This window comes from Rissa tridactyla, chromosome 4, assembly GCF_028500815.1.
Source record: "Rissa tridactyla isolate bRisTri1 chromosome 4, bRisTri1.patW.cur.20221130, whole genome shotgun sequence".
NCBI classification, from domain to species: Eukaryota; Metazoa; Chordata; class Aves; order Charadriiformes; family Laridae; genus Rissa; species Rissa tridactyla.
Genome location: NC_071469.1, coordinates 59,985,460 through 60,120,640, shown reverse-complemented (window position 1 = coordinate 60,120,640; position 135,181 = coordinate 59,985,460). Strand labels below are relative to the sequence as shown.

At 46.1% G+C, this 135,181-nt stretch overlaps 1 protein-coding gene across 1 annotated transcript; it reads right to left on the bottom strand.

Moving 5' to 3' along the window:
• Positions 1 to 36,718: 36,718 nt before the first annotated feature.
• Positions 36,719 to 124,860, bottom strand: RCOR1 (REST corepressor 1). The gene is made up of 12 exons (XM_054198906.1): positions 124,633 to 124,860; positions 124,454 to 124,513; positions 81,324 to 81,407; positions 61,279 to 61,331; positions 57,077 to 57,238; positions 54,307 to 54,425; positions 50,695 to 50,773; positions 46,281 to 46,475; positions 45,226 to 45,303; positions 44,460 to 44,517; positions 43,674 to 43,903; positions 36,719 to 41,158 (listed from the first exon to the last, which is right to left on the bottom strand). The coding sequence occupies exons 1-12, from the start codon at positions 124,820 to 124,822 to the stop codon at positions 41,117 to 41,119; spliced, it is 1,350 nt and encodes a 449-aa protein (XP_054054881.1). The 5' UTR covers positions 124,823 to 124,860; the 3' UTR covers positions 36,719 to 41,116.
• Positions 124,861 to 135,181: the final 10,321 nt, after the last annotated feature.

Below are 135,181 nucleotides of genomic sequence, written 5' to 3'. Positions count from 1 at the left end.
CATAGAGCTGAGATGGCCCTTGATGGAGCAGTGCCTGGCCAGGAGGTGAGGGAGCCCAACCCGAACCAGAAAGGGAACCCGAACCACCGCAGGTGAAAGAGCCGATCTCCAGGAGGCCTGGGCGTCAAAGCCATGGCAGAGAGAAAAGGGAGGAAAATGGGGACAGAAGTGACAGGGGATGCACGCTTCAGGTGCCAAAGGAAACAAAACAGCAGGACAATAGGAGAAATGTGTGAAAGAGGAAAGGATGGAGGAGGCAAAAATTGAGGAAAGGAAGGTGAAACGAAGGAAAGTACTTACTCCATTTGAGGAGGAGGCACTGGCGCCTGGAAGACTCCCAGTTGGACAAAGCCCTCCTTTTGTTTCCAAATTCCCCATACAGAAATCTGGACAAGAAAAATTTTCCTCATGCTCCTGACGAAACAAATTGGGACGTGCCCTGTAACAAAAGCTACTGAGGCAAAGTCAGCACTGGCACAAGAACAAATGGGTCTGGGCCACGAATGCATTCAAGGTGGCAGCGAGAAGCGTGGCTCTGGGGTGACAAAGGGCAGGATCTTATTCCAGTATGAAACGGAGCTTGATGCATTTATTAAAGGGATTATAGAGCACGATGACCTGCAGAGACAGGCAACTTAGAGGCCTCACCTCGAGTACTGTGTTCAGTTCTGGGCCCCTCTGTACAAGAGGGACATTGAAGTGCTGGAGCATGTCCAGAGGAGAGCTACCAGGCTGGGAAGGGGTCTGGAGACCAGGTCATATGAGGAGAGGCTGAGGGAGCTGGGCATGTTTAGCTTGGAGAAGAGGAGGCTGAGGGGAGACCTCATTGCCCTCAACAACTACCTGAAAGGAGGTTGTAGAGAGGTGGGTGTTGGCCTCTTCTCCCAGTGAATAATGACAGGACCAGAGGAAATGGTCTGAAGTTGCGGCAGGGGAGGTTTAGATTAAGCATTCGGAAGAATGACTTTACTGCAAGAGTGGTCAGGCACTGGAACAGCCTGCCCAGGGAGGTGGTTGAGTCACCATCCCTAGAGGTATTTAAGAAACGTCTAGATTTGGCACTTCAGGGCATGCTCTAGTGGCAGAGATTGTAGGGGGTTTTTATGTGTGTGTATGGTTGGACTCGATGATCTCAAAGGTCCTTTCCAACCATGAAGATTCTATGATTCTATAACTTGTTTCAACAGTCCCAAAGACCCCCACCTCTATTCCCAAATCCCACCGCACTTTCTGCACCTCACTTTCGCCAAGCTCTCGTGCTTTCCTGGACCCAGCAGCACCACGCTGCAAGAATAAAGGACAAATGTGCAGAACAAATTTAGAAGCTGTTAATGTAACAATGTACATATTTATACTCTTACACGGATAAGACCAACTTTTTCACTTAGGAATATAGGACCAATTAAGGACTGCAAGAGCACATACAGATCCATCCCAAAATAATGCTTTCTGTATATTTCAGGAATGTGCCTTAACTAAACTTAGGATAAGGAATTTGTCTTCATGTGATGAGCCTGACCTCATCATCTACAAAAGGGAGAGGTTGTGAGCAAGCAGACACTCCTCTCATCTGCAAGGTCCAAATCACCAGTATATTTCATATATTTAAAGTACTGATCTGGAACCCGTTGCCGTAGCGTCTGAGTGCCTCGTAGTCTGCCTAAAAATAAACAAATATCAGTTACCCAAGTGGGTGACTCATAATCATGCATGAGCCCCTTCCAGTGTGAGCAGGTTGGCTGGTTAATTAACTTGAAGTCTGACTAACAGATGATCCTAATACTATCCTCAAACTACCATCAAACCACTTTAATTAGTCTGTGTAAAAGGGCCAAAGCGCACAAAGCTAGTAAACTAATCTCCCCTTCCCTCCTACATCATACGCTAGAAAAAAATCCCTGCTCTCAGACCAGAATTCATCCGTATTGACAAGAAGCACCATTAAAGCTTTTTCTGTCCCACACTCAAAATAGGGGCAGAGAGACAGGTTTCCATCATAGCATCAGCAAAAGTATACTGGTGCAACCCTTCACCAAATCAGGAACCCAGCACAAAACTCGATCCACTCTTCAGATACTTGCCATGATGCTCGTGTAGCCTATCGTCGATATTTCTGATAGCTTAACCTCTCCCTCCATCCCCTCCACACCCCGAAAAAATACAGTCTGTTGAGAGTATACTTCTGAATCTTGACCTCATGCGATATATTTTTTTAACTAACATAAATATTTCAAAATAAAAATATTTTAGAATGAGCAGAGCCCTTTGGGATCTGATAAGTCGTTTATTTCCTTGAGCTTAGTTTTCTGTTTTTAAAAATGCCTGTCGACATATAGGTACATAAACAAACACAAGGAAAAAAAAATATATATACACACACACACAGATATATGGGACCATATGGAACTCTTTTTGCCAAGCCAGACTCAGCCCAGGGGAGCTCTGCTGGCAAGCACAGGAGCCTTTGCCTTCCTTTGACTCAGTAGCAGCCCTCTCACTGCCAGCAATATTAGTTCAGTTACCACTCAAAAATGCATAAAAAAAAATAATCTGGGTTTAATTTCCCTAAAGAGACACCATACTCAATTGTTCCAAGAAAAATAAAGTTCACTCTTTTTTAAAACAAAACAAAACACCCCCAGATCTTGTGGCATCTCTCTATGAAGTGTGTTACAACTGGCCACCTTTAAAAGATACTTGAAGTTTAAGCCCATGTCATACTCCCCGTGCTGGTTGCCTTCCAGTCCAAGCAACTCCTCTGGGCTGGAAAGGGAAGGAAGGGGGATGCCGGCAGACACTCCTCATCTATAATCAGCAGCTGTAATTGCACTTTCCTTTAGCTGGCTCTAGCGTTTTCCAGGCTCAACCCCACCATTCTCACGCAGGGAAAACTCTTTGGAAGTCAATACAGAACTGCCGCTCCGAAGTCAATGAGAATTGACTTTTTCAGCCTGTCTGCAGGTGCCGGCCACAGTCGCTTTTTGACATCCCTTCATTACACCGGCTTTGTGTGTACAAATGAGTGAAGTTGCTCCCCGGCAACTGACTTGAAGAGACTTATTACTACCGACAGCTGCAGGAACTTGCTTTTTGCTCAAGAGAGAAAAATGTGTGTTTTGGAGCCAAAGGACCAGAGACAGTCAGAGTAAAACATCCTGAAGTTGATGAGAAAACTCCCACCGGCTTCCACGGGACCAGGAATTCACCCCCTTCTGGTGGCTAATGGGTACGTGCAGTCCTGCCCCTTGGCTTTGTGGTTTCTTCACTGCTCGCACCCCGAGGGTCTGCTCTGCGGCACTCACAACCACGTTGAGTGTCAGATCAGAGCTCACATCACAAAGCGGTCTCATATCTACATCAATCCCAACATTTCCCTGCACGGAAATTTATGCCGGCCGCTGCCATCTTAATGAACAAGAAACACACCTGGTCTCATAACCGCTTCTATGAGCTCCGTGGAGCTGGACTGAGATGACTCTTTAGGGCTAAACACAGACATACAATACTTGTCTCAGCGTTGCTACTTGAGTTTTCTATCAGCATTCCAAAATGTGTGAAAACAAAGATAATTCAGGTTTTCACCTTACTGTATTGACTGTTTCAAAGTGACGTTAACCAGTGCCTACCTAATTATCCAAGTGAGATAATACAACAAACACCTTTCGAGCCACAGGACTGCATCAGTGTGGATGAGCTGTGCATATTACTCGTTCCGTGCAAAATACTGTTAAAGTAAGTAGGGATTTGTTCAAAGTTATCCTTCAAAAGTGTTTGTTTGGGGTTTTTTTTGTAGGAGTTATGAAAGTACATTAAAACAAATGGAAAAATGTGTGTACAGGCAAACACAATGCTCACCACAAAAGCCAACCCAAAGGAAAAAAAAAAAAATAAAAAATCCCAAACATTGTTCTGTGCGGGTTTTGTTCCAGGGAAAATAGTTAACATGAATAGCACAAATAGGCATTTCTCTGACCTGACCGGATTCTGAACAAAGGCAAGAAAATCTTCATGTGGTGGGTTTTTTTTTTCCTTTTAAGATGTTTGTGAATTTCATCGGATATTTTCAGCCTGGTGTTGGAAAAGTGGTAGAAAATACAGGCAATTTCACGTGCTACACCTGATCCTTTTCTCTCCATTGAATGCTTTTCTGGATATATATTTGCAGTTTCCTTTAGAGCGTCCTTCTTACTCTAGAAAAGAGCCACCCAGAACTACAAGGGAAACAAAATAGCTGATTTTAGTGAAAGTAGCAGCAAAACTGATTATACAGAGCCTATCCTCAAATTTCCACGGAAGTATCCCAGGGAACACACTAGAAAAATAGAGATGTTTTAATTATCTGGGGCAAAAGTAGCGCGATGCTGAAGCTGGTAGCATCATTTCAGCATTAGCGAAGCCTGACAGTGTGCGCTGGGGGGTCAGAGCGTTCTTTATCTCTACGTAACGGGGTTTTCTCATTTAATGAAAGCACATACGCCTCCCTCTGCCATTGAGCTGGGGTTTTTCTTCTTCTGTTAAAGGAAGCAGGAGACGACATAAAAAAAAATTAGAAAACCCCTGGCACAAAAACAAAGGATGAATTTAAAAGACATTCAAACTACAAGTTTTATTTCTGTCTAAAATATGTCATTTGTGCCAACATACTGCGTGCTGTGACATTACACTGCAGTAAAGCGAATTCTGCCATGAATGTTACTAAAGGAGAACAGTTTCTGTTGTAACTCCCACCTCGGGGCTTCTGTCTGGATTTGGTTTTGGAATGGCGGTTTTTTTCTTACTTTAAAGTTCCTGTGTAAAAAAGATATTTCGGTTTGGGTGGGGTTTTTTCCCTTAATTTCAGCATCTAAAAAGGAATGAATCCCTTTTGCCTGGGTGAAGCCCCATGGCAGGGTAAGAGCCCGTGCCTTGGTGCCTGCCCATATCAGTTGTGAGAGACGGACTGCAAATTCCCTGACCAGGGGCAGGAGGCCCTCCAAGCCTCCAATGGAATGCCTCAAACACTCACAAGGAAATAAATAATGCAGGCCTGGCCTTCCAAGAGCTGATAAGGCTAACACTTCTGGCACCTGAAAGTGTGGGAGAACTGCCTTGTGAAGACAGGACAGTCCTGCCATTCGTGTGGTGAGCTTGCTGGTTCTCAATTCTGGAGGCCATTGTGTCCGAGGAGAGACCTTTGCTTCATTATCCGCGAAATGCACCTGAAAGCGCACACCCCTGCATATGCTAATGAAGATTATAGAGATCATGCTAAACATGTATGACTATGGCACTCATTTCTCCACCCAAATCATGCTACACATCACCTGGGAGAAGGGAGAAACCTGAAACAAGGCTGTGCTCCAGAAGGGGGGCAGACCATGCTAATGCAGCAAACATAAAAGGGGAAAATAAGTGCCCCTGGAGAGAGAACAAAGAAGAAACAAAAGAAGATTGAGTCTGGGAAGATTCTTCCCAAGAAAGAATACTGTACCTGGGAAGATTTTTCCAAGAAAAAAGATCATGCCTGGGAAGATTCCCTGAAAAAGACGCTGGAACCAGGACCAGTGATCTCTTTCTCGCTTTTTCTTTCTCTATCCCCCAGTTCCTCTTTTCTCTTAGAATTGTTAAATAACAGTTAGAGTTGTTAAGTAACGACCTTAAGTATGACCTTAAGTACCGCTTGCTATAAGTTGTCATCTACCTGTTGTATAGTAACAGAAGGCATACTTCACCATTTGTCATCATTTGTCACATACCTAACCAATTCTCATGGACTTGTTAATACCTATACTAATCATTTTGGGCAGCGAATAACTGTTTCTATATGGACCTTGAGATTTATCTCCCCTTAGTCCGCACCATTGGGAATTTACCCATGTCAAGTCATTTACCCCCCACCTCTTCCCTGGGAGTGGGACGTGACATCAGCTCACCAGGGTGAGCCCTTCCCTTTGGTTCCCTGACACCATGAGGTAAGAGCTCCCCACTTCTCCCTCACTTCTCCATTGCCAGGTGGTGCTCCATCCATTGCTCTTCTGTTAAGCAATTCCTCCAGGACCCAGAGGACATCTCTGGATCCTCTCTCCTTTGTCTGTATCCTGAAGCATGGAGAGAAATGAATTATATCTTCAGAGGGGCTTGGAACGTCCTGTGCTCATCTGGCCATGAAGGATCCATCCTATGGTACTGCTGCCAGCGATAGTGCTGTTGGTACCACTGATGGCAGGCAGTTGGATTTCAAAAATCCATTTCCATCCCATGTCTCTGTGATTCAGTCACCAGCTGATCCTGCAAGCCCCGTGCCAGCCCCGTGAGCCTCAGAGGCACGTCCGCCCCGTGCCAGAAGCACATGTGTCTGCGTGAGGCTTGGTCCACACCGCCTGCCTCACTCCTGTATCACCGTCCTCAAATACCTGCTGAGCACCACCAGCACCGGCAAAACTGTGTCAGTGATGGCACTGGTCTCCACCAGCAGCACATAAACTCAGGCTTTGAGCACAATCCCAAGGAATCTTGGTACCTCGGCATGAACTGTGTCTCAGGCTCCCACACCCACCCTCCTCCTGAAATGCAAGAGGGAACTTACAGGCTGTCATCACCCCCATTTCTACCAACCTGTCATCATCCAAATTTGACTTCGGTAGGGTCCTTCCCCAGGCATATCCACGTTGTTGTTACCTTTCTGCTCAACAGATTTACCCACCAAGAGAACTGGCAGGCCCAGGCCCAGGTCCAGGCAGGGTTCTCACTGAAACTCATTGCACTGAGTTTTGGCCCAGGCAGCCAAAACAACCCTGATTAGTGCTAGGGACATCTTTGTCTTTATCACCTGATCATTCACGCTGCAGGCCATCAGCGCTGGTCAGCGTCTTCAGGCTGTGCCAGAGGCTCTCTTGAAAGACTTGTCCATAAGGGACATCTGAAGAGCAGCCGCTCCACTGCTCAGCCCTCACCTCTCAACGTGCCGTGCCATGAGGAGGCCCAACACAGACATCGGAGAGGTTGTCCTGCCCTTAGGCTTTTAACAAACCCTGAGGCTCAGCATCAGGGAGCTACTTGGGATCCCTACTTGGGATCTTCATACAGCAGAACAGACAAGTGCAATCAGTCATACTGTGCACAGCAAAATAAATAAAATTTTGTTTTCTACAAACAACATCTTAAAGGTGAGGCTGGATTCTTCACAGATACCCAGGGAAAGATGAGCTGCTGCCCCCTTCCCTGTCCTAGGAGCAGCAACAGGTCTACGTATTCATGGAACTGAAGGAGCTTGATACTTCTGAGGTCCCTGAAATTTTGTGTAATTTGGTCAAATGAGTTCAAAATCAGAGGAGGACAGAGTGACAATATGAACATGTAACCTCACTTGCATAGTAACCATTTAGCCCCAGTTGCATCCCCCTTTCCTGCAGCTCCCCATCCCTCTGCGGGAACAGAGGGCAGAACAGCAGAAGGACATGTGCCGCCCGGACCACATTACCCTGGGAACTTTTCCTGAGCGTGGAATAAGAACACAGCACAGCAAAACATGTTGTGTCACGCACTTCAAATGGGACACCTCTATGCGGGCACATAACCATCACTATTTTTTCCCTGCTGGCCCACTAATGCCAGGGGTACGGTTCACAACTGAGATAGGGACCGCTGCGCAAGCACTAATACCCAGCAAAGACTGACGTGGTCAGATGATAGAAACAATTAGGCTTCAAACCGTCACCACGGGAACTCCTGGAGCCCCTCTGACAAAGCCCTTGGTCTCTGTGGCTTAGCTGTTCCCGTGAAGATAAAACTACGCCTTTTCTCCTGCTTGCGCTTGTCTGGCTCTCTCAGTAGCTGCGGAGGTTCAAAAAGCATGCAGGGGAGCACCCCAAAAACCTGGGGGTTATTTCTTCTGGGTTTTTTTTTTTTTTTTGCTAGCAGAAATGCATATAAATTTGGTTGATTCATGTTTTTTTAAAAGGGTATCTTTTCCTTCCTGAGCATCCCCACCTTCCCCAGCTACAGGTACCATCTCCCAGCAAACACCCTTACAGAAATGCAGCTTATTGCAACGTCCTTCGGCTGGAATATCTCAGACTGGCTCTTGAGAGAGAGCAAACAATGCCAGCAAAGTTCTTTTCAAGTGATACGACTGCATCAGCACTGGGACATTTGCCAGCACAGCTATTTTTTTGGCAAGAGAAGAGTAAAAAGCCACTGCTCCAACCAACATAACGAAGCTGGCAAAACAGAAGCAGGGGCCATTGCATCTCTAATAGCATCTGTCTCCTCCGTGCCCCTTCTCCAGCCCCACTTTCTCCCACCACCACTTACACACACAGTTTTGGGTCTGCCCGGGAAGGGATGTACTGCTATCTCCTCATGCGGATAAAGCCAAAACGTCTAGTGTAAACAAGTCCAAAGGACCTGTGGGAGATGCAGACCGTATGCTGCAAGTCAATTCATTCCCTCAGTCACTCCTCACCTTGTTAAGCCACTAACCCCACAGCATCTCCTCACTCACTACAAAGCTTTTGTTGCAAAGGAAAATGCTTTGAACGATCTTTGTGCCAAAAAAAAATAAAATAAAAGATACAGTGTGTCTGCGATGAGAGCTGCAGTGCTGCCATCTGGTCTGCGGGGCACTGCTGAAAGAAGCAAAGAGCCGAAAGCGTAGCTGTGGCCCCGCTCGCTTTAATGAGCGGTGAACTTCATGGGTGAGTTGGGACTGGTTCATCAATAGCATTATTAAGCAAAGCTCGTTTGCCCTCCCACCTTCCGCCTGTGAAAGACGGAGAGAAGTTCAATACCAAACTCTGCACTAAAGGCAACTGCAAAATCACAGTTTTAAAAAAGAGATGAAAAAAGGGAAGCTGGGGGGCTGTTTCAGTAGCAGCCATAGTCCAGCCTCGCTGCAGTGACCCAGGTGGGCTTCCCTGGGCGAGGGCACACTGACAGCGTTACAGCTTCACCCGGGATGCTTCGGCACAGCGGAGAGCACGGGGAGACATGGCACAGCCCGAATGCAACTTCCAGAGCCTCTGCAGGCTCCCACCTTGGCTTTCCTTTAGCAAACAGCGCGTGGTGCAGGCTGACAGTGCCTGCAAGGAGGCTGTGCCGTAGCTACGCATCCACACGCGAGCAAACTGAGCAACAGATAGGAAAAGCAAAGTATATGCAGCCGCATCTCCGCCGACATGCAGGTAAATCCCGATGACAGGCTCTAATCCTTCTTGTTAACGTACCTAAATTTCTTCCTACAGTTTAGCAAGTTGATGCTATTTGGGCAAAATACCACAATCAACATATAAGTTGGCAGGCACGGCAAATTGAAAAGGCTTTGAATAATGTTGATCCAATTCCTAGCTTGAAAGCTTATAGCTTACAAACAACGTAACATGTAACGACACTGTATATTGATTTAATTAAATAATAGCATTGGGTGGGGGTGGGGGGGAAATTGCTCTGAATAGCGGCTTTTAGGAAAATCACTTTATAGCCCATAGTATCTGATAAAAACGGTAGTGCTGGCAATCGAGACCAAGGGGAGAAAGAGCTGAATCAGAGGCCCCCGGGATGCAGTGCCAGTCTCTGCTGCAAGGGTGCGGGAATCCTGCAGCAGATTTTACTAATTCTCCTCCAGCCCTGCAGTCGCAGCATGTGACCGCAATCCCCCGGCCCCCGGGCTGGCCACAGCCATGCTCTGCGCGGGAGCTGCCGCGCAAATCCTTCACAGAGAGAGACGGCATCAATCCCTCCCCGAGCAGCGCTCGTGCTCGGACCGTTCAGACTCTGCCGCAGAATATAAACGTTGCTGGGGCAGCATTTTGGGTAGGGGCTGGAGCTGCGCTGGAAGGGTTTTAACTGGGATAACTAGAGCGGGATGTCCCTAGGCAAAGTGGTCTGGGGTGCAGGCGCCAGTCATCCGCAAAACGGAATTTCTGCTAGATAAATGTTCCTACCTCTCCTCTGCTCCCCTTACCCCAAATAAAAAGTAATAATAATAATAAAAAAAAGCTGCTGGGGGTGTATCCGAGGGGCTTTTCCCACTATGATTCTCTCAAGCACCCCATGCATCTCCTCGCACCTCCAGCTGGTACGGCTCTGCGGGGCTGGACCGGAGCCCGGCCACCAGCAAGGTGCAAGGGAAAAACCTCAGATTTGTCAAATCAGCTGCCGCTCGGAGCAGGGTGGACTCCATTAGGATCCGGTGGGGCAGCCATTTAACCTCACCATTAAGTTTCCATCAGGCAACGCCGCTGCCCCTGCCAGGGTGGAGCCCAGTTAATTGGGCTTGTGACCTCCCCGCTCCCCCCCGGCTCCTCTCATTCAGCGAGGGCTCGTAAAAGCGCAGACGCTGCCAGCCTGAAGCACGCTATTAGCAGCAATAGTAGTGGCACTGTTATTATTAGCTAGTCTTTTATTTATTTTTTAGGAAGTTGTGCTGCTGGATGGCAGACCTGCTGTAATGCTTTTCTAAGGGGGAGGGGAGCTGGGGAGGGCAGACTCCCCGGCACCAAACCCATCATTAATCTATTTTGAAAACAAGATCTCGTGTTTTCCAAATATCACTGCATGACTCGCTCCTATTCTGGCAACACATTTTTATGGTGGTTTGGGATTTTTAGGGGGTTTCTTGGTGGTGGGGGAGGAGGTTAATGACTGATAAGCATACTAGCCTGCTTCGCAGCCAGCCAGGAGAAGAGTCTGTGCCCCCACCCCAGGCTGAGCCAGTAAAGCCCTTCTGCACCGGGTGGGGATCAGGTCCCCGGGAAGCCCTCTCCATAGGCACTGGCTATAACCCATTCCAGCTGGAGGATGTGCCCACTTATACAGCAGTATCTGGAGGCAACGGCATCATCGGCCACGCATGCAGGAGGTTTTACTCAGGCGCACACCCCGGGAGCGTGGTTAACCCCCCAGAAAAGCTAGCATGACTGCCCAGGGAAATGCAAGGCTGGATTCTCCACCGATGCTCTGCAAAGCTGAGCTTTAACAGCGCCATTCCCACTGGACCAGCTGCCTCTGCTGCAGTGCAGCACCCCTGGCTGCCCCGCACGGCAGACCCCGCAGCCAGGGTAGGTTCCTCTGGTCCCCAGCCGCGTTCGCCGAGTGCAAAGGTCCCATCTCTGTCACCGCTGTGACTAAAGATGGGGCTCAGCTGAAGACTTCACGTCAGAGTTGATCTGAGCGGCTTACAGCACTCGAGAGCGGACCGGCGCTCCAAATCCCAATGGATTTGTCCTGCACCACAGTAAAGGCTAGCTCAGGATCGAATGCTGGTTCTGCCTCTAACTGCTGTTGTTTAAGGGAGATGTGCGCGGTCCCGAGAGGAAGAAACAAGCTGGCTGCTGGCAGCCTTTGCGGGCAAGGAGCAGTGGGGACAGGCAAGGACCAGCAGCCTTGCTGAGGAGACAGTAAGGAAAGCGGAACACCAGCGCTTTAGCTCGTAGCTTTGGACCCCCTTTGGGGAATTCCCAGCATGCAAGATGCTGTTTGATTTCTCCTGGGGGTCCCTCAGGAGCTTTTGGGCAATTACAAATGCATGCGTCGGAGCACAAAACCTGGTTTCTCCCGAGGCCGCCTGGTCCTGCACCAAGGGCTTTCAGCAGCCCAGAGGAGCCGTCTCGGTGTGAGCCTCTGCACCTCCCCTGCCTCCAGCCCAGCCCTGACATGGGTACCTGAGCAAGAAGCAGCAGAGGTGAGAGCACAGACCTATAGCTCAGGAAACACTGTCTCTACTTCCAGCACCACCTTTGCCTCCCCATGATCCCATACGAGATGCTTGGCTCTGTGCCTCAGTTTCCCCTCTCTGTAAAATGGGCTAGCAGCCACCCTTCTGGTAAGCTCTGACAGGTAGGGATGGGAAGCGCTGAAAGTGCTATCACATGGTCGCTGCCCTGCGGAGAGGACAGGGGGAAGGAAGATGTGCCAGCTGTGTAGCAGGAACAGCAGAAGGGGCCTTAGCACCTGGTTTTTCTCAGTTTAAAAAGCAGGAATCCTGGGCAAAGGAAAAGAAGTTAATAAAGCCAGGTGAGAAGCAAGGTAGCTGGCGAAGTCGCACAGCTGGGGAAACTGAGGCAGAGACAAGCTTCAGTTGGGAATCAATTCACTGACACTGAAAAGCATCTTCAGCAGAGGGTCTTGTCCGCTCCTGAGACCGGGACGGTCCTGGCAGTGAGAAGCCCATGTGCTACTTCTAAATATTGCAGAAAGTCCCAGCTGCTGCAGGGAAAGGAGTCCTCCCCCTAGGACAGAGCCAGGCTGGCTCAGGAGAACGTGAGCGTGCTGCAAAACAAGTCTCAGGGAGAGGCTACTGGGTGCTTTGCTCATTTAAAACGGCGTTGTGCTTATTCATCTTTGTGCAATGTCCCCTGTGATTGCACACGGCTGCATACAATACTGGAGAAGTTAGGAGAAATTCAATTATATTGATTTACAGAAGAAAGAGACAATAACAAATGTAATGGGTAGTTGCTATTCCATATTTTATCGTGAGCCATTAAGACTTCGGTTTCTAATATCCTCTACCTTTAGCGTGAGAATGAAATTAAAACAATCATTTTCAGGATGAGGCGCTTCTCCACGCAAAGCCCGGAGCTGCCAGCTAACCCAGTGTCGGCACACATAAATCAAGACCTCCTCAAATCTGGGTGCATTCGGATACTTGCTGGAAATCAACTGAAGAAGGTTCCTCTCAGAAAAGATGCTTCTTGGTACAAAATATGCCAAGCGGGCGTCCCACTCATTGTGCTAATCTAGTTGTAGACAGGGTAAATGCACAGTTGGAAACTGAATCCGAGGTGGCTTCTATTTAATGTCCATGCTTTCAAAAATCACCTTCTAATTAGTAGGTAGGTGACCACAATCTACAGTAGGGAAATAGAAAACTGGAAGTATTAAGCTAAAGCAAGCAGAGAATCGTACTGGTCTGTAACATGTTCCAGGTACCAATGACCAAAACCTGATTGATTTTAGGGGGGGGACTTGAAATAAGACAGATTTTTTGAGAGGGGCAACAAAATCAGTCATCCAGACTTGAGCTTACCAGCTAAGAAATCCCTGGCATCTCCCGCTGCTGGATACACATATCACCAGTGACAGCTTAATGCCCTGCTGCTCTGCTGCGGGGTGTACAGCTCCACTTCCACCAGGAATACAGCACTGAGCCTCTCCTAACTGGACTTTCCTCCTCTGGCTCACCTTTCCTTAGAGGTCACAGTACCGCCATGACCCAGATGGAACACAAAACGTAACCAATATCTCCACACCTCTTCCTTTCAGCAAGTAAAATCTGAAACCACCTCATTTATAGGTCTGCTGCTAGCGGGGAAATTTCCCTCCCCAATATTCAGATTCTGCTGGGGACACACAACCAGGCAGCTGCTCTTTCTAATATAGCCTGAAAATGTCTGCTCTTTATCATGAGCAAGGGCTAAAAAGCTGCCGAGGCACATTCCAGCGTTGTAATATTGCTTTAAGTAGAAAAAAAGATAGAATGCAACTCTGGCTTCTGGAGGTAGAGCATTTTTATGTTAATTGTGGTTTAGGAGCCCTGCTCAGTAGTTGAATGAATGACCATTTGTTTGCAGCATCTTAGGCTACGACTGCATGCAGTTTATGGCAATTTAACAGAGTATTTATAGCCGAGGTTAATAATTTCCCTGCAGTTTTTCTTAGCTCCTTGCTATCATTTGACACCTTGAATGGCTCCTCCCCACCCACGGCCTGGACCGAGCAGCAATGTGCTGCCAAAACAGCAATGATGCCTCCTTCGGCATGCTCCAGCCTCAGCCAAGTGATGGGAGCAACTCTTACCTAGCAGAAACATTGCTCCCTGTTCCCAAAAATCATTCTCGGAGTCGTAGATCTCTCTCCCTGACTCCATCAATGCTGAAGGCTTCCCAAAAACCCTCAGAGACACCAGGGCAGTCTGCACCGCCCCCTGCACAGAGGCTGGTGGGACCATGGCACGGCTCCCACGGGACACGAGGAAGACTGTCAACCTGCCCAGCCTTCCTCCAGTGAGCAGACCAGGGTGCTGCTTCAGCTCGCAGCTGTCTGGCACTTCTCCAGGTGACGCTTGCTTGCTTTTTAAAAGCAAGCCACCCACAGCCGAGTCCTCGCCAAAGGTGGTTTCCCCAGCCCTTGCTTTCTGCATGAAGCCTGGAGGTGCCTCGTCGTCCAAAAGCACCGTTGAGCAGAAAGTGGCTACCTGAGCCCTGCACATGGACCCTTCCCAGAGCATCGCCCCTGCAGGAGGCCTCCAAAGGGCTTGTGGTTTCTACCAGCAAACTCCTTTCCCTGGGGTGGTGAGAACCCAGAGGGCAGCTCCCTCTACCAGGCTCTTCGCTCTGCCCAGAGCATGGGTTTTGCACCCATTTGGATGGATGGATGGACGGATGGATGGATGGATGGATGGATGGATACTTCAGTACCTCCACCTCCTCAAGGATGCGCAGCTCCTGCCGGGCAGGTCCCTGAGGGCCAGCTCTGCCCCAGCCCAAGCCTGGGGCTTGTCCCACAGGTCCCTTAAATGGTTTTGGACCATCTTTGGGGGGAGAGGGCCTGAGGTTTGGGTGGAGGCCGGGTGGGTGGGAGGGGGCTCTGGGGCATCCCCGGGGTGTAGGGCTGGGGTGTGAGGGGAAGCGGCAGCTGCACGCCTTCCCTGGGGAGCAGAGAGCTGAGAGACGAGTTTCAGTGCCAGTTTCAAAGGCACACTCTTCTCACAATTAACCCTCTGACCTCCCAGCACACCCCGGGCCAGCCTCTTGCCGCTCTCCTTGGCGTTTGAGGCGCTCAGGGCATCCTCCTCCAGCTTTACTATGAGCAGTGTCTCCAAGCAGGAGGAGGGAGCAAGAGGAGAGAGCAAGAGGAGAAATGGGACTGGAAGATTTGCAGTATCAGGATGGGTGAGGTGGCAGGGACCCCTCTGGAGATCATCTGCCCACCCCCTGCCCAGGGCAGGGTCAGCCAGAGCAGGCTGCTCAGTGGGTGTTTGTGTATCTCCATGCGTGGAGACGCTACATCCTCTCTGGGCGCCCTATTCCTGTGTTTGACCACTGCTAACGTGCAGACAGGCTGGGATTTAATCTCAGTCAACATCTGAAAATGTCATCGAAGCAGGTCTCCTTTCCTGTGTAAAACCAGTACCCTCTGCAGGGCCCCCGGTCCAGCTCTGCTCCTTGGGAGCCTTCACCGCCTCAGAAGCATGATCGCATCAGCACAGGAGACTCAGTCTCCCAGCTAGACCTACTCCCCGCTCCGAGTTCACCGTTCGTGTATTTGATAATTCACAGATTCAAATATTCTACCTTTTGCCATTTAATCTTTGTCAGCAAAGTTAATTTGCAGAGGCAGATTGTGAGCTCGGTGGGACAAAAACCACATTTTTCTACCGTGTTGTACATAGTAACAGTTTCTATGTAATATTCCATAGAAATAAGAGTCTTTATAGGACGGGCTAAATATAACAGCTCTAATGAAGTTACCTCTGGTCTTAAACATAACATGCCGCCTTCCAGCCTGCAGGGCTTCATCACACGCATTGTTCCCCTTCATCAAAAAATAGGGGAGTAGGATGGCTGTTTTTCTGTCCTCAGGCAGCTTTACCTGCCTCCTCTTTGGCCTGGGAGCCCCTTCAATACATCCTTCGCTTTCTAAATATCACACGGAGACCCCTAGGAAATGTCACAGCCCACCTTTGCCATCTCCTCCTGCCCAGGCCACTTCCCAGCTCTGTCCCACCACTCTGTGGCCTCTTTGACCTCACGCCATTGCAAGAGCCCTCTACCCCTGCCTTTCTTGGCACCTCCGTCCCTTACCGATTCCCAGCACTACCCAAGTCCCAACGGAAAACAGTTCTGCCACCTTTTGCTATGCTCATCTCTTTATTTCCAGTTACTATCTCTAAAACTGAAGAGATAAAGCTTAAGTGAAAGAAAACAAAATTATCCCCCAGCCTCAAGATGAACAAAACCAAGCGCTGCCGGGTTAGATAGGGCAGCATTGAAACTTCCTTCTAAAAGCTCACAGCACAGGAGCTTCAAAACCAAGAAAAACTTCAGCAACCTCACCCTATCAATTAGGCTGCTCATCTCGATTCCTACTTAGGAGTTACATGGCATCACACGCAGCGCAGCAGCGCAGCCGTCCAGGTTCAAAACAAGCATAATCACGCCCAGGGTTTCAGACAATAATAGCAGACAAGGGATTCCCGCCCGGCCCGGAGAGCGAGTGCCTTGGATCACTGCACCCTAACGCGTAAAGTTATTAAATGCATTTGTTGGGACCATCTGCTCCGAGAGGCGCAGCGCGAGGGCAGGGGAAGCTGCCTGCAGTAGCCTGTTGTCTCTAGCTGCTTATCTGGGACCCGAGTCACAGTTGGCTGCTGGTCCAGAACTGAGAAGCGAAAGACACCCAAATGAAACGTAGTTGGCGTGAGCGCTGCTTTAGCACTTCACTGACCGCCTCACTTAAAATCGCTTAAAACTTCTGTTACACATGCAGAGGGAAAGAGCACTCCAGAAGGTAGAGATACTCTACCAATGCACAAAAATAAACAGCGGGTTTGCTAAAATTGTGTCTAGATACAGGCTGGGGAAAACCCAGCACCCCTATTATGCATTTCAGGCTCACAGATAATAAGAATCCGATTTTCCCTTCCTACCTACTATCTGCGTCTCTTCCACTGCAGGCAATATTTAGAGAACCCAAGTAAGCAAAGAGTACCTGATGATGTGCCACTACAGGTACAGCGGTGGCACTTGCTATTTGCACAGAATTGTCTTTAGTGTGTAAAACTGATATCGTGCTCTTATAAAACAAGCCAGAGACCCCACCTCACACTCCCTCACCAGAGTAGAACTCTGCCTATTCTATAGGTAGAAAGGGTAGCCTCATTCTCTGTACCCAAAGGACATGGTGGGTGAACAAGGGGAGAAATTGCTTTAACATACCCAATTTGCATTCCCTGTGAAGGCCAGCTCCAGCCAATCGCGCTCTGCACCGCATGCATTGCAATAAGCTGTAGATCACCGTTTGGCAGGAGACTTACCCGCAGGCTGCCAAGCTGTCCAGGAGCTAGTAGCAAGAGACCTCGCTGCCTTCGGCTACCCTCGACGCGCTCGGCACCTGTGGACCACTGTGCAGCACTCTCCCCCACGAAGCACGCACCGCTCGATCCAGGTCATGAAGTCACTCTCGTTGGCAACAGCGACCGACGCATCTGGCTGCCTCTCAAATCGCATCTGAAAGCCTCATGGCTGGGCTGGTTTTATCCAGTCCCCCGTGGGCTCCCTTCGCAAAGGGCGACCAGCAGAGTGGAGGCTAATGCCACCGGTCAGCTGGCTGGCTCCTGGCTAGTGTTTCGGATAGCAGTGGAGGGTTGTCTGCTTTGGGGGATCTCAACGTGGGATCTTCAAATTCTAAGTAATAGGTCAATTCGCTGAGCTAGACCTGGAGCTCTGTGCTTGCCGGGGCCTGAGATGCTCTTTCGAGCACTGCAGTGTCACCGGGAGCTGGCCACCTGCCAGCCCAAAGGTCTCCAGGTTGGGGCTGCAACTTGACTCCAAAAAAAAACCCCAAACCCCATGCGACGTTCTCATTTTCTGTTTTACCACCCTGAAAGGCCGTGTTTGCTCAAGCAGGCAACTGTGCTCAGCCCTCACCACCGAGCGAAGGCAGCTCGGCAGCCACATCCACCCTGGCACCCAAGGCATGAGCCCAGATGGAGAGTGTGGCCACACAGCCGGGGGAAGAGCTGCACCAGAGGGACTGCAGGAGAGAGGATCTTCCTTCTGCTTTGCTCTCTGTTCTGTCTCTTCTCAATTCACCACTTTCGTTCCTGCTTTACCTTCTTCTGCTGTTTTCTTCCTCCCCTCTCCTCAGTCATGAACCCTTCCTTGGTTCCACCAAAGCCAGGTGGGTCCAGCCTCTGCCATTTGCAGCTGCCAGCACTGAACTAAGCTGTGCTTTTTCTCCGGGAAGGAGCATCAGCTCCCCCACCAAGACTGGGCCCTAATCTCCATTTCCCTCCACAGCTTTTTCCCCCCTGGTCCCAGAGAGCACAAACTAACTGGGTGAGGTTTGGAAACTGCAGGCAGACACCCCTGGTGGCTGAGAACAGCCTTTTGCTGGGTCGCTGGAGCAGAGCACTGTGGATGCCTGAGCTTAGATACCAAATCCACGTCACCTGTGAGTGCACGTGGGCACGGTGTGTCCCTCTGTCCAGCTGTGTCTGAACCTGCAGCTCTCCCCTCCCAAACCTGCATCTCTACCCACGTTGTCACCATGTGCTCTGCCTCCATGTCTTGCTCAAAATCAGAGGGTACTTGCAGAGATTCAGTGGGAGGTACCTATGTCCTTCATCCCAGTGTTTCGCCATACAACAGTGACCAGATACTCTTCAGGTTCAGTTTATCGCAAGCATTTCTTTCATTAAATCCTCACCAGAAACCCCTCACGTCATCCACACCACTAATGCAGCGCAAGATCTGTCATTAATCCAACACGCGGCCACCAACAAATTCAGATTTGTTGCTAACAAACGTGAGGAAATGCTTGGCCGCCAAGGCATCCATGACCTTGTCTCCGGCGTCACAAGGAATTATTCTTTTCCCCTTACCTGTCGCCTTCCCTTCCATTTCCCAGGATGTGAAGCTATTAATCACGGAAGTGGGGGAAAGTGCTCCTGCTCGTTCCCAAAGAGGGGAAGAAAGGAGCTGCAGGACATTTCTAGCCCAAGTAAAAAGCGTCGGGATAACAGTCTGGCACCCAGTCACTCTACAGAAAAATTAGCAACGATCTCCACTGCAACACGGCCTGGAGCTGGCTGGATATTTGTCAGGGTTTTGGCATGTGTGGGCTGGGGTTGGTTGGGTTTTTTTTTTTGCTTTTTTTATAAATTAATTTAGAAATGGAATGCAGAGGTGCCTCTTTTATAGTACCTCAGCTCGGAAAAATGTTGATTTGCAGTTTTTGTGAGGGTTTAGGTGATAAAGCTCCTCTGGCTTTCACTGTAGCAGCCCGTTTCTAGACCATGGACGCACCGGTTTGCTTCCTTTTTGCTAGTTTATGAGGAATATATACCATATATGTATATGGTTTGTTTGTTTTCCGTGTTTGTATTTCAGACTTCCTTTTTTTCATCCCCAGGCATCCTTATTGACAGACTAATAAATATTACAGCAGCTCTTTCCTGTGGGTTGGGAGGGCTGCAACTGTCCATTCAAATGCTCAGAATGATCAATTATTTTTTTTCACTGCAGATAACAGGGGAGGGGAAGAAAAAGCATCATAACCCACGATGGGCGATGAGGCAGGGGAACAGCACGTACACAAAATGCTCGGCCATGGCTCTGGAATTACACCGAACCTGTTTCTGAAAGCTTAATTTGTCATTTCGGGATTTTGTACACCAGAGGATCCAGCTGCAGGCTTGAATCATTGTATTCCCATCAGAGCAGCTCACAGAAATCACCTAGGAGGTAAACCATAGATCGGCATTGCAAGGTATATTGTTTTCAGCGGGCCAGGTAAGAATAGGTTTGCCAAAAAGGGGGTGTTTCAAAACAATGGTGTGCCTGTAGTTCTGGAAACGCAGAATCAGGTCTGAGGTTCTTGAGTCAAGAGCATTCTTTTGGTCGTTTCAAGAACGTAAAAGTCCCAGGATGCCACAGGCTCATCTCCTTTCCATGAGGAAGCATTGCCTTAGTTAGTCCCGTGATGCAGTTTGGGACCCGACCCAGGAAAGCCACACTAGGTTTTCAGGCAGGATTCGCATCACTGATGTATTACAGCTGCAAAGCTCAATGCTCTACGCAAGGCCAAGGCAATGGGACTTACTAAAATCACTGCTTTTCCTTAAAAAAAAAAAAAAAAAAAAAAAAAAGGCATCCCTTGCTTTTCCTGCTTTTATCACAGGGAAGTTACCCACTGACACATGGAGCTTTGAGAGCACAGGGCGTCAAATGGATAAAACTGACAGGGGTAAAGGAGAAACGAGATAGGAAATTAAATAATGGGTTATAACACTTGTCTCTTGCCTGCAAGAATTTGGAACGTAAGAGACGGGAAGGTGCCTAGCACCAAAAATACCATCAAATAAGGCTTATGCAAGATTTTATTTTTATGAAGACATGCTCAAAAAGAAGACAAGTGAAGCATGGCTCTAAAACAAATATAATTTTTCACAGTCAAAAAGATTAGTCTTGCTCAATATTCTACAGCTAAGTGGGAAGAGCTGGTTATTAGGCAACACTAGAAAAGAAATGGAACAACACCGCAGTCTTACAAAAAAAAAAATTGGAGGGATATTGCTTTCATGTAAAGACAGAAGCTTCTGAGGTCTGAGATGGGAGATTTACATCAAACCCAGAACCTAGTGAAATTTCTAGTTTAAGGCTAGATTGTAAGGGCTGTCAGAGACACAAAACTGGAAAAGAACTCGCTGTTTTCCATCCTGTGTAGAAGTACACACGGGCTTCTGCAGCTCTGCTGCCTTTACAAGAACTCAGTGAGGACCCACAGAAACATACCTTGAAAGAAACCCCAAAGGTCCATCCCTGCAGGGAGCAGATGGCCTCGGTACAAAGATGAGGGGGGAACTGCTCATGGGGATTTCTCAAGGAGCCAAGGCACCCAGCGAGCGAAACATCAGCGTGAGCATGAAGGTCTCTTATAAATTGAACACTTCTGTGAGTGGGTAGAGAGAGTTTCAATAAAAGGGTTGAAAAGAAAATGCAATCATGCTCATCGCTGAACTGGGCTGTCACAGTAGGAAAATAATTTCTATCATAGAGAGAAGCAAGCTGGATGTCAGAGGAAAACAAAATATTGAAGAGTTGGTTTCAAGTAACGAGTTTGCGTCCCAGTGCTGAGAACATTTTAAGCTTCAGCATTTGGGTTCATCTCCCCCAGCTTTTAGGTTGTTCTCCAGTATGGAAACCTGCAGCTGGCACTGCCTGTCTGAGGTCCCGCGTGGGTTAGGGGAGGAGAACGGGCACATCTGGGATGCAGTTCCTCTCAGCTAGTTTAGAGATCTACCCTAGATCTAGCTTAGGAGGAGACAAATCACATCCTAGAAGTGTGTATTTTTCTCCATCTGATAAAAAGGGAGGCTTTACAACTCAGGTATCTACACACGAGCTGGTTGGTCACCATCACCTGATCAAGTTAAAGATCTGACCTAGTTAAAGATGTCCCTGCTTACTGCAGGCGGGTTGGACTAGATGACCTTTAAAGGTCCCTTCCAACCCAACACATTCTATGATCATCTGAAACCAGGCTGGGATTCTTACCTTACTGAATGAAAATTTGTATTATAGGACTGGAGCTTGTAGAGGGGGGAAAAACATATAGAGAAGCAGAACTAAAGAAGGAAAAAAAACCAAATAAAAGCCCCATCCCCAGTGGCAGGTGAAGGCAATGCAGAAAGTGATATATCTAAAGTAAAATGAAAGAGACAGAATAAAAAAACAACCCTAAGTTAATGTTTCTGAACATACTGAAGGAAGCCAGATTCACAGGCCAAGGCTGGCACAGGCCTGCTTATGCTGGGAAAATATATATTGATTTTGGATCATTGCTCTTAGAATCCCAAAATAGCATTATTAAAGATTACAAACCAGTAACCATGTGGTCTCCTGTCTAAAAGTCTATCTGCCAGTCATAGCACAACAGCTATGGAAACAACAGATAACATAATTGAGCATTACAAGTTCAAGTGTTTCGGGGGGGTGGGGGGTGGGGAATTATTGTGAGGAAACTCCTCTGAGCGCAAGGCGATTTGGCTTGGTCTGAGATCTCCAGCTTATCTACCTCATGGGAAGTGATGCCTACAGCCCCAGCCCAGCGTACAAACACATAACGAGGTGTTATCCTGGGTGCCGGGGGGCAATTCCCCCCTCCTCGTGCCTCTGAGGGGATTACTAGAGGGGGCCAGGCCTATAAGAGAAACAGGAAGCCATTCATCAGGTTCATCCAGAAGAAGGGGAGATGGCAGCTCAGGTTCTCCAAGTTGCAGAGTGAGGCCAGCTGGGCTCGTTGCACCAGGGAGGGCACTGAGGATGTCGGCTCAGGGACACCTGGGGGGCACAGGAGCGAGGAGACCAGTGCCGAGCACAACCAAGTCCCGTGGAATTCCTTTTTCAGCACTCTGCCTCCTTCCAAGGCAGCGTGGTTGAACTGCAGTGTCCCAGAGCAACCCAGACAGAGCAGTTTTGGGAACAGTAAGAGCTTACAGCCAGAGACAAGCAGACGATGCCTTTCTTCAGCTGGCAGGAATATTTTTTAATTTAGCTCTTCCACTAAAATGCATCCAAGTTGTTATCCCAGCCAGGCAATTCCCCCACCTCACCTCAACCACACGTACTGCCTGTATGAAGAAGCTGTTACCAACACATGGACATCTCTGCCCAACGCTGCAGTTGTACCTCCGTGACTGAGCCACCCAGGGGGACCGTGCTGGTCCCACAAGGGGCCGAGCAGTCGCTGCCGGAGCTGCAGCCCCCTCCAGGTCTCCGGCGGGTCGTCTGTGTCCAGACCACTGCAGCCTCCGGGGTTTGCTGTGAGCTTGACGTTCACCTTTGGAAACAGGGACTTTTTAGCCCTTGGCAGAGGCACAAGAGAGGAAGGAGGAGGGAGAGGCGGGGATGGAGAAGAATTTGATGCTGTTCTGAGCGCCGTCAAAACTAGAGAAAGAAAAAAAAATAATCCCGCAGAGGTAGAAAAGCTGATCTACAGCCGAGCTCATTTTTAGAGTGGCAGCCACCAACATCTGCTAATGGCAGTAAAAGTCCTCCCACTTTGGCTACGTATCAGCTCCTGTATAAACTCATCGGAAGGCTGACAGGCATCCTGGCTTGGCCATTTCAGTACGTTTTATTGCTTCGGCGCTTGCAAAGGGAACGCGTTTGTGTCCCAGGCGGCTAAGAGCCACGCGTAACCTGCAGCCTCACCTCTCACCAGGGTTTAAGACCCTCTGCATCCCCCGCTGGTGCTGCCCCTGGCCCCCAGCCCAGCACCCACCTTCCCAGAAGCTCCACCGAGCCCCCTCGTCCCCGCAGAAGACAACACCGTGGCAGCCAACCTACCTTTTACCTGAGCAGGGTCTCCATCAGGAGGAAGCTCCAGGTGACCCAGCACCGGGCGGGCATCAGCCAGAGCTCACAGCACGGGGTGCTTCCAGCTATTCCAGGGGAAGAGCTACAACTTCTGCTCAAAACTCCTCTGCAAAGCACTCAAGATGCTAATGCGTTTTAATTTTCCATGAATTTGCAAAAGCAGTATCCTGCAAAGCTGCAGACGATTGTTCATGCTTCCTCACCTAGTCTAACATTTATTGTATTTTTCAAACAGACATTAGTATTAATTTAATCTTGATTTTTTTTTTTTTTTCCTGAAGCAGTCTATTATTAAATATCCTTTTCCCGTGACATTTGCTGGGATGTAGTGAGGCCAGGGCATTTTTAAAGACTCATTCAATACAACTCGCATTTCAATTAGCGTAAGTGCATGAAGTAAACATTAAAAAAAACCCAGCCCAGTCACATGAGCTCATTCACATGGGACAGTTTGATTTTTAATTGACTGCAATTTTTTATTTTTTTTTAAAGTCTGACTGAGTGGTGGAAGTCCTAGCGAAGCATGCATGTTAAAGCATGCTGGATTTCTTTTCATTTTTTCCTCAGAGCTGCAATATATTTTCCTTTCCACAGCTGAAGCTTCATGTTGACACTTCGTCTCTGTGCTGCTGCCCTTACTTGGGGAGATTTTCATATAGGAAATTTCCTACCGAGCAACATTGTCTCGCTGAACAAAGCTGCTTCTCTTTCAGTCCATCACTTCAACATGCCCGAGCAGGGATTGTCAAAGGCACGTGTAATATTTTCAATGGCTTACCCTTCCTCTTTAAAGGCAATCAGAGAAAAATAAGATATTCTTCTCATTATTATTTTTCAGGGAACATCTCTTTAAAAAAAAAAAAAAAAAAAGCCTCCTTTGGGGGTTCACAGATCCCAGCTACCTCCTGAGAAGGAGGTCATTAAAGCAAGAGTCACATCTTGCTGTATCTTAGCGCAGCATCTCACACAAGAGACCCCTGACCTTGCTTGGGGGTGCCGGGCAGGAGGCGGCAGTGCTGTGCAGCACCAGCAGCCATTGAGCCTTTAATAAGTTGTCTCAAATTACCATAGAAGACATTAAGGGAAGGGATGTTTAATTACAGTTCTTTGTTAGAGGGGGAAAAAAAAAGAAAAAGCAGCAAGCAACGATCGTTTTAATCCATCTCCCACAAGTGTGGAAAAGGAAGAGCATCTTCCCCGTGCCATTTCAGTCTCCTTTCTGTACCGCTGGTGACCAAAGCCAAGGGGCGGTGGGAGAGGACACCAGCCCACGGGCCGACAGTGGCTCCTGGAGAGGCAAAGTGGAAGGCTCGACTTTTCCAACCCAATATAAAGGCACTTATAGAATGGTTTGGGTTGGAAGGGACCTTAAAGACCATCTAGTTCCAACCCCCCTGCCCTGGGCAGGGAATAATACATCGCTCAGAGAGGTTGCCCTGCTTCGAGAAAGCTCCCCGCGTTCCCGCAAGCGCCTGCTGGTTGCGCAGCCCCGATGTGTCTGTACGAGGGCTCCGACACTTCTGGGCTTGTTTGAGGAGCCACGGGGAGAGGAGAAAGGATGTGCTGAAGGTGAAGGGGGAGGCTTGGGAAAAAAGGTGAATCCAAGCTTTCCCTGCAGAAAGTGGGGCTCGCGTGGTAAGAGGGGCACGTGCCTAAAGGGGACGGCTCAAAAGCACATTACAGGAGGCTCCTAATATCGCTGCAGCAGCGGTGAGGGACGCCGCATGCAGGTACCTCACCCTCAAGTACCCCAACCAGGCTGCAGTAAATTGGGCCGGTCTTTGGCACTAATTAGCCCCAAGACCTGGAGAAACATGGGGACAGCGCTTGAGAAGAAACCCAGCATCTGCACCGCTATTTCTCTTCCCAGTAATACTGTTGAGACACCCAAATGAAGTGTGATTACAAAAGCCAAGAGTAATTCTAAAAATAAAGGAGATACCAGCAACTGCCTCCATATGAAACGTAGCATTTTATCTGACGCTACCAATTGAACTAACCGCTGCGCCGCTTGCTCTGCCGTTCCCAGAATAAGCACGGCGCATCTCCAATTGATTTACCCTTATTACTCGTTTGGTACCGGGCTTTGCAAATTCCTCTCCTAGCGCAGAACACAATTTTGCTCCGTGGCTGACGGACAGCAGCAGGCTGACTCTGATAAATCCCGCTTGGTCAGAACCAAGTATCTCTGTAATCATTCCTCCTAACCGACCGGCTGAAACCCTGCCGGCACTGCATTAGCAGGAGGCGATTTCAGTCGCTGCGTTTATCCTTCCTTTAGCCTCTTCCACAGATCCCAGAGCTTTCCCATTATGTCAGACGCTGGAGGTGCTTTCCTCAACTTCGGTGCGAAGCAACCCTCTCCAGGAGGAGAGGAGATTTGAACACCATCACCTCTGGGTGGAAAGTCACCTTCAGGAAGGCTCAACCCAGAACCACTGGCTGTTCCCGAGGGGAAGCAAACATCCCGCTGCCCTTTTCCCACTTCAACCGACGGCACTTGGCCTGAGCTGGAACCCAACAGACCCCAAGGTCGGGGTAAGATTTGTGAGCAATTTAGCAACATGTTTATTTTTGTGCAGTCGGTTACTACACACTGACAAGTGTCCTTAACGTGACACCAGGCTCTCTTCTGGGGCTGGCCTTTCCTGCCCAACAAGTCTACCCGGGGGATCTCATTAATTAATCCCCAGCCATGCTCAATAGTTGCTGATGGGAGCCCACCAACCTGGCAGAGAACTTCATCTCCCCGGGTTTTTTTTTTGATCAAACTTGCAACAGGTGGATATCAGGGATAAAGGGGGGAGGAAGAGGAGGAAGACGACAAGTTAAACGCTGAAGCCGACCTGCCCGAGATACTAATGATGCTTCTTGGTGTGCTGCCATGCTCGCCGGCGGCAAACCATTTCCCCATCTCTCCCTACGGCAGCGGAGAGGCGGCGCGGAAGAGCGCTGCTGGGAACACAAACCCGTTAGCGGCGCCTCTTCGTTAAAGACAACATCTCGAAAGCTCCTCAGGGCAGGAGGGAAGTGGCGCACCCGGCCCGCTGTGCCCCTCAGGAAGGGATACGGGGAATGGAGCCTCCCCCATGCCCTACCCAGAGGAGCCGAAACCCAACTCCCTGCCCCATGGATCAGTTTTGCCTCCAGACCTTGGTGCCCGCCCCCGGGCCTCCATTGGAAAACATGTATTTTTTTCCCAGGGACTTCTTCTAAGCCCCGGGGCCTCTTGCCTGGACTTTGCCAATTAGAGACAGAGTTGCAGCGACTGCAGAATTGCTCTCATTTTGTCTTTCGTTTTTTTTTTCAGTTAGATTAGCTCAGGGATCAGAAAATGAATGAGCTTAGCTCAAGTCCCACAAGCCTGCTTTTCCTCCAGGCAGCTAAACACGCTGCTCTGCTTGCTAGGCAAACATTTCATCACTTTCTGCGCTCGGCATCCTCCGCCATGCTGGGAGATGGGCTCTTGCCAGGTTCCTCAAAGAGGCAAAGCCACTGCACGCGTACATTAATTTCCCCTGCAGGTTGCGGCTTACGCACAAGGACAGACACAAAGAGAGGACATCGCCTTTTGTAAAAGAGAAGCCTTGGTAAATAGGATCAGGTTAAACAGGCTCTCTGAATTCCAGAGCATCTTCTGTGCAACCGTAAACCAGGAACCTATCTGATAATGTACCTGTCAGACAATTTACGCCAGGAAACACAGGGGAAAGGAGATTCACTTCCACATGTTACCGGTGCCAAACACCACCATTTTGAGAGAAGGACAACAGGAATTATTTCAGTTCTGTAAAGTTTGCCTTTTCATGAGGACAGCAGAAAAGTCATACTGCTCAGTTTATCCAAAATGATACTACAAGGTAGGTGACTCCTCATCTACAAGTACCAGGTTGGGGAGAAGTGTCTGATAATAGTCTTTAACCTAGCAGACGGAGATGCAATGAGATATACCAAGTAGGAAAATAAAAAAAATAAAAAAAAAAAAAGAAAGGTTCTGGCCAAATTAAAGCAGCAAAGGCAACTTACTATTGAAGCAACTTGCTTAGGGACCTTGTGAATTCATCGTTGCTTGAAGTCAAACCTGGGCATCTTTCCAAGAGCTACGTTACAGCTCAAGAATAAATAACAGGTGTGACAGAGCTGATGTTCTGGAAGCACAGAGATATGATAAAGGCCGTGGAAACAGTCATATCAAGCAGAAGTCATTATGAATAAATTGGTATTCCTTACTCGACAGGAACTGCTGAAGTGTGTGGGAAAGGAAAGGGAAGAAAGGGGTAATCAGGGCGAGCTCCCACAATTGCCTGCATAGGTGGCTGTCCTCAAGACATCACCTCCCAAAGAAAACTTGGCTCAGGAGGCTGGATGGCTCCTCAGGAGGCTGGCCCTTGAGCTAAATACCAACACTGCCGGACTTGGAGGAACCGTCTCGCTCTGGTACAAAATGCCAAACATGTGCCCTACACGTGCCATCTGCTCAGGTGGTGGTTAGTGGGACGGCGGTGGGAGCAGACGTGGACTTGCTTTGTGGGAGCCTCTGCAATGCTACTGCCCCCAGCAGAGCTGGGGAGGTCAAGCTGGCATCCAACGCATGGAAATCACCACGCTACATCAGAAGGCAGCTGCCGGTTTAAAACCCATCCATGGAGACACATGAGTGTGGGACAGAGACACCAGAAGACCCAGAGGATTCCTCGAGGAGCTACAGAAGAGCCCTGGGGGGCTGAACAGGGTCTTGGCACAGGGGTCATCAGGCAGATTCTGGGATGGTTTGGGGCTTTTAAAGTCCAAGTGGTGGGATAAGCCACACAAAACATGGCTGTGGGCCTTTCTAGCCTTTAAAACCTACAAGAATTCATCCCACTTGATCATTTATCACTAGACGCGTGAATCTTTCATGCATTCCTGCACAGCCTGTGCCTCCCCCTCAAATTATACTCATCTAGACTTCTCTTCAGAGAAAACCCCCAAATAAATCATTTGTGATTCATAATTTATTCAAGCAGTTCCCAATCTTTTGGACTAAGTACTGCTTGGGTTGTCATCTGACAAGATTAATCACTTTTCGGAGCCACTGGGAACACCTTCCCCTTCCTCTCCTCCTCAGAGCTTTACTGGCTCTGGCAAAGTACGGGCTGGAGGTGCCACCTGGCACCCCTGCCTTGAACGCAGGCTGTCGAGAAATAGTTTGTGCAGAAAGACAAACTCAAAGTTTCACAGCAATAAAGAACGCGGCACATCTGTCACTCAGCTCTGCTAATGATTAATTCCCTTTGCCGCCTCGTTTCCAGGGCTTCATCAAGCGCCAATTTCTAGCCCTACCACACAGCCTGGCCTGAAGCATCCACCTGTCCACCATCCCCTGCAGAAACAAATCGTGTCAGCTCAAGGCTCCAAGCTGCTCCCCGTGCCCGCAGCGTAGCCTGCACCCAGTACCTCCTCTCCATCCACCGAGGACTTGCACTGCTTCCCTCCGGCCCCTCGCCATCCCTGCCATCGCTCTTCTGCAGCCTCAGCTTCACCACTGGACAGGACGTGAATGTTTTTAAATAGATTTCAGTATCTTTGAGTGGCTGGAGCAATCCAGACTTACACCAAGCTTCCCACACAAAAACCCCTTTTTTCTTACAAAGGGGGTAGGAGGCAGCAAAGAAGAAACGTGAGGACACATCCATACCCCTTCCTCCTGTAGGGTCTACAGGTTCTTCCCAAGCTTCTGCTGTAGGCAATATTTAAGACAGCAGCACGTGCTGCCCAGCTCCCAACCACAAACACACGGCTTCCAAAGGCTTCTGTAAGCATTAATCAAACACTTCAGGACACCCAGTTTTCACGTACTAATTCACTTAAATGACACGTTACTTTGTCTTCACAACCAAGACACCTAAACAGCTGAACAGAAATCACAAACTGAATCTCATAGGAATAATTAGTATATGAAAAATAAACCAAGCCAAGCTAGAGCCACCCAGGCAAGTGGCCCTTGGGGTCTGCCTACAAAACAACTCATTTAGACTCAAAATAGTCACACGCTCAATAAATTCAGATGGCATTCTCCAAAGCTCCAGCTATTCTAGGAAAAAAAAAAAACCTGCTATAAAAGGCTGTTGTGAAAAATGAATCTTGCGATGGGCAGTCAGACTCAGTGTGGAAAACAGACCAAACTGTTCATGTGCTACTCAGGAATGATCTTAGAGGTGGGACCATGGCAGAGGTCCCAAGCCCCACCTCCCCCACAGACCGTGAACGGCGCTTCCACTACTCCCAGTGTAGGTCCAAGGTACCTTTTGTTGATTTCTAGATGCCCACACTAGTCTGTAGCTGGAGCACAGCCCAGCAACCTCGCTGATGTGTATAACATCAGGACGTTCTTCTTGCGCTCTCCAACTTTCCTCGGTGCTCTGGTTAGGAGTTTCCAGAAAAATCTGCTATAATTACCATCACTGCCAAGAAGCAAGTCAACAGCAAGGGCAAAACACTCGTAGCATCAGAGAACTTTGGCCTTCAGAAAGTAAGCCCACCCTGACAGGTCTCTCTGGAAGCTTCTTGCATCCAACCAAGGACCCATCCCTCCAACCTGCTACTCAAACACACGACCTCAGCCTCCGCAATGGTCCTCCAAGAGGGCCACGCTTACAACCACATGCAGCTCCTCAGGTCATCCTCCTTCCCACCAGCATCAACTTTTCATAGGGCTTATTTAATACAAGTCAAAACCAAACCTTTGCTACTAGACAACATCTACCACAAACCTCTTGTACAACACCTCATTTGCATGCACTGTCTAAAACGACGTTCTGTATTGCAAGTATTAGGAAATCCCTTCTTCCTTGGGTACATAATTGCTCCTCTACAAGTGTCCAAAATCAACTAAGGGGTTTACCTCCCAAACACCCACAGCTTGGCAATCCAAGCCCTAACTGGGCGTTATCCCAGTTACTTATCCATCGGAAGGACACATCCTAACACTTCTCATCTGCAAACATCAACGCTTTCATGCTGACATTACTGCTCTCTGCCCTGAGCTCACAGGTGAGTTAACATTGACTTAGTTTTGGCAGAAAGTAGCAGAAATTATAGTTTCGCTCCTCCTCCACGAGCACGTTAACAACTCTCAGCAGCGCCGTGAGCCCTCCCAAGTGACCAGCAGTTGTTTGAAGCCTTTAGTAGGTTCTGAATTTTTAAACAGAGATGTATTCTCCTGGGTGTTTACAGGGCATTAAGTAAACATTAAACTTTTTAGTAAAATGTAAAAACATTGAAAACTGTCTCGATTACTCAGCTTTCATTTATACAGTGCTGTGACCTCTCCATCCCAGGGGGCTGTAGAAACAAGACTGAGTTGCTAATTAAAAAATGCACCTTTACAAGAAAACCAGAGATGACTCCACTGCCTTTTGGCAACCTTCAAATGCAAGAATAGCAACAGCAGTGATATAAACCCTCTTCACTTCATTTTATAGATTACTTTTTCTTCTCATACCAGAGCAAAAGCAAAACATTGCAGAAGGACAGAAAACTGGACCACCTCCAGGTCTGAAGGCACTGCCCTCTTCTTAACACATATTACTAGGGAAATCCTTGAGATTAACCCGTTTGACCCAGGAAATGACCATCTCCAGCGGACAAAGTAAAAAGCAAAGAGTTTCCTGAATGCAACGTAATTCCCTGCTTTGAGTCCTCAAATCAGATTCCCCGACCAAGAAGGAAGCAATTCAGAGGTGCTTGATGCTCCCTTGAGTTGCTAAAGCGCTGCTGAGATCTTGCTGCTTCTCACAGCGTGCTGACGCTTTCCTTCATTAGCAAGGCACATCTTTCCTTGTCAAGTTTCTGCTTGGTCCCAGACGCTAACGAGAGGCTGACAGGTAATCATTTAAAACTGCATTTGCTCAAACGTTATAAAGTTATTTACTATCCGCCTGGTCCAACTCTTACCGCAGAGTACGTAAAAGCACTTAACGAGGCTTGGATCAGGCTCCCCGCGATTTATTTAACGCCTATAGTGGGGGCATCCTCCTGTGGGGGACTTGCAGTTTAAAGCATTAATACAAAAATATCTTGGGAAATCCAGCAGATGTTAGGGAGCCAGGAGTAATTTTTACTTATATATATGGATATAAAAATTAAGTTTCCTCCTCTTACTGTGAGAGGTTTTCTCTGCACCTTGAGAGACAGGCTGGCAGAAGAGGGCTGAGTGCATTTCACATTATGGAGGCCCCTAAGCAGCGCACACTTGAGGGCAGCGAAGACGCGAGTCAGCTCATAGTTATTTATTATGGATCTTTCTTTTCTTGACACTGGATTCTGAACCGCAAATCCGGAGCCCTGGGCAGATCCCAGTACTCGCCGCTAACAATGCACAAAAATAAAACCAAGAGGAAGAGAAGTTCTCCATGCACGCCGAGGGCTAAAGGCATTGTTCCTGACAAATTGCTTGACTAGTTTGTCTTCCTTGTGTGCATAACACAATTCGCTTAAATTATTTTTCTGTTGCTAAACCCCACTGTGGTTCTGGGTCACTCATTGAAAGTCAAACCGAGAGGCTGCCTGTGATGGAGCACAGACGCGGGGTATTGTTTGCTTCCCACGTAGGGCATGGTGCTGGACCCGGGGCCTCCCATGATTAATTGCAGAAACCGGAATCTTTACACAAATACTTTTAAAGGAGAACTTGATTAAGCTTAAGAGTTATCTTCTCCGAATATTTGTACCGGTGAGACTTGATTGTGCAAGGAAGAGAGAACCAGCCATGCAGCAAAAGGGAATTAGCTTGAATAGAACATCCAATTAACTGCTTTTGGTTTTTTAATAGTTGTTTTGAATTTATTTGTTTAAGGGAGAACATTAACAGCACAACACACCAATCAGAGGTATAAAGCTACTTTCGGCATCAGAAAAGCCGTCCCTAAAGTTGTATTGGAAAGACCGAAATTGATAGGAAATACATACGAATAACATTTCTAGCCTTAGTGAACGATGACAGTTCTATCCTGAGCTGTCTCTTCAAGAGAGGTGGGACACAGAGCCCAAAAGAGTGGAAACTGTGTCCGGTGAGGTGTCCCCTGCCCCAGTACAGGTACATTTCTAGAGTACTGAAAAGGTACCAAGCCACAGGGGAGCTAGTTCTGTTATCTGAGGCATATTTCAATAAGCAACTAAATCTGGGACCTTCAGGAGGACATACTTGTTTGGGAGCTACAGAAATCTTTCCCAGATTTTCCACTGTTTCTCATGGCAGGAAGCAGATTTAATCCTCCTTCATGAGGAAAGAGCACAGGACGGGAGCAGGGACCCTTCCTATGGGAAAGCAGGACACGCAATTCAGTCGTCAGTGATGGAGAGAAGCCTAGAGGGCATGCCATGCTACAGTTTGGGGAAACTCAACATCCGGTAGCTACTGAAATTAAAATAAACAGGATTCTTCAAGCCCATCTTGTAGATAGGGGACCCAATTCATCTTACGTGAGGAAAAAGAATACATAAAGCAACACAAAATCCCTAAGCCAACACAGCAGGAATCTCTGGGAATCTGCTGGTGCCCCCGTGAATGCCCTTCCCAAGCCTCCCCGCGCCAGCAGCGAGGTCCTGGGTCTGGCACTGGGAGAATGAGCAGCCACTGCATCCCAGCGGCAAGCGGCCCAGCTGCTGTAGGCAGTGGCCCAAGGCAGGCAAGGCGACTGGAGCGAGTCAAGGCTTCTTCAAATTGGCTTCTATGCCCAAAATAGCACATGTAAAATCCAGACCAGAGTGCCACAACACAATGTTTACTTGACCAAGGGCATCTCTCTTAGTCTCCCCTATCCCAAAGCCTTTTATCCTACCCTGCAGAGCATAGCCATGGACCCGCCAACTCCAGGGAGCCCTCCATTCCCAGCTCTCACCCACACAGCTGTCAGCCAGCAGCTCCATTCTGGTGCAAGCTCAGACTCGAAGTCCATGGCCAGCACACTCTTACACGCTCCCAGCGCCTCTCTCCACCTTTCATACCAGAGAGGTGCTTGGCCTCTGCCATGGGCTGGGCAGCTGCAGGCGGCCAGGCGCCCACACCAGGGGAAGGCTACAGGTACAACCAGAGGTAGGTATGTCTCCTGGAGCACCCTTCCACCAGAATCTGCGGCCCTGCCAACAGTACAGATCCCCGTGATTCACCACCACCACTCTCCTGGAGGAAGGAAACCAGCAGTCAAGTAAGGGTGGACCCAACTGGCAAACCAGAGCTTGCCCAATACTCTTCTGTACCTGGGAGCTGGAATCTTCTGCCGTATGGAGTTCAGCTCAGTAACCTTCGCCTTCGAATACTTTCAAAGTTTAGGATTAATGGAGAGATTTGTCCCCAGACCTGGAAGAGTCACCTCACTAAGGCTATGGGACAGACTAAAATCCAGCCTAGTATTTCTCCCATCAACACTGCCTTTATCTCACCCTGTGACCCCCGGGGTGCCGTTTACAGAGAACAGGGACAACCCCCAACCCTTCTTCCACCTGCCCGAGCACACCAAGCTCCCTGGGTGCTTTCCTTTTGTTTCCATCTGCTCGGGCAGACCTGTCTTCCAGCAGATGAACCAGGATTGTACACAATACCCCAGAGGAGGTTTTCAAAGCCTTGGTACAATGGCATCAGCGTTTCCTCGTCTAGCTGGAAGTACGGTGCCCGGTGCTGCAGTGAGAGGTACAAGTCCTTGCCTTCTCCTGGGGCTAAGCGCAGGCAGCCACGGCACTAGTGCGGTTCATGCCCAGCTTCCACATCCCAGACACAGCCCTAGGCTCTACCCATAACCTATAATAAGGAGAGAAATAAGCACTTTCGGGATGTAATACGTTAGATCGGTTTTCAACATCTAATTTAGGATTAAATTAATTACACCCTAGAAAAGCATCTTTCTCTCTAAGGGATTCTGGACAGCGAGCTTAGGCAGTGATATCCGCATCCACTGATGAATCCTGCCCCTTGAGATTGACTAGTCAGGCACAAGTCTTTCTCTGGCAAACCCATTGCACCCATTCTTCTAGTCTGTTAATTCACCTAATTCTCCTTTCCATCAGGACTTATTCTAAACCTTGAATACACAAGGCAGTATCAAGAAGCCGGCAGCTGCCTAGGCCTCCTATTCATCTTTTTCTTTTAGAAATCAGTTCAGTTTTGTCAGTCACATAGTATCATCTTCCATTTTGAAAGCTTGTTGGGGTCTTGCTAAGCCATACACTTCCACATGCTAGGTGTCAGGTGAATTATATCTGCTCCCCCAAAGTCTGCAGATGGGGAAAAGTTCCTCCCGGTTCACATGCGCACATCGTCCCACACAGCTCCTGCTGTTCCAAGCTACCTTGGTGAAAACTAAGCGTCCATCCAGAACCAGAGCAAACACCTCAACCCCTCCCTCACCATCGTCTCTGGCTGGAAACAAACACAAGTCAGTATGACACGTGTCGGTTCCTCTCTTACTCCCATTCCCTGATGTCCCAGGTGAAAACCCCTTGGCTGACCAATGGTTTTTCCCCATCTTACAAGACCCTGCCCTTTGCTGCCCTTGGGCCTTCTTCCATGCAAACCTCGACCCTTTCAGCAGGGGAAAGTTCCAGGTGATTTCTCCATCTTTGATAAAAGTTCAGGCCTCCTGTACGCTACTGTCCTCAAGATTTCCCTTCTTGATGACTTCAGACACTAATTCCCCTTAATATTTTACAGTAATTCTCTGCTACAACCCTTCTGCAACAGAAGCAAGCAATTCCTCCACCGCTGGCAGCAGGCCCTTTGCTGTTTTGGGGGGTGGTTTTTGTTTTGTTTTGGTTGGGGCTTTTTTTGTTTGTTTGTCTTTACATACACACATGCACATTTTGTTTATGGTTTACTAAAAGCAAGACTAGAAATTTCATTTGCTCTTATTAGTTCAAAGCCAGAACGCGGTTTAGAGGGGAATGAGATTGTTGGTTTGATACCCAGCTCTCTCTCAAACATCACGCTGTATCTTTCAGACTGGAAGTCAGTTTATGAGATAAAATCCACGCTTACACTGTTATTTCATAAAGCTGATACTTGTGGATTAGATTAAGATCTCAGCACACAAACAGCAGCAACACTGAACTCTTCCATTTCAGCCTGAACTCCAGCTTCTACTGCATCCCGCGAGGCAGCTCCTATCCTAAGGGAGACGCGCTCGGTGCTGCTGTGCTGTTCATACTCCACAGCTTGCAGAGATGGGAAAGGCCTAGAAGATAAATGCAGGTGTTCTGGAAACTAAGGTTGGCTCAAATACACATATTCCCATTCTTCGTTAGGGCCCAAAGTTTAATTCAGGTCAGATCTTAAAGTCTAAACCGCAATAGTCGCTGGAGTGCTGATGCCTTAAGACTTCAACACTGGAAGTTAGCAGACGCCAATCTGTTTATGTAGGAAACAGGCTATCAGGAATACTAAATACACCATTTAAACTCCATTCAGCATTAATTCAATACTGCTTTCCCATTTACAAACACATACCGTTACCAGGCAGAAATGTGGGACCTCTGTTTTTAAGAACAGTAGCATTACCAGTACTTCACCTTTGCTTCTGGACTCCTCGGGCGACTCCTCAGGTATGCGTTTGGGCAGAGGGAGTCCCGATTTCCTCACCTGGCTCATGCTCCCCCATCGAAGGGAGGGGAAGTTCCTTCTTTATTCGTTTGGTTGTTTAGGGTTTGGGTTTTTTTTGTTGTTTTGGGTTTTTTTTTTGTTTTACTTTGGGGTTCGAGGGGCAGAGGGGCAGGAAGGGCTGGTTTGTATTGAAGGTTAAGGGCTGAAAGAGTCAAACAACTCTGCTAAAAAAGCAGATTACTACGTCACAATACTGGTACCGTATTCTCCACCACCAGGAAAATTACAAAGATGCTTTCCAGTAAGGAAACACCCTCAACTCTTAAAAATGCTGTCCATGCTTCCAAAACCCCAAGCCCATCTCTCCTTCCCCACCCCACTTTGCTTTACAATAAAGGCAGGCATGACTAATTCCTGCCCTCCATACGCTACAGCATTGGAAACCACCGCGGAATCTTGCTGTATTAGTTCTGCTGCGTCTAACACGTGTGAGCAAAGCAGAAAACTCCTTGTCATCTGTCCTGTGCTAAGTCCCGGGCTCAGAAAGGCCTGCTGGTACCCTGCCTGTTGAAAGCAGCAAGACAACCCAAAGCAGTTTTCCCCCAACTGCCCTGTAACGTCTTACCTGTGCTTCTGCATTTAGTGCTCAGTTACACCCAGCAGGTGAAGAGAGAAAATATTCCCTTCCTGAAAATCCCAAGGTTGAAGCCCAGTGCAAAGTTTCCTGCCGTTTTGAGCATGTGTGGCAGCAACATCTACACACTGCTAAGCTTGCCGGGTTAAGAGTCACCTTTTCCCGTGTATTTCAACTGCATTCCTTTCATTGCAGGACAAAGATGCCGATCTTTGTGCTAGCGAAGTGCTAGCCCTTGGCATGCAGCAGGCACCAGTTTATTCTTCAGGTCCTCAGCATATTTATCAGTTTAACCCGCGCTCCAAGCGCAGCGACACGTGGAGGATGCGATACAGGAAGGGGGCAAGCCCCGGTCGGTTCTCCTGACCAAAAAGGTAAGGGACCAATTACATATCAGATTCACATTTTACATCAATAACGTTTTACTACGTGTTTTATTACATCAATGGCTTGAAAAAATTTTATTTGATGTCAGCAAACATTGGAAATCATAGAAAAATGAATTATGTAGAATTTCACAAAGGAATTTACCCCACTATAATTCCTCATACAGTAAAATAATTCAAAACCAAATGTTACTTTTCAGTGGCTAAGCAATTTTATAATGCTATGAACATTCATCACAGTAAGTGTGCCGAATAATAGAAAACAGGCAAAAAAGACATTTAAAATATTACTTACAACATACTTTCTTTAAAATCCCAACGAGTATTTTATCACTTCAAAAGCTATACAGCATTTCCATTATATTTGCAAACTTAACCTTATACATCTTTTAAAATCTTGAAAAAACTTCTTTTAAGCAATCTATAAGCAGTTAACAAAATTGATAAAATCTACATAATGGAATACTATACACTCCAGTATAAATTTTATTTTAGGAGAATATGAATGTAAACACTCATTATTATACAACATGCATAGACTATACTGACCTTCCATCTTCTGAACTGTAACTTTCACTGCAATTGTGCTTTACTATCAACAGGAAAAGCTGCATTAATCCAGGGAGTGGCAGAAAGTATTTGCTTTAGGGGCATTGCACAAGATCGCTAGATTTTTGACTTGCTGAAGACAAGCTGGAGCTAATAAAAAAAAATCATTTTTCTTTTTTTTTTTTTTTTTTAAAAAGAGTAAATATCAGGCCACTCATCGCTGAATGGGCAATGCATAATTTTATACAGATTTGAAAAAATGCATTATCAGAAAAATCTCCTACGATATTTTTGCGCTTCATTGACTTGGAGATTTATGTTCACAAATCCAGTGACCAAGTTAGTGTAATGCACTGTTTGGCTCATATTTGGTGTGCAAGAATACCAACAGCATATTAGCGATTTAGAGAATAAAAACTGAAATTTAAAGTGACAATGAGCATATTTTAATATAATGTTTCAGATGCATTTGTACAGGAAAAAAATATGTTTGTCAGGACATTGCTTTAAGAGAATAAGAGTTTCACTCTTATAGTAACGACTAAAAAAGTGTTCTCGTGGGTATTAATGGGGTCTTCCTGGTTGCAAACTTGTAAAAATATATTAAGAATTCATTATCCCCATTGGTATTAAATCTATCAAGACACAACCACTGTGGTTGCACTACCAGTTATGGCTACTATGGTCTTAAGCATCTGATTGTACATTGTTGCTGTATTGTTAAGCACAACTGAGGCATGGTTTGTTTGGTTTTTTTCCCTTGGTTATAAGGTTATATTACAAAAATTGATCACTGTTTCAAACCAGTTAAACACGAATATTCAAGTAACAAGGTTGTTTTAATGGATAAGCGAAAAAAGAAGTTACCTAGCACTTTACACAACTACATAAAAATTAAATAGAACAAATGAAATTTGTTTATGCATATGCAATACACTTTTATATCTTTAAGATTTCTAAAACTAAAACTTAAACTATCATTTTCTTTAACGATACCATATTTTGCACAATAACTTATACTTAGGAGAAATAATTTCCCATTTTCCACAAAATATATATAATTATGACATTCACATTGATAGTTTAAGAAACAAAATTTAAGTGAATATTCTAACTTATGCAGTTATCTTTGTGGACCCTTCTAATTAGAATGCAACCAGTTGATGTACCTAATGCTTGACCCATTTAAAAAAAAAAAAAAAAAAAAGAGGGTCTTCACCTAAACAAGACCAAACCATTTAAACTTTCAAAAGCTAAAATTATTTCATTGCAGTTAAAAAGATAGTTAAAGAGAATGTAAAAAACTAAACGTTTAAAATACAGTGCTATTATATTGTATGTATCAACTACAATAAGATAGCAGTCAACTGAAAAGTAATTAAACAACTTTTTTCTTCCTAATATCATGAATTATACATGGTTCCCCCTACCCCTTGGGGATGAAGCCAAAACACAACTTTTCTGATCACAAGATGGACAGATTTGAGGGCAAAAACCGATGAAAAGTCCTCACAGGTAACTTAGCTCGTCAGCAGAAGCCTCTCCCGGTGAGTTTCGCCAGCTGGGATAGAAGCTCACACAGCCCTCTCACACTGGCGAGGTCCTGTCTCCGTGCATTGGTACCAGCAGGAGGTTTAATACTAGAGTATTTCTAATGAGCGGCATTGCTTTATACCAGAACTGTCAGCTGAATTCACAGTGCTATTTGCCTGTCTTTAATCCTAATTCACACTGGCTAACAACTAGTGTCCTTTCCCACAAGAGACTCCCAACTCCAACTGCCACAGGACTGAAGGAACATCTGCAGGGCCACAATGGAGCTGCCAGTTCACGTGAACAGCTGTAGAGACGCTGCCACAAACTTGGGATTACAGGTTTCCCACACAGAGGATAGGGAATAGCTCCCTTCCATCACCTACCTCAAAGCATCTCTCTGGAGCTACCAAAATGAAACAGCTGCAAAGTGGCGGAAACAGGCCCTTTTTGGGCTCCGCACTCTAGCCCGCCCTGAGAAATGCCTATCTGCTCCTTCGCCTGGGCACTGTTGCTCAATTTCTGATGTTGAATTACGCTCCTCACACAAGGCCCAAGGAGGAGACCACCTTGGTGGTACAGGAGGCTACCTCCTCCGCCTTTCCTTGGGTTGTGTCTCCGCTGCAGGAGGTGCAGGCAGAGCTGGCTCCGTCAGCCAGCTGGCATTAGCCTACCTCCTTTAGGTACAGAGAGCAGAGCCCTCACAGCACACAGTCCGGCACAGCCCAGCAGCTCAAACATCAGCACCAAGTTCAGGGCTAGACTCAGAGCTTGCAGCACCTCAGCTGCAGGCCAGGACGTGGACTAGCTCATTTCAGGTTGTGTTAGGAGGCTGGTGCCGCACATTGCTGTGTGCCGTCTTGGCTTCAACCCTCTGTAGAGAAAGAGAGGCAAAGAAGGTCCTTTTTTCCACCTGCAAAGACACACGGCGGTTTCTTCCAAGATCATGAAATTAACCATTTTTAAATGCTTTGTGACTAGTGTTATTTTGCAGCTTTCCACTGGAAAAGAAGTAATACTGCTGCTTCTAGCTTCTCTGAACGCTCTCTGCTCGGCAGCCAGCAACTACCTTGTTCAAGGTGCAAAGTCCTCATACGGGACTTTGAGGAACAGCTCCAGTTCAAGCCAGCTAGAGAGGCCACAGCACAGGTCATCTGAGCAGAGGGCTGGGGGATTTGAAAGCTGCATGCACCAAGTATTTGGAAAAGCACCTCTTAGATTTTAAATTGCATATTTTGGTTCAGAACATGAAAGCGGTGTGTGCTTCAGAAGGGTTAAAATGGCCAATGAAATTAACCCGGTTCTTCTCCATTAAACTTCCAAGAGACCAAAAACTACCGGAAGGTTGAATTTTGTACTCCAACCCTCGTCCAGACTTCCAATGGGAGAAGTAGTTTGATGTCTTTGGCAAACAGCGCTCTGAAGAGGAATGAGACACTGGGACAGAAAGTGACCTATGATAGCCAAATGTAAAAAGGCACATATTCCAAAGGAGAGGCACCAGAGAAAGTTGTTTTGACTTAATCCCGCAGAGGATCAGGAAAAAGAAAGTTGTGTAGCACTCATTTAACAAGTTACAATGCAAATGCTGAATGCCAGGGGTTAAATAGCGTATCAAACAGTTTCAGGTTACGTATTCCCTTTTGCACTAAATAAAAGCCATTAAAATATACAGGAATAAAATGCTCAATTAGGGAGCTTTCTATGAAGCAAGAACACACAAATACAGTGGAAAGAATTGCACAAACCAGAAGTGTAATGAGTTACGTTTACAACCTTGGACTGACCAAACCTTAGAAATAACATCTCCTATCACTTCGCATTATTCAAGATTGCTTGTTAACATGCCCTGTCATTTCAGAACAAACCTGACACCACTGGCATGTGCACAGCCCTCTCCTTTATAGAAAGCTCGCTAATAATAGTGTCATCGTAAGAATACACAGGAAGCGGAGACCACAAGGCCATGCAGCAATACGTACTTATACCCTACGGACCAAGTATTATAAGAACTCCTAATGTGTAGAGTTACTGTGGGGCTGCTAAGGAGCTCCTTGTTTTGCAGGTTGGTCAAAATTTACAGACAGGTGTTATTGGTTCTAGGAATCCCCATGCTTAAGCAGGACGTTGATGAAATGGAGAGCTGAGCTACCTGGGTGCTTTTGAAAGAAAGTGGAGGCAGTATGGAGGAATGAGGGGAGATTAAGGCAGATGTAGCACAGGACTGGAAGCGTTTGCCTTTTTTTTGGTAATAGCTGCTTGTCCACAGATATGATGCAGATGGCTGTCTGAGGTTTGCTAATACCTGATATCCTGGATAACACAGTAGTCAACACAAATTGTTCTAGGCTACAGCACCTTCTCACGAAGCAGATGCATATCTGACATCAAGAACAGAAGTAGCCTGGAGGGAAGGGGGAGGGGGGAGAAAAAGGAGACGTTTAGTTTAAAAATGAATACACATAGGCTTTCTTGCATCTCCAAACTTCACCCCAGATCCACCGTACTGAAAGTGACAACCCTGGCACATGGGAGGAATCACAGCAGCTTCCCCTATTATGAGCCGCACTGGAATTTGCTGGGAGTACAAACATACAAGAATTAAGACTGGGGTTGAGGCTGCTTTATAATCAGCAGTCTCGCCTCCCCCCTTCACAAAAAAAAAAAAAAAACACAACCCAAAAAACAGAACTGTGGCCGCTTGCTATGAAAACATACTGAAGGGGAAAGCCCAGAGTAGTCAGAGAGCTGACAAAGTTTTTACTAGGTTGGCAGGCAGGCAGACAAGGCATGCCAGGGAGAAAGCACCTGAGGGACTGCAGGGTTAGGCCAGCAAAGTCTTCTCCTGGCTACCGTCGACTGACTCCACCTGACTTTGACCAGCCATCAGTGCAAGTGCTTAGGTGATAATCCCAATGACATTTCACTTTGTACCCAGAACTGCTCAGACAGGCACCCAGTCAGCACTGTGCTTATGTTACCTCTGAAGGCAGGAGCACCACATTTATAGTCAGCCCGAGAGGCAATGTCTGATGCACTCAGAGCATGGTGGCCATTAGATGTCCGCTGTGCAACACCCTTATGTCCCTTCCCTTGTGCATTTTTATAAAAAGCTGCAGGCTTGGTTAGTTAAAATCCTCTCCATGCTGCCAGCACCTTCCTCCTCCTAGCCATGACACATCAGTTCCTACTGTCCAGAACAGGCTTCAACGAGAACCACAAGCCACACGGTGCTCATGTAAGGTATACATGGTATGTCACAGCTGGTGGCTCACGGCCACGCTGCCTGGTTCCTGCCTGCATCAGCCTGGTGCAGGCAGGCTCTACCCTCATGCCTTACCATACTGCAGGGCGCAGTGAACTGCTTGACTCTCGCAATAGCTGCCTTTTCTCTAGGCTTTGCAACTATTCCCAGCAGCCTATTGTTTTGGTCCCCTTTCCACCACTCAGTGCTTGGCACTTTCCATGACTGGTTTGGGGATCACGACTCTTGCTCTACCAGTCATTCACCAAACCTTGCTGTCATGTCTCCACTCTCCCTCCTCCTCCTCTGCTAACTTGCCTGGGATACATATCGCTCCAGTATCCACACACTTGGCCACATCAGCACACTCCAGTTCCTGCTGTAACCATTTCCTTCCTATCTCAAGTGAGGCTCCTCTTTCTTGGCTCTAACTTTCAGGAGCAACGGTGTATTTAAAGCCAGGAAGAACCTCAGAGGGCTCAGAAAAAAAAAAAAAAGCTCTGCGCTGCCAACAGATACAACTCTACTGGTTACAGGAAGAGGCAGTGACACGAGCCACCTGTCTTTCAAATGACTGGCTATCTACTAGTACCATCGCTTCTTTGCTCCACCTCTCAATTCTGTAAGAATGGGACAATTTCACTCATACCCTTCTGAGGAGGCAATTTTTTTTGAGTTTGGTTTTGTTCTTCTGTCATACCTTTGGACCTAGTCCCAAGATGTAAGCATCTTTGAATAACACATCATTAGGATTTGTGAAGCAATGAAGTTCTGCTCTCCAAGTGTCTGAACGGCAACATACAAGTGAGCCAACCACAATCGGGGCAACAAAAATATGCAGTACACTGAGAAGTCTTTAGTCCGTGTGAGACCAAAATCAGCCTTACGCTGTTGACTGTGCTTGCATTTAGAAGATACAGCTTTTGCGCCAAGCTGTCTTATAAAATTAGGCCAAAGGGAGTCCTAGATCAGACATTTTTAACATGCAAACCTCTAGCGGGCTTTTCTTTTGTAAGACTGTGTTAATATTACACTGTTGTAACTAACTTTCATATTTAAACACTCTACAGTCTCTTAGTTAACTTCAAACACACGTTGTCTTTGGAGAAGTGTTAACTCCATGAAGCTCCATCAAGGAGAGGCTGTTTCTAGAATTTCTGTCTTCACAGAAACTGCTGTAAAATCAAGGAAACTTTGCCTCTAGGTAATTCCAGAGTGAACAGTTTCACACACTCGCCTTGTTTATAGCTTTCTTCCCTTCCCCCAAGTGAAACCACTCCATTGTCAAAAATGAAAGAGCGATATTTGCCTCAGAAGACTGTAGGGACCCACAAAGCCAAACCTAGAACAGCTTGGACAACTACATGCAGGGAAAACATCCAAATGAGATAAAGATGTATGGGATTTTGGCAGCGACAGGCATTAAAATGTCCATGTGCTGATGAGATACAGATACTGTCAGAGGGCTGCAAATTAACTGTTCTCTTTCCACTTTCATATATGTCTGGAACTCCCAGTTCCCAAAATCAGGACTGGAATCTGCATATCCAGAGGAAGTGAAATACGCTCAGATTGAAGATTGTCAAAAATTGCTTTTGCAAAGAGTGTATCTATACACATCTATCTGAACTCATCTCGGATGGGGAATTTTATGCGATTTTTAAATTGGATTTACCTCATCTTCCTCTTCGGACATTTTAGTGGAATTATCAGGGGATTTTACAGGCTTCTGGCTATTGGTTCCATTTGTCTCCTCTTTGCCATGCTCTGCTTCCCACTCCTGTAGAACTTCATCTATGTTGAAACGACGTCGATAATTTACAAAAAAGTTTTTCACTTGCACCACAGATTTGTTTCCAATCACGTCAGAGATTGCCTGAAAGTCTCGGCCATATTTCCTGATTGCTAAAAGCAACAAAAACAAAAGCAATGTGTTATTTCCACAAAGACCACAAACCAGGCTCAAGTCACAGCATAAGGATCCAAAGCTGAACTTCTGTCAAGGTTTCGTGCCTTTCTCAGATTAATCCAGCAAAAAAAAAAAAAAAAAAAAAAAGTCTAAATTGGGCAAGAGACACAGTTAAGAATAGCCCTAGAGAAGAGAACAGAGGTATAGTAAAGATGGGCAGAGCCAAATCTAAAAGACCTGTGTAAACCTGTGTACTACTTGAGAAGTTATGCAGGCAAAGGGCATAGCAGGGACTCCAGTAGAGTTTCACTTTCTGAAAGCTTGTACAAGGGGAGATTATTCGCAAACATTCGTATGGTGCAATTTACACTGCCGGGGCGGGGCGGGGGGGGGGCAGTGACACTATTTCCTTGTTCAATTCCATTCTTTGGGCATTAAGTACACAGCAACATCAAAATCTTTCATTAGTCGCTGAAGGGAAACACAGCTCTGAAATGCAGCAGAGTTTTGATTATCACCAACTGAAGTACAAATAGATTTGTAGTGCCATACCTTGCACAGCAAGAAGCTGCTCATCTGTGGTCCAACGTGCGTTAAATTTCTGAACAACCTAGACATCAAAAAATAATCAGGTAACTTCATTTACATAAGCAACAACTTTCACTTGCATCTAAGCTCACAAAAACACAAGGAATTAACTGTTAGTCAAACTATATCATTCCTTTTAGCAGCAACAATGTTTTCAACAAAGAACTGCGTATGGCGTCCTTTCAGTTAACTGTGACATACACCAAGCCTGTAAGCCACAGTAATACAAACAGATAGGGAATGGTCTGAGCAGATAACTAAGAGCCACACTCTTCCAAAGCACCTACTTGTTTTTATCACAGACACCCCCTGTAATCTTGGCCAAATTATTTCCAGCACGAGGTACCAGAGTTGGAAAGAAAACAGCAAAAGCACTAAGTGCCAAGAGAAAGATGGGCCTTTAACATCCTCTCCTACATTTCTCAGTATGTAGAGAAAAGCAATGACTGCTCTCACAAGGGCACACAGATACAACACTGACAAAACATGGTATATCTGAGATACCTGTCCTTTTGTTAGAAACCACTTTTGCACGTTAAACACTGCTCTTACTTTCTCCCCATCTCCCATTTCCATTACACAACAACAGCGAATACGGTCATGGTCTTGATTCACACTGACAACTAACAGGACATTGTTCCCAGTTTACTGGACACAGGAATAGCCCTGGTATGTAAACACGGATTAGCATTTATCCCCACAATAAACAAGGGTCAGAAAATGATCCTACCTCTGGAAGTCTGTATTGTTCTATACCACCTTCAAGTTTTTCTTTGAGCGCGCTGTTTGTCTGTTTGATATTCTGAATCTGAAAAGAAAGTTTCATCCCTTTAACAAGGATCAGAAAAAAATAATCTTTGGACGAGTCTTCTTCCAGCAGCCCCAGCAGGAACCCTACAAGCTCAGCATTCCAGTTTTTCTCACAACCTCCATTTTCCAAAAAGGTTTGTTATATTGGAATAATGGAATGCAGGGGCAGCAGACACATCAGGAGATCCCATTTAAATTATTTTATCTTATCTGCAAGTTATTTGGAGCAAGAATTGCCCCAACTTCGAGGTCTGTATGAAGCCCAGCATAAAAAGAAAGGCCCTGTTCACAGCAAGTAATGAATCAAAGACTGCTTGAGAGCTCCGCTTCTCCCAGAGTGCCAAGAAAAAGGCTTCAGGCCAAAATACCAATTCTATTAAGTTTAATAAAGAGCTTGAGCCAGATCTCTGCTTTAGAAACAGTGAAAATGTTCAGATCTAGAAAACAGACTCACGTAGTAAACCTGTCTTTACTAACAGATATTGAAAAACATTTGTTTAAAAGGCAGATCCATCAGGGAAGCAAAAGGTACGTAGGAAAGTTTGTATGATGCCTGTCTAAGAAAGAATAAAACAAATGTATCTGCCTGTTCCAAAAGCACCATATGAAAAGGCAAAGGAAACCGACTGTTGCATATGGAAATCAGATACTGCTGGAACCAAATGTCATCTGAGGGAAGTTCCTAGCTAAAATATAAGGAACTCTGAACTGCAAGAAATACTAAGCACCAACAATTGTTCCTTCAAGTCAGTACTATGGACTTTTTTTGCTTCACTTCATGTATAAAGTCAGCTTGCCCATAGAACCAAAATAAGAGAGATGTAAAACACAGGGCTGCATTAGTTTATAGCACGGGGCTGTATCAATTAAGCCACATAATGATGTGCATCCCCACCGTCAAGCTACAAATTCCTGTGAACTTTGCAGACTGCAATAGCCAAAATAGCAGTTATTCTTGAACTATCCCATTCATACCTGTCGCTTGATTGAGACTAATTCCATGTCCAGTTGTCTAAGTACAGTGGTAGCAGCTGTTGCATTGGCAGAAACGGCCTCCACATCTTCTTGGGAAAGGAACATTCCTTTGGGAGGTTTCCTCTTTGCTCTGTTCTTGGCCTGCGTACTGTGCTTCTCCTTCTTCACCTGAGGAACAGTTTCAGCAGGCGGCACCTGGCAAACAACAGTTGTTTTACAAAACTAGATGAGCTTTAATGGTCCCTTCCAACTCAAACCATCCTGTGATTCTATGACTTTTAGCCATCGTCAAAGGTTGGAGAATGAAAAAGGTAGGTTGCAAAGATGATGACATTTTTTGCTTTAAGCAATGTCATACAAACACTGTCTTATAGAAATCTCTCCATTCTTCTAGGCAACTTTCAGTATTTACAGAGATACTGGTTGTGTTCTTTGCCCAATTTTCCAGCAGTCAAATATTCTGGTTATTTTGAAATGCTCCAAAACCTTTCTTCTTGCTTTCATCACCAGGCCTGAACACACCGGTTTAACTGAACACCAGAAGGAAGCAATGTGGAGTTTGGAGACAGGGGAAGAACACAACTAGAAGAGTTTACAGAGGCTTATTTTTCTACGTGTCAGGGAAAGGAATAAACCAAATTTATTTAAAGGCTAAGGATAAAGGAGCAAGGCAACTACAAAGTAATTCTTAGATCATTACGCAGTTTCTTGGAAGCCAAGTTTTCTTGCATAGCACTGATAGATCAACTGTTCCATTAAACGGATGTAGTTTTGCCCACAAACTCTCTTTTGGAAAAGGGAATATTTCACACACCACTGATTGTTTTTATGCCTTCTGCCTAAAGCAAAGAATTAGGCGCACACCTCTAACAGGTTGATTAGCTAGGACCCTATACTACACATACTTCAAGAGCACATCCGATTGTTTAATACCAAAACCATTTCTTCCAGAAGTTATTTTCAACAAGCAACTCAGACCCAAGATTTATTGCCCAGTGGCTGGAGCTTGGCCAAGAACACAGAACAGAAGAAGGGTGATGGGGAGAGAAAAAGCAGAGAGGGGAGGCCGCACATCTGAAATCCTCTACTTGATCACTGCCAGCTTTAAACACTTTGGCTTCACTTAGCGGTATTGTTTCCCTCCTAATTTGCAGCTACATGTAGTTTCTACACAGTTTGCGGCATTTGCTCATTAGTGAACATTAAAATTCTCTCATTCAAACCCACACAAGGTTGAGCACAAAGCCCCATGTAATCATGATGCTCTGCCTCCCGGAGGCTGGAGGATGCCAGCACAGCTGCCAGCAGATAAAAGCTTGCACCCTCCCTTTTCATGGGCTCAACAGCAAGAGCCACACAGGAGCAGTAACGCAGACAATTGCCTGTTCTCAACCTTTTTCTTCCCTCCTTTAGTGCAAAGGACTCCGTGAGAGACAATGCCTAAGGCAAGTCCAGGAGCAAGAAGTAACTATTGCTGTTGCAGGATGGATACCCTATGTCCTTTTGCAGAAGGGAGTGGGGAGCAGGAGAAACCAGACTGGTTTAGCTATGAACGAGTGAGGTAAGCTCTGCACTCCTCCTCAGAAGCAAGCACTTTGATAGCTGAGCCAGGTAAATTATTCAACATAGAGAGACATTTCAGATTTATTCATATTTCATCTACATACAGAATTTCATAGGGTCATGCAGTCAGTAATGCCTCACATCAGGTTCAGGCTGTAGGTTGACCAACATGCAATGCCTGCAGTGCAAATATCCAAGAAGCCCAAACATTAAGGAAAAATGAAAGCAGTTTCAAATGATTGTTTTACACAGTTCAAAGAATGTGAAGCTCTTTTGTGTTGTGGACAAGAAGTTTTTGACAGCTCCAAACGCCTCTAGGGCTCAGTGATATTGTGCAGGCTCTGAAAATTTGAATGTCTACCCTATCTTGGAAACTCTTGCTTTCCTGGCCACACACATCTCTCTAGAATTAAATCAATTCATGAAAACCAGGGAAAATTAAAATGCAGGGATTTAGCAGTGCTCCTCTGTTTATTTAGATGTTGACACTGCTATCGGCGCACTTCAGTCTTACAAACCCCTTCGTACAAACAAGGTTCCATTCCTCAGATTTCACTGTGTAAAAAGAAAAAAGACCAAGCTATCTCAAGCCATGTAAAAGTAGAGGATAAAATGGGAGGCATTTCCAGGAACAGGGAAGATGTGGAGAAACCAGCTCCAGCTCATGACCTCAGTATTATGGAGTTACAGTCTGAGGAAACCTGAACTGTTGCACTAACACTGAAAGTACTAAAAAGGGAAGATTCCTCCTCCAATGATCCCCAAAAGAGGAAACAGATGAGAGATTTCAGATACTCTGAGAAATCCCAGTATTACTCGGCAAGTCATACAGTAAGCGACATGTCTCAGAGCTGGAAAAACCATCTCTGCAGGGTTGGGACAAGGAGGTTCTTTACGGTAAGAGTCCTGGGCTAGTGGTACATCACCACGCCTGCACATCTGACCACGTCATTAAAAGAAACACAACTATCAAGAAAGAACATATTCCCCTCCTGGATATCTGCTCTCTTTCTCAAGGCATTTTCAATCAGCCCCAGGCACAGGTACTGCAAAAATCCAATCAGATCAACTCTGAACAGGCTATGCAGGGTAGCAGCTTCCTTTTACCCACCAGTACATTCCATGTCCAGAAGAGTCCCCCCTCCAAGGCTGCCTGCCATTGCATACACAGCCAGACTGCACATGTGCCATGAGTTCTGGTGATCTCCTTCAGATCAGTTAGAGCACCATGGCCTGTATTAGTGTGACAGGGAGGGCACACAGCCCATACAAGACTTTCTACAAAAACGTCTTGATGGTAGCCATCAGACATCTGCTCTGGTTTGGTCTTACAACAGAGGTGGCCCAAGTTGGCGAAGAAATGCCTTTCCCTCCTCCGCAGCAAGTTCAGAGCATGCCAGCATTGGTAGGGAAGGAAGCAAGAATAAAAGGGATTGAAGGGAGCTCTCTTACAGATGCAAGCTTTCAAAGCGTTTACGGAGCAATTTAAACTTGGACATTTATTAAAATAATGGGAAATGAGATGATAATATTAATTATTTACAAGACACACTGGAGAGCTGCAGTACGCAGCTGCAACTTAGCCAAGAGAGAACCCTCCCAGTTTGGGTGCTGCTGAGGCTTTTGAGAACTCAGCTTATTGTAAGGGTGAATACATGTGGCTCCACAGCCCTTCTGCTCCTAGGAAGTCATCAGGGATGCTGGTTCCTTCAGTGGAAGCAAAGCTAGGCTTTTCTGGAAAGTCTCAGGAGTACTCTGGCATAGGTAAGGAACAGACTAGAATACTGTGATTTTTCAGAATTAATTTCACTGACAGTAACTGACAAAGCAGCTGCTCTAAGACTTTGGTTTTGCCTGTGTGCAATCATGTTTTTAAATATTTCTAGGTTGGTTTTTTTCCCTACACATATCCTTTTAAAAAAATAATTTTTAAAAAATGGAAAGAGAATGACTGCGGGAGAGAAATCAGTCTACTTGAAATGAGGAAAGATTCAAGGAGAGAAGGCCGTAGGGTAAACATCTTCCTGTAGTACTCACTCACACACACAACCCACACTGCTGCTGAATGGCAAGGCTTTTATTTAGTAACAGATAACCATCAGGTTATACACATAAAAATAAGTATACGCTTCCCTGTTAAGCATCACACTAGGTTTTCAAAACTGTCTGTTATATTTGTGTGGCTATTTTCATCCAGAACTCTATGCCCACTTACAATGAAGTATTTGAAGTAAGGTGCAAGTACTACATTTTAAGTAGACAAAATATTCTGCGTGTAACAACAGGTTAAGGCCCCTCTGCCAGACAAAATGAACTGGCCACACAAAAGCTTTTTCCTTTCCTGTTCATCACTGGAGTTGCAATCCTGGTACCACCGAAATCCTCAGAACTGTTGCTGAGGATTTCAGTACATTGGGAATTTACCTTCGAGTCTAAGGTGTAGATAAACACGCCCTTGCTAGTCTACCTACAACAGATTAAAGGACATATTTCCCCTCCACCAAGCCATCTCAGTGGGGACATTAAGTGCCCCTACTCCATCTCCACCCAGTTAGGTTGATTTAAACCATCACTGAAGGTGGTTCAAGCTAACACAGCCAAAGACAGAATCAAAGAGACCAGAAACATTCACATAGTACATTATCATGGGATGGTAAATTTTCCCAGCTCCATCCATAACAGCTTATTTGGCTATACTTGTCTTGATCTAAGACTAATTCTGAAGACAATTCTTCTTTTCTTGTATGACAACTATACAAAGCACAACGAAAATTAGATACTGTCAGCTTCTACACAAAGTAGCTAGTAAGTAAATACTTTCATTTGTACAGTAGTAAGAAAAGAATTATACCTCCTTTTTGCTCTCCTTGTTTTGTTCGACTTCAATATCAATAGGGTTATTTCCATTTGCTTCCTCCATTTCATCCTCACTGGAAGACAAAAGCAAACAGTACTGTATTAGTTTGTGAGGCCCTCTTCTTCTATAAATAGCATGCTAAAAAGAAATGCATGGATGCAATAGCAAGTCCAACAGCTTCTCTTAGTTTTATTCACAGGGTGGTTTTTTAGGGGGCTGGGGTGGTTTTTTTTGTTTCGGGTTTTTTTTGTTTATTTGTTTTCATTTTCAGGCAAGAAATTCTTAATTGTAAAGGTACTAGGGACCATCTCTTGTAAAGAAAGTTTCTCAGCAGTATACTGAGGCAAAATAAGTCGGCTCAGACGAAGGCAAGATACATGAAATTGATTACACAAGTCATCTTTTAAAGAACACGGGACACTGAGCATTTTAACTTCAGGCAAACAGAGACAGAAACAAAGACTTAGAATTACAGCAAGTAGCTAAAACATGGATTTCATACAACTCCTTAACATTTAGCAAAATAGACAAGCACAAGATGAAGTCAGTCAAGAACAAGCATTAAAAAAAAATGTTTGGGGTATTTTGGTTATTGGGTTGGGGGGTTTTTTGGGTTTGTTTTTTTTTTTTAGTGACGGCCTCACATTTCATTCTCCCCTGGAAAAGAAAGAGAGGTTATCAGTTACAGAATAATAATATATTTTCACCATTTAGAATTTTTGTACTATACACAACTAAAGTTAATTGCACCATTTGGGATGATGCCCAGAAACAGAAGAAATAAGCTGACCTAATCATAGCTTTTTATTATTATTATTTTAAAAATAAATAAAAATAAGCCTATTTTATCATGTCAAACTTTATAGCCTAGGCCAAGGAACTTTGGTATGTCACAGGTACGTTCAGGTATGTCACAGCGACAGAGCAAGGCAGGGCTGTGCAGAGAAACCCCGGCAGAAGCTGTGCTATGCTGCTGGGGAGCTGGATTGGGGCAGGAAGCGTTCCTGCTGGAAACAGGAGTGTTTCCACAGCGAGCATGGCTGCGCTACTGGCGCTTGCTCACCGTTCTCTCCCTGCTGCAGCACCGTCCTGTGCAGACATAGCCTAAGGAGGAATGTACTGCCGGGTGGCTTGAGCCGGCATCCATCTCCGCAAGAGCAGTCACTTGTACAAGCCATTCCTGCTCTCCCAAGTCACCTGGCTCACCAGCTGATTCACAAGATATTTAGTTTGGGTAATCAGGACTCCAGGAAATAAACTCACAAGCATCCCCTCCCAGGGCTGCATACACAAAGCTCCTCGCATACAATTAAGAACAGCTACTGAAAACCTGGTCCCAAATGCACTAGGAGCTATTTTAGTGACAATCTGTGAGGCTGGGGAAATTCCCTGTCTAGCCACAGAGGAGATATAGCAGTATTTGAGTGAGATACCTCAGACTGCTTCTTCTCTTAAGCCCATCTCCAAAAGAGCTTCCTTGTGTTCTCACCTAGGTTCAGATTTCAGCCTTTCTGCAAAGGCCAAACCCCCACAGGCTTTGCTGTGCTCCGAGTTTGCTCTTCTATTCCAGCAAGTTCCCTAGACGTGAGCTAGATCAAAACCCACCCACTCATTTCTGCAGTTTTAGACATTGATCACCATTAACTGAAGAACATTTTTGAAGTTTTGCCAACACCCAATGGCACAGTACAACCTCAAAATACGGGCACCCCAAACTCACTCAGCTTTGCTTCCACGCCCCACATGGCTGCACTGACAAATCCTTTGGGGGCGTAGGGGTTTTTTACGTAACGGAGGGGAAGAAGGGAAATTAAACATCAAGCTGATGGCCTGGTGATTTGCTTGCTGCAGATGTAAACCAAATTATGCATTTCCAATCCAGCTGCCTTCCTCAAAGGTTACAACATTATAGCACATGGCAGCTCATACAGTTCTTTCCCAGTCACCAGATGGTCTGAGGTGCTGCTTTTCCCAGCAAACAGGCATAGGTACTACAGAGGTGTATTTCCAAATTGCAGTAATTTCATTTATGAGCATAAAACAAAAATAGAGAGGTAGTACTAAAAGATCCTAAACTACATAGTACGAGACAAACACATACTCCTTATAAAATATCCTGCCCTATAAATTAGTAGGATTTTTTTTTTTAAAAAAAAAAAAGGCAGGATGTGGGGAAGAAAAAAAAAAATCAAGACAGTCTTTGCAGAGAAGGGAAAAGAACAGAATGGAAAAAGAAACTCAGGTCAGAGAAAGCCAACTAAGTACTGGACAAGTTGGCTGGTAGTGTTCTCCCTGGCCCTGCCTGTTAAGCAAGTATTGTTGACCTAATGGAGAGATGGGAGAGGTTGAGTGAGTCATTGGTGTAGTCCCAGCTCAACCCTGGAAACACATTTCTTCCTCCTTCCCAAACAGGGCTCACTCATACACACCAGAGCCAGCAAACAGCTCCCCAGGAAGTGCTAGAGCAGCAACTCCTTTAAGGGAAAAGCTTTTGCAAAATTTGGCCCAATTACATTAGCAGTTTTCCAAAGCCAGGCACATCAAGTTTGGTCTGCAAAGCTGCTAACTGCATTTTAGAGCAGGTTGAGAAGGCACCTGCATCAAGCAGATGGAGTTGCTGCTGTTCATAGGGGTTTTTTGTCCCCACACACATCTGAGGCCACTGCATTTCTGAGGCTCTGTCAGATCTAGAACTAGGCAAAGTCACCAAGTGGCAGTTCTAACTGTACAGATACTTCTAGCAATACACACAAGGCCACTGGCTGACCTACCTTCAAGGGCTTGCACGGGTATCCAAGAGGGTGCACTTGCAGACAAAGCTGCACAAGCAGGAGTCAAGCTCATCTGCTGAAATTCAGCAGCTAGTAACCCCTGAACACCACAACCCTCACCCAAATCCTAGTGCACCCAGCACTCCTTGCAACAGCTCTGCCAGAGATCTCCTCCTAAGCTCCCCTGCGCTACCTTCTTCTCAGTGACTGTAAAACACAGCCTTAACTTCATCTTTCTCAGGGAATGGAGCTTGGCCTGACAGCCTTATACTGGTAACAGTTTTCTAAGGAAAATGCAGGGGAAGGGTCTGTGTGTGCATCTGCACAGGCTGAGGGCTGCTGCACTGGAGCCGGCTCCCCATCAGGTGCACATTCTCACTCTGATGAGCATCACATGGAGGAAATAAAGGCAGATTTCTAGCTCTTTCGTGACTTCCTCTTACTGTCCTGCTTATCAGCTTTTCTGGCTCTGCTGACAACAGTGCCAATCAGCTTGTAAACAGTTTTAATTTCATTTGCTCCACCCTCAAGCAGTATCAGAGAAAAAGCTTCTGGAGCGATGGGATGGTGACCACTGCACTAGAGGGCAATCAGTGCAGGGCAATTGCACAGCGTTGAAAAAGGGAGCACACCTAATTGCCGACAGATTCCTTTTGGCTTTAAGCAAAGCAAAACATGCACAGCAGGGAAGAGGGGTGGGGAAAGAAGGTGTGGTACCAGGAAACATTTTGGGGAAAATCCTACGTCTAGTTTCTTACAAGCTGACAGGAATCTCTGAGATAGTCTGAAGAAATCAGTGTGCGTCAATACACAGCCTTTCTGCTTGCAAACCTACCTTTCCTCACGTTCCCTTTTTTGTTTACGAGCATGACGGTCCATCACGCTAGTTTTAGTCCTTGTCTTCTTCCAGGAGTAGTAAAATTTCACCAGGCTGGCTATTGATTTGTCAGGAAGCTGTAAATTAAACATGTATCCTTTTATATGTTTATATGTAAAGTATCCCCAGGAGTTCACATACAATCGGTCTGGTTTTGTCAAGGAACATCTGATCTCTCTACATTGGATTCTCTCGAAGGCTCAAGCAAGGCAGTTCTGCAGCCTTTCCAAAAAGGATCTACAGGGGAGTGTTTCAGGTTAGTGCCTACTATTTAGGACATCAAAATCTCTAAAGAGCATCTCAGCAAGCCTCCACTCACTAGCCAGGTAGCTGGTTCTCTTCAGAATAGAGGAACGTAGCAAGAGCAAATCTGAAATGAGGCCTTGAAACTGAGATAACAGTTTTAAAAGCCAACACAGGCATGTGTAAGCAACCACAGGAACTGCTGAATTGCAGGCTACATCCCAAGCATATCTTTGATGTTTGGTTGGAAACGCTTATTCACACCATTCACAGGATGAAGTCTATTCAAAGGTCTCAACAAAAGATGTTTTCAAAAGGTGAAACATTGTTGTATGGTGAACTCAAGACATAGAAAAACATAAGTCTCAGAATATTTTTTTTTTTTGGTCTTCTTACACTAATGTCATTGCCCTGTAGCTATGAATGAAAAGTCTGACTCCAAAAAGCATAAAACTACACATTAAGACTAATTCTCCACTTCTGAGGTACTCTGCATGGATGTTCTCACACAGGACTTCTACAAGGTAAAAGTCCAGCCTTTCTTGCTGAATGAAACATGGTTTAGATAAGTGTCTGATTCAGCTTGGAGGGCAGGTCGGGTGGGGAGGAAAACAAAACTGCGAGCAAGAGCCAGATCTCTCTTATTCAGCTACTTCAGTTTAAGTCTTCACTTGAGATAAGCCTAGTTCTCAGACTGCAGGTTGACTTTAGGTCCTAATAATGGATCACACCAGAACTACCACCCTGGTCCACAGCTGCACACAGGCACAAATCCATCTGCGCTGGCAAAGCACAGGTGCTGTGTCGATGTCGTGTTGCCAATAGCCATGCAGCAGGCTGGTACACTGGAATTAAAAGAGTTCCACAGAACAAACTCAGGGAACAAGGCTGTTCATGACAAACATCCACTTGGCTACAAACACATGCTAAGAGTGCCAAAATATCAGAACCAGCTCCGGTAAATAATGTAACTCACTTTTCATTCTCTGGCTTCAATAATTTTTCCCCTCAGTTCCAAGCTGCACTGGTGCTAATGGGGCAGCATATATAAACTAACAACTAACATGCTCCCAAGCCATTGATTCCTGTCCCCTGCTAAACACAAAGCTTCATGCCATTTAATTCCTTTCATGCAGAATGGCTTTCCTGGGAGCAACAGTAAAAAAATATCATTAGCTAGGGAGCAGTGCATGAGTTTGGCATTCCTGTGTTGGAATGCACCTCACTCAGGGACAAGTCATGCTTCTGCAGATAAACTGAATTGAGAATTTCTTGCTTTGGCATTTAATCAAGCAACAGCACGGGCTTTATGTTCTCCTTTTCCCCAGGACATTTCCTTCCCCTTTTCTTTCTCCTGTGTAAGAACAGAGGAATAAAGAAGAAAACAGCTTCACCCTTCAGGAGTCCACAACTCTCCAGACTGTCTATACCAGCTGCCCACAGTACGTGCAAGCCCCATCAGCTGACCCAAGGGAGTGGGAGACGCTAGGACCCCAAGAACATTCAGAAACAAACGCCAGTGAAGGAACATTCAAGGAGGATATGAGGAGAACAAGCCTCTTCCTCCCATCCTTTTGAAAAGGGACCTGGCAATTTTCCTTCATACTTGGGACACAAGTCGCCTTTTGCTTTTCAGTGGCATCAGCAACACAAACCTTCACACGTGCTTTAAAGAGCCTGAACAGACTGCAACAGCCTAGGCTCACTTCAAAGGGTCACAACCAACGTAACCAGGTCCTGCTGGAACACTGGAGAGGCACTTTACTGAAGGAGAGCAAAGAACAAAGTCTGGTTCTCACTCAGGTGATGAATCACTTGAAGAAATTCTCAAGATGTAATTAATAAAAAAATTTTTACATCCTATCCTCTCCCTCTTTTGAAAGAAAATTGCACACACCCCAGCAGTTCCCTTTCAGGGAGAAACCTACCCTCCAAGTTTTCAATCACAGGCGTAAAAAAAAAAAAAATAAATCACTACCACCCAAAAGCAAAGAACTGAATGCTTGCAATGATGTATAAACCTCCACTACAGCATCCACTGACAGTCCCAAATCACATTAAGCACTGACTTCGTAGTCAAATAAAATGAATTCCTAAAAAGCAGGATGTAAGAAAGGAAATCAGCTTTGCACAGAGATGATCTTTACTCTGTGTGTGGGTGGGCACGTGTGTACAGACCATGCCTGAACTCCAGCTGAGACATAAACACTACCATAGCACGCAGGGGACTGAAAACTGTAATTTCCAACCAAAAAAATTGCACAGTCAAAGTTTATCCTGAACCAGTAAAGCACTTCAGGAAAACACTTCTACAGAGACTCTGGAAACAACATTGTTTCTTTCTATTCATGGTAATATTTTTCCTCTAATACCCTCCTTGGCCTGTTCTCTCCCAAAAGCATTAGACAGGAGTTCATCACAATCAGCACCGAAGATGATCGCCCAAGCGCCTGTTCTGCTTTTCCATTCCTGTGACACCACTTACCATCTGCTGGATCCTGTGAAAGGTTTTCCCATGGAAACTGAAGGCCTGTTCAAACAAGACCTTGTCTTCCACTGTCCACTCATCTGGGAACGGAGTAAAGTTTGGCAGATCTGCCAAAGACTTCTCAATGTTGTGCTTGTGCCAAAAGAGCATCCCAAGGGCCTAGAAATAACAAAGACACCAAGGGGACAACTGTAATCACAAGAAACACATGCATGCACAGGGAGAGCTACAGCTTTTTTTCCTCAGGCAACACGTTAGACATAATTTTAATTCTCAGCTACATCAGACGCTTTTCTGTATGCAGGAAACCTGGAATCTGACCCCCACTTTGCTAGGTTGTGAAGACCAACCTGAAGTATATCCAAACCATACAGGCAGTAATGTTATAAGAGAGTAGCAACAGAAAGAAGGCAGAAGAATATTGAAAAAATTACTCCAGCTTTACTGATCATAGTATGCACAGGAAAGCTAATCAAAGCCTTGGAAAGACTATGTAAAAAACATGCTGGGCTAAAAGAAACTTCTTGCCAATGCTAAACTCCCTTCATTTCCTGGGCAATTTGGAGGACGGCTTAGTTGACTGGGGTTTTTATGGTTGTTTAGGGGGCTCTTTCTGAAGGGAAGGGGGGGAAAAAGGTGAGGGGATGAGGGAAGAACTGGAAGAAGGCAAGGCAGAGAGCATGCACAACCGTGACTTGCTGCCAAGGCGTCCCTGGCCCAAAGGAGGAACAAATCTCACTCATTTTGGGGGCTGCTCATTTGTTCCCTTGAGAGACGCCTCGTTTCACTGTTGCAGTCTCTGGTTCTCAGTTCCAAAGTCAAAGTGCACATGCTGCACTTCACCACCTGCAAACCATCCTCCTCCCACCATCTCTGACACGCTTGCTCGCAGCCACCCCTCTCCCAGGGGTGCGCAGCCCCTGTGCTTTATGACACATCACTACATCTGGCATGCCAGCGACCACCGCAAGTCATTTTGGGAAGGGTTGACTCTGCAGAGCTAGAAACCAGCCTTTCGCAACGGCTGTAAAGTGAAAACAATCCCTAACATGCTGAGTAAAACATCAGCATAACCTGCTCGTCATATGCAAACTCAGCTCAGTTTCACAGCCACAGTTACCCTCATGTAGTAGTTTCGCCCTGGCCGCTCAGAGGTACAAAATCCCTCCAAAGTCAGGGTTTCCACATTATGCTTTGCTATGCAAAAAGTAGTTCCTTTATGGGATCTTGCTCCCCGGAGATTCTGCAGAGAGTACGCGTTTAAATATTAGTGTTATCCAAGATCTTTTCCTGACCCTACTGGCCTCTCAGTGCTGCCCAGGAACTCTCTCCTCCCTTTTGCCTCCATGCAGAACAAGACAAGTAGTCTTGGTTGGAGCGCAGTCACTTGAGATATCACAGGAGCCACACAGCCACTTATCTCCATCCACTTGGGCAAGCATGGGGCCAAAGAAACTATTTTGCAGTCACAAAGGACTGAGTTTTCTCTCCCTTGCCATCCCTTTCAGCTTCAGGTATGAACTGTACCAAATATCCCTGTGAGAAAGCAGGGGAAAAACAAGGGGGAGACATTCTGGGAAGGCAGAGTAGTGTCAAATACCACTAAGGTGCTAGTGAGGACTGAGGGGACAGCTGCTTACACAAAACAATAGATAAACAGAAAGGTTTTCCTTTAGGCTTAGCAGGAGAGCAGTACTTCTCTCCCAGCCCATGCTGTCCTAGGAGACCTCTGCACTTACACATAGGTGAGTACACAGCTTTTCCAGCCTCCATTTGTCCCAGGGTGTCTGACACAGGCTGGCAGGAGAGCACAGTTCTTGGCCAGACTTGCTGTAATACTCCCAAAAGCCAGTGACTGCTACAGCTCAGCACAACCACCTACAGCCCTTGAAGTGGGCTTGTCCTGCCGGAGCTCACTCACCTGCAGGAGCCTATCCTTCACCTGCTCTCAAGCTGGTGAGGCTGCAGGGACTCCCACCAGCACAGCCCCAAGCCTCCACCCATCATCCCACAGCAGCAGAGCCAACAACGTGGCATTCAGCCACAGGCAAGGGGAGAGAAAAGAGAGATACATGAGCCACGCATGGCATAGATGGGGCCAGCTGGACGGGCAAGCCGCTGGGCAGAGGAGTGCTGGTGCCTGCCCCAGCCACCCTGCCAGACAGCTCACCACTGCCTTGGACAAACTGGCACATCTTAGGCAGCAAAGGTAGGTTTTGGGCAGGGGGCACAGATGGAAGAATGGGAATCTCTGCACAATGACTGTCAGCCAAGCCACCTGCACAAGGGTCCAAAGAGACAGGCTGTCAGGGGGATGCATGCATGGGAAAGGGTTGCCTTGGCCAGCAAAGCTGAGAGACAGTGGCCAAATGCTAAAGGGAGCTCTGACTGGCTTCCAGGGAGTCCATATCAGCTTGTCCACAGTTACCCAATCAACAGCAACTCTGATGATACCAGCTGAAGAGAGAGTGTCCCTTGGTGATACAACAAATCATCCTGATTTGAAAGCCTTGACACTTGTCCCTATAACACAAAATGCGTACATGCCTTCCAGAGTGATACAAGATAGATCCTTCTCCAGTTATTTCCTGGAAGCGCCTAGCTTAGCTGTCTAGGAAATCCCAAAGGACCTGGGAAACATGTTTAACTCCAGAGTATTATGCGAGAGCGCTAGGGACGGAATGAGAAAATTGCTCAGACACTTTACATCCTAGTGTGGCGAATTCTATGACTTCTTATGTACACAGAGACAGGGAGAAAAAAAGGGGAGAAAGACTTTGAGGGATGAGTGGGAGGTCTGTATTTCCAACATTAAAATGAATACAAATCTGTTAGTCAAGTATAAGTTTTTCAAAACACAAGAAATCCATATTGTTTAAAAAACCCCAAGCTTCATTTTGATCAGTCTTCCAGATCAGTCTATAGTCTCCAAACCACGCTTATCCACTAAAATAATGAAACCCACTTTTATTACCTTGAGACCATCTCTTTTGGCAAATATTACTCACAATATCCAATACCAGGATATACCCATCTAAACTGAAATGAGCTACCATCCTTATTTTCATTGAAGTTTGCAGCCATTTGATGCCTTCACCTTCCTTTTATTGCTGTTTTCTGCTCTTTGAAACTATAAATATCAAGTCTGATTATTCCTGACTTTGCTGGAAATTTTGCTGGCTATCTCAACTTCAATGCTCTTACTCCACAAGAAGTCTTTTTGAGTATGACTATCGACCACTGAAAGTCTGACTCAAAGACGACAGGAGTCTCATTTAAATAGAAACCTTTGCCCATCCAAATCATTGGTTTCTATGCTCACAGCCTTTGCCCAAACAATTTCATAAACTTTCAAGTTTTCATAGAATCCCTTTGTAGAACAGTACATAATTTGCCAATACCGTAAGTCATGAGATTTGCAGCCTTCCCTTTCCAGGCAAGTATTTGTGCAATAAGGAAACTCCACAGAATTCAGAAAAGCTTCCCAGGCACAGGTCTACTTATCTCCCCAGATGAGTGTTGAAATTGATGTTAGTTAACACAGGGAAGATTAGAACACAATCCTAGGCCACATGCAGTAAAGGAGAGGTCTGTTCCTCAGACCGGGATTTCCATCCCTAGGCTAAGGGCACTGGCTAACCTCAGGAAGAGCTGGTGAAGTCATCCAGTGCTACTGCATGGACATCCAATGTGCTCATCTGTGAAATGCAAAATTATTTGCAGCCCAGTTTTAAGGTAAATAACCGTGGATATTGGTTTGCCTCAGAAAAGCATATGATGGTTCAATAGCTCATTAATAACTGCCAAGACATCCATGAAGCAGAGATGGAGCAGTCAACTGGAAACTGCAATGCAATCAGGCAGCTGTCCAAAGATAAGCCAATCTTTTTAACGTTGTTTATGGGTTATGAAAGTGTTCAAGAGATAGTCACCAGAGTAAACATAATACTCGTGGCCAAACTCCGCTAGAAATTACAATGGTTTTGTTTTTCTTTTGACTCTTGATGTAAAACTAGGGATGAACTCCTTATCCCCAGGGTACAGGATATTATTAGGAACAGTCAGTTTTTGGAGAAGTAGGAAAGGAGAAAACACAGGCGGTACAGAAAGGAAGAACTTGTTCCTAGGCAGTCACTTTAAGTCACGTTTTAATACCTGCTGAAAAAGTTTTTAAAATAAAGTATTCAAAGTATTGTTACCTGCTCCATATTGTATCCATGCTTCTCTTTAGCAATGGCGATATATTCATCCACTGAAAAACAAAGAGAAGGCGTAAGAGCATTTCGTATAACAATCTTATCTCCTCTTCCCTTCCCCTTTCCAATGTCAAACCCAGTTCTGCAGCTCTGACTTCAGTCGTGGTCATTGCATCCTCCACAGACAACTCTCATGAATAGCTGCTGTTCCAACAATTCAGGAAAGGAAGGAAGCAAAAAAAAAACAACAGTCACCAAACTACTACATATTTTCCTTAACAAGCCTTAATGATGCATGATATCCAATCCAGCTGCAGTACTTCTGAAACACAGCATATAGTATTTCAGAACTTGTTCACCAAAACTATAGATGTGACTGTCTCAGCTACTTCTCATTTGTTTGTTGGTTGGTTTTTGTTTGGGTTTTTTTGTTTGGTTTTTTAAATCCCCCAAAGCAGTTGTTTTCTTAAGAACAAAAATCCCCAGACACAAATCCATATGTTCCAATACTGCCAGACGCCTAATGTCGCACAGCCACTGCAGATACCTTGGCAAATTTTTCATTCCTTATGCCTCAGCAATTTTCATCTTGGACTAAACCCCACCTCTATGCATTATGAGGCCCCCACAAGCTTTTAACCTTTACAATGTAAAGACACCCCGACGAGTTAAATTTTGTATAGATGGGACTAAAACCCAAATGTCTCTTTCAGTATGAATGACTAAATGACTAAGTTTACATTATATCCAACCGCACGCATTTGAGAGGACTGGATCAAAGTCAATACCAGCCACGGTGTTCTGAAGTCTGTGCCCTTGTGCTTGGTCATTATTAAATGCACTGTAATGATAACACCACCCTTGGAAAAAAAAAAAATACAAGCTAAAAGGTGAGACTCCTACTTCACCTAATGGAGTAGAAGATGCTGGAAGCATTGGTCATCTGTAGGATCCACAATGTGCACGTGCCCTGAAAGACTTAGAACTGGTAAACATAGCCAGAATTCTCATTCTCTACACGCGTGGACTTCAAGACAAGTCACTTAGCAATGAACTCAAAAAAATCATTCCCCCTTCCTTCTCTGCAGATACCCAGAGAGAGATGTGAATGCCTGTGCTGAACACCCAACTCAGGGAGAGCACGCGCAGCACATCCGTAAGGAAAAGGTTCTGCGTACACTGCAGCTAAGGAAGTCACATTTCCCAAGGTTTGGGCCTCATGATTAACTTCAGCTCTCAAATGTGCTTCTCCAATGTTTTTTGCCTTTATGAGAACTCTCACATGGAGTCTCTGATGTCTAATAACATGGCAACCCTTAAAGCCTTTCCTTTAACTTGGACACTCCTCAATTCTTCTTTCATCTGAGCAAACTAAGCAATGAACTCAAAAGTACTGGGAAAACAGAGAAGATAGATCAGAAAATGCACAGCAGGAGAGCACCAGCCTCTTATTTTCAGCTTGTCATCAATACAAAGAAATTAAATCTAGGTACTTAAAGTAGACATCCCATCTTACTAGACAATATGACACTTTATGCCGGCCATTCATTTGAAAACAAGACGCATTAATTTTCACACAAAGTTGTTGCAAAAAAAGGGCTTTGTTAAGTGCCATAGAAGGCTCTATGAGAACATTTATATGGCCACACGTTGTGGCAGGACAAGAGCATGCAGTAAACACAGGCACAGCTCCACATCAACAAGGACACTCCACGAGGTTATTGGTCTTCCGAGCTTTCACCTGCACACAATGCGCACTCCCAAGGGGCTGACGAACCCGTTTGTTGGACCGTGTTCTGGAGACATCCAGTAAAAGTTACATTAGCCCTTCGGAGAAAGGTCAGACACTCATTGGCACCTCTGCAGCACAAACACATCTGCCTCTCCAGTCAATAAATTCAGCCCTTTGTTTCTGAGGACCATGCAAAACTGGGAGGAAAACTATCCCCTTTTGCAAATAATGTCTTCTTGCACAAGGCAAACATACTGAAATAGTTTCACAGACAGTGGAGGTGATGGGGACAGTGACAGCAACTTCTTAAGCTGAAATCGCTGCATTGCCTAATTGAACATCCTGAGGGTTACCAAAGGGTAGGAACCTCGGAAATCAGCTTTGCCATTAAAAAAAAAAACCAACAACAAAAAAAAACACAAACAAAAAAATCTCCCACAACTTGCAAAACCACACCCCAAAGAGAGAACATGATCCAGGAGGACCACATAGGGGAAATGGGGACAGAGAAGGGAACTGACTCCTCCCTACACACCACCCCTTCCCTCCGTGCACCCAACAGGGCAGGGAACATCAGTAGAATGTGGGCAGAAAAGCAATTTCAGGTGCTTCCAGACTTTATAACCACACCAAAAACAAAGGCTGCCAGGAAACCTTAAGTGCAGCATTTTCCTGTACTTCACCTAAATGTTCTCCGTTTCCTTAGGACAGGTATTGCACATGCAGTGTTATATATTTTGTCTAAGGGGGAGGTGAAGGAAGGGGGAGGGCAAGGAGCTGAATTCTCTGAAGTCCAAGGCTGAATTAAGCTCTTGAATGCTAAGTACTGCTGCATTAACTAGCTCGCTTTCACTGTGGAAAGTTCTACAGTTCCTGATTTGACTTCAGCATCTTATCCTTTAATACATACAGAGAAGAGATGAGGTCGTTCTCCTTTCTAGCATACTACCTTCCTTATGCCAGATGCTATAAGCCATGAAAACATACTTCGCCTCCCTTGCTCCCCACCCACCAAAAAATCATTACAGCATTTTCTCTCTTAACTAAGAACATTAGCTACGTCCCCCCATATCAATATTAATAGGATTCCTCTTGAATCAAGTCAATATACCACAGAGCCAAATAACAGACTATGAGTGATCAGACACCAGGAAAGGAAGCAGGATGCTTTTCTTGTCATGGTGGGGTCTGTAACTCCTCAGTGTTACACCTCATTGTTATACCTCATTGTTACATTGGAGGAAGAGAAGAATAATAAGAAAGAGGCATTAAGGCGGTAAACCGAACATAAGCACACAGCAATGCTCCTTCTATACACTAAAAGAGTGTTTGTGGATGAAGGAAGGACAAGGAGTACACCATCATACTCTGCTCTTGGCTTGTTCCCTGCTTGCTTACTGACAACCTAGCCCATTCTGCTTGTCATTTCTTGGCTAATTAATTGCAGGCTCACTCGCTTTAATGCTTGCACCATCTGAGAGGTATGACAGTCCCTTGAGCAATCCTTCCGATTGCTTTCTTTACCATCCCCCTCCATATGAAGTGAGCAAGAAAGAGCATGGCACCAGCTGAGTCACAGGATCCCTTTAGTCTCCCATACCAGTAGAGCCTGGAATTGCCACAAGCTTAATGCTTCACATGCCACATCAGATAAATAAGTGCCCTCTTCCATCTCTGCCTTCCCCACGCACCTCTAGCAAGGCCAGGGCAGCGGGCACATGAAATTCTGCTCCACTGCATTTCAGTGGCATTCAGTCACGCTCAGCGTGTAACCCAGCAATCTGTTTAGACATCAGAGTTCGGAGCCAGAGGAGCCTGGGGCAGAGCCCTGCTTACACCAGAAGAAACAGTTTGCCAGCACAGCTCTTAGCTGCTTTCCAGAAGAGAAAGAGCAAGAGCAGCAAAGCAATCCCATCCTGTTTCCCCCAGAACCATGCACTCTTTCCACCAGTTTAACTTTTCCCCAAACAGAGCAGACAAGAGCATCTTCTCCTCCCACCCAACTCATTTCTCTATGCTGGAAAGATATTCAGCCACAGACCAAGCCAAAAGACAACGATGCTTGAATAGAGACAGTCGTGTGACAGGAGATGCATTGCTTCTGTGAAGGCTCTTGTTGCTACTAGAAACCAGATGGGGGACAGAGAAGAGAATCATAAACTGGTATTTTTTTACCTATTTGGCTACATTTCTTCTCTTGCATGCATTTTAGCTGTGTGGGGGTGAACAGGACCCTCCTGTCCACTCCATACCCAAAACGGAGTGAGCACTGGCCCAAAAAGCCCCTTCCTACAGCTAGTCATGCTCAGGAAGGCAGAAGTAGCACAAAAGGTGGGGATGCAAAGGGAACAGAGCTCCACATACAAATTGTCACCAGCAAAGAGGAGCACCAGGCGTTCAACCATCTCTCCCTAATACAAGAAATGAGGTCTGGAAAAAGATGACCAAAGAACCCCAGCTGTAGTACTAACACAGGCAAAGAGACAAAGGGAAATGGAAGGGAGTGGGAAAGGAAGCAGAGAAAGATGCTTCCCCCCCGCCATCTAGAGAGTAGAGTTTCTGACCAAAATGGTGCTGTCAGCCCCCTGAATTCTGTGGTCTTGTTTCCAGTCGTCTTTCTCATACACCCTTTTCTTTTGCTAACCATCTTCCTGCAAGAATTCCTCACTAGAGGCAAAAGAAAGGGGACCCTCTCGGCTGACAGAGGAAAGGAGAGACAAGAGCAAACAACTGCATTGCTGATTTTCAGTCCCGCATCCTAGAACAGTGAATTGAGAGACGTTAAACAGGAGCATTAATTTCAGGGGAGTGGGAGAACTCTGAAAAGAGAAATGCCTGAAAGCAATGACTCTCCTCATCACCATTTGTTCAGATTAAATGACCTCTCCAAGTTGGTCTTTTGGGAGAATTTCTCCCCCTCCCCAAATTGTTTCTTAATGACCCCACAAAGCATCACATCATGTTTAGTGGACTCAGTGACCCCAAGAAGGGTTTGCAGCAGAAGCGAGTATGCTAAAGCCTATAGAAAGCAACAGGAATGCAGAGGCAGAGCTGTTGCTGCAACCTCAGTTCACCCCTATTACTGGGGTACTGCAGGAGCTCTGAACACTTTGCATATTACGTGATGCAATACCCTGACAGAACGGGGTGAAATGAGGACAAAAGCAGCAGCCTTCACAGCCTCAGTAATGTGCTTCACAGGGTTTGATCAATGCTGGAACCTGTGAGGAATTCTGGATGTTGCTGTACATCTCCCCCCTCCCCTCCATCTCCCTTGAGAACAGGGTGGGGGAAAAAAAAAAAAAAAGTCAAGACCAAGAACAAATCAATGTTATATAAAGAAAATAAGGAGCACGGATTAGACACATACATGTGAAATTCTTCCAAATTTCAAAACACAATTATGACAGTACACAAACAAGTAAGGCACAGCTTTTGCCTTGGCTATAAAAACGAGCAGCTGCATTGCCGTCCTGCCGCCCTCGCGGCATCAGTGGAACAATCCTGCCACCTCGTGGTCCCAGCGCAGGAGAAGCAGCCGCAAAAAGCACAATAGTTTGGACAAGTGTGTCTCACTAAAGCCAGCTGCAACAGGAGGCAGGGGGGAGCAGGCAGAGGTCAAAGCGAGGTAGCTTGACCACTTTTTCTGGGCAGAATCACTTAAAAGAAAATAAAATCCACCTACTTAAAGAGGTCTTCTGCATTGGAAAAGGTATTTCCTCTTCTCGGCAAGATATGATGTGTGTTACAGGCAGGAGAGGAGCAGAGAGCCAGAGCACAGCCATGTTTTGTGCCCTGTGCTGCACCCACCTGGGCAGGAATACAGCCTCCTTTAACACTGTTTCTAGGAACAGAGAGCAGTAGTCACAGAGACACAAAGGCTATTTAAAAATCACTTCATGCAACTGAAGGCATGAGAGGATTTAGGCTTCAACTCCATTGCATCTGCAGCAAGTTAGGGAAAAGTCTGGATGCAACTGCAAGGGAAAGGAAAACCAACATTGCCTGCAGAAGATTACCTGAATAGGAGCAAGAGAAAATACCCTGCAGCTGGGCAGGGTACCTTGAGACACAGGACTACACAGTATCTCTCAACCTCCCACCCACTTACCTCCCTGTAGCTCAGATTTTACTTGTATGTCATCCCTTGTCCGCATACCAAGGACCATAGGGTGCCACTGCATTAGAAGTTTTTGGCAGCAGGGCCAGGTTAAGCACCCCCAGCCACCTCTTCCCACGTGAGCCCCCAGGAAAATGGACTGGGAAGCTGTTCCACCTGAAAATCCACCAACCCTCTCCTGCTGCGTTAGCTCCCTCACCCAAGCGTCAGCGTAGTCATACAAGCACTGAGTGGTGCTGGCTGGAAGTATGGAGATGCTCTCACCTACGAGGAGGGGCAGTCCCTGGCTCTCGTATCACCAGCCCTAGCTACACAGGCTGCCCTCTTCTCTTGCACTAGCTCTGGAGCCACTCAAGGCACTGAACAGCTGGCCACCACCAAAGCAGCATGCTATTCATAAAACACAAGCTTTACACTTTTTATTTGGTTGTATACCATATAAAAATCACTTTTCTGAGAGCTTATGTAAGCCTGAGGAGAAACAAGCCCTCCTACTTCCAGCAAGGAATGAGAGTGGCTCAGCCAAAAGTGCAACTCATTCCTTGTCCCGGCACAGCGCAGTGGTGGGATGAGCAAGCGGGCAGGAACAGGCATGGCTGTGTAACCTTGTGCTGGTGAGGAAAGAGTTGCTCATGGAACCACACCTGGAGCCTGGAAACAGCAGCCTCAGAGAGCAGAAAACAAGGAACAGAACAAAGTGCCCCATCACTGGGAGAATGATCCCTTTAAAAGCTCTGATACCTAAACCAAAGGCTTCTTTTCTCACACAAAGGCAACCAGTCCCCACCCAAGCAGTTCACGCTAACGAGCTAGCAAAGAAACACACCTATTTCCCTTTTTAAATTTTCCATGCTGCTCTTTTGCATGGCCTGCATCTCAGGGCAAGTCCAAAGTTGAAGCTCCAGTGATGGTTAAAGACCTGACTCATCTGCCTTTAGATTTTGCTATACCAGCAAGAAGGCTACGTAGTGCCGACACAGGTGTACTGACAAATCTAGCATAGCTTTTGTAGCTTGCCAAAACTATTTTAAACTATTTAGCAGGAAAGGCCTTTCGCTAGCATTCATGTGTTTCTTTTAAAGCCTTTACCAGTATAGGCTTTTTCTAAAGTTGCACCCTCAGCTGACACTATCACATCAAGAAAAGGCTCAACACAGTGCACATGTAGGGAGGTGGTGTATTCATGAGGACTACCATAAGGAAAGCCAGCCAGCCGATGCTTTCTTGCTTCTCTTGCTTTCTGATGCTGCAGCACTTCCTCAGAAAGGCCACATGGATGCCCACTCATTGCAAAGACATCCATGGAGGACCTTCTGGGAAGAAAGACTACTCCTTACACATCCATCACATTTAACCTTCAGGCAGAAATTTGCTCCACCATAGCACTGAATGCCCCTTTACTGGAGGAATGGCACAGGTTTCAGTAGCTACAGAGCCCAGATGTCTCCATATGTACCACAGAAGAGAAGGGGACAATGGACATCTGACAGGGCAGTAGCAAAGAGGAAACAGTACCTCTGGGACCTAGCACAGAATAGGCAGAACCACATCAGATCACCTGGGAAGCTAATCTCTGACCATACAGGATCTGAGCATGGCTGGATCATTCAGCAGTGCAAACCTGATCCCGTCAGGCACAGGCACTAGACTGTATTAAATGTAATTAGTCAGAGCACTTGATATTGGGTTTGGAGCCCACATAAGGACAAAAACTAGCACACAGTAGCTTCTGGCAGGGAGGGAATACTCGTTCCCATGTACGACCTTCCAAGACACAGACAGGAAGTCACAGACAGGATAAATGCACAGAGCATGCGCCCGAACAACAAAGTGAGTTTATAGCAGAACAGCTCTTTGCATTATTCAGCACAGTGCTCTCAATTCAGTCTGAGGAGCCCTACAGCCAGATTTATTCTGCTGTCAAACCATGGCTTGAGTTAACTCTACGGAGGGGTATAGCCTCATATTATATACTTCAACTACAGGCAGCAGCATGTCCAAACGATGCAAGTAGCAACATTATCAATACAGTTGTGATGAGGGGTAGAATATTAAAAAAAAAAAAACGATCCAGTGGTTCACTGCAGAAAATGGTAACTTGAATTAGGAGAAACCCTCATGCAGATTTTCTTATGGAAATTATTATCACAGAATCACAGGTCAGAAAGGACCTGGTCCAACCTTTCTTGGCAAAAGCACAGTCTAGACAAAATGGCCCAGCATACTGTGCAGCTGAATCTTAAAGTGTCCAATGTTGGGGAATCCATCACTTCCCTGGGGAGATGATTCCAATGGCTGATTGCTCTCATTGTGAAAAATTTTCCTCTTGTGTCCAATCATAATCTCCCCAGGAGTAACTTGCACCCATTACCCCATATCTTTTCCATGTGACTCCTTGTAAAAAGGGAGTCTCCATCTTTTTTGCAGCCACCCTGGAACATGGTGACAAGGTCTCCTGTAAGCCGCCTTCTCTCAAGGCTGAACAAACCCACTTCTCTCAGCCTTTCCTCATATGGCAGGCTTCCCCAGCCTTGGATCATCTTTGTGGCCCTTCTCTGGACCTTCTCCTGCCTGTCCACATCTTTTTTATATAGTGGGAACAAAAACTGAACACAGTATTCCAGGTGTGGCCTGACAAGTGCTGAGTAGAGTAGGGTAATGACTTCTTTATCTCTGCTGGTGATGCCCTTGTTGATGCAACCCAGCATCCATTTGGCTTTCTTTGCCACAGCAGCACACTCTTCACTCACTTGTCGCCTGCCAGGACTTCCAGGTCCCTTTCCACAGAGCTGCTCCCCATCCAGACAGATGCCAGCCTGTGCTGCACTTCTGGATTATGCTTTCCCAGGTGCAACTTGTCCTTGTTGAACTTCTTGCTAGCCCACTCTTCCAGCCTATCCAGGTCTTCCTGCAGGGAGGGTGGCTCTCCTCTCCAAAATGTCCACTTCCCCACTCAGTTTGGTATCATCAAACTTCATCAGGGTACAGGTGATCCTATGATCCAGATCACTTACAAAGTTGTCAAACAGCATTGGGCCCAATATTGATCCCTGGGGGACTTCTGTGACCGGTTGCCAGTTTGAGAAGGAGCTATTTACCACCGCTCTCTGGGTGCGGCCTGCCAGGCAGTTCCCCACCCACCGCACAGGCCACTTGTCTAGACCGCAATGCATCAGTTTCTCTAGGAGGAACCTTATGGAAAGCCTTAGAGAAACTGGGGTAGACAGTGTCCACCCTCGCCCCACATCAACCAAGCAGGTTACTTTGTTGTATTTTTTTTGGCACTCCTTGAGAATGCCTGATCCAGCGCATCCTTTCCAAAAGCCAGATTCCCTAATTTGAAAAAAATACAGTTTGACACACATACAGATGACAGAGTCAGTATGGGAAACCACAGATTTAGACTACTAGCAGTCTTTGGTACTCTACCTAGGAACATTCTCAGCTCTTCATCCACTTCATCCTCTATATGCTGCAATTCTTGGTCTGTAAAATAATCAGCGCAGACTACCATAAAGCTTCATTGAACAACCTGCCGTCAACCAGCTTCACAAGCCACCAAGGAACATCTAGACTCAAAGTCCTCTGAAGAGGGTGAAACCTTCCACAAGGTCCATTTTCCACTCTCCACAAGATTTTGAAAGCTCCTGTCTAAAATCAGAACTGTATCAGAGCCAGGCTTCCTAAACAGCATGGCTAACTCCACGACGCAGGGTCTTTGTGCAAGATGAGGGCACACACACAAGGGGTATGTGGGAGCAGAATAGCCATCATGTTAAATTACAGCTCATTATTATTGTTACTGATAATAAAGCCTGTGACAAGAGAGTAGAAGCCATGCTGACCCCCTTTATAATGGATACAAAAGCAAAAGAAGTGATCAATTTGTCCCCTAGCTACCTCCTGGAAGGGTGTCACTTGGTCGGAAAGGAAGTATTGGGCAGGCCAGCAGGCAGCAAAAGGGAGGAGACAAGTCGGAGTCACACAGAGGAGATGCCCTTGGCAGATGAGCCGAGAGCCAGGAGCTGCTCGTGGAGGGGAGAGAGCCTCCAGCTGTAATTGCCCACATCCAGCTCCTCAGCAGCTCCAACAGGAGAACCCCGTGATCCTGAATGGTGAGTGGTCAGGTCACAAAAGCACCACTTACTATTTCAGTTATTTTTTGCAGCCAGCCCCCTCACTTCTAAGCCCAGCTTTATGAGTAACATAATAGTCTCAACAACCCACACAGCCTCTGCACTCATGAACAAGTTGCACGAAACTTGCTTCCAGCCAAATCAGATGAAGAATGATAGGGACTAAGTGAAGGCAGCTTGATGTTGGAGGGGAACTAATCCTGCAGTTGTATTTTCTGAAGTAATACTGAGATGCTTTTGTTCCTTCTAACATCTATGGTTAAAAACCTATTTTCACATGTTTGGGGCTGGCCCCTTCTGAGAAGGCCAGGGGCTTCCCACAACTCCACTCACTGCACTACTGCACCTGGGTGCTAAGAATGAAAAAATTAGGTCTCAAACTTGCTTTGAAAGACTCCATTTTCCTCATGTTCACAAAAGCTGGATGTGAACAAGTCAGCAGGAAGCAGAACAATGGAGACAAGACAAACACTTCCAAGGCACAGAGTGCTGCAGAACCTAAAGGGAACAGCTTAGCTGGGGACAGAGCCACGACTGCTCTCGAGATATCTGTCCCATCCCTCTCCCGAAAGTTCCTATTTCTGCTTCCTGCAAGAACAGTTCGGCTGCTTGATTAAGCAGCTGTTTAATCACTTAATAAGGCAGGCCATGAACTAAGACAACATAAACAAGCGCCTACTGCAGGTTAAGATGCAGGGGTTCATGAAATTCCTAGTACCATACCCCACAAAACATGAGAACCTGGTAAATAAACAGAGGTTTAGGTGAAGAGCCCTTTCTCTGCCGGAGCTCAGAAGCTACCTATAGACAAACTCATACGGATTGCCCTACTGTGGGCAGGCCAGCCATTGGGAGACACTAACACTTAATACATACATTCTTGCCCATGTTTACTTCCTATAGGTCTGAAGCTAAAGAGATGCAAAGAAATGTTTTTGACCCCTCTAAGAAGTCCATGCAGAAAGACAGCAAGCTTACACAGCCACATCTTGGACAATATAATCTTTACAGTAACCTCTAACCAAAGTATTAGCGTTATGTTGACAGATTTTAAGGTATTCAGAAATACATAAAATTAAGTCAATTTAGAAAAAGGCAAGTTACATATCCACAGAGCACATGCTGAAACATGGATTACATACATACCAGCCCTCAGCCTCCAAGGCTGATCCTAAGAGACTGAGCAGAAAAGCCTACAATAAACCAATGTCACTAACTAGATCCTGGAGTATCAGTGGTAGGTGTTCACAGCTTTTAGCCAAGATTTAGAAGCCCAGTCCTTGCTGAGAAGTTATTAGGTGTTACTACTGAGGTTTGCAGTGCTAGAAAATTCACTACTCCACTATCATAAGATCAATTTGCATGAGAAGCATACGATCAGGACAGTAACTTAACATAGAGTGCACAAATATGAGTACAGGAAAAATAAGTAGCGGGAGTGGTTCCTAATTAGAGCAAATAATGCCACAGCAAACACATTATGGTGAGGGAAGCTTTGGCCTATGTCCTTGAGAAAGCCTAGCTGTTCTGCCTCCTGCACTAGCACCTCTGTAAAGGTCACGCTCAGCAGCATATGAACTCATCACAGCAAGCTGTTGTGATCATGACCTCCTCAAGCATTCCTCAGTGGAGGACATAGACCACAAAAGTTCCTCCCTGCCTGTGCACAGCTCCCATCACATCCCTATAAACATGCACATGTTGGTTCATTTGCCAACTAACCTTGCTCTAAGAAGAAAAGAAAAAATTTTTAAAAAATTAAGTTACGCTCCAGTTTCCCAAGCCTTCTTATTTTTCCCCTCACAGCTACAGTAAGAGACAAAAGGTCAGGAAAAAAGTCCTCTGAAATGCTCCGAATCCACCACTCTCACCAAGACCAGCAAGACTGGAGCTCACTCAGCCCGTCCCAGGGCTGGGTCCAAGCAGCACGATGTAGCTGCAGCCTGCTAGTTCTTGTCATACTGGTCCTACAACTCACACAGCGCCTATCAGGCTGGCTAAGGCTGCTCCCAAACATCTTTCAGATCAAGGCTCACTGCCAGGGTAACTCTTAACACGGCTATCATCACTCCATTACATCCACGTCATCTTGTCTCTAAACTTCTCTCAGGAAAAGAGCTTCTTCCTAGCGCCAGCACTAGGTTCAATCCCCCGCCGCAGCAACAGTAGTGGCAGCCAGCATTTTCAAACTGGGTCATCTTGACACATTCAGAGAAGGCCTGTTTCACACTGCAGTAAAAAGGAGGAACAAACAGGTGGCAGGAGAGAACAAGGCACACGAAGAAACTGCTGACTGTCATAGTCCCTGTTGTATTGTCCCCCCACCCCCCCACCCCAAAAATTCCTCCAGGATAACACAGCTACCTTAGATAAGACATCCTTTTCCCGAATACTCTCCAAAACATTCTCTCCTTTAGTTTGGGTTTGTGTGTTAGTTGTTTTTGTTTTGTTGTTTTTTTTTTTTTTTTTTTTTTTTTTAAATAAAACACAACCAAAAAAACCCCCAAACAACCCACAAAAAAAACCCCACAAAACACACAATCCACTGTACCTTGGGCGAAATCCATCCTAAGTACACACCCTAGTCCTTTCAAACTAAATTGCTTTCCTGGCTCCAATACAAACCACTGCTGTGAAAGGGTTAAATCTTCATCTTAATTTAAATATGCATTCAGGATCCAGAAATATCAACCTGCAGCAATAATGATGAAAGAGCTGCTCTGAGATTTCCACACAGCATTGCAACAGCAACTAGCACAGCAGATGACAAAGGGGAAACTAGCTAAGTTTGAGGCAACTCAGCCATTTCTGGGATACACCCACAGCCTTTGAAGCCTGGTATCTTCTTTTTGCTGTTCACAATATTGCTACTATAAGCATGGAAAGTTGCCTCAGCTAAAATGAAAAACTGCATCCCTTCACCTTTATCTTTTGAGCATTTTCTGAAGTGCAGCAACTGCAGCTGCTGGGAGAAGTGGCCATGACTGTATTATTTCTACAGCTAAATTCAAGTAGAATCTTAAATTAAACACCAGTTCTCTCATTTCTGAATTCATGGAGTTGTACTCTTCAGCTACTGTATTTGCATCCAAGCTTCACAGCTGCCAGGTTCACTGCATAATATGAAATTTGGATTAGGGATAAACATAAACCCAATTCGGCTTTTCCATTAATCCTTTTTGCTGTCACTGGGACAGCCAGCAAGCTGATGTTTCAGCATACAAACAGCAAGATCATAAGTTTGGGGTTTTTGCTATCTTCACTTTGAGTGACAAAATGTAAGCACCTAGCTTCAGGCGAGAATTATAACCCCTGAAGTCCACCCCTCAGAGACCTGGAAGTCTTGGCTCTACCTGGCAGCTGTTTTTTAAGGCTAACACTTTTCCCACTACTAAAAAAAAAAAAAAAAAACCTCAACAAAAAAACCTCACACACAAACAAGCAGAAAAATCCCAAACAAAAAAAGCACAATACACACATACGCTCCATCTTTCAAAACCTCCCACAGCACTTTGCCAGCCACAAAAAAATCCAAAAAAAACCCAAAACAAACTATAAGCTCAGCTAAGAGTTCAACAATACTTTTCTCTCTGGTGGCAAAGCCTAAGCAGCTCCCGCTCTCCCATCCCTGGCCAAGGTGGCTGCACTCTCACTGCGCACCAACACAACCTTTTGTGGGGTTGTGTTATAAACCAGGTCACAGAAACAACAGGGGTTGAAGGGAACAGGAAACCAAAAATAAACCCCCGATTCCAACTGTTTCAAGGATCCTGTTTACAGCATGATGGAGAGGAGGGACTTAAAAAGCAGCTTTGCTGACGCTTAAATACTCACCAGACTACATCCTCTCCCTCACCGCTGCTGCCCAGGGCAGGGGTGCCTGTGCACCAGGGAGGGGGTGGCTCTTGGGTACCTCTGAAGCATGAGTCCCTTCCATTTTAAATGCACCCTCCTAAATAGGGGCTTCATTATCTGTAACAGAAGATTTTAAGATCACCACTTTCCCCAATTTACTCTCTCCCATTTGTGGTTTTCCACTCATACCCTACACCCCAAGGAAAATGAGAACTGATGATGATACTTGATGGAGTCTTATGTCCACAGAATTCACAGGTCAAAATAAGTGAGCCTAGGTGGAAAGGATATGTTCAAGCGCAAGCCCTTCTTAAAACAGCTATAGCTCAGCTACACACTGAAAACAGAGACTTGCCACACAAAGCATGATCAGACACACTCAGTAACCTGAGAAGACAAATGTTTTCCTGTCCTCTACTCTGGCACTCGTTTTAAGTCTGAACATTCAGATAAAGGTGATTTCCAAGCTTGTTTAACATCCCTTTTAAAAGAGAAACTGAAGAATAATCATAGCCGGTTCTGTGTAAAGATTACCCCTTGAACTACAGCTTTAGACAGACCACTGGCCACTTAAACCTGTAACCTGTCCTCAGAAATTTTGGGATTCACCGCACCTTCTACCAGCTACCAAAACTCACTGTCACGCAAAGGTGGCTGTTGACACACTAATGATCAGGACACGCTTACAGGCTTGGTTGGGACATAGGCTTTTGAGGTCCTGAATGCCAACTCATAGCTTCTTAGGGTGGAGGACCGCTGCTCCACACTCGCAAACCGTTACCCAGCCTGTGGCACAGTTAACTCAACCTTGCCCATCCAGACACCACAGGGTTAACATCCTTAGTAACTATAGCAACCAGCACTTCTTCCTCCATCAGAGCCTCAGCTGGCACATTGCTGCCTTACCAGCATCAGGTTTTGCAGCACATTTAGGCAGCCCTCCCTTTCCCCCCAGCCACAGGGTTTGGCCAAGCACATCATGAGGATGTTGGAGCACTCACTGCTTCGCCTCATTTTGGCATTCCTCTGTCCCCATGTCCCCTGGGCACTTCTACTCCCCTCCACAGGGGGAAGGAGGCTGTCTAAATTCTCTCCAAGTGCACCAAGGCAGGCATAATGTAAAGCTGGGAGCCAGCTGCAGCCTCGCAGGAAGAGATGCCAATGGGGTAAGGGAAGGAGGGACAGGGGAGCATCCGAAGTTGGCACACCGATCAACCGTTGGTTCAAACGGAAGCAGCATTGCAAGGACAGGGGACTCAGCTGCCATCCACGACCCACCGTCCCATGGGTATTAGGGAGAGCACCTGCCTCTTCAGTGAGACCCCATAAATCCACTGGAGACACCCACCAAGACATCAGTAAGAAACCAAAACTCCCATCTAGCGGTACACATATTCTGTCAGGAAGAGAGCAGAAAAATGACTTTCAAAACAGAGCTTATCCCTAGCAAAACAATACATCTTTCTCCTCTTGTAGTTCACCTTTGAACTGCAGATGCATAACAGCAATCATCCCATCCTATCCTCCCGCCTGGTTTCCATCCCTCGCCCCTGGGCAGCTGCAGCATGCCAGCACTTGCTCATTTCTAAACCAACCCAATGTCATTTTTATGGTTCCACCCATTGGCGTACTTGGCACAGGGAGAGACACTGCTGTTTTATTAATAGCTTCATGCTGGCCCAGCTCTATCCTGTGCAGGATTTCCACAGCATCGTTACAATGCATTTTTCACTATCTCCCCCCCCTCCTTCCCCACACGCCACTCAAAGAGAGCAGATGCCTGTCTTCCACCTAGCTGTTCCTGCTCCTCAATGTCACCTTGCTCAAGGCCTCGCTCCTCCTCACTCCCTGTCTCCTTCCCCGCCCTCCAGGACAGCATCCCAGCACAGCCAGATCAGTTGCCCTCTGTGGTACCAAGTCCTCACAGAGCCTCTCAGAGTCTCATTTTGAGAGCAAGCTCTTTGTAAGAGGTGCGACACCAGCCACAGCACATGGGGTATTTGGAACTGAGCTGGAAGGGGAGCACAGTTATTTTAAGTCCAAACGTTCAGTTACTGCACAATGACAGTTCTTTCTTTCTTCTTCAAAAGAGAAAGGACAAACTTCCAGCTTTGGGCTAACTTTGTGAACTACTAATGGCGGCAACTGCTATGCAAGTGACGCCTCAAAGGCAGAAGTTTGGCAGTAGATATGGAACATACTGGCAGCATTCCACTTTGGTATTAATACAGGCAAGGCAGTAAGTGATTTGTACCCAGGATTAATAGTTAACAAGGCACAGGATAAAAAAAGTGATCATGTGCCAACACATACTTTTCTTCGTTTTAATCTCCTCTACCATATCCATCATTTCATGACATCCAGGCAAAAGGTTTCTCCAACGTGATTAAAACATTACTCCAGTATACAGGGTGCATGGGACCCAAACAAGCTTTAACTAATTGTATGAGCCTGGAGGATCAGGTATGCAGATACCCACCAGGTTTTGGCTGACACACTGGTCTTTCCAGGATTTATTTCAGCAGTTTAGAGAGGACCCTCCCACAACCTCCACCAGTTTGACCAGCCCTCTGCCAAAGCCATCAGCATGCATTGCTTTGAACATTGTCACAGATCTGCTCAGAGCGTTCTGTAGCACAGATTCACCGTTAATGGAGCTGGCTTCCAGTAGTTTCACTGATTGCACAGAACTGTCCTGCTCACGAGAGCCACCAGTTCACTCAGTGAAGCACAGGTTAGCGCTCTGCTCAATCTTCTGTCTTCACTTTGAGCCCCACCTACAGGAAGAAGAGTCCTGTGACTTTTAAAGAGTTCACAACAGGCACAGGATGGATTAAAGGCTTTGGAGTATAAATGAAACTAACTAGACACAGGTACCAACACAGTACTGAGTGGAAGGATTTGTTTGCTCACACTTCAACCTGAACAGCAATATTAAGAATGGATGTGCTAGCTAGTATTCATAGTACTTACAGCCCAAGGGGCTACACCAACCTCCTGGAGACCACAGTTCTTCCACTTGCCATTTCACACTGCCAATGATTCCCCCCACCAAGGATAACACGCACGTCACAAAAATCCATGGTTTAAAAAGGCATCAAGAAATAGAGAATCCATCACGTCCCTGGATAACTTCCAATAGTCAATCACAAAAAAAAAAAAAACAAAACTACTCGGGCATTACATTTCACTCCATGTGGACTTATTTTGAAGCCATTTATTTGTATTATGCATGTCTCTTACTGCCTCAAAATTTCCCTTTGAGAAAATAATTGACAATAGTCCCCTTTCAGTCGCTTTTCAGTAAGCTAAACAGATGGAGTTTGCTTCATCTTCAGTTTCCAAAACGTTTCAGTAGCTCCCATCTCCATCCTTTTCTCAGTTTTTCAACACTAAAGCCACTATTTTGAGGTTCATTTTCCTGAATGATGCTGGGTGCAGAGGCAGCGAACTGTTCCAGAGATACCTCACTCTCTTTACACCCGCATCATTCACTGGGTCAAGCAGGACACCAGGAAGCTTTGTCAAATTACCTGCCCACTATGTCCCCAAAATTGCTCTCCAAGCCACTTCTTTCCAAGCATCCGCCCTTGATGTAGAAGGTAAGGCCAGAGCTTCCAGTACTGAGAGTCATAACTCTCCATTTGGGTCATTAAGAGCCCATTGCACTGGCATCAGTTCAAGTTACGAAAAGATCCAAAGCACTCTACAAGACTATCAGTAGCATTCATTTTATTTACCATCGTGTCAGGCTATGGCTCATCCTCAGTTTCTCTCCACAGCAATTCTGTATCAATTCCCATATCACTGATGGAAGTGTTGATCATCATCAGTCCTCTTACACATCCCCACAGACCCCATTTAATTAGGATTCACTATCAACAATGCCAAGACTTGTCAGTGAACTTGAGAATAGCTGAAGAGACCTCCTGTCCCCTGATGTTCTTTCTTCATAAACCATAAAACAGATTAGAGAACTCTGCCTGTAATACATTTAGTAAGTGCTCTACAGCCATTGCAGAACACCAGCGTTTTGGAGGAGGTTCCCATCTTTTGAAAGGAAGGGGGACTGAATCAGACTCCCCTACAGTGGCAAATCAATTCCTAACAGCTGGCTGAATACATTAGAGCTATAAAGTTATTTCTACCGATCAATCCATTTCTAGTCTCAAAAAGAACAAAAGGAGCTACTTTCAGCAGGATTTGTTTTTCACAGTTCATTTTTAAGTAATGCCAGGAATAGACAGGAATAACTGATACCTTTCAGTAGTGTCAGCTCAAATTGACGCAAGAGAAAGCAATGACCAACCAGCTCACTCTTACCCTGTTCTCTCATTCCCTGCACAGCTGATGGAGTTTTCCTGCCACCCAAAGGTCCCCTCAGCCATGTCTCCCAATGCTGCTTTATTTTTTTTTACTACTACTAGATGCCAAATTTTACAACTCCATCCCTCTGTATCAATTAGGCGCCTGGGAGATATTTTGTGTGTCACATATGGCACAAGAGCATCATACTTCTCTCCCCAAAAACCATATGAAATATTTATTAGCTTTTTTCTGTATCTTTTTTGGAAGGTAAAAATCACTGAAGAGTCTACACTCTTACTAAAATTTTGAGTCTTTTGAGACATTTCTTTTTCCCCTCTTATATTCATATTGTCATCCCCAACTTTATTGTACCAGCAACGATCAACTGCCACCTGGTTTTTATTTATCAGTACTACATTTTTAATTATCTTAGGTTTGTGACATCTTCTTAGTAGATATTATATCCCTTTTATGCTCTATAATACCCTTGCATATATTTGTGCCAATTGCCACAGAATATTCAGTCACAGATTATTTTACTCAATTCCACATATCTTCAACTCCTTTTCCTCCTCCATTTTCTCCTTCCTTCCCAAGAAGCCCGTTTCCTATCAGACAGGAGTTAAATGTTCCAAAGCTGAGATGAGATTCAAAAGATTCAGACTTGAGAGGCAGCTACAGGAATCCTGTGTCACAGACAACCCATGAACAGTCATTCCTTATGGTGGAGGCAACAGTTTCTTGCTCTTATACCCTTTTAGAGGTTTCTAGCTGTAGATAATTGTCAAATATATCCCTCTCCTCATCAGTCTTTAGTTCAGCATCCAATAGGCAGCAGGGAGCAGATGAGACAGCACTGGTAAGAGAGAAGGCAGATGTGATCCTTGTAAGGCCCTTTTTATCTGCAGTTCACAGTACCATCATCCTTCTGTAATTTAAGGGGCAACTTGCTCAGTGGAAAAATTGCCCCAGGGCAGAGCCCAGCCCTTTCATGACAGAGCCAGTTTGTGCACAACCTCTGCTGCCTTAATTTGCAAATGCCACTACGTCCTCACAAGTGCATGAGAGCATCTTAGCCCTTAGGTCTAGGGGAAAACCAGGTATCAACTTAATAGTGCCACCACAGACAACTGCAGAAGAACAGGAATGCAAGATTCTTATTCTCAGTCCCAGAATCAGAAAGGAGAAAAAAAAACAACGTACAAGCACAAAGTCAAAAATAGCTCCTTTCAGCTCCCTCCCCCAAAAGCACTTAGGTTTAGTTACTGCATTCAAACAGCAGCCCTTTAATCAAGGAGTCCTACTTATTCATGAGGAGAACTGTAGCTAGACAAACCTTTCAAACACTAGTTCTGCCATCTGGCAGCAGCACTGAGACTTGTTCCCAGACACACACAGAGCACTGGTAATTGCCCTCACGTGGAATTCCAAGGCACTGCAATTGTTCTGGCATTTAAACCTCCACAGGCTCCAGATGTGGATTTTATTTGTGTCTTTGTGGGAAAAAGGTACTACTAATTACCATATATTCCCCCCTCAAATACTTTTCAATTTGCTCTCCCCAATTATTTCTGTCGCCTTCTACAGCGCCAGCAGCAAAAAAGCAGATCCTGTAGGCCCACGGATAAGCATCTTAAAGAATTCATACTAAGAAAGAAAGTGTGTCACATTCCTCCTGCTTTCCCTGCCTCCGTGGATTTGACACTCTGATCAGCTGCCCAGTGGGCAACAAAACTCTTCTAGGGGATTGCTTTGTAGGCTTTTCTTTTTTCAAATTAATTTCAAATCATAATGGAAAGGTCACAGACATAACCTCTCTACTGAAAGTGGCAACTTTGCATTCTCGAAGCGATACATGTAAGGGAAGGGGGGAATAAAAGTATTTGAAGAGACTTACATTTTGCTTCAGACAGATTCTGGTTAGGTGACCATACCAGCATGCCGAGATTCTCTCTCTCCTGACTTCGCCTTGCGAGTTTGGCTTAAGAGAAAACAGATACAAACCAAGTTACAGAGAAAGTAATTTCAGATGCAAAATGGATATAAAAGTGACTTATCACACATCTGCAGCTTTTAATCAAGATATAAAACCCATCCGCAGAGTTAAAACCCCATCTTCCCACTCAGACCTGAGGCTCTTCCTTGTTTCTTCAATGCATCACCCTCTATGTAACATGACAGATACCGCACACTCACTCTTTCATGCAGTACACTAAGAAGCATACATTAGATCTAAATTAAAAGTTAATTAATGTTTCTCTTCCAGCATACTTGATTATTTTTCTTCCAGCCATCGTTAAATGAAAGAAGGAGGAGCTAGGCTTAGGCAGCAGGCTCCAAGCCCTTGACATCATGAGACCATACTGTGCAGCTGGATTAACACTTTGGGGTAGACACACGGATGAACCTCCTGGATTTCACCTCTGAGCGCCTCCTCCCCTGCCCCAGAGCCCTTCTGTGCCTCCGTCCCCCAGGTCAGAATCAGGTGCTCTGCTCAACCGCTCCAGAGAAATTCTTGTGCATTCACACCCACGCTGAGAAAGCAAGTCCATTTATAACCAACTTAACAGCTGGCTAGCATGAGACCTCTGAAAGTCTCAAGTGAAGAACCATTGGCGCATGTAGTTTGAAAGAGCAACCTCAAGCTAAGGTTCATTTCAACAGTGAGTTCTTGTAAATCTGCTGTTGTTAGGTCACAAGCAGTCAAAAGAGGAGGACGACGAGAAGAGAAAGACGCTTGCTCCATTGAGTCAGCATGCACACAGCCAGCTCAACTACCCACCCCGGCCAAGAGAAACTTGCAGGTCTTGTTATGAATGACTGCCTACAGTACTACTTCCACTACAAAATGTCACATAACATTGAAATTTTATGCAATATTTCAACACAATACTATTTTCTCTACGCTGTGCAATTAGAACACGTAACCACCACTTCATGAGGCATTAAACAAACAGGTCAGAAAAGATCTAGTAACATGAAAGATGCAATGCCAGGATGCTGCCTCATGGCACAGGGTATGAAATCAGAACATTATCTGCTCACACGTCTCCACTGCAGCAGAAAGAGACCTGCCAGCACCCAGCTCCTGCTCATCTGAACACATCGGAAAGTTTAGTAATTACAATGCTATGAACAGTCATGGTTTGGCTACTGTTTTTAACCTGAAATCTGCTCAGCTAAGAACAGTTAGGGTTTAGATGACAAAAATATTTTAGCACTAAATTTAAAGCACAAATAGCGTGTATTAAAAATAACCAGTTGCCAGCAACACATTTACATGGAGCTAAATGTTTTTTCATGACAAATGCTATCATTATCTTTCACACAGTTTTGGGGTTTTGGTTTCTTGGGGTTTTTTTTTGTTTGTTTTAAATAAGGTTAATGTACTAAGGTTATTAATAAGGTTAATATAATAAGGTAACATAAAAGATATTTTGTGCACTGTGCACATTCATTACTTTCTACATTACGCAGAAAAACAGGAGTAAGAAGAGACAACAACAGCCTCTGGTGGCAAGAGATAGGGTGTGGAGACCAGGTCTATACAAAGAACACGAAGGGTGTCTGAATTTAAAATCATGATACTGAATTTAAAATTACAACTTCACAAATAAAAAAAAAGTCTTGAAACTTTGGGGATTAAGTTTTAGTTTCTTCCTCATTTCAAGTCTAGGTCAGGAATGTAAAGAAAGAGGCAACCTTAAGCCTCCTATTTATCAGTTTTTGCTCCTCACTCTCCCTGTCCAGGATGGTCTGTCCTACTAAAGTCTAGCAGAAAGTCTCCTCACTTTGCATTACCCTGAAAAGCACGTTCTCATCTCAAAAATACTGAAAGACAGAAATCATCAGTCAGGTTTCCAGGAAGTGAAACACTTTCCACGCAAATCCCAAGACATCCCCAGTAACCCACTGCAGTTCGGGAGGCAGATGCCCAAATTCTGCCAGTAAGGCTTAACTCTCGGCAAATTTCCAACCTGGCTTTACCATAGTCTCACTCGCTGAACTGGCAAAACCCACCTAACGCAGGAAAAGGGAAAAGTTTTCTCTTAGTTTAGCAGGTTGAAACTCTTCCCTGACACATCAGGTGAATGTCCCAGCCTGGCTGCCCCTTTCAGGAGCAGAGCATCGCTAGGTCAGCTCACCCACAGTTAAGGTGGGTGAAGTTTCACCTCCCACAGTTAAAACCCCAAGTTACGCTCTGGGGCATTGTGGAGGGAGTGCCACAGCCTTCCTGGCTGTGAACTGCAGCAAGCCCTGGGAGGTGACAAGCAGCGCCGCAAGGTACTGTGGGACCTCATGGCACCCAAGCAGGGTTGGTGAAATGTGTTCCTCATCTTCCATCACAGCTCCCCCCACTAAAGGTACCCAGGACCTCCCTTTGCAAAGGGAGTGCCTTGAGGTAGGAGCTACCTCCTTCCAGCCCTACATCCCCTCCCTATGAGACTGGGTAAACCACTCCTTGGGCCTCACACCCAGAGCCAGAACCCCCCTGTAGATGCCGGGCTTCATGCAATCTTCAGGAACTCCTTCTGCCCAGTTGCCCCAGCCCAGCTTCTTCCCCTCTGCCTCCCTCCAGAAGTGTGAAGCACCACCGGTATCCTGCAACATCTTTCCTGCTCTGCCTCTCCACCCAAGGCCACAGCTGTCCATCCTCAGCACTTGTTCCTTGACAGAGGCAGAGGCCAGTGCAAGGCATGCAGTAGGGTTAAGTTAAAACTCATGCTTCTCTGCAAAGGACAGAAGCAACTAAGGCCAACACGCATAGAAGGGCAGGCGGGTGGGTGCGTGTGTTTGTTCCTCAAACCTCCACAGAGGCCAAAACTCCCTCCCTAATATCACAAGTGACTTTGCCCGCCACCCAGCTCCAGCACCACATCCTCCCCATCACCCCTTCTCAAGCCCACAGGCCCCACATTTACTGTCCCCTGCACACCAGGCAGACACGACAGGCATTCTTCTGAATCCAGTGTTGATCCCATCATAAACACACACAGCACAAGAACTCCTGCTACATGATGTAGCAAAGAAGAGCTTACGAACTTGCCCGGAATTTGGAAGCACTTTGAAATGAGTATTTCAGAGCAAGAGCCACATGAGGGGAAGAGGGGGCTGCTTGTGGACAAAAGATAGCGTGGTGAACTCAAACACTCTACACTTCAGTGACAAAGCTCAGAAGCTAACTTAATTTAATCCATTCTATATTTCATATAAAAATAGCCACATAAGGAGGGCAAGGGTTACTCTTTTTTAGGGGAATAGATCAATTTAGGATCAATGGGGTTTGCTTGTTTAAGCAACTGCAGTTAAACCAGTGCAACTTGTGTTTAGAGAAGCTGTATATTGGCAGATGAGATCATCTGACATTTCAGTTAATCCTGCACTTTCATCTAGGCTACCCACCAGGTATTTGTAAAGTCTCTGCCATAGCCATTAGCTCCTTATCACAGCTGTTGTGGGAGCAAACACTTTGTAATCACTTTCCTACTGCTGACTCTCCCTTTTGTCCCAAGTCTGGGAAGAATCACGGATGCTTCCTCCAACCCCAAGAGGAACACCCTCTACTGCAAGCAGCACCCCCTATACTTTGTTCCAGTGCCAGAATTCACAGGGGATGCAAGGTCGCATTGCCTTTCCCCAAGCACAGATGTACAGCCCCAGGCATTTTTTCCACAGTGCTTCCCATCCCTCTGTCTTCCCTCATCCCCCAAACATACCCCCACCCCATGAACCATACACTGAAACACAGGAGGGAACTGATCCAAGTTAAAACTCACTCTGTAAAGAAAAAGGTTACTTTTAAAGTTTGTCCCATTCACAGACCTAGTTTACTGCACAAGCCCGAACAGTTCAACTGGTACAAGTGAGGAGATGAGGCAGGGCAGAATATCCATATGCCAACAGTATCCTAAGAAGAAATTGGAGGGGCTTTTTTTTCCCCACCCCTGGAGCTATGAGGGCACATCTCAACACCAGCATGCAGCGGACCACATGGTGTGTAGGAATATATTGATTTGCACAGCAGAGACACCACCGCTGTTGGAGTTCCTATCGCTTCTGCCCTTAGGCTGAGGCTGTCCATCCGCAGGGGCTCCTGGGCTGCCCGTGCTAAGGCACCAGCTGGCCACAGGCAAGAGCAGGGGATTGCAAGGACACGAAACCCCAACCTGCAGCAGCTACGGCTCTTCCCCAGCGTTTGGAAACCTGTTGCAAGACTGCCCTACAGAAAAACAAGAGAGAGGTTTCAACCAGCAGCAGCAGTCAGTTCAGATTCCAAGAGGCATTAGGCTGATTTAAAAAAAAAAAAAAAAAAAAAAGAATCTTGACTTGAGCCTTTAAAGCCAGTCGTTCCCCTGCTGTGAAGGTTACTACATGGAACAGCCTCACTCCCAAGCATTTGTCTGTGCAATTTTCACTTGCATACAGAAAGATATCAGTCCTGCTCTCCCACTACCACTCAGAGTTTAAAGCCTCAAGGGTAAAATCCACTTTAGACACCAAACCCGACTGATGCCAGCTCATACAGGAGAAGGAAAAAAAAAAAAGTGAGAGCAAAGAGATTTTCTTGTCAATTAAAAAAAAAAAAAAACCCAAAACAAAACAACCCAACAGCAAGAAACCCCAAACTCTTTAAAACCCACTCCCTTCCTCCCAGAGTCACACTCCTCTGCTGCATTTACTCCAAGTCAGAGAGCAAAGGGTTAACCCTGACAGGACCCTCTGCAGAAACAGAGGAGAAAGGTGGAACTTGCAAGGAACTTAAAGGACACCAAGCCCTAAATACCCTTAGAGTGCTCTGATGTGTCTATTACCTTAAACCCTGGGCTGGACCCCCTCCCTACACCAAGAAATATGCATGTATCCCCAAGCATTCGTGGAGTGCTTCTGCAGATACTGTAACTTCATATTTTCTCTTAAGCAAACCAAAGTTGTACCGGTGTTGGAATCAGGGCTGTATGAATAAGCTCAGTGTTGAACGTGCTGCAGAGTTTGTCATCATGAATACATTTGTGTTGACATGAAACCACAGATCTTTGTTCAGGCTCTCTCCAGAACACTGCAAGAGAGCCAAGGCATGCGCGTGTGCCCTGCAGGCTCCTCAGACACCACGCTCAGCAGAGTTACTGCAAACTGACAACAAAGCGGGGCTGAAAGCAGCAAGTGTGCTTCTCTCCCCACCTCTACCAGGGTGCTGTGAAGTCAGGACACCCAGCAGGGAAAGGGAAACATACACATCTCCAAACAGAAACTACCAAAGGCCACCACACTGCACACATGATGTCCCCGCTACAGGTCAGAAAGTACCTTCCCCATCCTTCTGACCTCTCCCCAATTTCAAGTTAGCCATGGAGCAGCTGGCATCAGTACAGAAGGAAAGCTGTGCCTGGCCGGAATACCACTCCCTTCATCCCATCTGAATCTCCTTTTTGGAGAGATGAACTAAGAGCCTCTGAAGAGCTGTGTCAAAAGGCCAAAGGGTGAAGCTTGCACTTCACAGCTTGAATCCATCCAACACCTCACCACTTCTGAAGCGAGAGGAGGTCCTGCTCAGCCAGCATTGCTTTGCTCTCCTGACTCGTGCTCCCTGCCTCTCCCCCCCATCCTGTGTTGACTCTGGCATTTATCCCTCCAAGCCAAGCACATTCACTAAGAGTAACCTGGCAAAATAGAAAGCAAACAGCATTTTCCCCAGTTATTAAATCAAATCAGCTGGCTGCAAGAGGAGACAAACAGCCGAGTGGGCGCACAGGGAACGGCAGACCCACGTGGACAGGGGCCTCTCTGCCTTCACCCAAATGCGACAGTGCAGCAGCACCACTGCAGAAGAGAGAGGGAGGGAGGCTGTTTCCCCTTCCACCAGCACCAACATGTCGAATCAAAGCAGGAAATCTACCTGAGTTTGAAAAAAAAAAAAACCAACCAACAAAAACACATTCAGCTTTAACTCATACCAATTCCTAGTTTCCTACCGAATATCCTTAAGAAAGCAAAGGAGGAAGCAGGGACAGGCAGGACACCTCCCTCCACCCCAACACCAGTTTAGGCTCTCTTAGGGACCACTGGTGGAATAACAGTGTACATGAAGAGCAGGCAGGAAGACAACAGAGCCCACCAGTGAGCAGGAGCCCAGCGCTGCGCAGCTCCAGCCTGACACATCCCATTTTATTTTTCTTTTCCAAGTTAAAGATGAAACATGCCAGAATAAACTCAGTGGGAGCTGAGGTCTCCCAAAAGAGCCACCAATCACTCTGTCGCCTATTATTTTGCTTCTGTGCAAGGCAGCGGTGCCAGCTCCCACTTGAGTTCCTGCACTTGAGGGAGCTGCTCCATCTCGCAGCTCTCCCCAAGGGTGCTGCATGTTCCAGCCGGGGCTGTGAGCCGTTCAAGAGCGCCTTGCGCTTTCCTTTTGGCACCTGTACTGACCCCTCGGAGAGATGATCCTCATCTCCTGCAGATGCCAAGACACACTTTGCTCCCAGCTCCATCCTGCCCAAGTGGAGGTGAAGCTCTGCCAGGAGGCTTCCAGCATTCTTACTTCTCCATAACCCTTTCAGGAATCTTCAACAAGAGTTTTCGCTGTTGCTGTTCGCACAAGACATTTCAGAGCCATTGATGCCCTCTGAGTTTCAAAGCAAAATGCACGTTATAATACATGACTATGTGAGAGCACTGCAACACACACCATGAAGAGTGGGAATCTGCTGTTAGTCAGTTCTTCCATTATTTAGAAACGGCAAAAGGTAACTCAGAAAAGCAAGTCCACTGACGGGTGCTCGATACAGACACACACTTCTGTAACTTCTCTGGAAGGCAGACATGGGCAAATCAAAGTTTAAAAACCACTTGCCATAGAAGTACAGGGAATTCTTCAGGTACTGATCTTTTGCAAGGCAACAGGTAATAAAAGATTTCCAGATCTAAACAATGTATTTCATGAAGTTATTAAAGTTTACACAATAACAACTGAAATCCTCAAGGTACAGGATGGCAAGACTCCCACCTACAAAAGCTGTTGCATCACTAACAGCACTTACTGATCCCCCTATAACTGGTACTAACGCATTTTTAATTCACATATTGCAGGTTTAAAAAGAAAGACTAAGAAACATCTTTTCCTTTTAATATGTAACCCTCTGCATTATATGTAACACATGCATTGTATAATACCCAAAGGTGAATAGAAGTTTTTATTGTTTGGGGAAGAGCTGGAGCTGACATATAATAACTTAGCTGTTGAATGCTGCTTAAAGCAGTTTTGGACCAAGTCTAAATGTATTTACTTCTAATGAAGTGAGATTAAACAAGTGCTTCCATTCCCAGCCCTGTATTTTCTTTATCAATGCAGGCCTTATATTTATTGCATACGGTAAAATCCCCTGTTTACAGTACCCATGATGACAGTTAAACAAAATAAGACAAGGGAGGCAACTGGATCCCATAGTTTAAAAAACCTCTCTCCCTGGTTCATTGATATTACTCAGGCTCACAGTGTAATTGTAAATGCACAGCTGCAATACAACAACAAAATACCTATGTGGCACAAGAGAATACAAACAAAATTGAGAGTCAGAAGAAAAGCTTTTTCCACCTTCCTTCCCCACTGCTGGCACTGGTGTCTCAAGCAGCAGCTCAAAGACGCTTGAAGAACGCTGCTGCCCATCTCCACTTCCTTCTGCATGTGACTTCTCCCCGAGTCAGCAGATAATGCTTGTGATCCCCTTTCATTTGTGTTTTCTGAGGACTGCCTAGAGTAGCTGGTACCTCATAGAAATACCATCTTTATACACACTATAGCAGTATTAAATGCAGCAGAACATTTTAGACTGGAACCCTGCAAGTTGAGGAACGTTTTTTAATTAAAAACTTATAAATTAAGCAGCGGTTAGCTCTTCCTATACATGACTACACCCGGCTGGCACTATAATCTATATGCAAATAAAGTTCTGAGGGCATTTTTGTATCTGCCTAGGGAAACAAAGGCAACTATTTGGGTTTCTATACAGAGCAGCAGCACTGGAAACGCAGGCTGAAGGGCCTTATTGCCTCAGAATAACTGTAGGTGCTGTGCTACAAAAACCCACAGTATCACACGTTACAACAGTGTAAAAAATATTGCTTTAAAAATTACCCTGTTAAAGATTAATCATCCAGCAATGATTACAAAGGTCACTTTGCAGTGATAAAAATTATTACCATCAGAAGAACTGGAAGAGAAAAGGAGAAAAAGCATGGATAGCAATACAGTTTCCTGTTCTTCAAGGTAATCAAGTTCAACCCATACTAAGTTTGAACTTCACATCTTTGTATTTTTTTTTTAATTTTATTTTAAACTTTTTAAGAACTAATCTCATCCAAGATGCCTTTCCAGTTTAAGAGCTAGCAGTAAAGCAAAAGCCGTGGCCTACATTTTGCCCACAGCCCAGGCCAGACCGAACAATAAAGCCAGAACAGATGTTGAGGCCTCGCCTTGATTTTTTTTTTCTCCCCCTGAATAATAGGAGTTCACTCATTCTTTCCTGCAAGCAGGTGGCACCAATGTGCAGCCATAGATGAGGTCTGAATAACTATACAAGCAAACAGCCTTTCAATATACACTCTAAGTGTGTAAAATTATTTTTTCTGCATGCGTGCAATTCCAATTCGAGCTCTGCAGAAAGTTCTGCATACACAAGCCCCGCAACCCTACAGGAGCAGGAAATACATTAACATAACATCAGAAGCATGAATGTTTCCCCCACACACACTCAGTATTGAGAAGCACACCTCTGCTAATCACAACGGGGTTTTGTCTAGACATGGCTGGGATTTTGTACTGAAACGTGAAAGGGTTGGAGTTTGCTTAAAGAGAGAATTAAATATAAAATTAAGAGGAGAAAATGCACATTTGATTAAGATTTTACCATAGACCTCTCGCAAGCCTTTTTAAGAATGTAAAAAAATTTGCACCATCTGCTTTTTTTAAAAAGGACGAAGGCTAGTAACTATACTACAGCAATCCTGAACACACAACCAAAAAGGAGGCAACCAGAACAAAGCAAAATCCAGCAGCGCACGCATGGGGTCAGACCTACGAGGTTCACCTGCCCTCCCAAGGACACTTCTCTCCCCTCAACATCACTGAGAGCATCCCTGGCCTCCCCAGCCTGCGCGTCCGAGCCGCAGCAGCTCCAAAGCTCCACCAGCAGGACTGGGATGGGACTGGACCTGTGCTGCCCTGCCAGTCAGTAGCAACAACAGCAACCACCACACGTGGGGCCTGGTGGGCCCCACACACCCTGTGGCTACCACCCCACAACCCATGGCTGCCACGCTGGGCCCCACATGCTGCTACCAACCCTGGGAACCACTGCACACTCACAACTCTACAAAAAAAAAATATCAATGCAGGACCTCCAGAGCCACGCAGTGAACCATTTTAAACTTTGTTAAAAATAGGTAAATGCATGCACGCAATTAGTTCTGAGAGCCAAGCTACAAGCTGAGCCAAGCTACAACAAGCCAGCTACTGTTAGTTTCTGTTCAACCTCCCTGAATGCTGCCCCAATAAGAAGATATTTCCTTCCTTCCCTCCACGCTATTTCCCTTCTGCTTTCGTTTAGGTGACCAAAAAGTCACTCAGGCACGCCTACATGTATGCAAGTAAGATCCACGTATAGAATTTAATATACAAAAAAGGAACAACAATAACATAGCATGGTTCCCTCAAGTGCCAGGCCTCGTGCTGCCGACAAATATCTAGGCACTGCCAAATCTATTTGAAGCCAAACAGTCTAGTGATGAGGAAGCAAATAAGGCAAACACATCTTCCTCTCTTTCCACCATAGATAGATCTTGATTCCGCTGCTTCCCCTGTTCCTTGACAATCAGCAACTCCTACACACACAGCTCCACATTCATACGGTCTCCCATTTCTTTACTAAGCCCTCAGCTCTTCACACCCCTCTGTTGTGTTCCCTTATCCCCAGCAGGAAGAGCTGTTTGGGCCCAGTCCTGCCCAATTTCACAGGCAGCACTTAGGAATAACGAGACCAGGACCAGCAGAGAGATTTCCCGAGTCTGGCACTGTATCTGCATCATTGGATTTAATGGCTCTTCATGGGAGGAGGGGAGGGGGAGAAAGTCCATCAACTAGTCTAATCCTTTTTGAACCCATTTGTAATTTTGGCATCTACAACATCCTGTGGCAGAGTGCTTCAATTTAATTATATGTTTGTTGTCTGAAGGAGAACAAAGAAAGCCCGTGCACACACTCCCTTCTCGGCTCTGGAGCTGCTACCCAGTCATTTCATTTGGTGGCCCCATTTCCTGCCTTATGAGAAGCAGAGAATAACTGCGCCCTGTTCACCTCCTCTGTGTCTCTTGCTGTTTTACAGACCCTCTACCACGCTCCTCTCGGTCATCTGTTTTCCAAGCTAGACAGTCTGGGCTTTTCTGCTTCTCCCTCGTACAGAGACAGGGAAGAACAATTCCTGTACTTCATCTAGTTATCTTACAGCTCTGAGAAGCATGTATGCATGGGGGAGGGATGGAAACGGGACACAACCAGAACGGTACACAGTGTTCGAGAAGAAGGTACACCACAGGATTTATAAAACCTGCCATAATGAGGTTCTGTTTTGTTCTCATATGCTTTCATAACAGCTTTTAACAATACTCTTGCCTTTTCACTATTACCATTGAGTTGATGAAAAAAACACTATGACTCCCAAGATCTTCATCTGGAAAGGCAACAGCTAATTTAGAGACCACTACCGTACACATAGAGTTAAGGGCTGTTCCACCCTACCTTATACCCCTCCCCGAATATTAGCACATAACAACAAGTGTCACCTGTCATTTTTATAGCCATGCTGTCACAAGATTGAACAGGTTGCCCATTCCCCCATTCAGCAAATATCCACGCTCCCCCTGCAGCCCCCTCCTCCTGTTCACATACTGTCTTTTACACACTGACAAAAGGACAATCTAGCTGTTAGTAGCAAAAAATAAAAAGCGAGAAACAAAAATAACAAGATACATAATTTGAAATGGAGAATACACAAGCATTGCTTTATTCGGAGAGTGAGAAGTGCACAGTGGCTCCCCTCCAAACCCCAGCTCTGTGAAACCTCTTGCTTCCCAAGGCTTCTTCCCCCAGGAGACGTGACCCAAGGAGCAAGAAGTCAACAGAGGGTTTCTCAGACCTTGCTGCTCTCCCCATTCCCTTTCCCATTTAACAGCAATGCTGTTTAGACCATCAACCCAAGTACTCCCCACTCCCCGTCTCCAGCCACCCTTTCCCACTCCCCGACACCGTTTGGGGAATGAGGAAAGGAACAGAAAATGGGGGCAAGAGACCAGTGCTTGTGCCCCTGCTCAACAGAGCCACTCCCACCACCCCGGCTTTAGAAAGCCCTGAACCTCCTTACTCATAGAGCAGACCTGGTTTCCCCTGCAAAGCTTCAAACTTGGCCTTCATAGGCCTGCACAAGCACTGGCAACCCAAACAAGCAGCGTTTTACTCATCTTTCCCACACACTAAGGACCAGCTGGCCTGTTTCTATTGCCCACAATGCAAGGAGAAAGAAGCAGCAAAAAAAAAAAAAAAAAAAAAAGCCAGTGTCTCCAGTGTTCGCAAAGCAGAGGGATGAGGGATTACTTTTTGATATTTTTAGCAACACCTCTTCCCTTCCCACCCATCCAAAGTTCACACGACAGCATCCTTTTGAGATAGCTTACACTGACTAGTGGAAGTAATGAGTGCCTAGAAAGCACCAGCAATATAAAAATGTAGATTTTTGGTTAACAAAGTAACTGGCTTATTTTTTCCACCACACTTCAAAAACCCTCGCCAAGAGATAGTCAGAAACAGATCTGACTAACCAGAACCTGGTCTCCAATGAGTATGGGGTGTGGGCACTTTTCCTCCTCCTCACCCTGTATCTCGGGAGTTCAGGAAAAAAAAAAAAAAAACAACTCACAGAAAAACAGTTCACAAGCAGTTGAGGATAGCTAAGGCTTGTGGATGACTGTGTTACTGCGTGATGATACAGTACTGTGAAGGGCATGCAGATAGGACACACTGGTGTCTCCATCCAGACAAGAGTCCACTCAAAAGGTCAAATGAGAGAGAAATTCCACTGTACTGTACTCTTGGCAGTAACAAATCATTTTACACAGCAGAATGAATCAATCAGCAACAGCTACGCACAGTCAGCTCTCAGAGACAGTAAAGATATCTCACATTATTATTATTCTTTTAAACCTGGGTCAAACACCAACACTTTTCAAGGCTGTAAGCAAACAAGCCCATCATGCTACAGCAGCAGACACACATCTTCCAAACCCAGCTGCGTGCTGTGGAGAGGCTGGACATCCAGGAAGGTATCACCACAGATAGTATCACCACCTCCCTGTTGGAGCTGGTGTCCTCCAAGAGCAGCAGAACTGGGCCCTACAAGCACACTCAGGGGAGTCCTGAGCTCTGTGCTGAAGTCATCTAAACTAACACAGACACTTCTACCCAAAGCTAGTTTTGTAGAGGTTACACGAGCAGCCCAGCTAGCAGAGCGACAGAGATAGCAACCTCTGAAAAGAGGGCCCAGCTTCCTCTCCTGGTGCAGCCATCTCCAGAAGCAGACACCTGTCCTCAGGCCAACGTGAGCGTACGAGAAGCTTATATATCAAATCCCACCCAGCACTGAGTCATGCACCGATGTGGTGTGCAACTGCAATCAACAGGCTGCGAGCATGCCCAGTTTAACCCACACAAATCCGACTTCTCAACGTCTGTGACGGCTGCATATCCTCCTCTCACCCCCATCCATGACAGTCTTCCAGGTCCTTATCCTCACAGCACCCCTACCAGCAGATGAGAGCTTTTATCAACACACACACATGCAAAGCGCTGAGTGCCAGGCTGGCAGGAGTAGAGCCAGGTTTCCCGGGCCCCATGTTAGAGCCCCAACTGTGGGTCATCCTTCCTCATCATCCCACTCTCCGAAATGCTGAAATCAAGTAGGAGCCCATAAATAACGCATTTGTAATATTTCAAATCAGATCTTGAAAACACAGTCTGCTTCCAGCTCTCCTTGGAGCTGACTTGTGTTCATCAGCTCACAAGCTCCCCAAGGCACAGACAGTCCCTCACCTTCTGTCTGCAAGGGGCCTGGCTCAACAGGGTGCTGTAAGGATAATATTCATACCCAAAAACACAAAGTCAGATTTAACGTGCCCTTGAAATGCAGGCAGCTCCTGGATCACATTTTTCCGACAGATTTCACAAGTCAGTTAGTTTTTTCTCATTTTTGCCAAATTCGGAGGCACAGTAAGGACTATATTTAAAATGTAGCTAACAATCATGGCAAACCTTAAAATTCTGTTTTTAACATTCAACTTTTACTAAGAGACTATCCAAAACAAGTTATCTGGTTCCTCTCCTTCAACCACCTTCAAAAGAGTCTCAGAACTAGTTTGTCTTGCATCTGCATTAATAATTTCAGAGCAAGAAAGCAGTATGATAACTACGAGACAGGCTAAACACCTAATTCATTGCTGCTCCGCACCAAGCACCGCCTCGCACTCATTCTGCCCTGCTGGTCTGCCCATACTCCTACTTTATGCTGAACGTAACTGATCCTAAAAGGTGCCAAGTAACCGCAAGTCAAACTCTGGACAGACAGGCTTTCAGCAATAAGCAGCAAGCAAGCAGCCCAGAGGAACAAAAGAGGGGCACAGCCCTGCAAAGAAGTTGGATTTTCCTGAGCTGCCTCCGCTTTGGGATTACAAACGCTCCTTCTGCAGTGCTGGCATTTGCATACCACAGCATATTTACAAAGAAATCAATCGGGACACAAGCACGAAGGTGAACAGGGAGAAGAGGCCCATAGTGCTTGGGGCACCCTGCAGAAAAGCATGCAGCTTTCTGCTCCGCTTAGACGCTCCAGGGAAAAGCAAACCGGTTACGACCTATCCACGTCTAAAGCACAATCCCTTTCCCCACCTCGTTTAACAAAGAGGACAGAAGTTTGCAGGCGCAAGGCCTCACAAGCTCTCTGAAACGCAACCACCACGTGGCAAGCGTCAGGAGCAGAGCTCACACAAAGAGCCGGGAGGCATCGGGAGACAGAGGGGAGAGGGCTGGGAAAGCCTCTGCAGCCAGGCGACAGGGAAGGGGAGACCGAGCCTTATTCTCCAGCCATCACCACAAGGACTCGAGCACAAAGGGGATGGGGAGGCTAAGCAGATAAGGAGAAGCCAGCTGAATGCTAGCCTGGCAGCTTAGATAAACGGAGGAGCCAGGACCCTGCTGGAAAGAGAAGAGTGTGGTTTGGAAGGGAGCTGAGGGAGGAACCCGGTTTGGCGCTGCCCCGGGAGGGGAAGAAGACGACACTTCCCAGCAAGGCAGAAGGCAGCGGTTTGCACTGCACTTACCTGCACTGTAGCACGTCCCTCGTACCGCACACGCTGCGGCACGGTCCTCCTCACACACACAGATACTCAGCTACAAAATTAACTTAATTTTGCTGTGTTCAGGGCCATTAGTCTTTCCAATCTGAGGACCGAGATCCTATTCAGCACATAAATGCCTCTTTATTGAGGCTGAAAATTCTTCCGCTTTCTCCAAATTAAAAAGAAAGGGGAAAAAAAAAATATATCCCTTTTAGACATAATTCATGCTCAGGGCAAAACATCCCCTCTCTCCCTTCCTTCCAAAAACTATCATCATAGTGAAAGCAGCTAGAGCATCCCCGCCTGTGTTAAGAGCCCAGAAGTCTTGTTTTCCCTTCCCACAAATTATATAATGGAAAAAAATGCAGTGGCCAGCCCCCGGCAGCTGTTTGATAGGAATACAGCTGTGCCTCCTCACACATCAATTATGCTGCCCTGCACAAATTCAAAACATGGCTGCCAAGCTCATTTTCTTTATCCATTGGATAACTTCATAAAAGTGACCACTGGATAACCCCATAAAAGCAACCAGCGGCTCTCCACAGGGCACCATACTGAACTCCAGCCATGTAAGGAGGCATTAGGCAATCGTCCCTGTCCTCCTACATCCTGTGCTACCACCCTGGCCACTCTGGAGCACTGTTCTCCACAATATCACCTTCTGAGCGTCAGTGACCCAATGCGGCCTCTTGTTCTGCCACCAGGACACTTCAAATGCAAACCTCTGCTCCCCAGCTTGTAGGAAAGTGCTTAATGAGGCTTACACACATCCATACAGGAGAAAATAAAGAAAAAGGAAAAAAAAAAAGAGAGCAGCAACAAGAACAAGGCAGCAAGGGAAACAAAACACATAGGGACATAAAGAGGACAGAGGGCCTCAGGGGAGTGACAGTATTTAGAAAAGCAGTTATTAGAGACTGAGAAGCTAAACCATGCTAAGGCTGCTGGGCCTTCAAAGGAAAAAAGAAGTCTGTGCAGAGCATCTTGGAGAACACAACAGCCTTACAGGTGCATATGTGGGCTGGAGCAGAGAAGCTGAGACACACTGGCACCAGAGAGGAAAGCAGACTGTCAAGAAAACTACAAGGCAAGGCAGGCCAGGGAATCCGCACCATTTACCCATAGCGAGGGGCTTTGCCAAGCCATTTTGAGACACTTGCATCTTTCTCAGCAGAAAAGCTGCATGTCCTCTTCATTTTTATCCTGGCCTGCACTTTCTCTGAAACTTTCCCAGCACAATTTATTGCATTTACTGAAAGACAACCATTTTCCCTGACATCTGAATTGTCATAGGCTGCTATTTCAATTAAAGTTTGCTACCTTAAAGGATAGTCTAAAAGACAGGTACCATAAAACCAGGACTAAAAACCACCATCCTTAGTGTAGCTGAGCTCTGATCAAGCAACTGGGAGCCGTAGGTACTGCTGCAACACTGATTTCACCCTGCGCATTTGAAAGTCTTGAGTCTTCTACTCCGTGCCACCACTCAAACACAAATTGCTATGAGTCCAGTTGTATCTATGTTGAAGGGAAAGAATGAGTGTCAAAATAATTCAGGGTAAGTTGATTCCGCAGACTTCTCTCTTCTACTCTTCCTCCTCCCCCAGAAAATCCCTCAGCCTCACCTCCCCCTTTTGCCCCTTGGCAAAAGCTTCGCAGACATCAAACCAATACTTCTTAGCACAGCCAGGAACACTGCTGAGAGCCTCAGCTCCCTTTAAGGCATGCTCCAATTGGTCCAACTTTCTAACATAAAACTATTTGTAGTCAGATATTCATGATGCTGGCGGTGATTCTTGGTATAATTCTGTTCGTTAATACCTAGCATGAATGTACAACAGCAAAGGAGGAAGAGTCCACAGCCTGTAAAAGATAGCAAGCTCCAGTTAAAAAATAAAATAAAACCAACAAAAACTCAGGAGTAAGCCAGCTTCACCAAACAAGATGACTGAAGCTCTTTTCCTGTGGCAGATTTCATTTTCATTTACCGTGCAGAGCAACAAGAACATCTTATTCTACTTGTTCCAAAGTTCCCACCTGAGCAAGGTGCACAGAAGGCGCTGGCTGGCTGTACTGGGCCCAAATGCAAACACGACTCCAAGCTCACTCTTGCCATCGCTTCCTCCATCCCCACTTGCAGAGCCCCAAGGGCATCCAGCTGCAGCACTGTGACATGCTCACCCTCCCACCCCTCCTAGACAGCTCTCCACTGTCCTGCAGCAGCTGCAGGACTTTCCTGCAGGAACAGTCACAACTTGTGCTGCTGCACGAGACGTAGCAGCAGTAGGGAAATGTGACTCCCTGAAGCCTCAGACAGCCCCATCTTCAAAACCTGTCATTCAGCAGGAATATGGCCCAGGCTTTCTCAACAGCTGGATGCTAGATCTTTGCACCCTGGTATTTTTTCTGGTATATTCAGCATAAGCTACAAACACCAGCGCTTCTGCTCCAGCAAGGCCTGAAGCACCAGCAATGCTTGCAAGGCCTTGGCACAAGGCAGGGAGACAGAAACACCCCTGACAAGCCCCAAGAAATTTGGGATGTTCATCTCCTCAAGGTCACAATTATCACAGGTACCAGCATTGCGTCCAGGCTGTTAAACCACACGGTAGATCAACTCACAGAGCCTCCAGCAACACAGTCTGAAGAACATCAGTCTTAGAGTTGTAACCACCTTTTGGTGTACTTCAGATTGCCAAGCTGCTGACTGCTTGTTTCTGTGCCCCCACTGAGAAAAGAAGGAGGAAGCTGCTTACAAAACTCCATAAAAGACCACTTTCTCATAGCAGTGTTCCAGACCCACTGCAGGCTTGCAGAATAAGATTATCCCATTGCATCTGGTGTTGTCCTGAACCGGAGGCATCAGCTTACATGCAGGAGAGTTCAGATGCCTGTTGCTGCGGAGTTCGGTCCAAACTTGCAGAGAGTCCCCTCCAAAAGCCTCCATTTTCCCCCCCTCTCACAGAACACAACAGTTCAGCTACACGTATGCACAGGTTCATCAAAAGACATCAAAGAGACATTATCAGTCCAAGAGCAATTCAATGATGAGTCCCAAGAGCCCTGGCACACCCCCCACAACCTCCGCACCTCCTTATGCAACTGCCCAGTCAGTATGTAGAAGTATCACATGAGACTAGCACAGACGTTGGGAGAGCAGGTTTTAAGTTATTCTTCCACAAGAAAAAGGAGTAACAATTAAGCAACGCCTAATAGATGCCTGGGCTCTATCTATTTGAGAATCCTTGCACCCTTGATTATAGCTATACACCAAGAAAACAGCACACCCTCTACGCAGCTTGTTTAAATATCTGTGCTATCTTCAGTAGAGAACTCTGCAGCAATTTCTAGGAAAGATGACACCAGAGCACCACAGTTTCCACATCTCTGGCTTACTGCCCTTGGATAGTCCTTTTTGTGCAGAGTCGGTAAGGCTGGAAGAGTTGTTTCCACCTCACACTTGCTGGTGATGCAATCTCCCTCCCCCACATCCTAACCGAGAGCAAAGCCCTTCTGAAGATCCCACTCAGTGGTCTACAGGAACAAAATAACTACACCTTTTTTGTCCAAGCCCTGCTTTGCCAGGGTGATGCTGCTGGAAAGCTAAAGCTTTCACAACGAGCTTCTAGGTTGCTTCTCAATTCCTAAAACTGACAGTCACATGCCAGCAGGCTCAGCTAGTGCCCTGCAGTAACACTTCATGTAAGGCAAGGGCACCATGCCTTTGCTCTACTGCTCCACCTGCAAGAAAGAATTTCCCCTGTAGAAGCATGGGAGAGAAGAGGGACAGGGAACACACCAGGCTACAGTGTATAGAAACAAAACGTAAGCATTTGTCTCTTGCAGCCATCTCCTGACAGAAGGTTACTGCAGAGTAGATCCCCCCCTAAAGGTGTATGCCCACACACTGGTCAGCTGTTGTTGCCTCATCAAGTTTAGGACTGGTCATGTCCAACTTTACCCTGTGATGTTGGCACCTTCCTGAACAGAGGTTTCAAAAGTCAAACGTATAGGCCAAGGACATGCTACCAACACCGCTAGGAAAGCAGATTTTTCTGCTTTCAGGAGCCCTTCCTCTGCTGTTCCTACAGAACCATCAATTTTGGCCACTACAAACCTTTCCACAAGGGGAAAAAAAAAAACACAACCTTTTTTTTTTATAGAAGCAGCAATTATCATCCCTGGGTTTGCCATTAAGCTATACTAACAATCCCTTCCCTGGCTCCCTTGACTCTTCTGTAGAAAACTCACTTGAAACCACACTATCTTGCCACTTCTGCCTTTGTTCAAAAAAACATGGCGAGTTTTCCTTGTTCCTCTCGTTTCTTTGTTCAGGTGATTTCAAGGCCTTCTACAATAGTATCATTCTCAGCACTACCACTACAAACAACACCTGTGAATTAGAAAGGAAACTTCCCTCCAGCCACCTAAATCCTGGTAGAACAAGGCACACAGGCAGAAGACAGAGGGGAAGGTCCATGCCATGTCCCGTGTTCTCATGGGTTAGACACTGCCCTGTCTCATTACATCCGAACATAAAGATAATCAGTCTTGTTCACTTCGTGCACCACCCAGAGGTGTAACCTTTTCCTGGAGTTTGGAAACGTGGGGAGTGAAAATTAGTTCTCTTTTCTTTCTACCTGCCCATTCCCAGAAGTTTTCAAAGAAGTCAGCTGTAGTAACTTGGAACTTCATTTGCTCATCTGGGAATGAGAAACACGTCATGCCTAATTGAGTTAGCCCATAAATTTCCATCAGGTATGCTTTCAAATAAAGCTTTTTAATACAAGGAACATTTATCACCATGCAGAAGTGAGACTAGAACGTCACAGCACACTATGGTAATAAGTTTATTTGTTGCCAGTTGGTGTATCTCTAAAATGAGACAAAGGAGGGAGGAAAAGTGTCAGAAATAGAAAGTATCAATATTGTTAACTCAAACAGAAGGTTATATATCCCTAGGGCTCTGAAATGGTACATAAATAAAGACCTAGTGTCAGAATGCAAACGTAAAGACACAAGTGCAACATCCCAATCTACGTAAGTGTCCTTCATTGCGACATGGGAACAGCAAGGACAAAAAGTAAATCTGATCCCACGTTATCACTAATTAAATTCATATATACTAATTTTATTTTTTTAAATGAAGCAAACATTTTAATTCATTAGTGGCAGAAAACATTCTTAATAACTTAAATGCAGCAGCCATCTCCATTTAAAGCTTTTCACTTTTAATCCTAAATATATCTCTAGAATATCCCTTCTGATTTTTCCACGCTGGACTTAGGGAGAAGAAAGTGGATTCTGAGAGCTAATGACTTACTCTTTTTCCGTATCCAGTCCTCACATCTAGTACATCACATCCATGACCTTCCCATAGAGATTAAGTGTTGTTTCATGTATCGAGTCTTGCCCTAGAGAACTATCTGGCCTTCATGAAACACAACGCTATCATCCATGAACCAGTCCCAGGTATCATTTACTTCTGGTTATGCGGATCTGTGCTAGTCTGACCTTCTGACTTTGAGCCCAGAGTTCACAAGACACCATAAAACCACTTTATGCATTTATTAAAACAAACAAAAAACCCGAGGAAATTATTTTCTTCTTAGAGACCTAAAAGATATGTGCCTTGGAATGGGACTCCCTGCATTTCATTACTGATTCATGAAGACCTTAACCTGCTAAGTTGCTTTGCAGGCAGAAGCCCCGTGTTTTCTCCTCTCAAGCACTGTTACAACAAAAGCTTAGATCGTCCGCTAGAATGCTTATGCAATGCAGTTCTAAAGAAAAAGCTGTACGAAAATGGATTTATTTCTGACTACTACAGAAAGTGACTGAACATGAAACAGGGATGCTATGTGGGAAACCAGGTTTTGTTCCCTGGAGCAGAAGCAAGTCCTTTTACCTCAGTGCCTCAATTTCCTCCTGCCTTCAACTCACGGCGATACTCAGCACTTTGCAGATATACATGTAGAAGGCTAGAAAGGCTAAAGGCCATTACCAGGACAGCATTCTGGGCTCCATGGCAGAAAGAATTGTTGCACACGCGTGAGCCAAAGACAAACCTTGCGGGAATTTTTACCACAGCGCAGTTCAAAGTGAGAAGACCACAGAAAGTCAATTCAAATTACCTCCTAGAGGTAATGGTGGTCATAGAAGGCTTCCATCCATCACATCCAATGAATGAATCTCGCAGTATTAATAGCTTACCAACACAGGCAGATCACCATGCTTCCTGAAGAGCAACTTCCACAGCAGACTGAACTACAAAAATGCCCCTTCTGAGGAAGAAAAAAAGAAAGCGGAGTTCTGCAGGATGTCTACTGTGCTTTGCAGTCACACCCTCAATTATTTAATAACTTTTCCAGCGTAGACACCAACAGCACTTGAACATCTGGTTCCAGTGGCAGGCCAGTTACCTGGGCAAGCCTCTTGGTACCTCTGTCCCTTTTGCTTGAGACACAAGCCTTTCCAGGGACCTAGATATCAGAGATCTCCATAAAATGGTTCCTAGCCTGAAGGGGCAAAGCAAAAGCAGAAACCATTCACTCCAGCAGGACAAAAGGAAAGTGTCCTTGGGCTCACAGCGGCATCTAGTACAATACGGGATGCCCCACCTACCTAGGAAAGTCTGAAGCTTCCCAAATATCACTATAGGTCTCACAAAAGCCCTTTCTAAATAGGAGACTCCATTAGGAAAGGGAAGAAAGGAAAGGGAAAGCAAGCTATTCACAACTCACTGGAGTTACTCCATTAAGGGTTACACAGCCTTAACTACAGCAGATTAGATTCACACCCTAGCTCAGCTCATACAGGAAAAGCTTTTTAGTATAGATCAAGAGTAAGTCAGAGCCCTACACCTGCAGATCCGTAGCCAGATTTGTGCTACATAGCTTTACTTAAAACATACTACTAAAAGAACATAACAGGAGGATGATACCCATACACCTAAGCTATCAAAAGGAGTTCCTGAAGTTCCCATACCCAGGAATCTCACTGCAGAGTACAGTAAGCCTACCCATAGCTGCTACCCCAAGCAGGGACAGTCATGGCATAACCCAGATCTCTGTACAGATACAGAAGATGAGAGCAAGTTAAACTGAGCAATTACTATCTGCCTAAACCACGAGACAATGAAAAAGCACCACACTATGTCCACTCCTGCAGTGGAAGGAGGCTGCTCTGTGGTTATACTGGTATGACTGAGACAATTCAGTAGCAGAACTTCACCAGGAAACCAAACTCCTCTGTGTCCATCTGGTGTGCTCCTCCTCGGAGGCTGCTGAACTAAGCCTTCTTTTCCTACAGTCAGGTTAAGACAGACAGCAACCTTCAGGTTGAGTCCAAGGATGCTCTAACATTCTGTAGTGTCATCACACACAGTACCTTTCTACAGAATACTGCCAAATTACAACAGAAGGGTAAGGCAGGACCAACCCCACCTTCCCTCAAATCCCTCACGTTTCTCCATAATGAAACTGGATAGGTTATGTGCCAAGAGAAAGTCTAGCCCTAGCTCAGAATAACTGATGCCAATAAAAAGGAATTTTAACTCTGGCTGGTAAAATGTTGGACGGAAAAAAAAAAATCAAACCGAACCACCCAGTTATTTACAGCACTGCAGACTTCCTGTTTTGATGCAAGTCAGCAAGATCTTCTGGAAAACCCAGGAACAAAAAGCAGTAGTTAAGAAGGATAAGTTAGTTACAGAGAAGCTAATGATCTATCTCTGTTAGACTTCAGAAAAGAGGAAACTGCATCTATGCCCATCCTTTTCTAGCAGTATTTCAAAGACTAATGCACAGGAAAATGAAGGAATAAATTAGTGAACTGGGAAGAAAAGCCAGCTACTAGCCATACGGAGGCTATCTATACCTTTGCAGTTCCAGATACAAGTCTTCTCCCCTTCTTCCCCAGGTCCAGCCTTTCCCATGTGCCACATCAGTTTATTCTAACCAGGCACTGCAACAGTGGGTATCGAGTACAGAGCCTTTAGGAGGCAGGCGGGCAGAAGTGATTCTGAAGAGTTCAGAACAGCAAGTCTTACCTCCACATCAGGTGAACTGCCTGAAAAAGATCACTGGAGACAACTATTAAAACGAAAAGCTAAACGAATGAGGACAAGATATTTAGGTTCCAGAAATATTGTTGTTCTTATTCTAAGAGCTCCCAGAATACTAAAAAAGATTTTAATATATTGCTAAGCTTTAATTGAGTTCTCTTGCAATTTTACAATTTTGGAGAATCACAGGTGATAGGATAAGACAATACTGTGGATTAAAACCAGCTACATAATAATAAAAGGGAGAGGAGGGAAAAAAAAAAACAAACCACAATTCTTTCACATCATAAATTAGGAAAGAGAAGAGAAATGGCAATACAAGGCCCAGCCTATGGACCTCCGACCCAAAGGGTCCTGTTCCACTGACCTAGCTGGGTTCTGGTTCATGGCATTTATGCTCTGAAGTTTATGGATTCACTCCATAGCAGTTAAGTACAAAACCAGCCCCAGAGCATTCCCAGTATGTATCCTGCTATATTGGCAGAGCTGTGCGTTATACAACTATAGTGAACCGCTTCCCAGCAAGTTTCACTGGTAGAAGGGTGGGGTTTGCCGGCCACACAGCACCTATGTTAGGGATTTCTGCCTGCCAGCAGCTGACCCACACCTCTGTCTCAAAGATGAACTAACAGCGTATCCTGCCATGGCAAGACTGCGCACAGCCAATAATTCCAAATTTATGTTTAAAGCTGTGATTGATAAAAGCCATGAGGAAAGCGCTTTGCAAACTAGTGACAGAGCCACCTTGCAAGCTCTCGATCGGAGCCAGTCATGGTGTACTCAAGAACAACAGGCCTCAAGGACTGCTCTCAAAATACCAGCAACATCACTCTCTGCTCCCCTACAAGCAGCTCTACAGCAGGACGCGGTGCTGCACACCGCCTTCCAAGCCCCTGGACCAATTACTGAGAAAGATCATTCACTTAAAAGCACAAAACTTCACAGAGCTGAGAAGACATGAGCAGCAGGCAGCCAAGCTTCCAGCAACTGCTCCTGAACCCGGGGGCTCCATCTGGGCTCCCCTGCACATACTGCACTGAGCAGGGACCAAGCCAGCACCACACACTTCAGACTTACTGCTCTGCCCAGAAGGGAGTTCACACTCTGACAACCCAAAAGCAAGTTTCCAGGAATAATTAGCAGCAATTTTTGTACTAGATGGATGGATGGTTTATATTAGCATGATAGACATATCCTGCAAAAAGTCTTATGATAACCAAGGTACAGCTACAGACCAATTTGTCTGAGACACAAAATGCTCTGCATAGCTGGTAATACACCTTAGAGAAATACACTTTGAAGACACTTGCGTGCACACTAGCAAGCAGGTTGCTGAGCCACTGTTTGTTTCATTCTTCTCTCTGCAAGCCGTTCCCACAAAGTGCTGATTAGGACAACGGCTGTTTGGCTGCTAGATCCAGCAGAAGCTCTTCTAGCTACTCTGACCTCTTACCCTCTTCTCTGCTCACCTGCGTACTCATCTGTTGTAACACACATGTCAAACTACAGCAAGGCGTACTGGGTCATAGCCTTGGACCAGTTTCTGCTTGTCCATGTCACGATAGCATCTCTTCATGGTAAAGCAGGTCACCAGGAGGCCTTGAACGCTGAGAGGGGCCTCCTTAAATCATGCCTCCACATCAGAGTAACGAGAGCCTATTCCCCTTGGGGTGCCTTAAGGCTCCATTACAACTGAGCCTAGGAAGATAATTTCACCATCCAACAGACTGTGGTTTTCACAGGCCACAGCAGACGCATTTAGGACCTGCTTTTAATCTCTCCCTTCCAAGAGCTGACTGAACACAAGTTCTGTTAAGATTTCCAAACAACCAGCACTCACATGTTGTACAAATGCACCTTGCACAGTGTGGGCTGGAACAAACTCGAGCTCCACTAACAAGGACTTCTGATGGATGTAGCAGGCACTCAGCACCCTCTGGCTACCTTGCATGTGGCTAAGTGACAAATACTATGGTGTCTCCATAGACCAGCTGTCCTCTCATTGCTTAGCAGGAGATAGTGCTGGAGTTGTCATTTAATAAAGATTTGGAATCCATTTCCTGTTTTACACCATCGTGGGGAAAATGAGCTTAGCTCAGAGGCATGAGACAACAGTGTGACTGATGCAGAGGGTGTTTATTTAGGCAGGCAGCTAGAGAGGAGTCCAGGAGAACTGAACATACTTCTATTAGCATCACTTGGCATCCACTTCTCCAGCTTTCATAGTAGATGAGGCCTTTAAGTGTGGGAAATTCTGGGCTTCAGGCACTTGCTTGAATCCAGCACGCCAGAACACACTGCCTCAAGAGCTTCCTTACCTTCTCTGGTATCTTGTATTCCCCTCCCAGATTTTCAGGGCACAGGCCTCCAGATTCTCAGAAATCCTCTAGTGAAATAGTCACAGAAAAAAGCATGGAAGAGAAACTGCCAAGAAACACCTCCAAACCCTTTTTTAAAGGGGGGAGAGGGTTTCTTCTAAGCTGGTGAAATCCCCTTGCTTCAGAGCTATGGCTGCTCCACTATGCCAGGCTTCATGCAGAAGTGACATTCCAGAAACAAGGACAACGCCAAAGCAGTCAGAGCAGAGGACTCCCTAACTCCAGTGGTCCCTGGGAGCAGTTTTTCTTGCATGAGCAAGCAAGAGAGGCAGCATCATGAACTAGAAGTTAAGGTAACCCAGAGAAATATACCCTTACATGAGTAGCACCGGACAGTCTAGGAAACCTTCCCCTCCATTATAGGCAGAGGGAAGGCATTAAACTTTGAGACATGTCAACACTGCTCATAAGGCACAGCACAGGTCTGGTGCAAGAGTCTAACCCCAACACACATTTATTTGCTATATATTTCTCTTCCTTCCAAGCAGCCTGAAAGGGAAATGTGTAAATTTAGCTTCTGCCTTCCCTGCTAGAGACATCTCTCCCTCCCTCCGCAGTGCACAAATGCAGACTCCTCCCTGAGATGGACAGGCAAACCCAGCACTGGCTGCACCTGCTTTACTTTGCAGCAAAGCTGGAGCAAGCACACTGTCTCCACAAGGAATTCATAGTGGAATAGTTAATGCACCTTAGTTTCCCTGCAGCCAGAAACACTTCTGACTTTTGAAAGACAGATTACAAAGGAAAATTTCTTCCTGTTTTACCTTCAGAACATGAATTAGTCTGATGTGGTCAGACCAGACTTCAGATGCATCAATTCTATTAATAAAATATACCACAAGACACTGACACCTCCTCTCCCCATCTTAATTGTTGTCACCAAATCAGACGGGGGAGGGATTCCAGCCCTGCCTCATAAAGCACTAGCTCTGTTCAGGCTGATGGTTTCTTCTCTAATGTCTCTAGATACCCACACACTTGTCCACTCCACTCTCATCCCCATACTGAACACAGGTAGATTTAAAGTAAAACAGAGAAAGCTAAAAGGTTCAGCTTCCTGCCCAAGGTCACACTGGAAGTCAAGCAATGAGTTCCCTATGGTGAAACACCTGTCACAGCCTATGCTGAGTGGAAATGATTCTCACATGTCAAGATTTTAGGTGACTTTGTCACCCAAAATGAAACCAAGCTCTTTTTAGAGTGTTCTCCCCTCCACCACCTCTTACCTTCAGATGTCAGTGATCTTTGCTGCGGTGCAAAGTAACCTAAACCAAGCTTACCTCCCCTTATTAGAAGTCTTGCCTGTTGCCCTATTTGAAAAATCAACTGGAGGATGCCTTTTCAGAACAAGGTTTTAAGCTACTGGGCCAAAAGGGGAAGGAAAGGGAAGAAATATCACCACACTATCTGCATACCAAGCTGGCTCACCTGCCAACTGGTTTCTCATTCATTCAAGTCCAGCCTCCATTGTTCAAAGAGAGGTGACCCAGCTGGTGGCTAACAGAACAAGAAACACAAGAACCTGATGAAGACTTGGCTATGGAGAACACACACGTAGAGCAGAAGCGCCAATTACTCATCTAAGTACCCGGATTAACTGTGCACTGGAAGTCCTGTCCTAAACGGGAACAGTGGCTACTTTCCCTGTGGCACACAAATGTCCCAAGCTCCTCTATGTGGAGGGAAGTACCAAGAGCCATGAAGGCTGCAGGCAATAGCATTCGTTTTCCCCAATCCCAACACAAGCTTGTAACCTTGGTCCAAATGACTGGAGGAGGGGAACAAGTTCTTTCTCTTCCCCTGACACTGACCACCTTCTCTTGTTACTACACGTCTAAATCCTGGAAGGAACCTATCAGCCAGCTTCACAAGCCACCTCCAGCGGTCAGATATGCCTCAGAGAACCCTTCAGAGGCCAGAGTCAAATCCCAGCGTCCTACGTGCTCTTTCCCCTATCGCTGCCAATTAGTCAGACATCTACACACAAGGGCCATTTTTGGTGTGCTGACAGCTTGCCTCGTCCAATTCATTCCAAGGTCTGTCCATGATCATTACTTCATTCCCTCGCTCGCTCACTAACACTCTAGCTGTGCTTGGCCACAACCAAAGACTATTTATTTATGGCTATTTGAGGCAGTATTCCCACCACCTCCCTCAATGCTAGCCCATACTCCTACTCCACTCAATTGCAGTTGCACAGAGATAGTTCACTACAATGCAAGTTAAATAGCCACTTTAACATCTCCTTTGACAAGAAGATCTTTGTCACCCTACAGTTGTGTGACACAGACATATCTGTGAAACAACAGGGTGTAACTGTACTGTGATCCAAGCATGATGCGGATCTCACGCCTGCTCTTACTGAACAAGGTCCTGGGCACACCTGGCCAAATTCAGTGCCAGAGTGACCACCTGCTGCAGCAAGGACACCCCAGCAGAGAGGGGTCCTGCTCTAAACACACGGTACAGGAACAGCACATGAGTGACTGCAATATTACTTGTTTTTCAGAGGGGGAGGTTGAGCTATTGCATGGCACAAGGAACAGGAATTGGCATAAACTGGGAGATCAGAGTTAGGTAAGGCCTGTCCCAGCCCCAGAGGGGTCTAGGAATGCAGACAGTAGCAGAATTTCCACCTCTGAAAGCGATACGGTGCTTTGTCTGGAGTTTGGAAAGGAGGAGGAAAGGGAGATTAGAGGTAGAAAGAGAAAAAGTCATAAGGGCCCCTTAACCCAAAGAAATATTTAGCCAAGAACTTTTGTGGACTAAATCAGAGAGACGGATGAACGAGACCTGTACTGTAAAACTCAAGCCTAAACAGAAGTAACGAGACTTGAGAAGATCCACTCAGAGGTGAATTCAGATTCTAAACCCTGCGAAGCAGACGTCTTGCAACTTCACTCACCTGAATATTGTGCCAAGAGCCAGCCTGCACGGTGACTTACAGTGTTTGTCTCTTCCTGCATCTGGCTCAGGCACACTCCCCAGAGCCAGCAGTTCCTTTGGCTCGCCCCCACTTCCAGCAGCCTGCTACAGTGCAGCAGAAGGTAATGACACACCAGGTCCCCATGCCCCAACAGCAGTACAAAGGGATGCTGCTTGGCTTCAATGGACAGACAGGACAACCAACAGGAGAGCAAAATATACTGACAGGATGGCCGAAACATTCACTTACAACCCCACACACACCTTTATCGCAGGTTATGGCAAGCAAGTCATTAGCTCCATGGTGACCAAGATCCACCAAGCCCAGCACAGCGAGGCCAAGTAAACAGCATGCTGTGGGAACATCACATTTGCTGACGGCCGCAGGAAATCACAAGTGACAGAGCAACAACAGCAGGTGCCAAACACAACTTGCATCCCACTGTATAAGTCCTCTACTTCTGAGCAAACCACTTTTGGGTAAGGTAGAACAGAAGTCACAGGAAAGAAGAGTTTCGGCTCAATGGCCTGAGCAGCTGTGGGGTTGGCAGAGGGCATGTAAGCAGAGAAAGCCACAGCTCTCCTTCCCCGGGAGGAGACAAAGGAAGGACAGGCCTGGCTCTGGCTCATCCATTGCCAGGCAAGCTGCATGTTTGCCCAGGTTGCCAGAGCAGTACCCAGCCACATACATAAGCCCCTCACACAGACAAGAACAGCTGCTGTAGCACAGCTCAATGTGGATGTGTCAGGTCTTCAGAGACACGACCCTTTAGCTAGTAAGATACTGTCATGAATGCAGCTTCCCTTCCACCACCCCTCCACCAACCTGGTTGTCTCCTAATCTCAGGAATTCAATTCAAGACCATATTCTCTGAACTGTAGGAAGGGTGGTTGCACTCACCTGAACTGGCAACTATATATTTAATCTATCAAATGATAAAACAACAGAAAGCATAGCCAAACACCTTTAGAAGAGAACACTAACAGCAGGGGGTTGGGTTTTTTTAATTAAGATAGGGAAAATCTGCCACTTTTCAGCCTTTCTTGGTTGATTCTCTTTCTGTTTCCCACCCGCTCCCATCTAGGACACTTAACTTCCAGCTCCGCTGACCTCACAAGTCCTTCTCACATCATTCTTGCATCTTCACTGATTTCTCTCTCCTTACAGTTGCCTGACTACAGAGTCTTGCCAAAATACAGAAGATAAAACACTTTCTTGTTGTCAAGTCGGCTTGTCCTTTTAACATATGGCACACAGAGTTTTGTTTCATCTTAAACTCAAAGCAACAAAGTTTAGCAGCCAGCTCTCATTACAGAAGTTGAAATTTTAGGCTCATTAAAAAAATAGTGTATTTAAAATTCTATACTGATTCAAGAACACTGGGAGCTACTTTAAAAAAAAATCAAAGGCAACAGAAAAACATGAGTTTCATACAGCTGGGACGCAATTCTGCCATTTGCTTCAAGCTTTCTAGTAACATAACGTGGCCTTTGGGTTAACATTTCATTTCAAACCACTTTAAAAGTGTACGATTGCTCTGTGATTGTTCTGCTCCCGTGGACATTTTCATTGGAAAACTCAAAGTCTGGATAGATATGTTCTCTAGTCAGTGCTCACTGATTCTCTAAAACAAAGGGCAAAAAATCCAAGGGCATCAAAAGATGTTTCTAATTACTTTTACACTATTGATGAGAAGCAGATACTTACTCCCTGCTGCATAATACCCATGTGCCAGGTACTGTACAACTCATCAGGACATTCTCTTCCAAATTTGCTTAAAACAAGCTTTTGTAGTTTGACCTACCTCTACCAAGCCTGTACAGTAGCTGTTAACCAAACAGGGAGAAAATGATACATAATAGAATGGTTCTGTTGAAATCTATTACAATCATCTTTCCTAAAACTTCCAGGTACTTTCTGAAAACTTCCCCCCTTCTCCATTCCCATCAGATGCATAGAGATTGATGAGATACACCTCTGCTAAGGGAACTTCACCAGTAAGCCTTACACAGGTATTAACTATAGCTTCACTTAGTCAGAAAAGAGAATTTTAGTTAGAATGATTATGCCCTGAAAGATATGGAAAGATGGATTTCTTTTGAAGGCAGCATCCTGTATCAAATCCATTTCCACCTAAAGAACAGCTACTTAGAACATTTTGTTCAAACTGAAAAATTTCCAGTCCTTTGATTACAAAGGCAACCTGCCAAGTGAGAGTATAAAATTAGCACATTAGTGCAGTAGTGTCTTCCTTACTCTGAAGACAGCTTCAGTGCCTCAACTGCGTGCCATAGTTGTACGGGGGTAAAACTGAGCTAAGACTAACTAGATACATTCTTTCCTACTCCAGAGGCTCAGAATCACTGGAACAGCATTGAAATACAGATATCGAGCCAAATTACGTCTACTGATGAAAGAGCAAGAACCGAGCAGCAATAAGAGTGCGAAGGCATCCCTAGCACACGAGAAGAACCCTGCTGCAACAGCCAACAAACACTACAGCAAGCGAGCAGCACCCAACCATTTTATCCCTTCCTGCTGCAGGGCATATTGCAGCACAGCTGTTTCCCACTGTGGCTTGCAAGCACCAAGTCAATTTTTCAAACCCTGGTTGTAACTGCTGCTCACTTTAGAAATGTAAGTTATTTTTAAAATGCATCATCAAAAAAAGGTTCAATACAACCCTTTTCCTTTTATTCTCATGTTTGATAAACATTTCAGCAGACATCTATCCAACTTAAGCAAGCTCTGGGTGTGCACCTGCTCCAAGCTTTGTCCCAACTCTGGCAGCATGAATTAAATCCGCTGCTTTTATTTATATGGTCACTGTAAAGACACTGGAAAGGTATCTCGTACCCATCTCTTTCAGAGACCCCATCACATCTCCTCCCACCCTCTCCCCCAACAGACACTGAAATCATTTTGCAAGCAACACTACTGTACCCAGTAGTTTCCTTCTCTTGAGCTGAAACAAAAGGACACACTGCTGCTCAGGAGGTATTGCTCTGGGCAACTTAGCAGCAGCAGCCACCACGGAGCGAGCGATAACCAGACAGGGCAGCATTCCACCGAACTGAGCTGGAGATGGTTGGTTTCAAGAGGAGACCAGTGTCTGCTCCCACAGCCTCTTTGCAAAGGTTCAGGTAAGAGGACATGAAACAGTTCCTTTCCCAGCAAGTTTCAGAGCAATAAGGACTGCTTGCAAGCCTAATTCCCCTGACACCTAATTTATTTATTTTTATGACCTCTAAAAACATTCTTATTAGGAGTTTAAGAAGTTCTGTCTTTATTCATTCCCCCATCCTCCAAAATAACTTCAGCAAGAGGGGTACAATAAAGGACATCACTTTGCCTAATATAACTACTCATGCGCGTGCTTTAGACAGCTTAAACATTTATAAAGGTACTCTCAATATACATACATCCTTTCAAACCAGTAGCAGCCAGTCTCAGATTGTCAGGCAAAACGAGTGCTGCCCATCTCTGCTCCTGGACCAGCACACAGATGTTCCTCAGTCACTAGCTGCACCACAGCAAACTGCAGGACCTCCCAGCTCCAAACCATCTTTGCTTCTGCTCCAAGAGAAAAAAGTAATTTTTCACCCAAATCCACAAATATACCTGTAGACCCCTGCCAATTTTCAGGCTGTTGGCAGGATGGCTGTTTTTGTGCCTGCCCTGTTTGCACAAGGACAGCATCTGACCTGCACATGGAAGACAGTTTGCCATTTCACCTGAAGTTACCTGAGAAAATAAACTGATCCCATGCACTCGCACTCCCAAGCAAATCTGAGGTGACAACCATCTTAAGAATCAATAGGACTGAAAACCCACCCAAAAATACAGAAGGAGCTAGAGCACAATGCAGTAGTTTCCCAGAGAGCAGACTCGCTTCTCAGAGCCAGTACTCACAGGAGGAAACAATTTGCCAAGCAACTCAGATCTTGGGCTGAAAGCCAGAGGACAGCTCTGAAAAATCTTCCCTATGCCACCAAGTTCCCACCAGCAAGCCTCTGCCCTAGGTTTTATACAAGTATTGAATAACTTAACAGGAGAAGAGAGGCGATGAGAACTTCAGATGAGATCCAGCTGTACCCTCCCCAGCTCCCCTCAGCACCACCCAACTCAGCACACCCAACGATGAGCCCGAGGCTGAATCTACAGCAAAAAGACAAGAGGAAAAACACTTCAGAGCACTTGCCTGCCCTCACTGCATCACAGCTCACTGCTCACAGATTTGAGTCAGCCAGCAACCCAAGTTTTGCTTTATTCACAAAATGGGCGAGGAGACCTCCCCTCCCTCTTCTCCAAACCTACAGAGAAGGCTTCAGGCAGACAGAGCTACTCGTGGCAACTCCTCCTTGGTGTCCAGCAGTCAGGGGACAGCTGGAGGCTCCAGCCAAGAGCTCAGCCTATCCCTAGGGCAGCCCTGGCTGTGGGAGAGATCAGCTTTCTCACACACCTGGTTACTCACAGCAGCAGCAGTTCAGAAGAGTGACACTACTGGCCAGAGATGGATGCTCTACCAGGCTAAGTAGGGGGCAAGCATTTGCTCCTACAAGAGCAAGCAGCACCTTGACGCTTCCGGAGGAGAAGCTGAGGCACAAATTCATCAGTGATGCAAAAAAGCCTTGAGAAAGGAGCCTGAAAAGGCAAAAATATCACTGCTATTTAAATGCTTGAAAAGCAGGCAGACCCCACATCAAGAGAGGCAGGCAAGTTTAAAACAGCTTATTAAGGGGCAGAGTTCTGCTACATTTTCCCCTCTTTTAGAGCAAAATTATAACAAAGTAAAAGTCATGACTACTTTCTTCCAGCCTGAGAGGAACTTGGGAGAACAACTACAATGTATCTGAGGCACAGAGAAGTCCCCTCTCCTGGACGGACAAAGCAAGGTGAAAGAGGGCTCAGGAGCACAGAAATCCGAGCAGGGCTGGGTTAGTAAGAGGGTGGACAGATAGGATGTAGAAGCTGTACACAAATTATAATGAAAGTGGGAGAACCACAAATAGCAACTTAGGAAACAGAAAGGAAAAAAAAAAGGGGGGGGGGGAAAGCATATTAAACGAAAGCAATGTTTTCTTAGAAGTGTTGAGTACAAAAATATTTGGGGCAACTCAAACAAGCAGTTTTCCCCCCCCAGAAGGAGGTAATTTCTGGAAGGACAAGCAAGGACAAGTGCAGTTTGTTAGGGTGGTCAGAGGGGAACAGGACAGCAGTGAGCCAAGGTGCAGAGAGAAAACAACTTCAAAGCAGTTGCTGCGGGAGGTTAAATCAGGTAAGAGCGCACTTTGCTAAGAAAGAAAAAGAGCAGGTGGTAATTGGGAGCATCTCTATAAATGGCCTTATTCCAACAGGAATGACAGTTACTGCACAGCACATGTTTATAAAATAAAATAAAAAAAATATCCATTTAAACCAGTGGCCAGAGCATAACCAATCACTGCCGTGATACAGGAAGCCAACAGCTGCAGAGACAAAGGCGTGCTGGAGCTCAGCCCTCAAGAAGAGCACGAGGCCCATCTCTCCCTTTGAGTTTGGGTCTCCAGTTCCATTCAGGCCCCTCTAATTTACCATACATGCTTTATCAGGCATCGACGACAAAAATAACATGAGGGAACGGGCTGCCCTTGTTTCTTGAACAAGAAGTACCAAAACACAAGCTTGGGACAAAGCAACTTATCAACAAGAGATTGCCCAAGTTAAAAGTTCCAGCTTGTCCAGCACATACCAGCATCTACGCTAACAGTGTGCAAAAGCATTCTAAGTTTTGAAAGTGTTTACCTTGCCTTAGTCATAATTTTAAGGTTTTACAGCCAGAGTTTAGAAGCGATCTTGTGATATTTTAAGCCGGTGACCTTTGTTTAGAGTGAATGTCACTTTTAGCAGTATCTATTTTAATGCAGGCTACAACTTTTGGACTATATGAGCAGTGCAACAGTTTTGCACTGGATGGCACATGGCTTTACTATGCAGAGCTTTGTCCTTAAGAGAAGGTTGCATCAAAACCTACCTGCTGAAACCCCTGTTCACCCAATGCCCACAATCTCATTAGTCAGATGTAGAAGAGGGGGTTCCCCCAAGGTTGGCTGGTATCAGGGGACCCTTTTGGGGCTGGTTTCATTCTGCCAGCCTAAAAACAAAGACCCAGAATTTTGGGTGAGCCGAGCAGTCTTCCCCCACAAAAGAGATAGGATATTAGAAAAGGGGTTTTTTTTTGTTGTTAAGACTACTTAATCCACACGTTGAGCTGGGTCTGCCTAGCAACAAGTTGGAGTTTTAAACTTGTATCATCCTACTTGTGTTCCCATGGCTACTGTCACGAACAGCGCAGTGGCAGCTGTACAAATCAGCACAAGGGTCCCAGGAGGGACATCTTTAAGATTCCCAGACAGAAAACAATACTGAGAAAGTATGAACGCTACACCTGGTATGCCTGCCTTTACAGCCCTTTATGCCCTGCCAAAATCACCCAGAGCAGACCCCTCCTAGGGATGGAGAGATGTTAGTCAGGGGAATAGACATGCACGCTGACATCTACAGATCATTTGCACTGTTTAGCACAAAAAAAAAGCTTGGATTATAGATGCAGCACTTTTAGCTTCTCACAAAGCTGTTTGTTAGCTTACCTAAACACAGAACTATATACAACTCCAGCCAACAGCGTCTGCTGCGTGGGGCAGCTACCTCTCAACACAAAGTGTGAAGTAGGTGAAAAATCCTCACCCCATCCCCATTCATGCATGGCCAAGACTCAAACCGATGTTATTGATGAGAAGAGAGGGATGAGTTTAGACCCCCAAAGAAGGTGGAAAGTCAGAGGGAGGAGAAAATAGCTCCACGTTTCAATGAAAGCTGCAAGTAAAGAGTTGCTTCAAAAGCAGTGCTGTTATGTAAACCAGACTTTCCCAGTTCTGCCGCTTCAGTTCCTCAAGAGGGGAGGCCGTTTCCTACTCAGGAGAGGTTTTTCTTAGCCTTTATCCATCCCTGGTCCCTCTGTGGAATTAAAATGTCTCTGTGCCCTCTCCAGCGACTCTCACCAAGGAACAGTTAAGAGGGGAGGGCAGGCATTGGTGCCCCTGCGTGCAAGCCATGTTTATATGTATTCCTTAGGGATTTCTGAACCTAGAAGCCACAAATATGATTACACATTTGTTATGTTGTGCATTCATACCACAGTTATAAAGTCTAGAAGGACACCAATTCAAGGTCACATACGCTAATTATTTTCAATACCCAACTTTCAAATCAAAGTCTCTATATGAACTAAACCCCAACCTGATAAGACATCTAGTCATCTAAAAGTACATGCACATGCTATCATGACAGGTTATCACAGATACCTACAGACAGCAGAACTGAAAAGCTGTGATAGACAGCCACGTGGTTAGGCTCCTCTAATTAGGCAACTACGTTACAAAAACAAGCCGTAGGCTCTCTCAGATTATTTTTTGTGAAATCCATCCAGGTGAAGTGCACTGAGATAAGAGAGGTGGCAAGGAAGATGAAATAACTTTAAGGACAAAAACTCACAACTCCATCCTCCTGCCCCTAATGGGGCAGGGAAATATTTTTCTAGAGATATGCCTAGTTACACACACACAGAGTAGATAGGAGATCCTGCTGATGTTCCCTAGAGGTACCTGCATGATAGAAGGACAGGGCTGAAGGGGGAAGCATAAATTAGAATTTCCTCCCAAGAGGGGATTTTCGCAATTTTATCACACTGCTGCAGCCTCCTCCCCCCAGAGAGGCAACATTTACCAATACTTCCTTTATGAAGTTCAAAGAGCAAGCTGCTGCACAGAGCTGAATTTTTGAAGATACTTGGAACGGTAGGTTAAACTCAGTTGTTTAGTCTCCAAACCTCACATGAGAAGCAAAATGAATGCAATGAAGCAAATTTACTGAGTTTGACCTACAATACTTAAAGGCAGTCACATCACAATCTGTTGCATTTCAAAACAAACAGTGAGAGGAGCACAAAAGCAGCCCAATTCTAGAATATGCTGGAGAAACTTTCACTGTCTTCACAAAGGCTGAGCACATCCTCTTGCACTTTCGAAAAGCACAAAGTAGTCAAAACTTACATATGGAACTATAAATTAAAAACTTGTAAAGTTTAAAGAAAGACACCCCTAATCTAACGTTCCTTAAAAAATGCTTTTGTAAGACAAATTTTAGTTTACAAATCAACTTTTTATTTTCAATAATTGAATTTCAAACTGTTCCTTCAAGTTAAAACATTTAAGAATGTGGGATTGCTTATCTTGTTATAATGTCAAGTCAAAGCCTCAAAAGACAAGGTCACCCAGTGCAGAAAGAGATACAGACTTCCTGGGAAGGGAGCACACTCTAACTACCCCAAAGTTTTCTTTTTGGTCTCTAGACTCAACCAACCATTAGTCACCATGTCTCAATCTTACCTTACACTTGGAATGGGTAAGGCAAGGCTTGGCCATGACCAGCAATTGCTACACCTAAGGGAAGCGGGGATTAGCACTAACCACAAGTTTCTGAGGAGCCAGTTACTTCAGATTTACCTGCCTGGCATATATTAAAAAAAAAAAAGTATATTAATATTACAACATAGTTAAAAAAATACATACAGATGTCCAACGAAGCATTGTCATTTATATTACTCTGAAGGTATGTGACAGGACTAGAGCCCACTATAAGCGGCATTATACAGTGCACCTTGATCACAGAGGCAAAGATTTCCGAGCTAATTATAATGACTAATCACAGGGAGCTCTAAGCCTTCACTTGGCCAAGTCACAGACCTAACTAGGGCTGAAAACAAGAGTTTTAAGAGCAACTCATTAAGCAGCAGGAACCAGCTATGAAGAACAAAGCATTCACTCTACCTAGTATTAATTCCAGTCCAGCCATTAATACATTTGTCAGTACATGAGACAGCTATTACCTCCACATACAAACACTGCATGTGCCAGGCAGGGAAGGAAGCCACAGGCTTTGGCTGCACTGAGACTTGTTTGTTTACTACAGCATTCAGGTTTGAGAAGGATGTTCTCAGTACTATTTGAATAACGAGAAAGCGTCGAAGCCATGCCTTAGAATAAGGTGGAGCTGGAGCTCTGCTCACCACCAGCAGCCTCTGCACCCCTTCACAGGACAAGTGAACAGACTGGCTGAAAGCTAACTACTGAGCCACAGAGGCTGAAACATGGTCTTCCTTGGCTGAGCAGCCCAGAGGTAAGAAAGGTATGACACCAAATAACAGCTGTGCTCTTGCTGAGGTGCCAGAGATACGGATAATAAAGTCCCCAGCTTGAGCGCTACTCTTTTTGTCTAGGGTGGATTTAAAAAACAGAGGATAAGCCGAAGCATCAGCATCTACAAGTCAGCTTCATTCTCCTTGTGTATAGGTGTAGTAAGAGTGCACCCTCTCCTGCCACAGTGACTGGACCAGCAGTATGTATCAGTGATGAACAAGACAAGACTGAGACTCACCCACACACTGGCAGAGCTGCCAGCACATTAAGGAGGTGGCAGGAGACATCTCCCCTTTCCCCAGGGCTGCTGGGGACCAGCCTGACCGTAAGAACCCCCTTCACTTGCACCTAAATGGCTATGGGGTTGAGACAGCCAAAAAACAAGGTTTCAGCAACAGCTTTTAGTGAAGCACCTGTTGAGGAACTTCTCAGCTGCTCTGCAGTACAGCACAGAGAGGCTGTGACTTGTGGAAGGAGGGCAAGACAAATATAGCCCATGAGGGAGTATGAGTCTGAGCAAACTACAACTGGGATGAAAAGCTCCTCTTCTCACCAGATAGTTTAACAGAAAACCCACCATACCCAAATTTTCCACCACCTAACTGGGAAAAGACACTTTTGTTGGGGATGATGCACGTCTCCTCAGACAACAGTGAAAGGACGAAGGCACGCCTGGTTTATCGAGATACTAGGCAGCCTCTCTCAGCCCAAACACATTGGGCATTAGTACATTATGGTTTGGTATTTCTGATTACATCAAACATCCTCCATAACTCTCCCTTCTTTTCCAAAGAGACTATTGCACTAAAGGAGTTCCTCCTGCCCGTTTCGTTTAAGGCAAAGTCATTTGAGGAGATGAGATAGCTCTCCAGGATACCAGTATTTCCAGTTTCAGGAGTTTGGTTTTGACTTTTCCACTTGCTTAGATGGAGATCCCAAAGTCTCACCTGAAGAGCACGCTTTTTTCCCCACCCCCTTTCTAATGAGTCCGTTCATGTAAACACCATTTTCTCTTACAGTCATTGGGTACTCAGACTATTTGCAAACTATTAGGACTGTTAGGAGCAGGACTATTTGCAAACAAAGAAACAGAACAAGCTGGCTGGGAGCTGGACTTGCCAAGTGCAAAACATAAGGGGGCTTTTAACAACATCTTGTTAAAGGGTTATAATCCTTATTGTGTAGGTCAATACAGGTGCTTCTGCCCAGAACCCCACGAAGTAGCTGAAGATGCAACCTAATGAAATCTGGCCTTTACAAGCACCAGAGAAATACAGCTATTCTAGGGGAATCAGCCACCCAGGGGCTGTCCCATTATTATACTTTCACCTTTGATCCTAAATGGAGAGAGCAGAGCGTGAGCGCATTTTAACAGTCCGAGTTGGATGGATGGATGCACCAGCTTCCTCCCCTCAGACACAGCTATGCCACCACTTCCCTATCAGGCATTCCAGATCAGAGACAGCAGAGACTATGTTATTTTTTTTTCCACCCTTCTTAGACACAACTATACTGTTAAGAGTTTCTGACTACATTGAAAAGGGTTGTCGGTTTCTCCCGCCCCTCCAACTCCCCTCTTCATTTTGGGTAACGCTGAAACAACACAGTCTTGGCCATGAAAGAAGGCCAGGGAATATCAAGTGTCTGTGCAAGAACACAGCTAACAGCGTGGACCAAAGAAGGAGCTCCTCAAGGACTAGTGACTTTCTGGCAGTGAGCACCTTCCAGCAGGATTTTCTGCACCTATGGGGGGAAGCACTAGAGAGTATTTCCTTCCAACGTTTTTACTTTAACTGTTACAATACAACAAAAAAAACCTGGGAAGAGAGCAGCTTTGCAAACAAGGGCTTGAAGTCTCCCAACTGACACATCCCGACTTTGGATGTCTACAACAAGACACTATTGAGTCCAACCAGCTTTTGCTCATCTGTTTCCACTGGAAATAGCCCCAGAAGCTGCTTTACAAAGATGACCAACACAACTGATGTCCAAAGCTATAAGATGTGGCCTGTATTCTTACTGCCATCACAACAAATGAGAGAATCTAAGGTTGTAGTGCTATGAAGGAGAAAGAAAAGATCATCTGCCTTCAATACGTGTCAAAATTCAAGAGAAACCATTCTCTTCAGGGAGTTATTTAACACTCCTCAAAATTATGGAACCTTTAATCTTCACTTGAAGTCACTCGCTGTGTTAAAGTGCTCACTAATGTTTTCTTCCTCTTATTAATTTATGCTATTGGAACATTGAAAATAAGTAACAAGTAAAACGGTCAAGTGCAATATCAGTGCTTCCCCATATGGAAGATTTTTATTTAGCTTTAGGATATGCAACGTTTCCTTACATTGAGTTTTTCCATTAACAGGACATGTGGGTTTCATTTGTATGGATTAGAAGAACCCTCTTCAAAACCTTCAATGTCTCAGACTGAGAAATCGCAAGAAATGCTGACCTACTGATACCAGTCTTTCTTTAGTGCTAGGCCTGAATTTTAGGCTTGCAAATATTTGACTCCAAGCTCCAATAAGAGAAGAAATAGGAGAGACAATAGCAATTTTTCACATCACATCTGTGAAATCAAGGCCAAACAGTGAAACACAGCTCAATTGCAAGTTTTACTGATTCTAGTGAGCTCTGTCATGGTATTTTCATCCCAAAAAGTTTTGCCTGTTCTTCTCCCTGCTTGAATCGGCTTGTTTAATAAACACTTTGCCTCTGCAAAAGCCTTGCCTTTACTGTACAACTATTCTTATTATACAAATAATAACAGAGTTGTAAGTACTATACAATAATAACAGAGGTGTAAGTTTTTGAGAGAATAAAAGAAGTAGGATCAATGTAGTGAGAACTTACTTTCCTGAAGTAAGGAGAGATTGGGATACATAAGAAAGATAGCAACATTACTTTTGGCAAAGAACCTGTAGGCTTTGCCACCATTAAGACATTTACTAAAGGGGCTGTGAGTAAGGACCATCTGCTATAGGATTCCAGCCACTGGGATTTTTACAGTCAAAGAATCACATCAGGCCCTTTCTCAGCCACTGCCACAGCAAGTTTTAGCCATAAGGAGAATTAAAAACTTGCACCAAAATATTTTAATCCAGAATGAGAATTTGTTATTTTCTGGTTCTAAGGATTAAGCAAAAACAAAGAACCACAACCCTTAACCATTTTCCTCATACTCTGCTCAAACAAGGGAGAGACAAGCACTCTCTGTCCTCCTCTGTGCTAACCAAAAGGTGCTGAGGTCCCTTCCCTCCCTAAACCTAGGCAATTGTTAAGGTAACACTCTCTTCACTTTCAGGCCATACCATTTGGTACTTTTTTGCTCTTCTCTAGCTATTTAATTCATGCAACCCAGCCCAACATCCCACCACTGCCTCACTCTACCTCCCTCTTCTCACATAGTCTCACAGATAAGGATTTCAGAAAAGCTTTCCTAATTTTATTGCTGTTTCCTACAGCTCACATGTGGTTGAGAAGTGAAACAAAATTAAATGCTTTCTCTGCCCCTCTGCATGGGGACAGAGGAACTCCCACGTAAGAATGCTGATGTAAGAATCAGCAGTTACAGATATACCTCAGCCAAACCCAAGGTATAACTGAACATTAAGTTAAAAAAAAAAATACACACAAGGCGTAGTCTGTGCCATTTTCCCCTCAGACACAGCTAGAGCGGGATGAGCCCTCCGCATTTTACCAGACAGCTAATCTGAAGGTGAAAGCCTCTGCAACACGACACCAAGAAACCTTCAAGCTTTAGGATCCTTTGGTCAACCAGCCCCTAAAATTTCTAGTGAGAAACAGACACAGTATCTGCGCCCTCTGGTAACGCTATTCAATCGATTTAACTTTAAAATTACCAGTGAAACGGGACAACTTAACAGTTTCAGTCAAAAGGTCTTAGTGCAGCGTGTGTTAGGCTTATTTAGGGTTTTCTTTCTTAAACAGGGAAACAAAAGAGGCATAACAAATAAACACAACGTGGCTATTTAGCCTTCAGGACCCAGAAGAGATCACAAAATTCAGGGAACAATGTTGCAAAATTATTCCCGCATAATTCCACAGGCCAGGAAACCAACTCTTCAATACGCAAGCAGACAAAAGTTCACCTCAAACTTGTTAATTAAGAAGTATACTTTTAAGGAGGGGGAAAAAAAAAAAAAAAAAGAAGAAGAAAAAATAGAGAGGCCAATAAAGGGGGATCCCAATGCCCATTCAGGTCATCAGAAGACCGATCATTTACTTCGGGTGAATCTACTGCAAAGAGCTTGCTATACTACGCTGTGTACTCAAAGAAGAGCGCCTGCTGATGCTGTGTTAGGGTAGATATTACTCAGAAAAAAAAATTGTTTCCCCACATCAGACACTTCCCCCTCCCTTCCACTCCACACAGCACCGAAAGCAGTAACCTTTGTATAGGTCACCGTACATCTATAAGTTAAAACCAGAACAATATATAACCGAGAACATAATAATGAGGAAGGGGCATGTATTTTTTTTTCCCCTCCATCTATTATGTTAGAGAAATGAATTACACAAAAGAGTGTAATTCACAGGGGTGACCGAAAAGCTGAAGTATTGTTGTGATACCTGGCTAATAGCCAGTGTGATGCGCGTTGTGTGTTACAGAAACATCGTGTTTGACCTACAGATTGAAAAACAGTGTCAACTGCTGCCTAACTAACAGCTCCCCCTCCCTCCCTCCCCCCCCACTTTTTCTCCTCCTCCTTCCCCCTCCTCCTCCCTTCCTCCTCCTGGTCAACCAAGAAATGGAGTTCCCATGTGCCAAGACCTTGTATCTTATTTTGTCACGAAAATGAAGAGGGGAAGGAGTGGGGAAAAAATGATCCTGTAAATAAGTACAAGTAATATTGAACTTAAGAAAAAAAGCCTCTTTGCGCACCCCCCCCCCACACACACACACACACACCCCGGGGCCTTAACAGTTAAGAACACATATCTTTAATAATAAAAAAGGCATCCAACATATTAGTGTACAGTCTGAGGACGATCCACGAGGAACCTTTTTCCTGAATCCACACAATAGTAACTCTCAGGATTATTCGATAAGGAGACACCGTGTCTTTCCACACCATTCTTTTTGTTTTAAGGCAAGAGGTGCGGAGGATTCAATTAAGTTTGGGCTGGGCAAAGGGACAACTCCAAACGCTAAGATCTCCAGACAGGAGCGTTTTTGCTAGCTTCAACCTCCACTTAAAAAGGAACAATACAAAAAAAACCAAACATTGCTTAGATTTCAAACTAAGGAGGTCAACAGCCTGTCTTTCTATACACGGAGATACATCAGTACTAACGTGCTTCCAGCACCTGCCTTTCAGCACAGCCCCAATTCCTTTGTTTGCTCAAAATTTGCTTCCATACCACTTTAAATAAGCTTACAAAGAACCGCAGCAGAATAGCTGGAATGTGAAACATTTTTTATTTTTTTTTGGGGGGGGGGGGGGGGGGGGGGGGGGGAGGCGAGCAGCTTCTTAGGAGGCAAGAAAATTAAAATACCGACCCAAGTCGCTTCTAAATATGTTCGGAAAAAAAAAATTATATTCACAACTTGATGCCTTCTAGTTCCACCCTTACTACCGAGTCTATAGACAGAGGAGTCCAAGAGGGGGTAAAATAATAAAAAAAAAAAGAAAGAAAAAAAGAAAAAAAAAACCACCCAACTGCCATCTCCTGCCTCCTCCAGCCCTGCCAGCTTCCCTGTTCCTCCCTGCCTGCAAAGCGCCCTCTGGAAAGCATCGAGACTTCTTTTATCAACCGTGTGTGTCGGAGGGGGGGGGAGGAAGGGGGGGTCCTTGTTCTTGCTTTGGGTGTTGGGGGTTGAAATTAGTAGGGATTAATTTTGGAAACCCCCCCCGCCCCGATGAGCGGTACCCGCCCCCCCCCAGGGCTCCGCTCATCGGGGGGGGTCCAAAGCAATGGATGGTGGGGGAAGTCGCCCCCTTTACAAAAAATATAATAAAGACTTACCGGGGTCGAAATCGGGGACCACCGCCTGGTACTGCGGCCCGACCCTCATCCCGCCGCCAGCTGAGGGAGGCAGAGGGAGAAGCGTTACCCGCGTGGGCCCGCCCGGCCCCTACCTCCCCCCCCCGCCTCCTTTTCCCTCAGTTACCACACACCGCCATCCCCCCCTCCCCGCTCCTCACCGTGCTCCTCATCGCTGGAGGACCCCGAGCTCCCCTCCTCCCACGAGTTGCCGCTGCTGTTGCCGTTGGGGGCGGCGGATAAACTTTTGCTGCCGCCGTTGTTGTTGTTATTATTCCCCCCGGCGGCGTTGTGGTTCCTGCCCCGCCGTTTCCCCGAGACCTCCGGGCCCTTCTCGATCATGGCTGGCATCTAGGGGAGGAAAAGCGGGGGGGGGGGGGGTGGGGGTGTGGAAAAGAAGAGAGGCGGAGGGGGGGGGTCGGAGTTTAAAAACTGCTGGGGGAGGCGCCGAGGGCGGGCGGGAGCCGGGGCGGGCCGGTGAGCGGCGGCGGCGCTGCTGCTACATCCCCCACCGCGATCGCCCCGAAGTTTGAGGCTCATCCCAGCCCTGCGCTGGGACTCCGTTCAACCTGCGCTGCTGCCTGCTCACCCGGCCCCGCCTTCCGCCCCCTTCCCATTGGCTGAACCTAGATTTTGGGAGGCCAGCCCGCCCGCTCATTGGGCGGCGCTTCCTGTCCATCCTGCCGGCCCGGCGCTTCCGTTTGCTGAGTTAGGTGGAGGCGTATCGCCGGGCTGTACGTGTGAGGGCTCCGCGATCTCTCCGCCCAGCGATACCTCTCCTCCCGAGGGCTACGGCGGAGCGGAGCGGGGGGGAGAGGCGGGTTCGTACGCCCCCGCCGAAGCGGCTTCTCCCCGTCCCGGCCCGCCGAGGGGGCGGCAGTGCAGTCCGCCGCCCCGCTGTGAACTCAGCTCCGGGAGGAGGGTGGCGAGGGACTACTTTCCCCCCTCTTCCCCCCCGCCGCGGCGGAAGGTTACGGCGTGGTTTGAATGGGCTCCATACAAAGCCCCCGGTGCCCGGGGGCCGTGGTTGGGGTTGCTGGGGCGGGCAGGGTTGGTGGCTGTTGGCCGCTTGCTCGACCTGTCCGGGGTGGTCCCCGCCGGTAGGGTCGGCCGCTCCGCGCGGGGGGAAGGAGTTCTCCGAGGGGGTGGGGGGATCCAGCGACCGGGAGTGCCCTGGGGAGAGCTGAGGGGGGCGGCCTGGCCGGCCGGGAGCGATGCTGAAGGGATAGTGGGCGGGGGGGTGACCCCCCTGTCCCGGCAGCGGAGCCCTGAGGGGGTGAGAGCAGCCAGCCGGGAAACGAGCACCACCCGGACGGGCTCCCCCCGCCTTGGGGACGCAGCCCAGAGCAGGGCTAGGCGCCGCCAGCAGGGTGCTGCTGGCTCCCCCCGCAGGCAGGGCCGGCGGCCGGGGTGTCTCACAGTCACGAGGAGCCGCCGAAGCCCTTGCCCCAGGCTGGTGGTCGCCCCGGGGTCCCCTCAAGAAACTCCTGAGGCCTCCAGGGGCTCCTCTGCCGAGTCGAGAGCTGCTCCTTGGGCCCAGTGCGAGCAGCCCACCCCACACCCCGAATTTCAAGGCCCCATGTCTGAGGCCGCCGAGGAGCCCCTTTGCCCGCGAAGGCCTGGGCACGGCACAGAAGCCCTCCCCGCATGGCCACCCTCGTAGCCGCCGTCCCGCGCCGTCGTGCCTTCCCCCGGTGCAGCCCCGCAGCGTGGGTGCTGCCCCGCCATCGGCCTCGCACGGCAGCGCTCCCCAAAACCGGGAAGGAAACAAAAGGGGAAGTGAGAGCACTTTTCCTTTCCCTGTCGCACGAGGCTCCCGTCAAACCCTGCACATTCCGAGGAGGAATGGATTAGGAGGGACAATGGGGACGGGGATTTGGACCCGTCCGGGCAAAAATGGGCAACAAAAGTACACAAACTGCTCGCTTTTATTTGCGACTTGAACTGTACAGCGGGGTGAGGGAAAACAATACATAATCATGGAAAGCAGCTTGTGAGGCGTGTCTTCTATTTTCATTCAAATTAACTGCTGTAGCAAGTTGGGTTGTTGGGTTTTTTTTGTGTTGGTTTCTTTTTTTATTGTCCCGTGCAATTAAAAGTGCAATTTGACTAGCAGCGGTTATCTCGTATCAGACAAACTGTCCCCAGCCACTCCCCTCCTCCCTCTGCCATTTTAATCCGAGAGAATTTGCTCAGGGGGAGGGGGAAAGAGCTGTTGAGGGAGAGCTACCGTCTGTAGCGCTGGTCTTGCCCTGCCTTTCCTGTATCGTGCTCAAGATTATCAAAATGATTTCACTGCTGGGTAGTGGTTTGGAAAGGGTCCTCGTTAATTTTCATGCGCTATTCGCTCCATTCAAATTAGAGAAAGAAACACCTTTCTGAAATGCATGTTAGTTTCTAGTGACCTCTTTTCAATATTTACTTTCCCCTCTATACTGGCTGTATGTGTTGTGTGTGTATACTGACAGATGCATACTGTTTCCTTCATGTACACATGCAGGTACCTGTGAATATTTATTCACCACATCTATTTATTTACAGCACAAAAAAAGAAGTTAGTTACACTACATAAAAATAACTTTTTTCTAGCTCACAGAACTTAATTTTATGATGGCAACTCTTGATTCTATACTCTTTAAAAATATCAGTTCTAAATCAGGGGAATAATTAGCGATGCTCTGAAACCCCAGCGCTGACAGCCACGAACATTTCCCGGTGCAAAGCGTGTTAGTTCTTTAGCACAGAAGACATTTTCATGATAGACAGGAATGCAAACATGGCAGGGTGCTCATTATCTTTCTCTGTACTCCAGTGTTTCTACTCCAAGGGCAGGAAGGGAACACCTGATTTTTCATTTAAAAATGAGCTTGAGTGGAATTTGAAAGGTTTTTCACTCTGCTTTGCAAGTCTTAGCCCTGAAAAAAAAAAAGCTCACCCAAGAATTAGACCGAAGCACACCTGAGTATTCAACTTGAACCTGAGACCACAAATGTGCTTACGCAGGGGACACGTGTGTACGGCTTTGCAAATCGGGGACTAATTTTGGTCTTCCTTCACTTCCTCTCCCTCCCTCCTCCTCTCTTCATAGCCGTTACCCACTTAGGCCCCAGGACTAAAATCTAAGTCAATCATCTAAAATATTTATAACACAATTTCACTCTTTTAAACTGTTGAAACGACGTTTACTGCTGGCGCTTCACAACTGTTTGCCTCTCTTGAAGCTGTGGTCCTGGCCCTGCCCCTCCCAGGAGTGGGGTTGAGCAGCACCATTCCCATAGGAGCAGGGTTGAGCAGCACTGTCCCATAGGAGCGGGTGGAGGAGCACGATCCCGTTGGAGTAGGATTGAGCAGCACCATCCCATAGGAGCAGGTGGAGGAGCACCATCCCGTTGTAGTAGGATTGAGCAGCACCATCCCATCAGAGCGGGATTGAGCAGCACCATTCCCATAAGAGCAGGTCTGAGCAGCACCATTCCCACAGGAGCAAGGTTGAGCAGCACCATCCCATCAGAGCAGTTGGAGGAGCAGTGCATCCTGTGTGGCCCCACCTCTGCTTGGCAGCACCACGACTGATGCCACCCATGCCAAAGCCATTGCCTGGGACGGCAGGGCACATTCTGATGCTCCCGCCCGCTCACCAGGCGGTTCCTTATCCCTGGCAGAAGATGAGGAGATGCCCAGGAACAGGAGTGGATCCCTCTCCCTTGGGTGCCAAGGGGAGTGTGTGTGTGTGCAGTGTGCACATGTGTGTGTTCCCAGAGCAGGCAGTCTCAGGGCTGTCACTGTCACAGCCAGCCTGCGCCTGTCACAGGTGTTGTCCAAGGCCAACAACACCCTCTTCATCCCCAGCAGGGCTGCTGTTCTCTTTTTCAAACTTTTCTGCAGAAACTCATGAGCCATGAACATAACACCTCCCATGCTGATGAAGCTTTTTGCTTCTAACCATTAAGATTTTTTTTTGTGTTTGTTTTTGCTTCCTTAATGGTGGCGTTGGGTTTCTTTCCACTCAGGCTAAAAGCCTGAAGTTTTGAGAGTGTCCCAACACAGTGCTACAGATTTTGGTGTTGTTCTTGAAGGAAACTTTGAAAAATTCTTTTCTGGCCATAAAGAAAACTCTTCACAGAGCGTAGGCGAGTGTGTACACAGAGACTGTACACAAAATACAGAATTGTGTTTTATTTTTCAGCAGCAACAGTGAATGCACTTTTTGAAGTCTCTGACTACTGCAAATGCCAAAAGAGCAACAACTTCTACTCCTCAGGGGGAGGACTCCTCATACTCCTCCCCTGCTCCAGCATAGGGTCCCTCCCACGGGAGACAGTTCTCCCCAAACTTCTCCAACGTGAGTCATTCCCATGGGCTGCAGTTCTTAATGAACTGCTCTGGCGTAGGTCACTTCCATGGGGTGCAGTCCTTCAGGAACAGACTGCTCCAGTGTGGGTCCCCCACGAGGTCACAAGTCCTGCCAGCAAACCTGCTCCAGTGTGGCCTCTCTCCACAGGGACACAGGTCCTGCTGGGAGCCTGCTCCAGCGTGGGCTCTCCACGGGGTCACAGCCTCCTTCGGGCATCCACCTGCTCTGGTGTGGGGTCCTGCACAGGCTACAGGTGGATATCTGCTCCACCGTGGACCTCCATGGGCTACAGAAGGACAGCCTGCTTTACCATGGTCTTCACCATGGGCTGCAGGGGAATCTGCTCCGGTGCCTGGAGCATCTCCTCCCCCTCCTTTGTCACTGACCTTGGTGTCTGCAGAGTGGTTCCTCTCACATATTCCCACTCCTCTCTCCAGCTGCAGTTGCACTGTTTTGGGTTCTCCTCCCTCCCCTTCTTCAATATGTTATCACAGAGGCCCTACCACCATTGCTGATGGTCTCAGCCTCGGCCAGCAGCAGGTCCATCTTGGAACTGCCTGGCACCAGCTCTGTCAGATATGGGGGAAGCTTCTAGCATCTTCTCACAGAAGCCACCCCTGTTGCCCCCCTGCTACCAAAACCTTGCCACAAACCCAACACAAGTGCACCCACCCCTGTGTCCTGCTGAGGCTCATCGAGCCGTGTGTAGGAACAGGAGGAGTTTCACATAAGATCTGTAGCAGACTGAATCACATAAAGCAAGGATGACGTTTTTCCTCACCCCTGAGCTTGACTGCAATTTCTGGATGTTGCTGTAACGTAATGGTTAACCTGTTCAGCTCTTTAGGTATCAGAGCGAAAGGGACAGGGGGAAAGTCTTTTCTGTATAAAGACGGTCGCACTGTTAAGTGTTTGCTGGAGCCTAACAGGTTGGACCAGACAGGACTGTCTTTTTAAAGAATTCTTGAAATTTGGTTATCTTTATCAGGGGAAAAGCACCTCTCCTTGCCAACTTTTAAATGAAAACTTTTTATTGTCATTAACCCTATCAGTCCCACAAGTAAAATACAGAGGAAGGAGAAACGCAGCCAGGATGCCCAACAACTGAGCAGCCTTCATCCCGCAGACAAAAAGCGAAGTTTCTTCTGCCTCTTCCTTGGTCTTCTCCCTGCCCAGGTGAGTGTTTCGTGCCTTTCACCAGGACAGCAATGCTCATCCCGCAGCCCTGGGGCTGCTAGTTCTTGCAACAAAGGGTTACACGAGCTAAAACCCTTCCCGTTTGCCTGAGTTGTAAAAAGCAGCTCTCACCTCCTGCGTATGGTAATTTCCTTGAAAACAGACACACTGAAAATGCTTACCCCAGTGAGAATGTGCCTGTGTGTTTACACGAGTGTATATATATATATGTATGTACATATATACACAGACATATATTTGGTTACTAGTAGTAGAAGGGACAATTAATCATGCTCTGGACTGATTGTTTTTAATACTGAAAGGCTATTAATCAGGAAAATGTTACCCTTTGAACAAGATGTTTATACAGTCAACACTACGGGTTGTGATTTTTTTTCCCTGGTGCTAAGCTGCCTGCTAAAGCAGAGCGGAAATCGGGTTCATAATCTCTTACATTAGAACTTTGTGCTCCAAGTTCGACAACAATTTTGGCTGGAATTTGGAAGGAATGTACGGGAGTCAATGCCTGGCTCTCTTTAGTTTCAAGGGGACTTAGGTGTTCAAAACCCAAATCTCTGGAAGCATTTCAATGCCTAAAGATGTAAACAGACATCATATGCAAATTTAAAAACCACCTCATTCTGCTGAAAAAATCCCAAGGGGCATCTAATTTCATTTTAATGTAACTAAAAGACCTTAAAAATCTGTCCCTAAATCTCCTGAACTCCTTTGGAAATTTGTCCTTGGAGCTTTTCAGCCTGAAAGCTGCTTTTAGAGAAGGAATAATACGGCAAATTTTAATCCAAACTTTTATTTCCCGCTGGAGAGAACGGCTCATATCCTGTAGTGAGTGGGAGGCCAGGGGAAAAAATACAGGGAGGACCGTGGTGGGAGTGAGAGGGTGCAGAGAGGCAGCTGGGGGTGGATCAGCAGGGGGGAGGCAGGAGAAGGGCTGCTGGCAGCTGCAGGGTGAGCATGGCGGAGCCAGGGGGGCCACAGCAGCACAGGAATCCCTGTCATGGCCTGGAGCAGGGCTCCTGGCTGTCCCAGAGGGGAGGCACTAGGAGCTGGCCTTGGGAGGAGGGAGAGGATGGGACTGGAATCCTGCACAGGCAGATGCTGGCGATGCCAGGGGGAGCAGTGGGACAAACACACTACATCTTGGCGCAGGCAGAGTTGCAGAGTTGCAGAGTTGCAGAGAACACCCCGGTCTATCCCAGCGAAGTGTGAACGCAGACACCACTGGGTTTGTTTCAGCGTCCACACTATTTCACCGCTGAGGGGAACAGAAGTCACCCATCTGTACACGCTACTGTCAGCATCCCCTTAGCCGGGATTCGGCTCCTGGGGTGTATGGCCTTCCCCAGCACCCCCTGTTGCTCCACAGGACTCCCCTCTCTCCTTTTCCTCCTGAGAGCCCCTCTCAGCTAATTAAATTTAAGGCTGTTGAGGAGCCCTGTTCCCCCTCCGCTCCCCCACCTCCCCAGCCAGAGGGGCTCCGGAGCGGGGACACCTCCAGCAGCAGCACCCCAAGTCCCTCTCTGCCCCGCACCCTGACACCCTGAAGAGCCCAGGAGGAGAAAGTGGGAAGGGACAGCAGTGAGAGGGGGTGAGGCAGGAGCTGGGCTCTGGCGTTATTAACCCCTTCATAGTTGGTGCCTTCTCACAGAAACCAAGCCTTGTATGAGGTGGGACAGGCACCTTTCCCTTCCTGAGTATGAGGAGGAGGCACGTAGCAAAATCAGAGTAGAGAGCCTCATCTGAGGCTTTCAGAGTAGAAAGTTGATGAGTTTGCTCTGCTCAGTTTTGCGTTTAAGTAGAAAATCTCCATATCAGAAGAGAAACACAAGGTGCGAAGAGATTCATCGCTCCTTAAAAAAAAACAAATGCGGAAAAAATATTTCCTTTTTGGGAGCCACTTCATCAGAGGGATGATTGCAGCTAGCACAGCGCTTACCTGGGAAGATACCCCTCTCCTTTTGTAAACATCATTCATTTCACTTCTCTCCATCATCACCATCTCGGCAGCGGGGCAACCAGCGCGCAATGCTAAAGCCTGTGAGGGGAGTCGGAGTTGCAGGGCACAGCTGCCATTGTTTTCAGGGTGACCGGGAGTCCAATAACTTAATTTTTCTCACAGGAGATTTCAAACAAGAAATGCACGCAATCCCTTCGGGGAGTTCTTTGTCACAAGACCTAATGGGACAAAGATTGGATGCCGTACATTAAGACATCCAGGGGGTTAACAGTAGATATTAATTTTTAAAGCTTTGCAAGCAATACAATCCCTTGCACTTCAGCGTTTAAATCAATCTCTTTTTTAGTTGAGTGAGGGAAGAAGCTTTCCCCAGGAGCAGCTACTCGCACAGTGCTGTGGCATTACCTTTGAAGGATGCTGCTAGTGGCAAGGCTAACAGATTAAAGAAGCACTGACCGGATCCAACAGGAAAACTCCTCCATGTGAGACTCTCCACGGTGACAGCTTTCCAGTGGCCCACGTCATTGGGGTCCACTGGTGGGAACAGAAAAGGCAGCCCAGGGAGAGGTGTCCACCTTTGCAACCTGGCGGGCAGCCCCCTGCCTGCACCCTCCCACAGAGGCACGATGGTGTCCAGAGCTCCAAGGAAAATCCTGCAGCAAAGTCCCTCAGCCAGGTGGTCTCCTGCCCCCCTGGGGGTCCCTCTTTACTTGCCTTGCTGCTGTTGCGGTAATCCCAGCAATGGGGAAGAGAGGTCTAGCTGAGCGGCAGCTGCTTGCTCCTGAAATCCTACCAAAAAATCCCGGCTTTGACTTTCTGCCAGCACAGCCCCTTTTGCTCCACCATTCAGACCAATCTCTTCCCATGACATAGGATGTACTTAGGGGAATTCAGCCAGGGGTATCTGACAGGGTCTCTGACCACTGGCATTCCCACGGGAAAGGGAACTGTCAGAAATTCACCTGAAATTGCCCTCAAAACACGTAGTCATAGGTCCAAGCAAACTTTTGTAAGAGAGTAAAAATGTATAGGTTGGTATGTCCATACATACATGTGGGAGGGGAGAAAATCATCTTATTCACATCCTTCTGATGAACATGGAGATCACCCTACTGAAATCCCTGGGAATTCCTTTTGTTGTAAAACCAGTACAAGGCGGCTCAGGCCCAGTGTTTCCACGAACACACCCTTACAGCAAAGCACAACTCATCAGGACTCTAGAGCCAACCTTTCATTTTACACTCTCTCTTCCATCCATTCCAAATATAATCTGGAAATCTCAAATGCTAGTGATCTCAGGGGGAGGAGATAGAAATCAAACTTAGCTCCTCACTGCTGTTTGTCTAAAGAAAGCCTGCAACACATGAAAACGTGGAAAAGAAAAGAAAATACATCAACGAAACCACAATTTGGCGTGAAGTGAGGGATTAATCACCACCTAAAAGAAACGATTTTAGAAAATGCCATGACCTAGTGTCTCTTAAAATCACAATTAAAAAAAAGAGCTACATTCCTATCTGCCCTGTGCTTTTCCCTTATTAAACACTAAAAGCACCGAATACAGATGCATTTCTCCTGCCTTCCTCACTGGCACTGAGCACAGGGTGGCAGTGGATGGTGTTTCTCAACGGACAACTTGTTGGAACCCTCTCGCATCCACTGCACTGCTGGGATTCACCTGAGGACACCAGAAACCTTGCACCAAACTCTCAGTCATCAGACCAAATCATTTTACCATGGTCTTCCTCTTCTCAGTTACATGGGTGTAAATCTAGAGTTTATACCGACTCAAACCTGCTCAGAGGCACTGGAAGGCTCTGGATTAGTATCAAGTACAGGCATCTGCCTCCTGCTGTTTCTATGCCTGCGGTATCAATAGTGATTTTGAAAATTATTATTTCCGTACAGGCTATAATGACTTTAGAAGGAACAGTTACAGCCTGTTGTGCAAATGTGAACAATACTCGCATTTTTAAAACGTGGATTTTTCATACGACGGGAACTAATGGCCCTTTCAGAGCAGTTATGGTCTATCTTGTCAATTTGGTTTCTATTCATGCATGCTAAGTGAATTTTTATGGCCAAACTAGGAGTCCTTAAAAATGGGCCTTATACTGGAAATGCAGATGTGACTTACTGTGAGTTGTGCTAGGAGAGCATCCCTGCCCCTGGGGAGCCAGAGCCAGTAAATCAGAATTCCCTTTCTCCATGCACATAACAGGACTCCCAGGCACTCTTTCATCTGCGCGGAGAGGCAGGAAGGAGAGGCAGAATTAGCCCCTCATTACAATAATGTTTCTCACACTTTCTCCAGCTATTCTCCGCAGGCATTAGTAGTGGGGCCCTGGCTGCCAGAAATGCTGAACACCTACCTCTCCGGTTAAAAGAAATCAGAGAGCAGGGTGCTCAGCGACTCTGAAAATCAGATGCACAGAGCTTTAAACAAAGGCTTTTATACTATGAAAAAAAAAAATAAAAAAGAGAGACAGACTCACCTTAACTTCCCTCTTTACTGCGAGAGCTTTATTGTGAAAGAAAATTGTATATTTTCCAGGCTATCTGATTTCTCTTATGGCTTTCCCACAATAAACTGTACTGTGTACATGCTCACATCAATATATTTACCTGCCTCCTTCACAGCTGGAAAGAAAATGAAGCCGTCTCAATCATCTTCACATTCATCAGTAGAGAAAACTGACTTTTTTCCATTCAATGCCAATTAAAATGTGAAATGTGCATAATCTGATATCCATTAAATATTCCGATCACCTCCATTGTACAGAGTGGAGATACCTCCATACTCAGTGGCAACCTGAACCTTTTCTAAGACTGGAAAAAAAGAAGAGAATAGAGGCTATACAATCTTATTACTTATTTATTTAAAATGTTGTAGCCGTGCCTCCCTCCCATCTCTTGGCTCCTTACCCAAAACCTTTGTAATGAGCAACATCACAGGACCTGACCCTCAGCAGGCACGGCAGCTTCACAAAAATTAATGCTTTTATACTCATTTACAGCAGCTGAGGATCTGCCACAGCACATCCAGGGAATACCTACCTCTCTGGAAAAAAGGTACACCTCTGACACTGTCTTCCCAAGGTATTTCTTACAGATCCCATGCCGTAGTCGAGTAGGAGCCATCCCCACCCCAGCATCTCCTTCTGTCTCTGTTGCTGCACTGAGTGCCTAACCACCTTGTCCT

Bases quoted from the DNA above. Each gene is read 5' to 3' on its own strand.
- RCOR1 (XM_054198906.1), bottom strand. From the start codon at position 124,822: ATGCCAGCCATGATCGAGAAGGGCCCGGAGGTCTCGGGGAAACGGCGG. The intron at 50,774-54,306 runs GTAGGTTTGCAA...TTTGTCTTCCAG, and splicing joins AAAAGGGAACGTGAGGAAAG to TGAGGATGAAATGGAGGAAG. The intron at 46,476-50,694 runs GTATAATTCTTT...GTTGTTTGCCAG, and splicing joins ACAAGGAGAGCAAAAAGGAG to GTGCCGCCTGCTGAAACTGT.